General features: G+C 42.9%; 3 protein-coding genes across 15 annotated transcripts in view; 2 read left to right on the top strand and 1 right to left on the bottom strand.

Annotated features, from left to right (window-relative positions):
* The window catches only part of LOC129857293 (kin of IRRE-like protein 3), a 52,697-nt gene extending 38,339 nt beyond the window's left edge, over positions 1-14,358 (top strand). Inside the window, exons 3-15 of one of the 12 annotated variants that reach the window (XM_055925379.1) lie at positions 572-721; positions 3,053-3,210; positions 4,933-5,083; positions 6,178-6,283; positions 6,947-7,095; positions 7,328-7,464; positions 8,773-8,899; positions 9,173-9,273; positions 9,959-10,157; positions 11,147-11,266; positions 11,546-11,682; positions 11,826-11,945; positions 12,142-14,358. In XM_055925379.1, coding sequence (XP_055781354.1) covers positions 572-721; positions 3,053-3,210; positions 4,933-5,083; positions 6,178-6,283; positions 6,947-7,095; positions 7,328-7,464; positions 8,773-8,899; positions 9,173-9,273; positions 9,959-10,157; positions 11,147-11,266; positions 11,546-11,682; positions 11,826-11,945; positions 12,142-12,639 — 2,153 coding nt within the window. In that variant the 3' untranslated portion in view covers positions 12,640-14,358. The remainder of the gene's footprint in view (positions 1-571; positions 722-3,052; positions 3,211-4,932; positions 5,084-6,177; positions 6,284-6,946; positions 7,096-7,327; positions 7,465-8,772; positions 8,900-9,172; positions 9,274-9,958; positions 10,158-11,146; positions 11,267-11,545; positions 11,683-11,825; positions 11,946-12,141) is intronic. The other 11 variants (XM_055925387.1, XM_055925386.1, XM_055925380.1 and 8 more) reach the window with 11 other exon arrangements.
* A 4,670-nt stretch (positions 14,359-19,028) lies between these two features.
* LOC129857265 (suppressor of tumorigenicity 14 protein homolog) lies at positions 19,029-58,237 on the bottom strand. Its single transcript, XM_055925329.1, has 19 exons — positions 57,733-58,237; positions 37,202-37,349; positions 36,284-36,444; positions 34,498-34,568; positions 34,029-34,198; positions 32,964-32,999; positions 32,129-32,360; positions 30,089-30,228; positions 29,862-29,965; positions 29,255-29,364; positions 28,973-29,103; positions 28,245-28,349; positions 27,849-27,956; positions 27,399-27,512; positions 26,907-27,026; positions 26,181-26,361; positions 24,140-24,408; positions 21,697-21,833; positions 19,029-21,503 (listed from the first exon to the last, which is right to left on the bottom strand). Exons 1-19 carry the CDS (start codon positions 57,757-57,759, stop codon positions 21,342-21,344), a joined length of 2,526 nt encoding a protein of 841 aa, XP_055781304.1. The 5' UTR covers positions 57,760-58,237; the 3' UTR covers positions 19,029-21,341.
* A 908-nt stretch (positions 58,238-59,145) lies between these two features.
* LOC129857266 (amyloid beta precursor like protein 1-like) lies at positions 59,146-106,452 on the top strand. Of its 2 annotated transcripts, none has more exons than XM_055925331.1 (17): positions 59,146-59,419; positions 88,355-88,534; positions 90,935-91,064; positions 95,056-95,168; positions 96,482-96,672; positions 96,752-97,089; positions 97,901-98,028; positions 98,543-98,617; positions 98,751-98,909; positions 99,334-99,462; positions 100,076-100,175; positions 100,513-100,680; positions 100,833-100,856; positions 100,964-101,028; positions 101,404-101,469; positions 101,622-101,765; positions 102,833-106,452. In XM_055925331.1, the coding sequence occupies exons 1-17, from the start codon at positions 59,354-59,356 to the stop codon at positions 102,929-102,931; spliced, it is 2,175 nt and encodes a 724-aa protein (XP_055781306.1). In that variant the 5' UTR covers positions 59,146-59,353; the 3' UTR covers positions 102,932-106,452. The 2 variants fall into 2 exon arrangements, with proteins under 2 accessions (XP_055781306.1, XP_055781305.1); XM_055925330.1 differs by having other exon boundaries at positions 59,148-59,419; positions 102,830-106,452.
* The last annotated feature ends 30,703 nt before the right edge of the window (positions 106,453-137,155 follow it).

Genomic DNA, 137,155 nt, shown 5'->3' with positions numbered 1-137,155 from the left:
TTCATGGTCTCATTAGGAAGCCTTGGCTCTCTGTCTGTCTGTCTACTCAAATTAATGGAGGTGGAGAGAAACAAATATACAGCAGACAGTCTTTCTACCGCAAACAGACAAAGAGCGTTTAATTTGTTGTTTAGCATTTTGAGGCTTTTGTACCAAGGTGGATAATCAATTGGCTGGTGTCACGCGCTGACATTTAGCTGTGTTCTGGACTAGTGGGAAGGTGGAGAGGCTCGGGGCTGACCTTAGACACTACATCTTGATTTTGTCTGTGCTTTAAAGGACAGTCAGTCGCCTCACGCCCCCGTCTCACTTGTAGCTTCTGCCTTCCCCTAGCCAGTCTCACACTGCTCAGCCAACTGAACGGCTCAGTGCTTAACTGGGGGATGGTGCAGCACCATTTCCACTTATGTCTTAAAGGCCCTTGGCGTTTGTTTGTGGCGTGAGTCTGCTCATTTTGCAGTCTTTTCATTCCAGTTTGGGCTTGTTGTTCTGCTGTTGATTGTTGGGTTTGTTTTCTTGTTTTCTTTCCCATTCTCTGACTCACTGTATTCCTTGTGTTGGTTTAATGCAGGGTGGACACGCTACTCCTTAATGGGCGACCCGCTATCAGGCGAGCACAGCTTGATGATCGATTCGGCAGAGCTGGCGGATGACGCCGTGTACGAGTGTCAGGCTACGCAGGCCGGACTGCGCTCCCACCGAGCCAAGCTCACTGTTCTAGGTAAGATACACAGCTGCTGCACACACACCACAAACAGGCACACACAGGGGAATACACACCCTGATCTGCACAGCAGTCCTCCAGCCAAAACCTGCAGGTTGGCTCTACAAAGGGAGATTGTCAGGCACCCATCTTCATTATGGTTCTGACACACACACACACACACACACACACACACACACACACACACACACACACACACACACACACACACACACACACACACACACACACACACACACACACACACACACACACACACACACACACACACACACACACACACACATTTTAAAAAATGCTCACGGTTTCTATGTCTTGGGACTGTTTATGACATCACCTGCTGTTATCAGCTTTCACAAATAACACCTGGAAAATGTACTTACTGCCGTATATCAGCCCTGTAAATATTTTTCAAACCCAGCAGAGCCAGCAAAAAAAACTGTTTTTCCTTCAGTATCGATAATCAAGACTGTGTATGTCTAGGATAATGTGATTGCTGCAGTCACAAATGACTTGCATGGACACTTAAAAGTCAAGATCTGCACAGTTAGCACATTTTACAGTCAGTCACAATATTTGTCAACTGTGGGGCAGCTTTTACATTAACGCAATGTGAGTGATCTACATATTCACCAGGCATCCAGAGGTGGGGAGAGGAGGGTGGTGGTGGAGAGAGGGATGGCGGAGGGGAGGGTGAGAGGAGAGTGGCCCCTCGTGGGACTCCCAGACAGTGAAACACTGCTGCCACCTGGTGGCCGATGGGGGAACAGGGAACAGCACATTCATTAGTCTTTACTGAACGTCTCTCTGATGATCTGGCAAATACACCCAACAAAGCAGAGAGACAGTTACAGAAGACACTGGAGCCTCAGCTCTATGCACCAACAACAAGGCTAGGCTACTGTACTGTCTCCCCACTGCCCTGCTTGTTTCTGTCATTTTATGAGCTCGTTTAAGCAGCGAGACGAGGGGGAGAAGAAAACATTTACATTTAAGTCATTTAGCAGACGCTCTTATCCAGAGCGACTTACAAATTGGAAAGTTCATACATATTCATCCTGGTCCCCCCGTGGGATTTGAACCCTGGTCCCCCAGTGGGAATTGAACCCACAACCCTGGCGTTGCAAGCGCCATGCTCTACCAACTGAGCCACACGGGACCACGGGACCAGAAAAGGCAGCAAATGAAAGGCTGATCATGTGAATTCTGACGACCCATGATGAGGAACACTTCAACGACCACGCGCCTCTCAAGAGAGCACAGTGCCGCACAGTCAAGAGAGATCACACCCACATACACACACCCACATACACACACCCACATACACACACCCACATACACACACCCCAACCCTGCTTCACAACGCCCGCACCGCACCGCACAGCACAGAGTGGAGGTGGGCGAGGATGGACTGTTTGATTGGTTAGCGTGAGCGTGAGCCACCTCCGCAGTCACACTGACCTTAGCCTTTGGGGACAGAAACGGCGGTAGATGTTGTTTCCTCACACCTTGTAGAACGTCCGCATTAAGAGATGAACAAATCCAGCAGGGACCGGTGTGTGTGTGTAGGCCTGTTTCGAGAACACAGATACACAGAGGCTAGAGTCTTGAAGTATGTGTGTGTGTGTGTGGGGGGGGGGGGGGGGGGTCAATGCAGCCAGATGAGACCAAAGCAATCCGGCGCATTCAAAGGAGTCAACGGCGGGAGAGCAGCCAAGGGAATCGGCATCGAAATTAAAATCACCTAGCACTCGGATTCCATTAGTGTCCGGGCCGCAGTGGCGGAAGGACCTCTGACAATTCAGATACACACACAGAAATTGGTTCAGCGGAGGGAGCAAGAGAGAGACCGGGGCGCAGGCCTGCTGCTGTTTACGCCTGCCGTTATTGGCTGGGGAGATAGACGCCTTCATCAGAGGTGGCACGCTCTGCTTGTGCGAAACCATGCAAATAAATGAACAAATAAGCAATTCAGATGAAACATCACTGGGCAACAGTGGGAGTAAAAGAGAGTATTAATGTCAGTCTCAATGTTAAGAAGGAAAATTAAATAGCTCTTCTGTTTTTTTCTTCTCACAGCCAAATGTTGTTGGTTTCCATTCCAGTCTACAAAGTAGAAACACACCTCGCGAACCAACACGATGATGAAAGGATATTGTTTTCTCTGTGTGCAGTGGATGAATTGATGCAGCGTTAACACATCACATTAATCTCACTAGATGTTCCTCTCATTCAGAAGCTTTGTACTGTAAAAGGAGCTTTCAGTTTGGTGGGTTGTTTCTCTCCTCTAACATGAATGCTTTGTGTTTCCTCCTTCTCTCCCTGTAGTTCCCCCCACAGACCCGGTGGTGGAGGGGGGTCCTATCATACGTGTGAAGGCCCACACACCCTACAACCTCACCTGCCGCGCCTCGGGGGCCAAGCCTGCCGCCGAGATCACCTGGTACAGAGACGGAGAGGTCATGGACACGGCCATATACTCCAAGGTACAGAAAGATTACAGCACAATCAGATAACAGGTTGAGCCGGGGCAGGTTAGAGAGAGCAGGGCCATGCCCAACCTCATCAGGATCCACTAACACCCACACAACACCAACACAGCACAGCAGAGTACAGCAGAGCCCATATAAGCAGGTAAGGCAAGGTACAGCAGCTACTCAAAATGCAGCAACTTTCTCTCAGCCAACTCTTCCTTTTCCGTTTACCTGTTTTCTCTCTATTTTCTTCATTTTATTTTCTATTTCTCTCTCTATCTCTCTCAGGACTTGTTCCTTCTCTTCCTACCTCCCTCTCTGCAGTCGCCCTCCCTTTTTTCACTCATACCTGAACCCCCCCCCCCGCACTCTAATGCATCGACACTACAACATAACTGGAGCATGCCAAAGCTCAGACAGGCATGAGCGTTTGATACAGTAGAATTTCTGCCGAGGAGAAATCACCCACAACAATGCCGAAACACAATGGGGGGATGCGCCAGAGCGTGAACCAGCCGCAGTCGGGAAAGAGTCACATTTGTCATGCTCTCTGACCACGCTAATCTATGCTAAATGACACATTTAAGGAGACTAGAGCCAGCAGTGGAGAAAAGGAGGGGGACAGGAGGGGAGAGAAAGAGAAAGGGAGAGAGAAAGTGGGAGTAAAATAAAGAAGGGTGGGAGATACTGAGATACAGTTCACTGAAAGAAAGAAAGAAAACTGGTGCTGTTAGAGAGAAGGAAGGCTAGAGTAGGTGAGGGGGAGGTAGAGAGGGGGAGAGGTGGCTTGGGGCAGAGTGAGGGGTGATGACAGGGAGTGATGCGACTCGATCTAGCGTAAAAATGCTTTTTGTGTGTCTGGCTGAGGAAGTGATTCATTGATTCAGCTGTCTGTTTGTCCGTCCATCCAGGGAATGGGCTCTGCTCTGCCCTTGCCCTTTTCCAGAGCTGCCTGTGAGACAACCCTCCCCCGGCCCCGTGTCCTAACGGCTACAGCCCAGAAATACGGACTCAGACACCTCTGCCATTTCTGCACACTGTCTGACAGCCGTGTGCGTGTGTGTGTGTGTGTGTGTGTGTGTGTGTGTGTGTGTGTGTGTGTGTGTGTGTGTGTGTGTGTGTGTGTGTGTGTGTGTGTGTGTGTGTGTGTGTGTGTGTGTGTGTGTGTGTGTGTGTGTGTGTGTGTGTGTGTGTGTGTGTGTGTGTGTGTGTGTTTGTGTGTCCTTCGAAAGGGACGGGCGATATCTCCAGAATCTACCCCTTTCCTCACTTAGGCGTATTGATTCCTGTGAGCAATAAATAGATCTCAAAGATGATGACAAACAAGGAGCGCTGACTGGGAGCACTCTCAGAAATGTGGAAACAGCACATATCCCCAGGCACATCATAAAATATATGATTTAACTGCCATGCCAATGGACTGGATGGCAATTTGAATGCCTCACACGTCAGAAAGATAGGTCCCGCAGTGTCACACAGACACCCAGAGGTGGAAGACTCAGCAGGGCCTTACATGAGGCTACACCTATTCTATACCTTACTTCCCTACTTAAACCCCTTTGTCCCTTTAGAGACCAAAATATATGAATTAATGGATCTAACGCAAGAGGTGAAATAAGGACTCATAACTCCCTCTGCATGTTTAACAGCTGTCTCTTGTCTGTCTTGACCATTGAGATGTACAGTAAACATCGTAGATGTCTTATCTCCATGTCTCTGGTCTGTCTCTCCTAGACGCGGATGGAGGATGGGAAGAGGGAACTGGCTGTCAGTATGCTTCCTGTGGTGCCGGAGGACAAGGACTCTGGCCGTACCTACACCTGCCGCGTCCTCAACCCTGCCGCCCCCGCCGGACTCCAGACCTCCGTCACCATCAACGTCCAGCGTGAGTGTCCTCAGTGATGCTTAGTGTCCCCTACAGTCACTCTGTAGTGTCCTCGTCCAGCGTGATGGGGACACACCTAAGGTACAACACTCTGTATGTAGTACCCTCGTCCCAGTGATGGGGACACACCTTGGGTACAACACTCTGTCAGAGGACGGAGAATTCAGAGTCAAATACATTTAACTACCAACTATCACACTTGCATACTACTTAGTATGTACTGATGTATTGTCCATGGACACTAGTATGCTAGTGTGGATATTGGGACATAGTCCTATAGGTAAAGTTTATAGTGACAAATATACTGCCAATAACGACTAGGTAGTAGCCTATACACATATATCATCTATAATATATTTATTTGTATACTCTAGGCATTAGTTGAGGGCTTTGGTTGAATAAATACATTTCACCCAGCATCACTTTAGAGTTAATGGAAGAGTGGTTAGTTCTGCCTGCCTGCACATGCACTCGCTCACCCTTCAATGATTCATACACTAACCTCTCTGTGACAAACACACACCCCTTCATATAGGTCCTAGCTCAGTGACACATACCTCCAGTGTTCACAGAGCTTCCTTTAGTACTGCTGTCCTGTTCCTTCTCCCTTGACTGACACATATTCAGCCTTCATATACTGTAGAATCCTCCTGTAAAGGGGTGCGTAACTGGTGGCAGGGAAGTCAGACACAGGAGAGCAGAACTAGGTAACAGCCGGAGCAGTTTAATACAAAAACCAACGGCATAAAGAAATAACCAATATGGGTACAAAACCCGACTCGCACCAGTAATCATGTGCACAAGCACTTACAACAAACAATTCCACACAAAGACATGGGGGGAACAGAGGGTTAAATACACAACAATTAATGAGGGAAATGAAAACCAGGTGTGTAGGAAAACAAGACAAAACAAATGGAAAATGAAAAGTGGATCGACGATGGCTAGAAGAGCGGTGACGCCGACCGCCGAACGTCGCCCGAACAAGGAGAGGAACCGACTTCGGTGGAAGTCGTGACACCTCCATAGTGAGAGATATGACACATACTATGTTCACCTCTCAGTAATGTTGTGTGCTCCCCTCCATCCTGCAGACCCTCCATCAGTGACCCTGTCTGTCCAGCCCCAGACTGTCATGGAGGGAGCCAAGGTTCTGTTCATCTGCTCTGCCTCTGCCAACCCTGAGATCACAGGATACAGGTAAAAAACAGCACCTCAACCTACACTTTGTTGGGTTCATTTCTTTCATAGTCAGTGTGTACTGCATTATTATGGAACTATTAGCCTTTTAGTTGGTCCAGTTTGGACTTTATTATTATGGAACAACCCAAAATTATCTAGTGACCCAAAGTGACATGGTAACCCAATATGTTCTGGTAAACCAAAGTGATCTTGTCACCCAATGTGATGTGGTAAATTGACCTTGCAACTTTATGTGAGCTGGTAAATTGACCTTCTAACCCTATGTGATGTGGTAAATTGACCTTCTAACCCTATGTGATGTGGTAAATTGACATTCTAACGCTATGTGATGTGGTAAATTGACATTCTAACGCTATGTGATGTGGTAAATTGACATTCTAACCCTATGTGATGTGGTAAATTGACATTCTAACCCTATGTGATGTGGTAAATTGACATTCTAACCCTATGTGATGTGGTAAATTGACCTTCTAACCCTATGTGATGTGGTTAATTGACCTTCTAACCATATGTGATATGGTAAATGGACATTATAACCCTATGTGATGTGGTAAATTGACATTCTAACCCTATGTGATGTGGTAAATTGACATTCTAACCCTATGTGATGTAGTAAATTGACATTCTAACCCTATGTGATGTGGTGATCTGGTGGTCCAGGTGGTCCAAGGGAGGAGTCCCCATCTCGGAGGCGAACGGGGACAGCCTGGAGGTGACGGTAGACCACTCGTACTTCACAGACCCTGTCTCCTGTGAAGTGTCCAACTCAGTGGGCAGCACCAACGTCAGCACCCTGGTGGATGTACAATGTGAGTGGAGCACATCAGTGCATCATAGTACAGTACTAGTAGCCTATAGTGTAATCCAAGTAGTGTGTCTGTGAACACATGTTCACCCTCGTCACAAGAGTTATCGTGTCTTTAGAGGATACTGTGTCATGTGCTTTATGCTTTGAAAAGGCCTTAGGGGATATAATAAAGTCATAATGAATGGTGAATAAGGGCTGTATTAGTTCTGATGGTGTCCTGGGCTCCTCTACAGTTGGTCCCAGGCTGCTGTCGGAGCCCAAGCCCATGAACGTGGACATTGGGATGGACGCTGCCTTCACCTGCACCTGGACAGGCAACCCTCCCCTTACCCTGGCCTGGACCAAACAGGGCTCCAGCGTAGTAAGACAAGTAGCTCAATCAATACTTATACTGTGTGTGTGTGTGTGTGTGTGTGTGTGTGTGTGTGTGTGTGTGTGTGTGTGTGTGTGTGTGTGTGTGTGTGTGTGTGTGTGTGTGTGTGTGTGTGTGTGTGTGTGTGTGTGTGTGTGTGTGTGTGTGTGTGTGTGTGTGTGTGTGTGTGTGTGTCGGGTGCGAGTGTGTAATGAGAGAAAGCCCTCAGACATCAGAGCTAAACCTTCAGAGGCAGTGTGTGTGATGACTGTCAGGTTCTCACACTGCTGAGAGCAGGGGAGGTGACACTCTGTCATAACAACGTGAACACTAAATCAATCACATCCACAGTTGAGACACACTAGTTAAAAACTACCCGACACATTTCATATCCCACTCCGAGAACAGCTTCTCAAATCGCTCCTCAACCCAGACCAAGACACAGCACAAAGAACATCTAGGGAGGATTATGTGAGGTAGTTTACAAACAGCCCAGTTCCACCTTTAGTTTGCGTCATCCTGGTTCAAGGTCTCCCACCCCACCCCAGGCAACACTATCAACGCTATCTCCAGGGAGCCTCTCCCGGTGTTTCATCGGATTTCAGAGGCAGCTTTTGCTAAAAACACCACCGCTAAGGAGAAGAGAGCTGCAGGCCAGCAGGCGATGCTGTTAAAGCCATGCTGTCATCTCCATCTCCCAGAGTGAACCAACGCTCTCCGGGAAGAAAAGAACAGGCAGTGCTCTCTAATCCACACACACCGCGGCCACCACGCCTCACACAGCTACCAGTAACGGATTCATTAGGTTACTCTATAATTGTGGTTGAATAAAAAATGGAGAGTGGGAGTGAAAGGGCGGAGGGAGGGAGAGGAGGGGCATAGAGGGAGAGTAAATGGATTAATCACCGCTTGATGGAATGGTGGGATCAATGAGCTAACGAGTGCGCAAGTGTAGAGCGAACTGTCGCAGCCTCTAAAGGCTACGGCCCACTCACACCATGATAACGTTATGCTCTGCCGGCAACGTTTAATTAGGACAATCTCCACAGCAGCACGGTCACTCCAGAGGAGGCTGTAGCTGGAGTCAGAGCAGCAGTGGCTGGAGTGCTTCATGTCTGTGATTGTCACCACCATTAAATTCAACTGAAACAGAGTGTAGGAGCTGGAGAGACTGTACGTACGGCCACATCCGTTCTGCTGCAACAACTGCCCCAATGAACTGAGGCTAAAAAGACACTCACTCTCTCTCCTCCCTCTCCTCTTATCCCTTCTGTCCACCCCTCTCTCTCTATTTTCCCCTCTCCCTCCCCTCCTCTCCCTCCCCAGGTGCTCAGTAATGGCAACACCCTGCAGCTGAAGGCTGTCACCCAGGAGGATGCTGGGACGTATACCTGCAAGGCCATCGTCCCCCGCATCGGTGTGGCTGAGAGGGACGTCACACTCACTGTCAACGGTAAGTCTCATATTAGTCTCAATAGTCTGAAAATAGGGCTAATTCAATACCACTTTCAACATGATGTTTTTTGTTGACTTTTAGATGTAGAATATTAAAGATGCACGTTTGGTATTATCTATGTAGAATGTTTACTCAAGCATAATATGTGTCAACCATCTGACAATGCATCTGTGTTTAATATGTCAATGTCTCAAAATCTCCCTCTTTCTCTCCCCCACGTCTCTCTCACACAAACACTTTCTCTCTCTCTCTCTCTCTCTCTCTCTCCAGGCCCACCTATCATTACAGCGGACGCCACACAGCACGCTGTCAAGCACTCCAAGGGCAAGCTAGAGTGCCTGGTGGGAAACAGCCCCCCGCCTGACAAGATTGTAAGTGAGCCTCTTGTCTTTTCCTGTCTTTCCTGTTTCAATGTTGTGTGTGCGTGCGTGCATGTGCTCACGCACACAAGTGTGTGCACATTTAATACACACCGAATCCCCCCACCTACACACACACACATCATTCCCTCACCACTCAATGGGGATGAGAGAGAGGGAGAGAGAACAGAAAGGTAACTAGACGGGGGGGGGGGGGGGGGGGCTTCTGCAGGCAGCAGCCAAACCTCATGGCTCAATTAGCGCTGCATCCATCAGGCCTCGGTGGACTGACCCCCGTTGTGACCCTGGGTGCGTGGGCAGCTCTGACAGAGGATAATTAGGGTCTGAGGGGGAGTGAGAGGCAGGCACCCCGTAGACCTTACCTAGCAGCAGGAGAGAAGCTTCAGCACCAACAGGAGCATCTTACACAACCTCACAGGTCTGGCAGGGCTTAGAGGCTGACAGGGCTTACCTCCAGGGCAAGACGTAGGAGGCAATTTAGACCTACGGCCCTTAGCAATGTCAACCAGGTGAATGGAGAGGGAGGAAAATAGAGAGAAGGAAAGAGAGAAGGAGGGAGGGTGGTTGGTTAGAGGGTACCTGTGATTGATCTAAGCATGGGAAGTAGTGGTTGAACTGAGCTCTGACAGCGCTGCCAGCCACTCACCTGTTGTTCATCTCCCATCTTTCTCACTAGGTGTGGACATTTGGAGACGTGACCCTCTCCTCGGGTTCCTCCGGTCGTTTCTCTGTCCAGACGGTGACCAGCGACCACGGGGTCCTGTCCTCCCTGGTCCTGTCTGAGACCCTGGCCCAGGACTTCCAGCTCCGCTACAACTGCACCGCATGGAACCGCTTCGGCACAGGCACCGCGCTGGTCACCCTCAAGGAGCAAGGTACGGGTAGGAACTGGACAGGGGTCCTTATTATCTATCATCTCACACAGTCAGCATGACCAATCTCACTAAGACGAGCACTATGGACAGACGGTGCTGGGAAGAGAGAGGGGTTAGATGAGGTCAAAGCAGAACTCCAATCGAGTGCTTATCTTAATTATACTATTTTAATCAATATAATTTAATCAGCAGATGGTGGGCCTTAATGAATACATTGGGCCCATAACATAGATATTGATCGGGGACTAAAGTCAATTAGATCAGGGCACAGGTGTCCCGGGGCCGAGCCGCCGGCGGTCCCTTAGCTCCCTCTCTCTCTCTCTAAGCGTGTGAGAGCCACCCTCTTCAAATTTACTTAATCCACAATTTACTTACTCACACACACACATATGCACACACAAACACACACTCTGCACACTGGAGTTGGCGGAAGTAAGGAAGGAAGGCCTTTGTTGCAGTAGACACCAAAAATAAGGTCCTCGCCAGCAATTTACATCAAGGCAGCTCAGCCGGGGTCTCGGGAGAGTTGAGTGGTGCGCCGTATCTCTCTCCTGGAATCTCTAATTAGATTACTGTCTATTGCTTCATTGCATGTCAGGCCTTGTTACCCTTCTTCCAGAGAGATTAGACACAATAGCCGAGGCTGTGGGGACGCAGGGGACTCTAAGTGTGTGTGTGTGTGTGTGTGTGTGTGTGTGTGTGTGTGTGTGTGTGTGTGTGTGTGTGTGTGTGTGTGTGTGTGTGTGTGTGTGTGTGTGTGTGTGTGTGTGTGTGTGTGTGTGTGTGTGTGTGTGTGTTTCTGAGGGACCACTGCAGATGAATTTATATAGGAGCAGGCGTTGGCAGAGATTAGTTGGGGGGGAATGAGTAGAGTGGCGTTAGAAGAGGAGAGGAGACTGGATCTGGTTCTGCCTCCTTCACGGTCTCTCTCTGATCAGTAGCAAGATCCTGACACTTCTCTCTTTTCCTCTCTCTCTCTCTCCTCACAGAGGCCCTGCCCATGCTGGTCATCATTGGGGCGGCGGTGGGCGGAGGGTGTGTCCTGCTCATCTGTGTCGTCACCCTGGTCTCTCTCTGCTGCAGGCACACCGGGAAAGGTGAGGTCGAAGGTCAGATATGGGCCATACTGGGGTTGGGCTACATTCCATGTCAACTCACCCTATTCAAGGAAATAAATTGACATTCAGTAAATTACTATTCACTCAATATTTTTCAATCAATGTGAACTGACTGAATTGAAATAGAACTGACCCCAACCCTTAGCGATGCATGGTTAGTTTAGACTTCATGAAAGGAGCACAATCAAATCCTTTTCTATAAAGGCAACAGGCATGAAAAGCAGTTTTAGAATCGTTTCTAAATCACCTGTCTCTTTTGAATCCTCACAGGTAAAAAGTGCACACGCCTCTCAAAGAGTGACATCAGAGTTCAGATTGTGCACAGCGACCACAACGCTACCCGTGGCAACGATGATGAGGAGGATGTCAAGGAGCCCATGGTAAATGCCTCCGTTCAATCACTTTCAGTAGGTTTTCAAGTACCTTTTCATCTTTATATAACAGATATATATAATGTATTTTACTGTGATGATGTGATGACACACAGTACAGTCATTTTGTTGTGCTCATGTTCGTCTGAGTCTAAGATGTTCCACCTTTGTAATTGTAGGGCCTGTTGTTTCCCCCTCAGGCCCCCAACAGCAGTGAGTCTCCTGGGACGTCCCGGACGGAACACAGCGACCTGCTGGAGGAGGACGAGGACGAGAGGTCCGACATCAAGGTAAAAACCGTAAGGAGAAACACTCACTTATACAATGTTTATACAATATACATGCATGGGAAAAATTGCAAACATTTGTTGAGCATTTGTTGCATATGCTGTTTTGCTGGGGGTTTTGAAAAAGTCTGAAATCTCTATATACACACTGTATCTTTAAAAGCGGTTGAACAACTTAACACCCTGTTGTTATTTCCTCTCCCCTCAGGACCCCACTAACGGCTACTACAACGTGCATGCTCACGAGGACCGGGTGATCCGCAGTGGTTTCTCAGATTACGTGCCCAACCCCCGTCCTGTCTACACGCCATCCCAGCTGCCATCCCCCAGCCCGCTGTACGGCCAGCACACAGTAGTGGCAGCCACACAGCCCCGCATCTACGACTTCTCCCACCGCTACGCCACCACCACAGGGGCCCGCTCCACCTATGAGCAGCAGCAGGCAGCGGCAGCCCAGCCCGGAGCCATCTACCCCACCGACCCCGTCTACAGCGGCTCTGCCTACCTGCCCACCGCCGCCACATACGGCCGAGCCTTCACCAGCTACGTCAAGCCCGCCTCCTACGAGAAGGTGGACGCCTACGATCAATCGGACCAGGCCAGCAAGGTGTCTAGCTCCTCCCGTTTCTCATATGCATCATCACAGGTCTCCTCCCAGCAGTCCGACTACGGACGGCCGTCACAACGCATGCAGACTCACGTCTGATTGGACAGCGGAACAGGGGGTGGAGCGCGGAGGGCCATGTAAAGGGGAAGCATTGGTCATCTCTATAGGAAGTGTGGCCAGACTAACATGAGGAGAGAGGACTGGATGGCTGGTCCTTCTCCTGGACACGTTTTGGAAGGAGATGTAGGTGACAGGGATTGCCTTCCTTATTTGTTATTCAGTTGTCATTCTGGGATTGAATGGTCCCAATGGAGTCCCAATGGAGTCATTCCCCATCAATAAATCATCTACTACTGTGTCTGCTACTTCAGAGATGAGCCTGCTATTCTGTCATGACACTGGTTTTGTTTTACCAATGAGGGGATGGGAGGAAGGCAAACTGGAAATCACCAAACAGGAGCATCTCATGACTTTGGGTGGCCTAAACTAACTGGATTCTGGAGCCTAGCTAACATTTCTCAAAAAGAACAGACTGCTCAGACAAATAGAACTTATAACAGACTATGAACAAAATAAAAAATGCAGACGTCTTCATTTTAAAAAAAAAAGAAAAGTCAACACATTGTGGTAATTTGTTGTTTGTCGGCATGTGAAAGGAGTTGTAAGCACATTCGTGTCTCTCTATCCATTTAAAGAAGCCTGAGCTCCACAGTGGCAGCCATAAACCGTTCTGCAAAACAGTACGTTTGGCTTGTGTGTGGGTTATTGGGGAGTGAAAGCAGAGTGAGGTATGGAGAGAATGTGTGTCCTAGCCTTCGCTTAATAGAGAGACAGCCTGTGTGTTATCATTCTACCCTGGTGGACAAGAAAAGGAAATAGAAAAACCCAAAGATGGTGAGCTACAGTACATAGCAGTGTATTGAAAGCGTTAGGGATAGAGATGAATTCCTCTGAGTACTGTATTACTTCTGTGTTTACCAGATTGCTAAATGGAGACTATTTCCAGAACAATCAGAGAATGTGGTTTGTAAAATGGTGGCAGTCTTGAACTTGAATAATCTCAAGGTGCAGTCTCAACTTGAACAGGCTAAGATGGGACCTACTTGGGAAACTGTCCCTCTTCAGACACCATCCACACGCCAGTCTTTATGACACAATCAAGTAGCTTCAATATGTTTACAAAAACACAGTACTACCCTGAAATACTGACAGATCAACTGTACAAATGGGTGAAGAAGCCCCATTCTTTCTCTGTTGCATGCAGATGATGTGTCTAGTGAAACTCTTCAGCATTTCTTTTCCATGTCCATTACGCTTGTTTGAGAGACTGCTTACTGCACCTGGCTCAGTTGCATTCCGGTTCTGGACACTACTGGAACCCTGTACTGCCATTTTGTGTCGAGAGCCGCGCTACCGGTCAGTCGGCCCAATTGGAGAACAAACGTCACTAAGTGAACCAAGTGATTTCAAAAAAGATCATCGCTCGTCTTTATTTTTATATTTTATATAAGCCTTAATGTACAGCTTGTAAGCTGCTTTACTGTAAAGTATCTTTATATTATATATACATAAATCTATATCTTGATTGATTTTATTTGGGTCCACAATTTTTCTCTTTCTGTTCCGTTGTTCATCAATCACTGAATGCAGAAAGATGAACAATTCTTTTTGGGAACACAACTAATTGCCATTTGTTGGTTTGGTTCATTTTGTTTTTTTAATAATGTATTAAGGATTTTATTTGCTAAAAATGAGCTATTGTTGCTTGTAACTTTGTACACATATTTATATTTAAATAAAACCATTTCAGATAAAGAACAGCGTGGTTTGAGTACTGTACTGTACGTTGGCACGGTGAGGAGATGCAGTGAGTATGCTGTGTGTGTGTTGTGTGTATGTCATGGGGGAACAGGTACAAACAAAGCTGCTTATGTACTGAAGTTGATGAATACATAAATTAGAAGAGCTGTCTATGTTGATTCTCCTATTCCCGTGGTGGAGTGTAGCTTTTAATGAAGACAGATGTGATTGTAGATCCCCCACTGTCTGTAGATCCACCTCCCTACACCCACACGCCCAGCTCCCCTGGTAACAGGATATTGCTGTGACAAAGCTAGGTATAATGTGACAATATCAGCTTGTCATGTCACCTCGGTCTCTTGTTACATCTCGTCTCCAGGTAGACATGCTAGTCACAGCAGGGAGGAGATGAGTGCTATGAGAGCTCCACATTCACAACAGGCTGCTGTGTAAAGGGACATGGCCCCACAATAGACTCAGTTAATACTTAATATGCAATAACTATTATAGAGACACGAATCGGTCCATTACAAATGGAGGTAATTGACATGCAGAAGATTCAGGTAAAGTATGTTTATTGTGTAGGATTCATAAATATTTTATATAAAAATGAGGAATACAAAAAAATATATCTTCAACATTTAACAATTAAAATCTCTTCAGCACTTCATCATTTACAAACATAATGGAGATCTTTGGGTTTTCAAGTCACAGTAAATGCACAAATACAAATACAAGCCAAAATAGAGAGTGAAAGAAAAACAATGAAGATTCTGAACAGTTAAAAGCAGGACCAAGATTGTCCAATAAGAAGTCCACTGTTTGAGAGGGATGAGATGAACTCATTGTGTTGCTCCGTGCAAACAGCTAAACCCAATTGATTTTCTTGAGCTGCCGTGCGTAGGGGAGTGAAGACCCGAATCACCCTCAGCTCAACTGGCAAATGGAGACCATTTTAGCTAGCCTGTATATTGAGTTCTCCTAGAATACTAATGTGAGGGAAATGGCCAAGCATCTATTGGAATTGATAGGAACCTCCAAATTGCACTGTGCCCATTGACCCTCAGAGAGGAAGAGGCGAAGCGAGAGGTTTTACTCTGGTCAAAATCTGTCCACGAAAATAAGTCCACGAGGTGTCGAATTTGGTCAACAAACATGTTTTATTGCTAATTTGCTACGTGCAGCTTATTTGATAAAATATACGTTCTGTAAAACTTTGGTTATTACTGATATAAGAGGAAGCATGTGGCCTTTCTGCAACTTACCCAAAACAACTTTATATCAGAGTTGTGCCTATTTTCACAGAGGACTCATCATAGATATAACCCATTTATCATGGGCATTGCCATTGAGGGCTTCCACTATTTTAAATTAGTCGACTGGGTGAGGATTCTAGAGTTGGGAGCAATCACCCAATGAAGGAGAAAATTGACTACTTTAAAATGGAGATAGCTAGGGTTGAGCAGTATACGGTATCCCGGGGTATTTAGAAATATGCTCTGTTTGATTTTCCAATACAGTTGTTTTTGAATATTTATACTTCTTAAATAAATATTTGCATTCAACTTATGCACTAGGTAATAGATAAAACAGATCGCATTCCTCATTTCCTGTTACATTATTTTTCACTATGAAGCTTACATGTACTAGTTTCACAAAACAGCTGTTTCAGCCAGTCAAGTGCTTGTTTACAAAGAAGCACAACAAAGAAAACAGGAGCTTTGTGAGATGATTCACTCCTGCTTCACCATTTCCTGGTTGCTAAAACTAAATGTTTGTCTAATTTCAGTTTATGTGACAAAATAAGCTAGTATAGTGTAGAGAATCATTGCACCATCTAAACCGCTGTGAAATATGCACTATTTTCCATAACCAAGAATATTGCTTCAGTTGTTTGACGCTGTTATACAAAACTGAAAGTTGGAGACGCTAAAACAAAACTTAATAACGAGAAGCATAAAAATAGCCCACATTGTCACGACTTCCGCCGAAGTTGGCTCCCCTGCCTGATCGGGCGGTGCTCGGTGGTAGTCGTCACCGGCCTACTAGCCTCCAACGATCACTTTTAATCGTTTTCTGTATGTTTTGTCTTATTAGTTGCACCTGTGTCTATTTGTGTTTGCCTGATGGGCTTCCTTATTTAAAGCTAGTTTACCCGCCCTTGTTTTGTGCGTGATTATTCTTGTGTTGTTGGGTGTGTTCGCGCTCCGGACCGGGTACCCTGTGTTTTGGGTTGGTCCATATTTTTCGCGCCCTGTGTTTTGGGCATTGCTTTTGGTGCCATATTAAAGTGCAATTCTCCCTATGGAACTCTCTGCTCTCTGCGCCTGATTCTTCCCTCACACACCTAGTATTTCATGACACACATAGAACAGATCTACCGCTCCTTAGACTTGCTTTCAAGCAGAATGCTAGATCTATAACTCACATTTATGTGAAATTGATCAGGTACCCAAAAAAGTAAATATTTCCATTTTAAGTGAGGTGATCAATTTACAGGAAATTTACTGTTTGCCAACTAGATATCTTATTACTATTAATAAGTTAACTAAGACGTGCCAAATACATTATTTCCAGGTTTTGCTAACTTGATAATGTTAGCTAAGTGGCTAACATTAGCTTAAAAGATCAAGCTTATTGGTAACAGCAGCAGAGACAATCCCCTCCTGGTCTAAGATCCCTGTGGTCTAAAATTTGTTTTGTGGGTGCTGCAAACTGCACTTTGAGATACAGTTGAAGTCGGAAGATTATATACACCTTAGCCAAATACATTTAAATTCAGTTTTTCACAATTCCTGACATTTAATCCTAGTAAAAACTCCTCTCTTTGGTCAGTTAGGATCACCACTTTAATTTTTAAGAATGTGAAATGTAATTTTCTGATTTATTTCAGCTTATATTTCTTTCATCACATTCCCAGTGGGTCAGAAGCTTACATACACTCAATTAGTATTTGGTAGCATTGCCTTTAATTGTTTAACTTGGGTCAAACGTTCCAGGTAGCCTTCCACAAGCTTCCCATAATAAGTTGGGTTAATCTTGGCATATTCCTCCTGACAAAGCTGGTGTAACTGAGTCAGGTTTGTAGGCCTCCTTGCTCACACACAAATCTTCTATAGGATTGAGGTCAAGGCTTTGTGATGGCCACTTCAATACCTTGACTTTGTTGTACTTAAGCCATTTTGCCACAACTTTGGAAGTATGCTTGGGCTCATTGTCCATTTGGAAGAACCATTAGCAAAGAGGCACTGAGTTTGAAGGTAGGCCTTGAAATACATCCACAGGCACACCTCCAATTGACTCAAATTATGTCAATTAGCCTATCAGAAGCTTCTAAAGCCATGACATAATTTTCTGGAATTTTACAAGCTGTTTAAAAAGCACAGTCAACTTAGGTGTATGTAAACTTCTGACCCACTGGAATTGTGATACATTGAATTATAAGTGAAATAAACTGTTTGTAAACAATTGTTGGAAAAATGACTTGTGTCATGCACAAAGTTGATCCTAACCGACTTGCCAAAACTATAGTTTGTTAACAAGAAATTTGTGGAATGGTTGAAAAAACAGTTTTAATGACTCCAACCTAAGTGTATGTAAACTTCCAACTTCAACTGTACTTCATGAGCTGGGCTGTCTGATTTAGTAGTAAATGTTTGCATGCAGTCGTTAGCATTCACCTAGCATTCACTATGGGGGATTCCATAGTACATGTCAGCATTCTGGTAAATTCAGTTTTATTTTGAAGGGGGGGGGGGGGGGGGGGGGTTAACGAAGAAAAATAAGATAAATTGCACTGCTGATAATACCATATATCCCGGGATGGCACAGTATGAAGGTATGGCAATCTGGATACCTTCCAACCCTAGAGATAGCATGGGAGCACTATCGATACGTGTGTGAACACAGACACTATAGTGGCACAGATACCAAGACGAGTCATACATCTATCTCTATGGCCTGTTGTGCGCACACACACGTATCAGCCCTCTCATTGGCTAGAATGGTCCCACCTGATCTTGCCTCCTCCTGCCTGCCTTCCATCTTTGAGGAGATGTACTTCCATTGTTAGAGCGGTCACTCAAATATCTTGTCAGTTCCTCTTGAAAGTATTCATACCTCTTGACATTTTCCACATTTTGTTGTGTTGTATTCTCAATTTAAAATTGATTAAATTGAGATTGTGTCACTACCCTACGAACAATATTGCATAATAAAGTGGACTTATGTTCTTAGAAATGAAAAGGTGAAATGTCTAGAGTCAATAAGTATTCAAACCCTTTGTTATGGCAAACCTCAAAGTTCAGGAATAAAAACAAGTCACAAATTGCATGGATTCACTCTGTGTGCAATAGTGTTTAACATTATTTTTGAATGACTACCTCATCTGTATAACCCACACATACAGGTAATTGTAAGGTCCCGAGCAGTGAATTTCAAACACAAATTCAACCACAAAGACCAGGGAGGATTTCCTATGCCTCGCAGAGGGGCACCTATTGGTAGATGGGGGAAAAAAGGGGGGGAAAAGCAGACATTGAATATCCCTTTGGGCATGGTGAAGTTAGTAATTACACTTTGGATGGTGTATCAATACACCCAGTCACTACAAAGATACAGGCATCCTTCCAAACTCAGTTGCCAGAGAGGAAGGAAATGGCTCAGGAATTTCACCATGAGGCCAATGGTGACTTTAAAACAGTTACAGAGTTTAATGGCTGTGACAGGAGAAAACAGAGGATGGCTCACCAACATTGTAGTTACTCCACAATACTAACCTAAATGACAGACTGAAAAGAAAGCCTGTACAGAATACAAATATTGGAAAACATGTATCCTGTTTGCAATAAGGCACTAAAGTAAAACTGCAAAAAAAAGTAGCAAAGATATGAAATGCACACTACCGTTCAAAAGTTTGAGGTCACTAATGTCCTTGTTTTTGAAAGAAAAGCTAATTTTTTTGTTTATTAAAGTAACATCAAATTGATCAGAAATACAGTGTAGACATCGTTAATGTTGTAAATAACTATGGTAGCTGGAAACTGATTATTTTTTATGGAATATCTACATAGGCGTACAGAGGCCCATTATCAGCAACCATCACTCCTGTGTTCCAATGGCACGTTGTGTTAGCTAATCCAAGTTTATCATTTTATAAAAGCTAATTGATCATTATAAAGCCCCTTTGCAATTATGTTAGCACAGCTGAAAACTGTTGTGCTCATTAAAAAATAAATAAAACTGGCCTTCTTTAGACTAGTTGAGTATCTGGAGCATCAACATTTGTGGGTTCGATTACAGGCTCAAAATAACTTTCTTCTGAAATGCATCGGTCAATTCTTGTTCTGGGAAATGAAGGCTATTCCATGCGAGAAATTGTCAAGAAACTGAAGATCTCGTACACCGCTGTGTACTACTACCTTCACAGAACTGCGCAAACTGGATCTAACCAGAATAGAAAGAGTGGGAGGCCCCGGTGCACAACTGAGCAAGAGGACAAGTACATTGGTGTCTAGTTTGAGAAACAGACGCCTCATAAGTCCTCAACTGGCAGCTTAATTTAATAATACCCGCAAAACACCAGTCTAAACGTTAACAGTGAAGAGGCAATTCCGGGATGCTGGCCATAAAATCTGCCATTTCCAACTACAATAGTCATTTACAACATTACCAATGTCTACACTGTTTCTGATCAATTTGATGCTATTTTAACTGGACAAAAATGTGTTTTTCTTTCAAAAACAAGGACATTTCTAAGTGACCCCAAACTTTTGAACGGTAGTGTATATCCTGACAAAATGGCAAAATGGAAGAGAGGTATGCACAGTCAAAATCCTGGAGGATAACCTGCTTCAGTCTGCTTTCCAACAGACACTGGGAGACTAATTCACCTTTCAGCAGGACAATAACCTAAAACACAAGACCAAATATACACTGGAGTTGCTTACTAAGATGACATTGAATATTCCTGAGTGGCTTCGTGACAGTTTTGAATTAAAATCGACTTGAAAACCTATGGCAAAACTTGAAAATGGCTGTCCAGTAATGATCAACAACCAACTTGAAAGAGCTTGAAGAATTTTGAAAATAATAATGTGCAAATATTGTACAATACAGGTGTGGAAACCTCATAGGGACTTACCAAGAAAGACTCGCAGCTGTAATCTCTGCCGAAGGTGATTATAACATGAATTTACTCAAGGGTGTGAATACATATGTAAATGAGATATTTCTGTACAAACATTTATAAAAATAGGTTTTCACTTTGTCATTATGGGGTATTGTGTATAGATGGGTGATTTAAGTTGATATTTAATCCATTTTCAATTCAGGCTGTAACAAAATGTGGAATTACTAATTACTAACATCACTAGTATCACACTGACTTAGAAAACATTCAATGTTCTTGTCAAGGCACTTTAAGTGAAAATTGGCAGGTGAAAACAGCTGGTAAAGAAATACATTGTAAAAATACAACCAACTATTCTACTTCTGTTACATTTCTAATTCCCTCAGTTCATTTGATATGTCTGTCTGTCTAACAGAAGATGTGATCTCACATCATAGCAATGGGGGGAGATTTGGCAAATACTGTACCACTAAAAACAAAGTGCATCTTCAAAATATACATCTTCTATTATTTACACTGGGAGAATATTAATCAAACCAGTGGAACATGACATGATTGATGGAGGTGCAGGAGTCTTGCTGCTTCTCGGAGCCTTTGAGAACCAGGGTTGCATCAGTACAGCATAAAAACATTGAAAAATCTAATCCAAAACCCATTTGAAATCATTCATCTGAGCAGTAGCTAGCCCCATGCAGGCCCTCAGTGGGTGTCGGAGGCTGGTTGAGGCTGGCTAGAAGGATGATAGCTCTGGTCATCATGGGGGGACTCGACCTCAATCAGACTCAATGTTCCATATTCCGTATTTTTTGTCTTGTCCTGTCAAACCCCAAACTGTCTACCCGCTGTCCCTCCCCCTCCCCCATCATCAGCATCAAACCCCCGTGTTCTTGCGGATCCAGTCTCTCAGCTTGGTGACGCGCGAGTAGACGCCGGGCTTGTTCCGACGAGCGCAGCCCTCACCCCAGCTCACGATGCCTGCCTGGAACCACATCCCACTTTCCTCGAAGCACACCAGGGGACCCCCCGAGTCTCCCTAGTGATGAGAGCAACAGAGGACAGAGACATTACATTGGGCACAAAGGAAATGTGTTTAGGAGTGTTTTAAGATGTAGGTGTATGACATACGTTTCTGTTTATAATTGCATGTGTGTGTGTGTGTGTGTGTGTGTGTGTGTGTGTGTATGTGTGTGTGTGATTATGTAGCCTGCCATGCGTATCCCTCCCACCTGACAGGCGTCAACCCCTCCGGACAAGAAGCCGGAGCAGAGCATCCTGGATGTGACCTGACCCTCGGTGACCACGTTACACACCGTGTCGTTAATGATCTTCACCTCCGCCTTCTGCAGCAGCCGTGCTATGGCACCTGACCGCCACGAGAAAGAGAGGACACGTGGTTATAACTAGCAGGAGACGACCTTCATGTCCACTAGCTACAACCCAGGTGCTAATGAGTTGGCTTTGGGTTGGCTAATGTACAGTTAAGAGATCCCTCAAGAGAAAGAGGGAGAGGGATAGGGAGGTCTGGTATGAAATATGGATGTGGAGGAAGGTGTAATGGAAGAGGGATGATAGGAAAAAGATGTGTGCGAGATGAAGGGAACAAGAGGAATGACATGATGAGAGAGATGAGGAAAATATTAGGATGAAAGATGAGGGAGAAGGAATGGGAAAGGGGTGACAGAAGACAGGGACGTCATGAGAGATGAAGGGAGACAGAGCGGGATGTCATGAACGGGAGAGATGAGGGTTGAGAATGAAAATGGGGAGGAGGTGACGGAAGACGGCCGTCAGGAGAGAGGGATGAAGGGAAGAGAAGTATGCCATGGCGATGAAGGGAAAGACGCCATGATGGGAGACAGATGAGAGGGATGAAGAGGGAGGGATGGAGAGAACGCGCGAGGAATGTCAAGATGAGGGAAGCGCAGCATGCCAAGAAGAAAGAGAGATGTAAAAGATGTATATACATCATAGAGGAGTTAGAACACACCTGACTGAGTCAAATACTATGCCAAATGGTTAGTATGTGAGGTGCGCTGATTCAGCACTTTCTTGGACTATTCCACTGTCTCTTGGCTCCATTCCTTTCAAACGAAATCAAGTGCAGCTCGAGCATATGGAAATACTTGATCTAATGCACAGTATTTGACCCAAGTCTGCCGTATGAGAACAGTAGTGCTGGTCTAAATGAGACCCTTAATACTAAATCAAGCACAGCTCAACAATCTTAAAGAATTCAACATGTATGACCTAGGGATGGGCATGTGTAATTGAGTACCGAGTACTCGAATGGATGTCAAAAATAATCTTTAACCAGAGATTGGCGATAGTGTGCATCTCTCCATGTACACTCTTCCGCCAATTCGTGCTCAGTCATTGTTTTCATGGTGTGAATTGTTTGTGAAAGTTTATGAATTCCCCGCTATATCTCAAAAGTATCACCAGCAGTAAATGTAGGCTACCGTTAATCATTGCAATTTCCCCATTATTCTAGAATGTTTGGTTACGGTCATTTCTGTTAATTCAATGTATTAGTCCAGCATACCGTTCTCATTCTTGTAGTGGAGACGTTGTTTTGAGAGCTCACTGATGATGAAGTTGTGGTTTATTAATCATATTTGCCAGTTTTATGTCAACATGTCTGGTTTCTCCGTCTTGTCAGTATTGCTTGAGTGCGTAAAGATGTGGACTACCTAGGTCGAACGCCGGGATAGGTGGTCCAGTTTAAACCCTTTCACCTGCGTTTTGTAGGAAGTCGCGTTTTTTTCTTCAATAGAGTGATCAGGGTAGAGCAACTATATCCTTCACAGAAAATACATTTGCGCAACACATTCACCAGGAAATAGTTTCATTTTCATCAGATGACATCCGAAGTGCAACGCTATTTGGCTAGCAGCCACACAATTAAATGAGCTTCCAATGAGTAAGGTCATTTTTTGCAAAAGTGATCCATTGCCATCATATATATTTCTAGTATTGTTTATCAGCTCCATTTCTTAATTGAAGTTACTCTTGCATTTTACCAGAGAAAATGAAGCTACGAGAAAAGTAGCTACAAATCAGTCCGAGTGCTGTCTGCTGATAGAATGCCAGTTGGTGAATTCTCATCAGAGTGAAGAAGCGCAACTGAAGCAGTCTGATGCCGAGCATCATTTTAGGTCTGCGTTTAGAAAACGCAGTAAGATTATTTCCTTATGCGTTTTATCTTTTGTTTTTCCACTGCTAGGCGAAGCCAGAGCCGAGCAGGTAATACAGCTCATTATGGTTTCAATTAATGATTCTAAAATGGCACTTGGTTTTTTATTGACTGAATATACTAGGCTATATAGAACATGTTATCTGTGAAGGTTATGATAAATTAGGCATTTTTGCACGCTGTTGGCATAGAGATAAACGTGCACATATTTTCCTCTAGTGTGTTCTAATATACTTTCTTTTACTTGAGTACTCTAGTACAAAAATAATAATAATGAGAGTATTAACAGTAAAAACATTTCAAATGACCATCCCTAGTATGACCCAGTTCTGTAGCATGAAATAGAAGTAAATGTATGTTAACTTTGACCCCATGCACGAAATCAATTGCAACATTAGCATTTGGAGCTATTCAACATATGTATTGTATATGACCTAGGTCTATAAGAACAACAGTGTAACTATATGATCCCCCACCTCCTTCGCGGAGCGTGCCCCAGCCTGTAACCCAACAGGACATGCCAGCAGGGAAGAGGTGGGAGCGTGCGGGTAGGCAGATGGGGTGGATGGTGTTGGTGAACTCCAGCGGCTGGCTCAGCTCCAGCAGGGCGATGTCGTAGTCATAGGTCATCTGGTTGTAGTCTGGGTGGGTGATAATGGTCTTCACCAAGCTTCTCTGAACAGTATCCTGCTTATACTGGTCCTGCATGCCACTGTACGTCTGCCAGTTGGAGGCCACGTGGTTTCTAGAGGCGAGATATATTTATATATATATATATATATATATATATAAATATAAGAGAGAGAGAGAGAGAGAGAGAGAGAGAGAGAGAGAGAGAGAGAGAGAGAGAGAGAGAGAGAGAGAGAGAGAGAGAGAGAGAGAGAGAGAGAGAGAGAGAGAGAATGGGAGAGAGAGCATGGGAGAGAGAGCATGGGATGTTAACATTATTCAGTTATTCTGCTGGCCTCTCTGCCTTTGAAATTTCACTTGAAAGTGTTTTTTTTTTTACAAAGTACAGGAGTGGATAGAATTGATTGTGGGCATGTTAACCAGCCTACAGGGCCAAGGGCTGGCAGTCTTATCTGAAAGGGGCCAGTGTGGTGGCAGGCTTTTGCCAAAGCAGCAACACACCTGATTCAAATAATGAACTAATTAGTCTTTAATAAAGACTCAATTGATTAAATTGTCCGTGTAAGATTGAGTCTAAGATTGCCTACTGCTGTTATAGGATATGAGCTTGAGCTACTCCTATAGAGCCTCTCCACAGTATAAGAGAATGCTGTCTGTAAACAGAAAGGAAGCCGTTTCTCTTCCAAGCTGACTGTGTGATTGTGAGCGGAACCAATGCTAGCAGCAGAGCTCTGTAAATCTCTGTACTGTTCATGAAACTGCCGCAGTGCACAGCTACATCATCTCCTACAGTGGCTGGCTCTAAATGGAAAAGACCACATCCATCCCAACACAGCAGTGCTGGATCACATTCTAGTGCAGGGCTAGTGCTCCACCTAGTGGCAGCCCAGCTAATTACACACAGTATATACACACTATAAAGCTGCTTTGATGTAAATGTGGCCCTGAAGCATCTCTTCTAAATAGTATAATCAAGGGGTAATTTCTCAGTCCTTGTGCTGTGGATCAAAACTCCTGTGTTGTGTAAAGCACTGTTTACCCATCATACTCGCATCTCTCTTAGGGCTCTGTTCAATCCGCATTGAGGAAATTCAGCTTTACAGCGTGATTGAAATGTAAAGACAACGTTCCCACTTTAGTGGAGAACGCATTCATGGTAAACGCTGCACATGTTGGCTCAATACCTTTACATTTCTATTGTGGAACCTGGAACTCTTCAGCTTTACAGATTGAAAAGCCCTTAGTATAAAATGAACCAACAGGATCTCTAAAACAATGTCCTCAGGAATAATGAATAATAATAATAATAACGAGAATGGGGCGCCAACAAACTAAGTTAACTCAGTGAAGTATTTGAAAGACAGCAGAGTGGCCATAAACTACCCCCGGGTGTGGGAAAGGTCCAAAAAAAGATGTTTGAAAGCAGAGTAGAGGGAGGTGGGAGATTCGGAAGCAGAGATGGGATGATCTGTCTGTGAATCAGAAACCAGAAGAGGTGTGAGGGGTGCCATGTACACATACAGGGCTGGAGATCTTGAAAGAAGGAGTCAAGGAGAGAAGCTTCAGTAGAGTAGAGAAGCCATAAACTACCCACAGGCATGACGGGATAGACAGACCCAAAAAAAGAGGGATAGAGAACAAAAGCGAGGCGTAGGGAGGGATGAAGGGAGGACATTCGAAACAATAGGAAGGACAAACTGCAGAGAGGCAGGAGGAGCAGAGAGGAAGGAAGGAGGAGCAGGGAGGAAGGAAGGAGGAGCAGAGAGGAAGGAAGGAGGAGCAGAGAGGAAGGAAGGAGGAGCAGAGAGGAAGGAAGGAGGAGCAGAGAGGAAGGAAGGAGGAGCAGAGAGGAAGGAAGGAGAGCAGTGTTGTGTATGTGGACCTCACTCAGGGCTGATGGTCTTGAAGCAGTGGGCGGCAGACAGGAGCCAGCGGTTGGAGATGATTGACGCGCCACACACATGCCCACGGGTCTGGAAGTGCAGGCTCACCTGCCAGGGCCACTCCCCCAGCTGCGCATTCTCCCCGCCCACAATACGGTTAAGCTTATATGGCCGGATGCCACAGTCTGTTGGAAGGTATGGCGGAGAGGAAGAGTGAGATGAGCGTTAATGAACAGAGAAGAGAAGGAGAAAATAACTTCAACTTGACACCGCAGCCTTGGCGCTGAACTGAACGGCTCGTTGAAATAAGGTACCGACATTAGCTTATCAAAAAAACACTGCCAGACCCCGAGGCTTGTAGGAAAGGAAAAACACAAAAATATTCACACAGATGTCAATAGTTCTCCAAAGAAGAATCAAATAAATAAAAGTGCTGGATGGAGGCCCTCCGGCTTGTTTGGTGTTCTGTAGACAAGCAGCCAGTCATACGTTCTCCCAGCCCCACTACTCTGCTGTCCTGTAGCTCACTGTTAGGAGTGACAATGATGAGTTTACAACTGGTTTCATGTGCTAGTCGAGGTTTTTGCATCAAACAGGAGTTCTAAAACTACATGCTAACTCATGGATGTTTTTACAAAGACAGAGAGAGATGCCCAGAGAATAGGAAGCGAGTGAAGACGTAAATGAGAGGAGGAATGAAAGAGCTTGCTGCTGGTTTGTCTTGTCTTACCGCAGCCTTCCTCGTCTGATTCGTCGGTGCAGTCTTTGACCCGGTCACACTCAGCGTTCACCTTGTTCACACACGCCTCATTCTTACACTTAAAGCTGAAGTCAGAGCAGATACCAGGAGCTGCACAGAGAGAGAGGTGGAGAAAAATGTCAAATAAAAGTCAAAACCCATCAAGAAATCATAAGAAAACACATTTCTGATATTAAAACAATCCCATTTTTCATAAACCTATTTCAGTGCTAGGCCAGGTTTGATGAAAAAGACACTCCAATCAGTCAGGCATTAGAATGCAGTGCACCATACATGGTGATGGTGCTGTGGTTTACATTGACTGGCTGTATTGATTGAGACTGTCTAGTCTAACATCCCACTTTAATCACAAAACTGAGATTGAAAAGGAGTGAGGGTTGTGTGCAGTAGCATAGCTAATGTATGTCAAAAGAGAGGTGTGTCCTGTCATGTAATGAGTGAGTCTGGTGTGTGTTGACTTACACAGGGTACAGGAAGCCTCGTCACTCCCGTCTACACAGTCCATCTTAGTGTCACACACCACATCCTGAGGCAAACAGGTCCCGTCGCCACACCTCCACTCATTCTTAGCACAGCCTGGGAAGGGTGGAGGAGAGAGAAAGATACATTTTTACTGATGTGGCCAGACTGGACTCTTGTTCTCCCTCCATCTCTCCCCTGCTCTGGGTTTTAAAAGGCTGAATGCATTATACATGATTAAGAGTCTAGACGGAGGCTGAGCAAATTGGGCAAGGCTTCCAACAAGCCACATTACTGATAAAGTAATGACCACACACAGCCGAGTTAGGAGCCAGTGTCCACCGATTAGCGCCTTTAATGTTAGCACAATCAGTATGGCATTAGCGGGCCGTTTAGCCCGCAGACTGGCATTACATAGATAGAGAGGGTCTGGCCGACTAGGAGGCTACTCACTGCAGTGCTTCTCATCACTCTCGTCACCGCAGTCATTGACACGGTCGCACACCCAGTACTTGGGCTTGCACATCCCGTTGTCACAGGCAAACTGGTCCTTTTCACATTCTGAAAATAGCAAGAGGAAATGTCCAGTGTGTCAGAGGCTTCTATCACACAGATATGCACACACACAGGAATGTGAGGGGAGTGGGAAGTATGTGAAGGGAGGGTAAGGGGGAGTGAGGAAGGGTTGAAGGGGCAGTGAGGGAGGGTTGAAGGGGGAACTGAAGTAGGGAGGGGTGAAGTGGGAAGTGAGGTAGGGAGGTAGGGAGGGTGAACGGGAAGTGAGGGGAAAAGAGGGAGGGGAGTGAGGTAGGGGTGAGGTGAGGCCAAGCAAGGCCAGAATCTACTTACTGCAGTTCATTTCATCACTCATGTCCCCACAGTCGTTCCAGCCATCACAATGCAGCTCCTTCTTGATACAGAACCCAGAGCCACAGGCAAACTGGTTGGGGCAAGCTGCACACAGTAACAGAATGGAGGGAATGAGGAAGGAAGGAGGGAGAGAGGGCGACAGGGGGAAGAGGCGAATGAGAGTGAGCGATGAGAGAGAGAGAAAGATGGAGAGAGAGCGAGTGACAGAAGGAGTGTGAGGGAATGACAGTGTATATCCGGCCCATCCGTCTTGTTGCAATCTGCTCGTCCCTATTGATCAAAGCAATTTGAAATCCATTATGGCCCAAACTCTGAAAGAGCAGCACTACAGAGGGTAGAGGGGACGAGGGGAGTGGAGGGGACTGAGACAGAGACTAGAAGTGCTCCTGCCTGATAAAACAGACAATAAACACACTCTCATTGTGATTGGTGGACCTGTGAAGTCAGAGCTGCAGTCTGTAAACCTCCATCATTGAACCGTCTCTGAGTGTCAGTCAGCGTGCCACTTGGTTTGGGGCACTAGTTCAGTTGTTATAGTGATGATTACTCTGTCATATAGCAACTTTCACTTCAATAGCACCACCACTCCCATATCAGTTGCCATTGAGATTAAGAGCGGTTTGAAAACAGTACCATAAAATGGTAACACCTTCATAGGACGTTTCATACAATCCAGTCATATATAACACCAGAGAGAAACCACTCACGGTTGGAAGGATCGTATGCATTGTACTGAGCCTGGAAGCCTTTGTCTGTGAAGGACTCATCAGAGTGGAACATCACAACCAGTGAGCTGGTGGTACTGGTAAGGGCCAGAGAAGACAGCTCCCCACAGTACCTGACACAAAGCACACAACGTTTATTTCAGTGGAAATACTGACATTGTTTTAAACCATCACATTCCGTTGACATACAGAGGATATATCCTGTGAAAAACAATTAAGTCATACTGTTCTATAGAGCTCCAGTAAGTAGAGGACAATTCTTACTTGGTGCCCATGACCTCTATGTAGTCTTTGTGACACACCCTGACGTCCACTCTCGGCTCCTTCATACGGAACATGGTGAACTTGACACGTACCTGCTTCCCTGCAGGGACCTGAGAGACAGGGTTGTGTTCATGTGAGTCTTAAGAGTTGGAAAATGCCACCACTTTTCCCCTCTGCCCTGCTCCTTAGAGGTACGCACTTGTTCCTTCCTCCTCATAGTTTCTAAATAAATGGTGTAGGAAATATAGTGGTCTCTCAAGCCTGCTCACACCAATTCAATGATTTGAAATCCACAAGGGGAACGGGACCAAGTGGGAGGTGTAGGGAATTGGAACTCAAACTACAGTAGCTGTGGGAGAACACCTAACCCACCTCCTCCCCCAAGACACAAAACCTTAAGGACTGCTGCTGCAATAGGACATATGAAGATGGAAGAGGTACTGAACAGCCTGGCTGACATTCTGCAGCCTCAGCATTCCCCTCATACAGAGCTATGGATGGTGCAGGAAAGAGGGGACTAGAGAGCGGGACCAGAGAGTGAGGGGGTAAATAGAGAGGTAGCAGAGAGAGGGGGTAACAGAAGAGGCTATGATGCAGGATCACCAACCTCGATGGTCCACTTGCAGTCCAGGGCTGGGGGATAGAAGCTGGGGTAATGGGGAGAGCTGAAGTTCCCCTGAGCATCACTCAGGACTCCCCCACAACTTTTGGCTAAAATGGCAACAGTTGGGTCATTAGAGTGTTCATCATGTTAACTTAGTGAAATATGGACTGTTTGACTGGCATTGTCGTTGTACATCTTGGTAAGGGGATGACTGTGTGATGTTATCTTACATGTTGTTAGGGGGATGATTGAGTACTCTGCACTGAAGCCGGGCCTCTGGACAGCACTGTCGGTGATGAGGTTGATGAGCATGATGTTACTGGACGACACCACCTCCAGAGGATTGCTGGGAGGCCTCTGACCACACTTGCTATAGGAGGCAATTCATACAGGAAATGGAGACGTCAACAAATGACAGGGCTGGGCAACACTGATCAAGGTGTGGGACTTCAATTAATTCACTGACAGAATGTGGTGCAGGCGTGAAAGGCATAAACCATCAGTATACCATCTACACTGTGTTGTTAGAGTGACATAGTACACTTTTAATAAAACACATGAATCAGAAACCCAAAGAAGCCCATTAAATACATTTTAAATGTCTAAATAACTGATGAGCACCCACACATCAAAAAGCATTAAGTCAACTATTAAAGGGAAGAAAAATAGCCCTACCCGCTCAGACACACATTTCAAAGTCAAACAGGTATTTTAGCGAAACGCTCCTGCAGCGTGGGCCGGCGGCCGGAGCCACAGAAGTGTGAATGACGCTGCAAGAGCAGCACTACATCTACCTGCAGCAACGTGATGCCATTAGAAACTATTGTATTAAGGCTCTCAAACCTGGTGTCACCTTGGATAAATCTGAAAGGCTGAGCAGCAATATAAACATCTTATGCAGCGCCTGGCTACCCGCATTTGTTTGGCGAAGGGTCTGGAACTTGAAATTGCCTGCAGTGTAGCCCCCACTGATTTGCACTCAGGTTGCCACAGTGGGGGAGAGAGAGAGAGCCCAAGACAGACAGACACCCACAGAGTCCACAGACAACCAACCACAATTACACACAGCAGCATGGCTGCTGGGTGGCACCCCTGGTAGATTGGAAAAGAGAGGTCATTCTGAGCCAACTCAATCTCACTGAAGGTCCCCAATGTTAACAATGAAAGATGACGTGCTGGGATAAATGCACCAGGATCCCAACAAGTGACTAAAATCACCAATGACGTGACAGGAATGAAGTCCACAGCATTCGCTACACTTCAAAACGACCGTTTTCGCCCATGTTTTTCTATTCCCACTGGGGACCTTAGCCAAATACAAAGTGATGTTCCGGTCCCTCTTGGGAATCCTGGAAAATTACATGACACACTTTTACCTTCTTTCCTCATTAAGTAAGCATATGTTGGTACTGGTAGTATGCATGTCTTGGTTGGACCCTAAATGAATAAAAGGTTGTAAACAAGTGGGATACACCGAGTGTACAAAACATTATGAACACCATACTAATATTGCGTTGTACACCCACAGATGTTGGCCAATGTTGACTCCAATGCTTCCCACAGTTGTGTCAAGTTGACTGGATGTTCTTTGGGTGGTGGGCGATTCTTGATACACACAAGAAATTGTTGAACGTGAAAAACCCAGCAGCGTTGCAGTTCTTGACACAGTCAAACCCGTGCGCCTAGGACCAACTACCATACCCTGTTCAAAGGCACTAAAATCTTTTGTCTTGTCCATTCACCCTCTGAATGGCACACAAACAATCCATATTTCACTTGGTTTAAAAGTCATTCTTTAACATGTCTATGTATCTTGGTAGGATGAAGAATATATTATTTATTGTGCTGAAAGAAAGTAAGTTTAAAGTTGACTTCCTGCTTCCTTTTTCCCCACTGTAACATAACCTTATTGATTGGAAACAAACCCGCATTCTCGCAGCACAACAACCTATCAATTACACCTAGCCTAGACACCAGGAAACCACCTCCCATTGAACAAAGACAATATGGCTCACACACATTTGAAATCTTACAATTTAATTCAGTTGTCTGTGTATCACTGCTGATATTAAGATGGAGTTTGTTACAGATTTCCTTGGGCTGTGGAGAATAGTGGCATTATGACAGACACTGGCCTGATTCAGCCTCTCTCATCACCATCCCTGTACTAGAGTCTTTGGGTTCATGAAATGCACTAATAAAAAATAAATGCATTATTCATATTATTTATCTATCATCATTATCACAGTAGTGGTTGTAAGAGCACTCACTGAGTGATGGCCTGGGACTCATCCGGGCTGAGGGAGTCGTAGATGGACACAAAGTCATCGGAGCAGTCGTCCTCTATGTGAAAGTGGGAGAAGCGGACTGAGATGGCGTTCTGTTCTGGGGCTCTGATCTGCCACTGGCAGCGGGACTGGGCCGGGTACTGATCTGGGAAGCCTGGAGACTGGAAGCTCTGAACTAAGGTGTCAGCCTCCAACCGGAAGAAACACTCGTAATCTGACGGGCAGGAAATGAACAGCATAACAGATTACATTAGTAGATGTACAGACATACAGGTAAAGTAGCCCAACAAGGCTGTGGGTTTTCCCTGGTCAGCTCACATGCTAAGGAAGAACCTTAGACTCGCTAGTCCCAAAAGTGCAAACGCCAAGGCAGATAACATAGTGGAAAAAAGAGCTGTGGTGAGCTGTGTTGTATGGCATCAATCAAAATGTCATATCATGGTGTGGAGAAATGTACACATCTTATACCATGTCTACTACACTGTTCATCATCCAGTGTCATCTGTTGATGCAATGTCAACTATCAACTCTCATCTGAAATTAAATGGAACATGCGCAAAATCGTTTGAGGATTACGCCTCAACACAGAGGGTAAAAGAAGACGAGTGAAATAGGCCAACATCCATTTTTATTCAGTAGTCCACTCATGTACTATATAGCCAGTGCTCTCAATCTCTTCATGAACGGAGCAGCAGCAGCATTATGTATCAAGCGGGGCAGGCATTCGTCACAGACTGGCAGCAGCGGGGTGAACATCTAGCGGGCTGGAAAATTACAGCGGCGTGTGATTGAAACGGGAGACAGTGGGTTTACTCACCGGCTCTGGGGTTCCGGGCCATCCTGGGGTCTGTGCCTGGAGAGAGGGGAGGGGGGGGGGTGCGGGAGAGAAACAGAAGAGTGATGGAATAAGAGGGGGAGGGAGAAGGGAGAAAAGGATAGATGGAGAAGGAGGAGAGAGAATTGAGGAGGAAAGGGAAAGGGGAAATGAGAGATAAAGAGGGAGGGTTAAGAGAGTGTTACCTTACTGAGAGGCTGATAGAGTTTGATGCACGGGCATATAATATTTGGGTTGCACTTTTACTGTTCCAATTCGCCGTACGCACTGCTGTTGAGAGAGCTGCCGATGGACAGTTTTTTTTAAACCCCCCCATTGCCCCACGGAGCCCAGGGATACATCTCTGTCTAACCGTCTGACAGCCACATCAAATCATATAAACAGAAATCATTTTAAAAGAGAGCAAAACCACTAAGTCATATAGGGTGACCTTTTTGCAATGCAATGTGAAGTAGACAGAAGCTAGAATAATGATAATGGCTAGAGCCAGGCAGCTAGAGGGCAGCCCAGGGGCCAACTACTGTAACGTCATTAGAGGACCCAAACTACATAAAGTGTCCAATCACTGATACAATACAAACAGAGTGGCGTCCCTTATACCTCCACGTTATCTTATTAGGGCATGTCAGAGACATCTAGCTGGCATAGAACAGCCATTAATGCAGAAATCAGATCAGATATGAATGCTTATGGAAAATGACAGAGGGGGCTTGCTTCAGACAATACATTTCTCTTCATTAAACATGACCCTTTAGTGGAGGGGAGGCCAACCCTGCATCTGGAGAGCTACTGGGTGCGCAGGCTTTTGATCCAACCCTGTTACCCCTCATTCAGCTGATCAAGGTCCTGGTGAGCAGCCAATTAATAGAATGATAGGTTTTGGATTTGGGTTGAAGTGGAAGCTTGCAGGACTCAGGGTAACTCTCCAGGAGGAGGGTTGGTCACTGCTTGCTTAGTTTAAACCCTAAGCCTCTAGATAAACCCCCTGCCACAGAGACTACACCCCCTGGTTTGGTCTTGACTGGGTTGTACTAACTACTAACTCACGTGAGGCAGTGACTTGGCTGATGCGGAGGCTCTGGCCGGAGCGTTTGCCCTGCTCCCTGATGCCATTCCACAGTACCTCCAGGACCCGCTCCTCAGAGAACTCTGGCAGCATCTCCAGGTCCGTTGCCGGGATGTCAAACTGGGTCCAGTAGTAGGCCAGCACCCCCTCACTGGAGAGAGAGAGGGACTTGAAGGAAGAAGACCAAACTGTGCTGACTGAGGCCTTCATTGATCACTCAGTTATGCACTTCAACGTTTCTATAGTGCAAGTTTGACCAAACCTCTCCTCAACAACAGCTGGCGTTTTGAGTTGCTGCAATGGACGTTCCATTGTCCAAATCACACTTATCCAATAAGCATTTTCAAAGATTCAAATTATGTAATAAACAAAGTGATCACATGACTAGCTTTATGGCCAACTGTACATTACCAACATGCAGAACCTCCACATCCCAGAATGCTCTCCTACCTGAAGGCGGTCACCACAGATGTGGTGTAGTACTTGGAGAGGAACTCAACTTGTTTGTAGTTAATCTTAAGCTGGTGAAAAAAGACAAACATAAAAATTAGCATTCATTAGGTTTCCTGACAACCCATTTGCTGTTACCATGGCGAAGATAGGGAGCCATGACCTCAGAGTTCAGCTGAATCCTCCATATAAGGTTTAATTGATCAAGGTTACCATGGTGTTGGGAGTGCTCCAGGTATTGGCCAGTTCGATACCAAGAAAAGTTTGTCTGCGGCTGCAATAAGGCCCCTGAGAACAAGTGTGTATGCTTGCATTCAAACTGCCTGCATGCCATGAATAACAGGGGTTCCATTGGAGATCCCATGGAGGACGAGTGTCTTCAGCTACAGTTATGTGAAAGAAATGTAGAAAGAAACTGGATGTCGAATCCTAGCATGTGTTGTTATTAATCATGCTGTCTGTTCATAGTGTGTGTTAAACTCCAGTTCAGACTGTGAATAAGAACGCATGTAGCGGACATGTAATTATCAGGCTGGTAAATGTTAAATCCAAAAGGTACATTATAAAGGCAGAGGAGCTGAACTCACCTCAACTCCCTGAAACAGACTGAAGAGAGTAGTGAACGATCTTCATCGGTATCAACTCTGATAAGACCACATTGAGAACCGAGAAATGGGCTGGAGACTTTTAAATGGACCACAATGGAGAAAGCCAATTAACAATTTCAGAGGAGAGCAAAATGAGTGATCCACTGAAGTTGAACCCAGAAGTGCAGAATGTGATCCCATTGCCATTTGCAGAGCTCAGACGAGAGACACAGTGTCTCCTAAGTGTGGATTTCCTTATTCAAAGCCATTTCTAAGCACAAATACCATGTTCTACAGCAGGTAACAGCAGACTACCAAGTCAACCACACAGCACTGCCAACATACAGAGAGGTGCATTGTTCCCTCAATTTAAAAATAAAAATAACTGTGTATTCTTTAGTCTTGCCAGTGGAGCCAATAGTGTGTTGGTGTCTGATTGGCTTTGTTAGTTCAGTTGTATATACTGTAGACCCAATCACCAACATATAATGACACTTTGCTCTACTGCATCTGCAATACATGGCCAGAGGATGAACTGAATGTACCGAGCAGAGAGAATAATGGTGGGGGTGTGTTCTATTGTCACATTAATGCTCATTGAACAGTCATCTAGAATTCCATTCAGACCACCTACCTTACATTGTCACTCATGCAGCCATACATTCTAAAGCAATGCCACACTGACCGGGGGTTTAGCAATAGCAGTTCATCATTGTCATGTTCCCAAGTGGCGATACACACATCTCCATAACTCCAATGAAAGGAAATGTTGTTGGAGGAAATAACAGAGTAACTAAATGATGTTCTCTTCCAGTCCACCCACACAAATATGCCTTCAGCAATCTCCTTCCACCAGGAGAAAAACATGCTGTGGCAGATAGCTACAACAAACAAGAGAGAAAAACAATCTCAGTCAGTTCTGAACTCTGACACCTGACTTAATACCTGGCCTAAAGGGTATTGTGGGTGGAGGTTAACTTGGTAGAAGGCTATTGTGCCAGTCATCAACCTATCTATCAAAAGTTCAACTAATTTCAACTTTTGACGCAGGCAAGAAAATGATGGGAAATGACTGATGTCTGTCTGTCATCTCATCACTTTTGTCTGTCACCATACAAAAACAATAAGCTCAATCGTTTTTTTTTTAACAGAACATCACCAGGACATGGTATCTGAGCCTAAACCTGGGTCAAACTCACTATCTCTTCCAGGTCGTCTGCCAGCTTTTGGAACTCTGTGCTGGTGGGGTCCTCCAGATTCTGGTTGTAGGGCACGTTGTCCAGTTTCATGTGCCCGCTATACACCCGCTGAGCTGGGACACGCTTCATACTTATGGTGGCCGCCGACTCCTTGCCTTTGACTGAGTGAGGGAAAGAGAGTGGGAGAAAGAGGAAGTCATCTAGATAAATTGTACATGCAACACCAATGCCTCCTCATAAACTTCCAGAGATGGTTAATATGATTCTCTGCTGGAGCAAATAAAAAGAGAACAGGGATTTAGGAGAATTAGGAGTTTGTTAATCTTTTGATTATCTCTCAGTAAAAGCCTCTGATCAGGCTGTAGAGTGAGAGTGTGTGTGTGACTGTCAGGATGTTCCGTCTACTCTGCACCGCTCCACTTTACTCCCCTGAATTATTAACACCAAACAAATTAAGGCCTGTCAAACAGGTTATCAATGGCAAATTGAAACTTCCAAACTTCACACTTATTTAGGATATTTGTACCAAACGTCTAGGCCCACAAAGCAGCGGTCAGGCAGCGCCTGTGAATGTGAAATCTCCTGGGTGTGCTCTGTAGATGGCAGGTTTAGATTGGCCAATTGCAGTTGGCGAGGGCTGCCAACTCAAACCCAAGTCTTTCCGGGTAGATTATAAAAAGCTGTTTGCCATTATTTACATTTCAGGTATCAATTTTATATTCAGACATTAGAAGAAACAAACCTCCCAGAATACTCCAGGCCAAACTGAGAGGGTTGGAAATTAGCAACATTAGTACAGTTGGAATTATTGAGCCACTTTGGGGCATCCTTTGCATTTTCAGTCAGACTGAGTGATAGTACCTAGTCTATGATTATTACATGCATTAGTCTCAGACTACATAGTAAAGTTGTACTCACTAACAAAGAGCCAGATGAGGATTCCTGCCACGGCTGCCAAGACAAGCAGAGCGATGAGGACTCCCACTATCACTCCAGTCTTCTTCTTCGATGCCATCTTCTCTTTGTTATCCAGGAAGGTGACCTGCTCATGCCGCCCGTTCTGCCCCTAGGTAGACAGAGACAGAGACATAAGAGGGAGATAAGTTAATTTCTTACCTACAGTTATATGATGAGATTACTAATACTCAAGACGTAGGAGTACAATAACATGTCCAGTGTAGTGTGTGACCTAACTTGGAGGACTTGGAGATTGTTAGGAGATCATAGTGTTCAGTCTCCTCCTAAAATCATCCTGAAACTAAGTACAAGACAGTAGCTATAGCCACCTCCAGACTCCAGTCTTACCATACGAGGTGAAAGTAATGACAGTGGACTTGTAAAAAGCTACAAAGGAAAAGCCTGTGACATCAACGAAGGCACTAGAAACAAAGTGCCAATTCTACTGATCCTGGCATCAGAAAGTTCCCATCGTCAACATTCGAACAGTAACAAAAAACTAAATGAAAGCTAAGATTCTGTGGCTCGGCAACTAAAATCAAGAAGCAACCGCAGCTGCATTATCCCAAAGAGGAACTGATCCAACTCACTGTTCTCATCGGGAAGGGTTATGTATCGTTAGTATAACCTCTGCCATACTTCTCATTTCACATTGGAGGCTAAAACCTTATTTAAAAAGAGATGAGCACAGAGAGACAGAGGGGGAGATGTCCTTGAGGTGCTGCCATGGAAAGTTCAGTGTGTGTCTATCGGTGTAGTAGTAGATGTGTGGTGTGTGTAGGTCAGCAGGGGAAAGACAGACAATTGCGTTGTTTGTGAAACTGACCGCCATCTGGATCATCACCCTGTATTAGACTGACGGTGAATTGCAAAGACGGCTAACACTGATTCACACCATAACAATAACGTGTCTGTTTTACATTACTTATCATGTTTTTGTTTAGGGAGAATCACTGACAAGTTGAAACAGGCTCAGAACAAATCCTGACGTCAAAACAGGCCCAACCAGTTTAGTGACCTGAGAGCACACACGTTGCACTGCAGAGAAGACTTCCATGGCACTCTGTATGTGCTTCACCTTCTCTAAAGGAACAGCCAACTGTGAGCAAGTACTTGGTGACATCAACAACAATACTACTCCCTAGCCACTGCCTCACCATGTCACTAAACGTCAACAAAACAAAGGAGCTGATTGTGGACTTCAGGAAACAGCAGAGGGAGCACATCCCTATACACACAGACGGGACAGCAGCGGAGAAGGTGAAAAGCTTTAAGTTTTTCGGCGTACACATCACTGACAATCTGAAATGGTCCACCCACACAGACAGTGTGGTGAAGGCGCAACAGCCCCTAAGACCCACTAAGTTTTACAGATGCACAATTGAGAGAATCCTATCGGGCTGTACCACTGCCTGGTACGGCAACTACACCGCCCACAACCGCAGGGCTCTCCAGAGGGTGGTGCAGTCTGCACAACGCATCACCGGGGGAAAACTACCTGCCCTCCAGGACACCTACAGCACCTGATGTCACAGGAAGTCCAAAAGGATCCTCCAGGACAACAACCACCCGAGCCACGGCCTATTTACCTCGCTATCATCCAGAAGGCGAGGTGCATCAAAGCTGGGACCGAGAGACTGAAAAACAGCGTCTATCTTAAAGGCCATCAGACATCACTAGCTGGCTACCACCCGGTTACTCAGCCCTGTACTTTACAGGCTGCTGCCCTATATACACATAGACATGTAAACACTGGTAACTTTAATAATGTTTGCATACTGCTTTACTCATTTCATATGCACAGTGCCTTCTGAAAGTATTCAGACCCCTCGACTTTTTCCACATTGTTACATTACTGCCTTATTCTAAAATGGATTTTAAAAATCCTCAGCAATCTATACACAATGCCTCATAATGACAAAGCAAGAACATTTTGCAAATCTATTAAAATAAAAAACAGAAATACCTATATTCAGACCCTTTGCTATGAGACTCAAAATTGAGTTCAAGTACATCCTGTTCCCATTGATCATCCTTGAGATGTTTCTACAACTTGATTAGAGTCCACCTGTGGTAAATTCTATTGATTGGACAACATTTGGAAAGACACACAACTGTCTATATAATGTACCACAGTTGATAGTGCATGCCAGAGCAAAAACCAAGCCATGAGGTTGAAGGAATTGTTCGTAGATCCCCTAGACAGGATTGTGTCGGGGCACAGATCTGGGGAAGGGTACCAAAACATTTCTGCAGCATTGAAGGTCCCTAAGAACACAGTGGCCTCCATCATTCTTAAATGGAAGAAGTTAGAAACCACCAAGACTCTTCCTAGAGTTGGCCGCCTGGCCAAACTGAGCAATCGGGGGAGAAGGGCTTTGGACAGGGAGGTGACCAAGTACCCAATGGTCACTGACAGAGCTCCAGAGTTCCACTGTGGAGATGGGAGAACCTTCCAGAAGGACAACCATCTCAGCAGCACTCCACCAAATCAGGCCTTTATGGTAGAGTGGTCAGAATGAAGCAACTCAGTAAAAGGCACATGCCCGCTTGGTATTTGCCAAAAGGCACCTAAAGAATCTCAGACCATGAAAAACAAGATTCTCTGGTCTGATGAAACCAAGATTAAACTCTTTGGCCTGAATGCCAAGCGTCACATCTGGAGGAAACCTGGCACCATCCCTACGGTGAAGCAAGGTGGTGGCAGAATCATGCTGTGGGGATGTTTTTCAGCAGCAGGGACTGAAAGACTAGTTAGGATCAAGGCAAAGATGAAATGAACAACGTACAGAGAGATACTTAATGAAAACCTGCTCCAGAGCGCTCAAGATCTCAGACTGAGGTGATTGTTCACCTTCCAACAGAACAATGACCCTAAGCACAGAGCCAAGACAACGCAGGAGTGGCTTCGGGACAAGTCTCTGAATGTCCTTGAGTGGCCCAGAACCCGATGGAACATCTCTGGAGAGACCTGAAAATAGCTGTGCAGCAATGTCCCCCCCCAATTTCACCAGGTTAATATTGCCCGCTAACCTGGATTTCTTTTAGCTAAATATGCAGGTTTAAAAATATATACTTCTGTGTAATGATTTTAAGAAAGGCATTGATGTTTATGGTTAGGTACACGTTGGAGCAACGAGTCCTTTTTCGCGAATGCACACCGCATCGATTATATGCAACGCTAGATTAACTAGTAATATCATCAACCATGTGTAGTTATAACTAGTGATTATGATTGATTGATTGTTTTTTTATAAGATAAGTTTAATGCTAGCTAGCAACTTACCTTGGCTTCTTACTGCATTCGCGTAACAGGCGGGCTCCTCGTGAAGCAGGTGGTTAGAGCGTTGGACTAGTTAAGTGTAAGGTTGCAAGATTGAATCCCTGAGCTGACAAGGCCCCTGAACAAGGCAGTTAACCCACCGTTCCTAGGCCGTCATTGAAAATAAGAATGTGTTCATAACTGACTTGCCTAGTTAAATAAAGGTGTAATCATATGACACTACTGAGGCCTGTAGCTGGAAAGACATCAGCACAGTTCACAAATGGATCTAACTCGGTGTTCAAAATTACCGATATCCGATTGTTATGAAAACGTGAAATAGGCCCGAATTAAATCGGCCATTCCGATTAAAATCGGTCGACCTCTAGTGTATACACTTTATTCTATTCTACTGTATTTTGGTCAATGCCGCACCGACATTGCTCGTCCTAATATTTATATATTTTAAAATCCATTATTTTACTTTTAGGATTTCTTTGTATTGTTGTGAATTGTTTTATATTACTGCACTGTTGGAGTTAGGAACACAAGCACTAACATCTGTTAAATATGTGTATGTGACCATTAATTTTAATATATGTCATATAGTGACTCTCCATATCAGCCCTCTCTCCCTACAGTACTTCAGTATGATGGGTAAGTTCAGGGCTACCTGGGGCATAGGCTAATATCCATGTGCCCTGCCCTGGGTCCAGGGTGTGTCCGAGTCCTCGTGCGCACGCAGACGGCAGAGAGCGATTACAGAGCAGATAGTAATCACCGCACACAATTGCCTCTGCGCCTGTGGCCCAGCGTGGAGAGAAGGACCCGATCCACCATTAGGGACGGGAGAATCGCTTCGGTATTAAATCAATTTGTCAGAAGTGCCGCCCCTTAAGATGGGGGCTCAATTACACTGGTCTAGATGATAACTCATCGCAATTAAAGGCCATTCTTACCATGCTCCGGCTCTCACACAACTCCTAATTGGAATTTATAACAGCAATCATGGTATGGAATTAAGGGAATCATTAGGGATGGGGTCAGTGAGCGCCCGGGGGAAGGGGGGGGGGGGGGGGGGGGGTCGCTCTCTCCATCAGTCACCCTGATCACAGCCTAATAAAACCATTACATGCTTTTCGTCATATCCCCTGCCTCCATCTCTCTGCCCTCAAACAAAAATACTACTCCCTCCAGTTAGATCCATGTGAACTGTGCTGATGTCTTTCCAGCTACAGGCCTCAGTAGTGTCATATGATTACACAGGAAATGGTGTTGAATTCAGTGGACACATACAAACACAACTTTCACTGACAGTATAAACAGAACAGAGGAAAACAAAAACATTGCAAAAGTCTGTCACAGTATTATGCCTGTAAACCTTTTTTATTTTATTTTTAACACCACAAAAAGTAAAATACAGTGGCTTCAGGAAGTATTCACACCCCCTGACTTATTCCACATTGTTGTGTTACAGCCTGAATTCAACATTGATTACATACATTTGTCTCACCCATCTACACACAAAAGACCACAATGACAAAATGTTTTTCAAAATTTTAGCAAATTTATGAAAACGAAAAACTAATATCGAATTTACATAAGTATTCAAACCCCTGAGTCAATACATATTAGAATCCCCTTTGGCAGCAGTTACAGCTATGAGTCTTTTTCAAAATTGCTTGTTGAACATTGCTAGACAACCATTTAAGTCTTGCCATAGAATTAAGAAGATTTAAGTTAGAACTCGGTCACTCACCCATAACAAGACGCAGCCACCACTATGTTTGAAAATCTGGCGAGTGGTACTCAGTAATGTGTTGTATTGGATTTGCCCTAAACATAGCACTTTGTATTCAGTACAAAAGGATGCATGTTTAGGAATTATTTTATTTTGTACAGGCTTCATTCTTTTCACAGTCATTTAGGTTAGTATTGTGGAGTAACTACAATGTTGATCCATCCCCAGTTGTTTCCTATCACAGCCATTCAACTCTGTAACTGTTTTAAAGTCACCATTGGCCTCATGGTGACATCCCTGAGAGGTTTCCTCCATCTCCGGCAACTGAGTTAGGAAGGACGCCTGTATATTTGTTGGGAATGGGTGTTTATACACCATTCAAAGTGTAATTAATAACTTCAGCATGGTCAAAGGGATATTCAATGTATGCTTTTTATCTCCCCACATTTTTTTACACCCATCTACCAATAGGTGCCCTTCTTTGCGAGGCATTGGAAAGCCTCCCTGGTCTTTGTGGTTGAATTTCAAATTCACTGCTCGACCTTACAATTATCTGTATGTGTGAGGTAGTGAAATTAGGTAGTCATTCAAAAATCATGTTAAACACTATTGCACAGAGTGAATCCATGCAATTTGTGACTTGTTAAGCAAATTTGAATTCAAATCAAATCAAATGTTATTGGTCACACACACGGTTAGCAGATGTTATTGCGAGTGTTGCGAAATGCTTGTATTTCTTGTTCCGACAGTGCAGCAATATCTAACAAGTAATATCTAACAATTCCACACACAAATATAAGTAAAGGAATGGAATAAGAATATATAAATATATGGATGAGCAATGACAGAGCACCATAAGCTAAGATGCAATAGATAGTATAGAATACAGTATATACATATGAGATGAGTAACTGCAAGATATGAAAACATTATTAAAGTGGCATTATTAAAGTGACTAGTGTTCCATTTATTAAAGTGGCCAATGATTTCAAGTCTGTATGTAGGCAGCAGCCGCTCTGTGCAAGTGATGGCTGTTTAACAGTCTGATGGCCTTGAGATAGAAACTGTTTTTCAGTCTCTCGGTCCCAGCTTTGATGCACCTGTACTGACCTCGCCTTCTGGATGGTAGCGGTGTGAACAGGTAGTGGCTCGAGTTGTTGTTGTCCTTGATGATCTTTTTGGCCTTCCTGTGACATCGGGTGCTGTAGGTGTCCTGGAGGGCAGGTAGTTTTCCCCGGTGATGCGTTGTGCAGACCACACCACCCTCTGGAGAGCCCTGCAGTTGTGGGCGTACCAGGCAGTTGCCGTACCAGGCAGTGATACAGCCCGACAGGATGCTCACAATTGTGCATCTGTAAAAGTTTGTGAGGGTTTTAGGTGGCAAGCCAAATTTCTTCAGCCTCCTGAGGTTGAAGAGGCTGTTGCGCCTTCTTCACCACACTGTCTTTGTGGGTGGACGATTTCAGTTTGTCAGTGATGTGTACGCCGAGGAACTTAAAACTTCCCACCTTCTCCACTGCTGTCCCGTCGATGTGGTTGGGGGGTGCTCCCTCCTGCTGTTTCCTGAAGGCCACGATCATCTCCTTTGTTTTGTTGACGTTGAGTGAGAGGTTATTTTCCTGACACCACAATCCGAGAGCCCTCACCTCCTCCCTGTAGGCTGTCTCGTTGTTGTTGGTAATCAAGTCTACTACTGTTGTGTCATCTGCAAACTTGATCAAATCCAATTTATTTATATAACTCTTCTTACATCAGCTGATATCTCAAAGTGCTGTACAGAAACCCAGCCTAAAACACCAAACAGCAAGCAATGCAGGTGTAGAAGCACGGTGGCTGGGAAAAACTCCCTAGAAAGGCCAAAACCTAGGAAGAAACCTAGAGAGGAACCAGGCTATGAGGGGTGGCCAGTCCTCTTCTGGCGGTGCCGGGAGGAGAATATAACAGAATATGGCCAAGGTGTTCAAATGTTCATAAATGATGATTGAGTTGGAGGCGTGCATAGTCACGCAGTCATGGGTGAACAGGGAGTACAGCAGGGGGCTGAGCACACACCCTTGTGGGACCCAGTGTTGAGGATCAGCGAAGTGGAGATGTTGTTTCCTACCTTCACCACCTGGGGACGGCACGTCAAAGTCCAGGACCCAAGTACACAGGGCGGGGTTGAGACCCAGGGCCTCAAGCTTAATGAGAGCTTGGAGGGTACTATGGTGGTGAATGCTGAGCTGTAGTCAATTAACAGAACTCTTACATAGGTATTCCTCTTGCCCAGATGGGATAAGGCAGTGTGAAGGCGATTGCATCGTCTGTGGACCTATTGGGGCGGTAAGCAAATTGAACTGGGTCTAGGGTGACAGGTAAGGTGGAAGTCATATTCTTTAGGTTTGCATCAACAAAGGGGTTGAATACTTATTGACTCAGGACACTTTAGCTTTTAATTTCATATTTATTAGTAAACATTTCTAAAAACATAATTCTACTTATTGTGTATAGGCCAGTGACAAAAAAATCTAAGTGTAATCCATTTTAAATTCAGGCTGTAAAACTATTTATCTTTTTGAAAAAGTCAAAGGGTGTGAATACTTTCTGAAGGCACTGCATGTGACCACTACAAGCACGAGGGGACATCTGGAGAGCTAATGGTATTAACCAAACAATAAGGTATAGTAGGACTGCTAGGCATACAGCAGGGTAGCAGCATATTAGTCAAACCAGTTAGACTGATGGGTAATGAGGTGTTCCTGTACTGAGAGGCGTGGTCCAGAGAAATAGCTAGCACTGACAAGCTCCTTTTCACACACAACCATTTGATGTTTGTAATGTAAACATACATATGTGCATCCTCTCTGTGTTTTTCTTAATGTATAGTACATTACATGATGTGGCTTTAGAGAGTGGGAATGAAAGTTAAACCAAATCAATGAGTAGTCTGATTCGGCATACACAATATAACTGAGCAGAGCAACTGCGCTTTAAATAGACAGGCATTCCATCTGTTTAAACATTAACCAGGACTCAATGGTTGTTATTTAAACCTTCAATCATTATCTAGGTAGCACCTTTTTAATGTCAGCTCCACCAGAACTTTAGAAACCTGTTGATTGAAATATCTCATCAGCCTAAAACTACATGACAAATACATTGTGAGAAAGTGAGGAGCGTGAGAGTGTGAGAGAGAGCGTGAGAGTGTGAGAGAGAGCGTGAGAGAGGGCGAGATCTGAAATGGCTTAAAATTCACAAATTAAGTGATCTATTTATGAAAGTGTAATGCATTTGTGAAAGCATATTTAATGTAAATTTCACATCAAACATGACTACACTAACCTTCTCAGGCTAGTAACTAACTTAAATTGAAAATGTAGTGTTATAATAAAGTCATGATATAGCGATGCTTTGTTTATGACAATGAGCATTCTAATAGTACATGTTATGTTATGGAACTTTGACAATATAATAACCCATAACATTAGATTACAGATAAGTGGTAGAAAATGGTCATGACAAGTGTCACTACTATGGATATTGTAGAGGTTATTTTGTTCTAGTACAATAACATCACCACATTGTGCTGAGTTGGTGTCCAGGGAGAGAGAATTCACACGATGTGGAACTGACCTGCTGACGTTACTAGGTGACTCGGTTCATTTAATAACCAACCTGCTCTACTGGTCATGTGTGAGAGACTGCAGTAGGCAGGGTTAACGGGCCATTCCACAGGACAGTCAGGAGATAAGACCCCAGACTGTCGGACACTCCCTTGTTGAATTCCTACCTGGGTGTCCCTGTACTGCTCACTTCCACTCTGACCCACACCTTTCACTCAATACCAGATAGAGAGCGAGGGAAAGAGGACATTGTGTGCTCTGATCTGACCGAAACAGCCACATTCTCCCATAATCACACTCCACTGTTGACACTGATCCTGTCTGGAAAAGGACCGGTCACACTGACCTCACCTGACCTGACCCTCAGCTCAATCTTGGGATCTCTGGAATTCTATGATCAGAATATTGCTGTTGTGCCCTTACATTTGGGGATCCACCTTGTTTATGGATGAAACGCATCTCTACATGTACAAATAGATCTTCTGTGAACAATTATGCCAGTCGGTAGAGGAATATGCATTACTGGACAGAACAGAGTTGGTGGTGGTTATAATAGTGGAATCACTCATGTTCTCTTGCTTTGTTTCTAGAAAACCTTTCTTGAAGCACAATTTAAAACGGGCAATCTGCAGTTCAAACAATAACAAAGTGGGTACCCCGCCACTGTTTTTGTAAAAAGCTGAGGTATGAGGCAGGAGAAAAATAACCACTCTCAAATCCATAGAAGGAGCTATGAATGCAAGGACTGACCATCCATTATATCAAAATGTTTGATTTAACTTTGTTGAGACTATACGGTGTTTGTTTACGTTTACAAGCTTATATTTGGGGTTCTGATGGGTACGACAGTTGAACTAAGCTCATAAGGCATTTATAAAGTTATATTCTTCCAGAATCAATGGGTGTACAATGAGTACACCTTCCACCCCCCCCCCCCCCCCCCCCCCCCCTGCAATTTAGCTAGCCAAAATAAACATCTTAACACAAACTCTGAGTGAAGGAATTTTTTCTCTATTATAAATACTCACTCACTGTTATATGTCACCCATGCATACACCACAAGACACGCCAAAGGTCTCTTCACAGTCCTGAACAGACTATGGAAGGCACACAGTACTACATAGAGCTATGACTACACGGAACTCTATTCCAAATCAAGTAACTTATGCAAGCTGTAAAATCAGACTTTAAAATGCACCTTAAGGAACAACGGGGACTGTGAAGACACACACAGGCATACACACACGATAACATACGCACACAGACACACATGGATCATGTGTTGTAGATATGTGGTAGTAGAGTAGTGGCCTGAGGGCACACACTTAATGTGTATCTGTTGTGAAATTTTATGTCATGTTTTTTAATTGTATAAAACTGCTTTAATTTGGATGGACACCAGGAAAAGAAGCTGCTGGCATAATAAATACAAATACTCAAGAGGATTCACACAGGAAATCCTAAATTGGTAACTGGGGAAATGACAAAGCACAAATCAGGACTATGACATCATTCCCCGATACTAAGGTGGAAAATATGCAGTGCCTTCAGAAAGTATTCATAACCCTTGACTTATTCCAAATTGTGTTGTGTTGTGTTACAGCCTGAATTCAAAACGGAGTACATTTATTCAAAAATCAATTTCAATACCCCATAATGACAAAGTGAGTGTGGTGTCAGGAAAATAACCTCACTCAACGTCAACAAAACAATGGCGATGATAGTGGTATTCAGGAAACAGCAGAGGGAGCACCCCCCAAACGCATTGACGGGACAGCAGTGGAGAAGTTGGAAAGTTAAGTTCCTCGGCGTACACATCACTGACAAACTGAAATGGTCCACCCACACAGACAGCGTGGTGAAGAAGGCGCAACAGCGCGCCAACAGACTTAAAGTCATCACTAACATAGAGTGGATGCTGCCAACAGACTCAAATCTCTGGCCACTTTGGTAAATGTAATAAAAAGGTATCACTCGTCAGTCACTTAAATAACGTCTACATATCCTACATTAATCATCTCATATGTATATACTGTATTCCATACCATCTACTGCATCTTGCATATGCCGGCCATCGCTCATCCATATATTTACAGCAGAAGTCTACATACACCTTAGCCAAATACATTTAAACTCTGTTTCACAATTCCTGACATTTAATCCTAGTAAAAATTCCCTGTCGTAGGTCAGTTAGTAGCACCACCTTATTTTAAGAATGTGAAATGTCAGAATAATAGTAGAGAGAATAATTTATTTCAGCTTATATTTTTTTCACCACATTCCCAGTGGGTCAAAAGTTTACATACACTCAATTAGTATTTGGTAGCATTGCCTTTAATTTGTGTAACTTGGGTCAAACGTTCCAGGTATCTTTCCACAAAAAGTTGGGTGAATTTTGGCCCATTCCTCCTGACAGAGCTGGTGTAACTGAGTAAGGTTTGTAGGCCTCCTTGCTCACACAAGCTTTTTCAGTTCTGCTAACACAATTTCTATAGGATTGAGGTCAGAGCTTTGTGATGGCCACTCCAATACCTTGAATTTGTTGTCCTTAAGCCAGTTAGCCACAACTTTGGAAGTATGCTTGGGGTCATTGTCCATTTGGAAGACACATTTGCAACCAAGCTTTAACTTCCTGACTGATGTCTTAAGATGTTGCTTCAATATATCCACATCATTAACATCCCTCATAATGCCATCTATTTTGTGAAGTGCACCAGTCCCTCCTGCAGCAAAGCACCCCCACACTCCTGTGCTTCATGGTTGGTATGGTGTTCTTCGGCTTGCAAGCACTCCCCTTTTCCTCCAAACATAACGATGGTCATTATGGCCAAACAGTTCTGTATGTGTTTCATCAGACCAGAGGACATTTCTCCAAAAAGTACAATCTTTGTCCCCACGTGCAGTTGCAAACCGTAGTCTGGCTTTTTTATGGCAGTTTTGGAGCAGTAACTTCTTCCTTGCTGAGCGGCCTTTCAGTTTATGTTGATATAGGACTCGTTTTACTTTGGAAATAGATAACTTTGTACGTTTCCTCCAGCATCTTCACAAGGTCCTTCGCTGTTGTTCGGAGATTGATTTGCACTTTTCGCACCAAAGTACATTAATCTCTTGGCGACAGAACGCGTCTCCTTCCTGAGCGGTATGACGGCTGCGTGGTCCCATGGTGTTCATACCGATGAACGTGGTACCTTCAGGCGTTTGTAAATTGCTCCCAAGGATGAACCAGACTTGTGGAGGTCTACAATTTTTTTTCTGAGGTCTTGGCTGATTTCTTTTGATTTCCCCATGATGTCAAGCATAGAGGCACTGAGTTTGAAGGTTGGCCTTGAAATACATCCACAGGTACACTCCAATTGACTCAAATGATGTCAATTAGCCTATCAGAAGCTTCTAAAGCCATGACATAATTTCTGGAATGTTCCAAGCTGTTTAAAGGCACAGTCAACTTAGGTGTATGTAAACTTCTGACCCACAGGAATTGTGATGTAGTGAGTTATAATCTGTCTGTAAACAATTGTTGGAAAAATGACTTGTGTTGTGCACAAAAGTAGATGTCCTAACCGACTTGCCAAAACTATAGTTTGTTAACAAGACATTTGTGGAGTGGTTGAAAAACGAGTAAATGACTCCAACCTAAGTGTATGTAAACTTCTGATTACAACTGTATATGTACATATTCTTACTTGTACATATTCTTATTTGTTATTCCCTTTACATTTGTGTGTATAAGTTAGTTGTGGTGAATTTGTTAGATTACTTGTTAGATATTACTGCACTGTCGGAACTAGAAGCACAAGCATTTCGCTACACTCACATTAACATCATAATTAACAACATAACACTAACCATGTGTATGTGACCTATACAATTTGATTTGAAAACATGTTTTTGGAAAATTTTGCAAATGTATGTCAAATGAAATACAGAAATATCTAATGTACATAAGTATTCACAAACCTGAGTTAATACATGTTACAATAACCTTTGGCAGTGACTACAGCTGTGAGTCTCTCTCGGTAAGTCTGTAATGAAGTGTTTATATGGTACGAGATAGACAGCAAACCGGATGTCATTGTTTTCAATGAGAGCACAACAGTGAATGCCGTTGAGTCTGGCTGTGAATGCCGTTCGCTGCCCCAGTAGACCGAACTTGCCGCCTGAGTTCAAATATTTCAACTTTTGCTGTACCGTTGTTATTTTTACCCATCTACCGATAGGTGCCCTTCTTTTCGAGGCATTGGAAAACCTCCCTGATCTTTGTGGTTGAATCTGTGTTTAAAATGTACTGCTTGACTGAGTGACCTTACACATATTGTATGTGTGAGGTACAGAGATGAGGTAGTCATTAAAAAATCATGATAACCACTATTATGGCCAAAGTGTGAGTCCATGCAACTTATGCGATTTGTTAAGCAAATTTAGGCTTGACATAACAAAGGGTTTGAATAGATATTGAGTCAAGTTTTTCATCTTTAATTCATTTGTAAAATGTCTAAAAACATAATTCCACTTTGACATTACGGGGTATTGTGAGTGGGCCAGTGACAGAAAATCTAAATTGAATAAATTTTAAATTCAGGCTGTAACACAAAAAAATGTGCAAAAGGGGTATGAATACTTTCTGAAGGCAATGTACACTGCTCAAAAGAATAAAGAGAACACTAAAATAACACATCCTAGATCTGAATGAATGAAATATTCTCATTAAATACTTTTTTCTTTACATAGTTGAATGTGCTGACAACAAAATCACACAAAAATTATCAATGGAAATCAAATGTATCAACCCATGGAGGTCTGGATTTGGAGTCACACTCAAAATTAAAGTGGAAAACCACACTACAGGCTGATCCAACTTTGATGTAATGTCCTTAAAACAAGTCAAAATGAGGCTCAGTAGTGTGTGTGGCCTCCACGTGCCTGTATGACCTCCCTACAACGCATGGGCATGCTCCTGATGAGGTGGCGGATGGTCTCCTGAGGATCTCCTCCCAGACCTGGACTAAAGCATCCGCCAACTCCTGGACAGTGTGGTGCAACGTGGCGTTGGTGGATGGAGCAAGACATGATGTCCCAGATGTGCTCAATTGGTTTCAGGTCTGGGGAACGGGCGGGCCAGTCCATAGCGTCAATGCCTTCCTCTTGCAGGAACTGCTGACACACTCCAGCCACATGAGGTCTAGCATTGTCTTGCATTAGGAGGAACCCAGGGCCAACCACACCAGCATATGGTCTCACAAGGGGTCTGAGGATCTCATCTCGGTACTTAACGGCAGTCATGCTACCTCTGGCGAGCACATGGAGGGCTGTGCGCCCCCCCCAAAGAAATGCCACCCCACACCATGACTGACCCACCGCCAAACCGGTCATGCTGGAGGATGTTGCAGGCAGCAGAACGTTCTCCACGGCGTCTCCAGACTCTGTCACGTCTGTCACATGTGCTCAGTGTGAACCTGCTTTCATCTGTGAAGAGCACAGGGCGCCAGTGGCGAATTTGCCAATCTTGGTGTTCTCTGGCAAATGCCAAACGTCCTGCACGGTGTTGGGCTGTAAGCACAACCCCCACCTGTGGATGTCGGGCCCTCATACCACCCTCATGGAGTCTGTTTCTGACCGTTTGAGCAGACACATGCACATTTGTGGCCTGCTGGAGGTAATTTTGCAGGGCTCTGGCAGTGCTCCTCGTGCTCCTCCTTGCACAAAGGCGGAGGTAGCGGTCCTGCTGCTGGGTTGTTGCACTCCTACGGCCTCCTCCACGTCTCCTTATGTACTGGCCTGTCTCCTGGTAGCACCTCCATGCTCTGGACACTACGCTGACAGACATAGCAAACCTTCTTGCCACAGCTCGCATTGATGTGCCATCCTGGATGAGCTGCACTACCTGAGCCACTTGTGTGGGTTGTAGACTCCGTCTCATGCTACCACTAGAGTGAAAGCACTGCCAGCATTCAAAAGTGACCAAAACATCAGCCAGGAAGCATAGGAACTGAGAAGTGGTCTGTGGTCACCACCTGCAGAACCACTCCTTTATTGGGGGTGTCTTGCTAATTGCCTATAATTTCCACCTGTTGTCTATTCCATTTGCACAATAGCATGTGAAATGTATTGTCAATCAGTGTTGCTTCCTAAGTGGACAGTTTGATTTCACAGAAGTGTGATTGACTTGGAGTTACATTGTGTTGTTTAAGTGTTCCCTTTGTTTTTTTGAGCAGTGTATTTCCGATTCATGGGTTAGCTAAGGTTATCTATGGTTGACGTACACAACAATTCTTCAAAGAAAACTTGAGGCTGAGAAAATAGAATATGATAGTGAGGAAACTTTATACAGCTGACAAGTGACAGCACCAGGTGTCTCAGCTTTCACATGAGGAACAAAGTAAAAAGAAATAAACAGTTCCAGTCAAAAGTTTACACACCTACTCATTCTAGGGTTTTTCATTATTTTCTACATTGTAGAATAATAGTGAAGACATCAGAAATATGAAATAACAACTATGAAATCATGATGGAACCAAAACATTAAAAAAAAAAATCTAAATACAGTGGGAAGAACAAGTATTTGATAACCTGTAAAATCATCAGCGTTTCCTACTTGTAGAGGTCTGTCATTTTTATCATAGGCACACTTCAACTGTGAGAGACGGAATCTAAAACAAAAATCCAGAAAATCGCATTGTATGATTTTTAAGTAATTAATTACCATTTTATTGCATGACATAAGTATTTGATACATCAGAAAAGCAGAACTTAATATTTGGTACAGAAACCTTTGTTTGCAATTACAGAGATCATACGTTTCCTGTAGTTCTTGACCAGGTTTGCACACACTGCAGCAGGGATTTTGGCCCACTCCTCCATACAGACCTTCTCCAGATCCTTGAGGTTTCGGGGCTGTCGCTGGGCAATATGGACTTTAATCCCCCTCCAGAGATGTTCTATTGTGTTCAGGTCTGGAGACTGGCTAGGCCACTCCAGGACCTTGAGATGCTTCTTACGGAGCCACTCCTTAGTTGCCCTGGCTGTGTGATTCGGGTCGTTGTCATGCTGGAAGACCCAGCCACGACCCATCTTCAATGCTCTTACTGAGGGAAGGAGGTTGTTGGCCAAGATCTCGCAATACATGGCCCCATCCATCCTCCCCTCAATACGGTGCAGTCGTCCTGTCCCCTTTGCAGAAAAGCATCCCCAAAGAATGATGTTTCCACCTCCATGCTTCACGGTTGGGATGGTGTTCTTGGGGTTGTACTCATCCTTCTTCTTCCTCCAAACACGGCGAGTGGACTTTAGACCAAAAAGCTCTATTTTTGTCTCATCAGACCACATGACCTTCTCCCATTCCTCCTCTGGATCATCCAGATGGTCATTGGCAAACTTCAGATGGGCCTGGACATGCGCTGGCTTGAGCAGGGGGACCTTGCGTGCGCTGCAGGATTTTAATCCATGACGGCGTAGTGTGTTACTAATGGTTTTCTTTGAGACTGTGGTCCCAGCTCTCTTCAGGTCATTGACCAGGTCCTGCCGTGTAGTTCTGGGCTGATCCCTCACCTTCCTCATGATCATTGATGCCCCACGAGGTGAGATCTTGCATGGAGCCCCAGACCGAGGGTGATTGACCGTCATCTTCAACTTCTTCCATTTTCTAATAATTGCGCCAACAGTTGTTGCCTTCTCACCAAGCTGCTTGCCTATTGTCCTGTAGCCCATCCCAGCCTTGGGCAGGTCTACAATTGTATCCCTGATGTCCTTACACAGCTCTATGGTCTTGACCATTGTGGAGAGTTTGGAGTCTGTTTGATTGAGTGTGTGGACAGGTGTCTTTTATACAGGTAACGGGTTCAAACAGGTGCAGTTAATACAGGTAATGAGTGGAGAACAGGGGAGCTTCTTAAAGAAAAACTAACAGGTCTGTGAGAGCCGGAATTATTACTGGTTGGTCGGTGATCAAATACTTATGTCATGCAATAAAATGCTAATTATTTACTTAAAAATCATACAATGTGATTTTCTGGATTCCGTCTCTCACAGTTGAAGTGTACCTATGATAAAAAATTACAGACCTCTACATGCTTTGTAAGTAGGAAAACCTGCAAAATCGGCAGTGTATCAAATACTTGTTCTCCCCACTGTATATTATATATTTGAGATTCTTCAATGTAACCACACTTTGCCTTGATGACAGCTTTGCACACTCTTGGCATTCTCTCAACAAGCTTCATGAGGTAGTCACTTGGAATGCATTTCAATTAACAGGTGTGCCTTGTTAAATTTAAATTTGTGGAACTTCTTTGCTTCTTAATGCGTTTGAGCCAATCAGTTGTGTTGTGACAAGGTAAGGGTGGTATACAGAAGAGCGCCCTATTTGGTAAAACACCAAGTCCATATGGCAAGAACAGCTCAAATAAGCAAATAAAAATGCCAGTCTATCATTAGTTAGACATGAAGGTCAGTCAACATGGAAAATGTCATATACATGTATATATAAAGTGTCACTAGTGGAAAGATGTCGAAGAAATTGATGCTTGTGCAAACAAATTAACTAATTTGTATAGGTAATAATTTGTATTGGTTTCCAGGATTGCTGGAAAGAAGATGCCCTTTTCTGTAGTGATGGGGGAAGAAATCCATACAGTTACATATTGGGATATTATTTTTGATGATATGTATTGCAATATTATTTTTGCGCTTGTTGGCTTTACGTGGACCAAAACGCCAATATTTTTCCTTCATAGCTTGTTCCCCATCTTTTTAAAAAGGGACCCAATTTTCTTTCAGAGCTTTTATTTCCACTACTGAACAAGACTTGTCCACTACTGAACAAGACACACACATACATACACACACATCATCTTTAACCAGTAATGACTTAGTCACATGCTTCATGGTTATTAATATCATTGATGAAAAGCAACTCTCTCTATTGGGTTCAGGGTTGTGAAAAACAACTAATACCACACATAAAAAGATATACACTATATATTTTGAAAAGTATGTGAACACCGCTTTAAACATTTGTAGCTTTTGATATTTCAGCCACACTGCTGACAGCTGTATAACATTTAGCACACTCATGCAATCTCCATAGACAAACATTGGCAGTAGAATGGCCTTACTGAAGAGATCAGTGACTTTCAACATGGCACCATCATAGGGTGCCACTTTTCTAACAAGCCAGTTGGCCCTGCTAGAGCTGCCTCGTTCAACTGTAAGTCCTGTTATTGTGAAGTGTAAATGTCTAGGAGCAGAATCGGCTCAGCCGTGAAGTGGTGTGCCACAAGTTCACAGAAGGGGAAGATCGTAGTCTGTAAAAATTGTCTGTCCTCGGTTGCAAAACTCACTACCGAGTTCCAAACTGCCTTTTGAAGCAACATAAGCACAAGAACTGTTCGTCAGGAGCTTCATGAAAAGGGTTTCCATGGCCGAGCAGCCGCACACAAGCCTAAGATCCCCATGTGTAATGCCAAGCGTCGGCTGGAGTGGTGTAAAACTCACCACCATTGGACTTCGGCGCAGTGGAAACGCGTTCTCTGGAATGATATATCACACTTCACCATCTGGCAGTCTGACAAATTCATCTGGGTTTGGTGGATGCCAGGAGAACGCTACCTGCCTCAATTTATAGTGCCAACTATAAAGTTTTACGGAGGAGGAATAATAGTCTGGGGCTGTTTTTCATGGTTCGGGCTAGGCCCCTTGGTTCCAGTGAAGGGAAATCAACGCTACAGCATACAATGACATTCTAGATGATTCTGTGGTTCCAACTTTGCGGCAACAGTTTGGAGAAGGCCCTTTCCTTTTTCAGCATGACAATGCCACCGTGCACAAAGCAAGGTCCATTCAGAAATGGTTTGTCGAGATCGGTGTGGAAGAACTTGACTGGCCTGCACAGAGCCCTGACCGCAACAACTTTTGGGATGAATTGGAACACCGACTGTGAGCCTGGCTTAAATCGCTCAACATCCACTCCCAACCTCACTAATGTTCGTGGCTGAATGGAAGCAAGTCCATGCAGCAATGTTCCAACATCTAGTGGAAAGTCTTCCTATATTAATGCCCATGATTTTGGAATGAGATGTTTGACAAGCAGGTGTCCACATACTTTTGGTCAAGTAGTGCACGTGTTCATCAGGGAACTGCTCTTAATGACACTTGTGGAAGCAATGGAGCATTTTCCCTGAGACACAACTAATGAAAAGCTACTGCATGTACTAACTTACTGTGTAACCTGGAAACATATCAATGACAAACAGGATACCTGTGTGGACATCTCCATGACCCAATTCTACAGACTATACTTAATCCAGCTCTTCTATGTGTAGCTAATATTTAACTAAAGACCTCTGGTGACAGAGTTTTTACTATTATTTCTGTATTTGTTACGGGAAACCTAGAGACAGTCCAAGAACTATGACAATGCATACTGTAAAAACTAGGAAAACTATGACTACATTCCTGAGGATGAATGAACTGCACAAGCGCCCATCTCATCAGGACACTCAGGGAAAACGGACCATATAATTCAGTATACCAGCAAGTATTAAGAACTGTTGTTCCTTTCCCTTACAAATATGATATCCATTATTGGTCCCTAAAAAGTGCATGTTCTTTCAGGACTCCAACCTCCTGTTTGCTTTTCCTTTTTGACTGAGCTCAAAACTATGTAGCATTTCACAACCCTCACTTTTTAATCAACATGTATGTACGTGTATAAACATCAAAACCAACATTTAGAATAATATCAAAATGTATAGTGTGTGAAAGAGGTATACCATAGAGGAACCTACCTTCCCCCCCTCTCTAAACTCCTCTGTGCAGCGACTAACTTTCTTCTCAGTAGTCTTCCTCTGTGGGTGAGCAGCAGCGAGGCTAGAGGGGGATCGAGTCAGGACAAGTCTGGAATCCACAGGGTATCAGAATACCTTGAAGTTGGGGCAGGGCAGCACTGTCTGGGCTAGGAGTGGGGACTCAATACTATGTACTGTTACCAGGGGGCCGGTGCCTGCCCTTAGTACCGCAGGGACATGTAATTAGTTTGTGATCACTGAACACTGCAGGTATATGAAATCAATATGGCCACCCTGACCAGTGAGGGAGAGATTGAGTACACGGTGCTGACATATTAATTAGAGTTATGTGACTTATATCATGAATTGATACCTTTACACTTGTCATGTGTGTCTCCTACCAAAGTGTTTACGGTCTTTAAATTAACATAAGGGTTGAGAAATATCCAGACAGTCAAGATGGGGAGGGTCTCTGCTAACTAGGCTACAGGTGTTTCATTCATGCTATCCAGGGCTCATCTGGAAAACAGATGTAATTCTCAATGTGACTTCCCTGGTTAAATAAAGGATATTTTAAAATAACATATCCTATCCTGTGTTCCTTCCTCCAACACAATTTTTTTTAAGTCATCAAAAATACATCGCATTCAAAACAATCAAATTATTTAAAAAATGATTTAACCTTTATTTAAAATCTAATTATGCCCATCCATATTCAAATGATATAATAATGAATAACTACCCTACATAAAAGTGAACTATACAAGTTTAAAATTAACTGGGATAACCTGAAGGCCAGTGAGAAAGCAACGTAACGTTACTTCCTTGAAGTGTTTACTTGTGGTATGTTGTCACTGAAAGTCAATTGGAGTAGGTTTGCCTATATGGCTGAGTTTGACAGGTGGGCCTTACAGAAACATTATGGTGACTGGAATTAAACGTTAAGCATTTGTCTGTGAAATAGAATTTCAAACGAAGTTTCTAACAATACAACTGTGAAAATGCAAAAGTGACAGCAATGGCGAATGCGCGACTTGGTTACATCGTTGTTCCTACATTTCTAATTTGTTTGGTTTACACAACATTTCCAAAAAAAATTTACTTACCTCGTATTCAAATCTTGCGGAATTCATTTTCTTCACTTATTTCAGCGTTAAATCCAGTTGGTAGACAGTTCGATCAATCAAAACGATTGAGAGACTTTAAATGCACGGGACTTGAGTTCTCCCTCCCTGGGGTCCAAGAAGTTTCAAATCAACGCGTGAGGGAGATTTATTTAAAATGTTGATCAAAAGTAGCAACTGTCCCTTTGGTAAATTCCTTCAATGACTCAAATCCTGTGGTTAAAAGGTGTGAAACCTTTGTGGTTGTCGTGGCTGAGGTGTTTGTTTCAGTCAACAATTGTACACCTTGAAACTGACCCTTTCCATCCACACCCACGGCATTTAGCCACGCCCACACCTGGTGCAGCCTTTGTAAATGGCCAGAACGCCAGGTGAGATCAGGAAGTTGCGATTTTACAGAACATTTCAATTAGAAGTAGTTTGTGTAAACAGATGCGGTTCTGTTATATCAGCTCTACATGTACGTAGGCTAAAAACATATATATCTTCTCGATAGCAACGTTTTATAACAGATAGGTCTATATCACATCTTCATAACGCTGAGAAAAATATTGTGTAGAAGTAGAAAAGTAGAAAAATCGCCAATACAGTATTGGAAGTGATTGAAGACACTGATAGCCCTCACGTAGAGACCGAGACCATTATCTTACCTTGTGTGCCCCCTAGTGACCAAATACAGAATTTGAATTGGCATATTTTTATCGTTCGTATGATGAATGACTGCTTAATGCTTGGGCCAGGAAATATTTTTTGGACCCGACCATACTTACAAGGTAAAACACACTGAAATTCAATCAAACACGCACCACGGGAAAAAGTCGGCGTGATCGATTACATCATTGTGAATTCTAAGGTTATTGTGTTTTAAGGGTGCGTTCTTCTTTTTCTTCTTCTTTGATGAGGTTTAACGGTGGTTGCTATCCCAATAAATATTGCATTACCGTCACCTACTAGACTGGAGTATAACTCCCTTATACGTTACTAAAAATAAAATAAAAACAACAACCTACCTAAAAATAAAATAAATACCATACTCCACTATTTAAATCTATTTCAACCTGAAAAGATGGGACACCCCCACTTAACACACCATGTAACTCTTCCGACGTCAAATCTCCCAATCCCAAATCGGACATTTCAAAGTTGCCTAGTTCCGAGTAGCACATGAACGCAGCCTCTTTCAGCACTGCTGTCACTGAATTGGTGACGCATATTATGAAAATGCTCAGGCAGTTTCATAGATAGACCAGTTTCTATCCACTGCCTGCACTTCCCATTCATATCCATTGAGTGTCTCCCTCTACCAAATCAAACCGCAGTTAATCTAAAAATGTTGGCGCTTTAAGGAAAGTCCATGGTACAATACAAGCTCGTAGATGGGCGTTGAGAAAAAAAGCATTTTTTTCTGGCCAGGCTGCAGCCACATAATAGTCTGGGCTGCGATTGGAGAGAGCAAGTGCGCACGGACGCAGACGATATCCGAGGCAGGCACCGACCAGAACAGAGCTCAACATAGTATCTGATTTAACTGTATTTGGGAATCAATTCAGATTATAAAGAGAAAACGTTCCAATTGAGAAACGGAAAAGAAGAAGGGGTGAAAATGGGACATACAGTGTTACCCATTTTGATGGCCGTATTGTCCCATTGCATGTGGGGAAATGTCGAGGTAAGCCCCAATAGTATTATCTTTCATTTCTATGATAAACACATTGTTGCTTTATATTTGTTGTATAAACATGCGTTTTGCTCGAAGTGGTGTTGTAAATGTTCATATCGATATCACTCATGTCATGAATATCAATTCGTATCCTTTTTGCTGACGCGCACCGTTATCTTGGACAGATTTAATTAGCAAATGAATGCGCACACAGACTGTCAGATGATAAATGACACGTCAACAAGAAGGAACGCTCAGTAACCTACCTACGCAGAATATATGCTATTGTCCAATTAGCAAATTTGTATTATTGAAATGCAGAAAATATCTGTAGACATTTGGTCATGCCAACCAAGTATTCAAGCCAATACATTTATTTTGTATTAGGCTATTGTATGTCAGCCTCTCCCCCATGGTTTTAGTGAGCAGGAGAGAGAGACCATCTGGGATCTACCCTTGATAAACAAAGAGAAAAATGTACTGAACGTCTTCATAACCTGGGGTGGGGTCATTGTTTTTTGTTGTTTTTTCTTCTGGTCTAATTGAAAAAAATGAAGAATGCAACGCAACATCTAATTTGTTAGTATCATATCAGTAGGCCATAGACTGGTATATGCTATTATAGGCCTGCAAGTCTACCGAAAGAATGCACAATCAAGTGCTGTTTGAACATCACAGAGCCATGAATGTAATGGTGGCCTTATACCATCAGTATAGAAGGTAGGGGGGCTGTAGAGGAGTCCCACTGTCTGCCTGCTTGCTTTGTCATGATGCCCATGTTAGGAATGCTGAATGAGAGAACACAGTAGGCCTTCCGCCTGCCTACAGAGAGAGAGTAGCATCACACCTGCTATTTTAATGAAAATGTACAGTCTTCTCCAGGCTATGTCTTGAATCTGGGACTTGCATCGGATGCATACGATTTATCTGCAGTGGAGGCCTGTGCTTGAACCTTTATTGCGCCACTGTGAATCCAGGGGAAAGAGAGAAATTCTGTATTGATTGTGAAATGTGGTGCTTTTCATCTTATATCCTTTCTTTTTTTAATGAGTGCAAATTATCTTTCTGTAAGCCTACACCTTAGCCTCCTGCTTTGATATGGGGTCATCTTTGATCTAAGTTTGATCCGACTACATGTTGTTTAGCAAGATGTAGAATGAACTAAGGCTGAGGCCTGAGCCACTACTAAGCTCCATCTTGTCACTGCACTGAATGGAGAAAAAAAAAATGAAAAAATGCAAATGGCTGTTCTCAGGTCAGCTAAGCAGGCTCTATCTCATGCTTCATGTGTTGTAGATAAGAGTCTCTGACAGACAGACTGTTCTGGGGCCAGATCAATGTAATGACCAGGCAGCCATCAGTCACTCAGCCCTCCCACCATACCGCTATCACTGACAGAAGACTTTAATGAGCTCTACCACAGCATAGCACTGCACTCTCCAGACTATGACTCTTCCATTTCCCCCATGGATCACTAGAATAGACCCAATTATTTTAGTTTCCCAACTCAAAATCATGACGTTTGAATTGTTAGTACCTTTCTGTGTTACTTGAATGGGGTAATTTCTTTTCTATTCTACCGTTTTACCTTTTTATATAACGGCTCGTGTATCTCAAAGTGCTAACACTTAGACATAACATTTAACCTTGTCCAAATCACTCCTTAGTCTAATTGGGAAACCATAGCACATGTGCAGGATTTTCTCACATCTGGCTATTCTATATAGAACACCTATGAAGGTCTAAACTCCAGACTGATATGTGCCATCATGGGCCCTTTCAGCCTGTGCCACCCACCACCAAGCTGTGCCAATGCGTCAGAGGTGAGTTCCAGGGACCACTAGACCCAGATGCCTCCCTCACCCAGCCCCCAGAGGCCTTCAGCCCCACAGCTAATGAGGGAGGCCAGGCTCCCTGTGGGGGCTCTGGAGTGGAGGGGAGGTATAAAATGGCAGAGGGTTGTGCTGGGTGGAAAGCAGGGGAGAGTGGGGCGTGAGCAGTGACTCATGGAGTCTCAGCTGGAGTTACAGTGCAGGTCAAGCTTACTTTACACCTGGAAATAGAAGTGTGAGTTGTTCCCTCTCTTTGTTACTGTTGCATTGTAAGGGTGTAGGTAGACTAGAGGAGAAGCTCTATGTTCCTCTGTAAGAACTAGCTCACATGCATAATCTGTCTATCTATCTACACATTGATCTTTCTATTTATTGTATCTATTCATATACTGTCTACCAACGGTACATTATGCCCTTGGAAGGTATTATAAATCCCAATCTCCAGTCAGTAGAAAGCATGTAATCATCATAGTGTGGTGTGTAAGGATTCATTCTGAAGATGTTAAGAGGATTAGCACGTGTATTTATTAACCATCGGCGCTGGTTGCTCACAGTGCGTTTTATTAGCCATAAACCTGTTCCTTTCATTGTGGAATTATTCCACTGCTGTAAGAGCATTACTGGGATTACTGCTGTATGCTGAGGAACCATGCTTAGGTTTACACAAGGAGACCCGCAGATATGTGAAGGTTTACAGTCCAGATTACACTTTGAAGAGGGCTGGCTTGCTGGTTTAACACCCTGGTATTAGCTGTGTTAAAGATGGTTCTTGAATTGTGTCACCATTTCCGTGGTAAAGGTTGAAATTGGGCAATTTTGCGTTGCTACGGCCTGATCTTTTCCACTTAATGCATTGTTGGTAGATGGCACTACTCTGTATTTTTATAGTCTAATAATGCCTTTGTAAAGGAGATGGAGGCAAACTGTTGTCTGTATAATGTAAGGGCTTTAGGGTGCAGTACAAATGGTGTTTGGTTACACAGAACGAAATGTAAGAGAACGAAGGCATTCGAGAGTTTCAAAGCACAAGGGCAAAGTCAACATTTACCTATCTGAAACAACCATAATGCAATGTGTTCTTCTGCTCTCTGTCCTTGTTCTCCATTTTGATTGCTATTCACATACTGTGTGTGATGTTCTTAATGTGTATTGTGTTAATAGCAGGGACCAGTGCATTGTAGATTTATTTTTATTTTTTACTGTTTACTTCACATCAGTGTCCATGAAGCTAACACAGTAGCGTGACACTCCTAGCATGATACTTTTACAGTTTATCTATACTGTCCTATGTGTCTTAACCTCAGCCACCTTGGATGCAATGACATGTGCCACTTGCAGTGCTGAGATTGTTTAGTTGATTGACAACTTGGCATAGGTCTTGCCTGATGACTCAAACTGAATTCTTCATTCGCTAAATACTTGAGTCTGAGACTGCAATCTCAAGTTGTTTGTGGTGACATCAAAATGAGGGGTGTTGTACAAAACAAAGCCATCAGTGATTGGATCATCTCTAACCAATCAGAGTATCAAAGACAATGATACATTTTCAAAATGTTGCTCCCTCCCTCTCCACAGTTTTGTCTCTGGCCCAACCCTGGATTGCTGATGCTTTGTATTGGCGATTTGAGAGCCTTTGAAGTCACCTGTCTGCCATATTGGCACTCCCCAGTAGGAGCAGTACTCCATAAGAATCAATGAAATTCTACAGTATTTCAATACAATTTTTCAAGGACAAAAATACATGTATTTCAGTGTTTTTGTTGTAGTGGTGAGAGTAACATAATAAAATAAAAAAGTACTTTAAGGATTTATTTTAATACATTTTCATTTGAAATGTTTTATGTTTAGCTCACATAATCTAATTTAAAAGTATGCATTAGGGTGTCTGCATCAAGGTGTCTGTAGACATTAATAAATGCATTTCTATATCTTCAAAATATTTCTTTATAATGGTGGGGAGTGCCATGATGGAGGCATGGTGGTGTCAACACAGCACCCCCTATCAGTCATATAGTGTCTGTGTGAATATAAATCCTTGGGCCCAACCCATCGGTTTCTGGTCATTCTAGACAGTCTGATTGGTCCCAATCAGACGGTCTAGAACATGTTTGCATTCTAGAAATTGTAGGGGAGGTACTCAGATCCAGACTCATTGCAGAGAAGAAACTAGTGGGCGTGGTGTAGCGTTTGGCCGGAGCAAGGAGTTTTGGTAGTCAGTCAAGCAGAGGTCACCTTTCCTACAATAACACAGCGTGTGTCATGACTCTGACAGAAAATAACTGCTATAAAAAGATTATGTTGATGATCTTAAACATTGACAGATTCTGTTTTATAACAGCACTTCAGCCTCATGCTACTTTCACCTGCCTGAAAATGGAAAGATGGCAATGATGACGAAGATGAACGTTTCCTCAAAGACATGTTTTGTTTCAAGCTGAAGTCAAGTGATGTATTAACGAAACCTGCTCATTCCTCATCATTATCTGCCAGTGCATATATTTGAGTACAGTACAGGCCTCCCGAGTGGCGCAGTGGTCTAAGGCACTGAATCGCAGTTGCTAGCTGTGCCACTAGAGATCCTGGTTTGAGTCCAAGCCCTGTCGCAGCCGTCCACTACCAGGAGACCCACAATTGTCCCAGCGCCGTCCGGGTTAGGGGAGGGTTTGGCCAGCAGGGATGTTCTTGTCCCATCGCGCTCTAGCGACACAGTCGCCAGGTGTACAATGTTTCCTCCGACACATTGGTGTGGCTGGCTTCCGGGTTAAGCGGGCATTGTATCAAGAAGCCGGAGGACGCATGGCTCTCGACCTTCGCCTCTCCCGATTCCATATGGGAGTTGCAACGATGAGACAAGACTAACTACCAATTGGATACCACCAAATTGGGGAGAAAGGGGTACAGTACAGTAAACCGCAAGCTTTGGGGGAAATGCACATCGTGTTTATCAAGATAAATTACTGCAGAGAAGGCCACTGGAACCAAGGGAGGCCGGAGAAGCTACCTGCCATTGGTAGAGCCATGAAACGCAGCTTTCCGGGCGTCATATGCACTCCAATTTATGAGGGAGGAAGGGGGAGAAAGATAGTGGGGTATGTTTAGAAGAGGAGGAAGAAGATTAAACGGATACAGGGAGTTGCTAAATTGCTGCGCATGTTCCCCCCTCAGCACTTTCAGGCCTTGTGTTGGAAACACAGAAGCTCACCCCTCCACTCCCCCTGCCTGTGACTGCAGTGCTATGGATATGTAGAAACAGTTACAGGATCCTAGCAGCTCTCTCTCTCTCTCTTTCTGTCTGTATTTCTTTCTCCTTTAATTAATTTCCGAGCCAGGAGATAATCAGGTTTCCTTAATGGTTTCCCTTGTGCTTTGCTCTGTCGTGTGCCTGTGCCAGAGGACATGTACCATTTTATTGGATCCCATCTTTCCTCTCCTCTCTTTATTGTGCTGTTTCCAAGCGTTTTGACGGGGAAAGCACATAACAAGGACCTGATCTAAAATCTTGCACAGTCATTGTGAAATTAAACCTGGGCACAATGAAAGGAAAGGCATGAGATAAAATAATTGCTGGAAATGTGCCTCAGCAATCAAGCCGTTACCAGAGGTGATGGCTAAATGAAAAGACGTTACGTGTGCCATTTAACGAGCGGCCTGGGTTATTCGTGCCATGACAGACATTCAAGGAAGTGCATGGAATCACGAAGTATGAATGGCCATCGGGAGTCTCATGCAAATCCAACAGCTAGAGAGATTGGGAGGGTGCAGCACAAATGGGAACTAATATTCCCTAAAACTGTGTGTGCATGTTTAGGAGTTAGGGGAACGTGTGGAGAGGGAGGAAGTGTGAGGCATACAGTACATAACCACTCTGATCATCTGGATCCTGTGCCTGCTTGCATGTCAGAACTTCTGACAGGCTGGAGATATCACTCCAATCCAAGGTCCCCCATCCCAAACGCTAGGCCTGGTAAGCCTAATTGGCTAAATTTCTGCTGTAAAAAGTTGAAGCGAAAGGGAGCTGTGGGTCTGGCTGGTCCCTGCTGAAGCCAGCAGGAGGTTTCAGTAGAGCCGCCCGCGAGACATCTGCGGCGTAGTGATAACATTTGTCCTCTGTGTTTGGGAGGAGAGAGAGAGAGAGCGTGTCCTCCATTAGTCAGAGAGAGTGGGGGAGGCTAGAGAGAGTAGACAGAGGGAGAGGAGACAGTTTACTGAGAGAGAGCGGTGATATAGGCTTGGTGGGTAGGAGGGGAGTAGAAGGCACATAGTTGGTGCTAAGAGAAACTCTAAACCCACAGGCTCTCTGACCCTGGTGTCTTGAAAGGCAGAGATTAATCTCTGTCATGTACTGTATATGTATTCACAGGTGGCCCAGGGAAAGTGGAGGAAGGACACTGCCTGCAGGCCATAGCACTGAGCCTAGTCATTACCCATTCACACACATGTGCGCGCACACACATGCAGAGAGCCAGTGAAGAGGAGGGCGAGGCGGGGCTGGACTGCAACAGGACGTTTCCATAATGACACTGGGACGCATGGATAGATTTGTGGAGGCTAGCCTGGCTGACAGGAAGTGGTGGGGAGGAGGCTGGCCTGACTGACAGGGAGTGGTGGGGAGGAGGCTGGCCTGGCTGACAGGGAGTGGTGGGGAGGAGGATGGCCTGTCTGACAGGGAGTGATGGGGAGGAGGCTGGCCTGACTGACAGGGAGTGGTGGGGAGGAGGATGGCCTGTCTGACAGGGAGTGGTGGGGAGGAGGCTGGCCTGGCTGACAGGGAGTGGTGGGGAGGAGGATGGCCTGACTGACAGGGAGTGTTGGGGAGGAGGCTGGCCTGGCTGACAGGGAGTGGTGGGGAGGAGGCTGGCCTGACTGACAGGTAGTGGTGGGGAGAATTTCAGAGGGTCTGGTGAGGCTGATCAGCAGTGCATTAACATTCCACACACCATTGGATGGGTGGAGTGGATTGGCATAGAGGGAGATGTCTGGATCAGTGTCAGTGCCCTGCTCTCTGCCATCTCTAGCAGCAGAGGGATGCAGCATGGCACAGCGGTAGCTAGGGCAAACCCAGCAGCTGGTGGCAGGTCAGTGAGATGGTGTGGTGTGAAGCGGGTGAGCTAGCGACTAATTTCCTCCTTCCTATGCTCACATGAATACTAAAGGGATAGTGGGTACACAATGCACCTCAATGACACGCACACCTCTACACGCGCTAACAGACAAACAGCCCAGACACATGCAGGGTAATCCAACACACACACACACACACACACACACACACACACACACACACACACACACACACACACTATCCAGGCACTCACACTCACTGCTTTAAAAAGATAGCACGCTGCGGCAGCTGCATCAATTATTGACGGCCTTGGAAAGGTTTGGGCTCTTGCTTGTTGGATTGAGCTCTGGAACTCTTGTCACGCACTCACTCCTCCCCAGAACCCGCCCCAGCCCCATCCCTCCCTCCGTCCTCCCCTCCCAGCCTCAGAGTGGATCCTGACTGTACACCAGCTCTTCTCCAGGTTTTTTTCTACACATACAATATGTTTGCTCTTGAAATATTCATCCTCCACACCCACTCTCCATTCTACCTCTCTCTCTCTTTCTCACTCTCTCTACCTCTCTCTCTCACTCTCTCTCCTGTCCTCTTTTTCTCTCTCTCCTCTATGTTCTCTGTCTCCATCTTCCTTGTAGTCCATCCTCACCCAAGCTCATCAGATCTCACTGCTGCTCGTCTGAGTGTACATTTTTCATACCTCAAACGTGACAATATCCTCCACATACAGTATATTCTCACAACAGAAATCTCTAACTGCACTCAATTGCCATAGCACATATTTTTACACCAACAAAATAGTAAGTTGATAGATATCCTCTTCCTGTATTGCAATAAAGTAATGTATGTACCGAGGATACCATGGTTGTAAACATGTTGTAGTGACACCTACAACCTTGTCAAGAGGTTCAGACCTCTTGGAGTAATGGCTAAGGTGACAGACGTAGGTACCTGTGTTCGATATGGAAGGGAACAGCTAATGAAAAGTCTCAGGTATTTAATCTGTGACAATAGGACTCCGACAGAGACTGAGACCGCTCAATATTTCATTCATCCCCCAGCTCACCATGGTCAAGGCCAAGCTCTCAGCTGCACACACCAGCCAATATTCACGCTAGCTCCACTGACAAATTTGATATTTTTTGGTCTACTGTCTGCAAAAAAATAAGTTCAGAAAGGACAAGAAGCTCAAATGGAGTTTTCTAGGCCTGGACATAGAGGGTTCATTTTACAGATCGTCAGATCGTCAGATGATTCAGCCATTCTTCTCCCCCATCTGACAGTCTATAGGGATTTGATGGCCTGAGGAAATGAGATAATACTAATGTTTAATCTACTGAGGGACTGGAGCACAGAGAGGCCAGCAGACTGCACCCTGCAACACATTATCTCACCAGAGTGGCACAGGCTGAAATGACACACAGAGACAGACCAGCAGACTGCACCCTGCAACACATTCTCACCAGAGTGGCACAGGCTGAAATAGCACACAGAGACAGACCAGCAGACTGCACCCTGCAACACATTCTCACCAGAGTGGCACAGGCTGAAATAGCACACAGAGACAGACCAGCAGACTGCACCCTGCAACACATTATCTCACCAGAGTGGCACAGGCTGAAATGACACACAGAGACAGACCAGCAGACTGCACCCTGCAACACATTCTCACCAGAGTGGCACAGGCTGAAATAGCACACAGAGACAGACCAGCAGACTGCACCCTGCAACACATTCTCACCAGAGTGGCACAGGCTGAAATAGCACACAGAGACAGACCAGCAGACTGCACCCTGCAACACATTCTCACCAGAGTGGCACAGGCTGAAATGACACACAGAGACAGACCAGCAGACTGCACCCTGCAACACATTCTCACCAGAGTGGCACAGGCTGAAATGACACACAGAGACAGACCAGCAGACTGCACCCTGCAACACATTCTCACCAGAGTGGCACAGGCTGAAATGACACACAGAGACAGACCAGCAGACTGCACCCTGCAACACATTATCTCACCAGAGTGGCACAGGCTGAAATGACACACAGAGACAGACCAGCAGACTGCACCCTGCAACACATTATCTCACCAGAGTGGCACAGGCTGAAATGACACACAGAGACAGACCAGCAGACTGCACCCTGCAACACATTATCTCACCAGAGTGGCACAGGCTGAAATAGCACACAGAGACAGGACATGCAGTTACACACACAGACCGGGGCAGTACAAGACAGGACATGTCATTTTGGCATTGTTTCATAACACTATTTCTGGCCTGTTATCCGCAGTGCCTATTTTTCCATCTTGCGTCACGACAAGATGCCAGCCCTCAAACCATTTCTTTAACTCTGATTTAAAGAGGGGGGAATAGCAGAAAAGCAATAACACAATGCGGTGTTCATATAAAGAGGCACTGAGCTGTGTCTGGGAGTGACAGGCTCAGATTGAGTGGAGAGATGGTGTCAAGCCTCTCACAGTGATCGTTGTAGCCCTACAGCATGTAACATGGTGATATGTAGCCTTGTCCAAATTGCATAGCCTTCTGTTAAAGGACTAGTGCATGTAGGGTTGTATGTAGCCTTATCTGAATTGTATAGTGTACTAGATTTTGTATGGTTGACCTTTATGTAAAAAAGTGAAGTGACTCATTATTGTGCTATTATCATGTGGTGAAGTTACTGATATTATTGTGCTATTATCATGTGGTGAAGTAACTGATATTATTGTGCTATTATCATGTGGTGAAGTGACTGATATTATTGTGCTATTATCATGTGGTGAAGTTACTGATATTATTGTGCTATTATCATGTGGTTGTAACGCTCGTCTTCCTCCTCGTCTGAGGAGGAGCAAGGATCGGACCAAAGTGCAGCGTGGTTTGAATACATATTTTAATTAAAGCAACGAAGACGAAAAACACTTGACAAAAATACAAAACAATAAACGACGTGAACAAACGAACGAAACAGTACCGTGTGGCGAACAAACACAGACACGGCAACAATCACCCACAAACAAACAGTGAAAACAGCCTACCTTTAATATGGTTCCCAATCAGAGACAATGACAAACACCTGCCTCTGATTGAGAACCATATTAGGCCAAACGAACAAACCTAAACATAGAAACAAATAACATAGACTGCCCACCCCAACTCACGCCCTGACCATACTAAATAAAGACAAAACAAGGGAAATAAGGTTAGGAACGTGACAGTGGTGAAGTTACTGATATTATTGTGCTATTATCATGTGGTGAAGTGTTACCTCCACTACAGGGTGAGTCACCTGCAGTCAGTTCAAACATGGTGATAGGGGTGGCAGTGTGGATTCCATGATAATGACTGTGTCAAGGAAATGTACAGGTGTTGAGTCATACAAGACAAGGTGTGTGTGGCATCACAGCAGCTGTCAGTAGAACAGATTCAGGCTTGAAGATTGAAGGCGAGGATGATTAAAAAAGAAGGAATGATGGGCACAGTCTGCTCTGAAGCAAGATGCGTTGTCATTCCACAGTGCCCTGAGGCAGTGGGAACAGAAGGGATGTTGCCACAAGATAAGGGATTGGGTAATCTAATGGTTCATCAGGAGTGGCTCTGACCAGTGGCTCACGTCTGGGAAGAGCAGGGTGATTAGCCCGGGGAAGAAGAAATATATCTGATTTGATTTGAGGCTCAGCAAATCAGACTGTTATGAGTTTTTGTTTATCAGTAGTGTTGGTAAAACATGAGCTCTAAACAAATCTATCTTCCACTCTGTTAGTGTCCTCTACTACTCATTAGTCTGGACCTGATGCCTGAATCATTGATGTTATTCCTATTAACATGACTCTTAGGCATGCAGAACTCTGATAGGCTGTTTGGATGGGATTTTTCTGTTTAGAGATTGGTGATGCATTTTAGTTAGTCAATTGCATTTAATTATTAAAATTATTGTGATGATGTGTCAATTGTTTCTAGGAATTTGTAAAGGAGGCACTCGTAAGATGGAGGTTTCAGAGAGGAGGCAGACAAGTTGTAGCAGTGCAATGTCCAGGGGGAGGACTTTTATTTAATGTGCAGGAGAGTGAGTGGCAAACTCTACACTGTATATGTATACAACAAAAAGGACGATGACTAAGATGAGTACCATAAACTGGGGATAACAAAGTAAATCAAATAATACATTAAACTCAAATAACGCAGGCCTCAATCATGCCTGAACCAGCAGTATGCCAGCCTTACCCATGTCTGCCAGTTACAGAAATGACAAGGCTTAAATAGTACCTGGGATATCCTCCCACCTGGAACATACCAATATTGACCAATCAAATATCACTGGCGTGAAATAAAGACAGGAAATAACCAAAAAGCATGTGCAGGCATTTACATGGACATTTTATAAATGCACACTCTCCAATAACAGGTTAGCAAGAAACACGAGGCATAGCATCGCCCGGGGTAAGGAGTCATAATATCATACACGAACTGACACCAGCTCCGTGACACGATTCTTGAAAACATTTTTTCCGATGTTGTCTTTCCCAACAAATGCATACTTCCACGTTGACGGGCAATTGAATGGATGTGTGAACTAAACAACAACCAGCTGGCAATGCTAAACATGCCGAACCAACCATTCCTCCAGCCATCAGTGACCTACTGAGCCCATATCACTGAGCAAACATGGAGACACAATTATCAGACACAGTGAGAGCAAGCAAAGGAGAGAGACCAAGTGGCGTGTTTTGAAATTCTGCAGGGAGCCAGTTGCTACGGTAACAGGGAATGTAGCCAGCTCCGATGGGAGGTGTTTCCACGGCAACGGGTCTCAGTGGCCAAGTGATCTTGCTGAGAGGGAGTGAGAGGAGGGGGGGGGGGGATTGTATAATGTATGCGTACGTGTGTGATGTGAGAGGGGATGTTAAATGAGATGAGAGGAGGAGAGGAAGCTGATGAAAAACGTGTGAGTGTGTCATTGAGGTGTGCCGTGATGCGTGTTTCATTAATTAGTCCATTTAGCGGAGCCTCCGCTCCTCATGGAAATTTCTTAACACTCTCTCTCTGTGAAGTGAGGGTAAAATAAAGAGAGACGGATGGGGTGAGAGGGACTGTGTGAGAGCTGGGATACCCTGGGGTCTCATTTATAAACCATATGTACGTACAAAATATACCCCACAATGTACGTGCTCCAGTTTTCACACAAGTTTGTATTTAAATTTACTTGACATGAGAATGTTCTCATCTACCTGCAATTTTTGACCAGGTCTCTCCAACCCTGTTCCTGGAGAGCTACTGTCCTGTAGGTTTTCAGTCCAACCCTGTTCCTGGAGAGCTACTGTCCTGTAGGTTTTCAGTCCAACCCTAATCTACCACACCTGATTCTAATAATTAGCTGGTTGATAAACTGAATCGGGTTAGTTATAACTGGGTTTGGAGTGAACCTACAGCAGGGTAGCTCTCCAGGAACAGGGTTGGAGGGCCCAGCTTTAGACCATGTGCACATCGTCTAGTGGTTGAGATGTTGTACTGAAAGCTGACAAATATGTCTTTTGTGCTAATGGGGGATATGATGAAAAGCTTATTAAAAAAAAAAAAATCTGAAAACATATTAACAAGAATGCAACCATTTGCCAATAGTGAGAAGTTAAAATCTTTGTTTTATTTTTAGAATCTGAAATAATTAGATATAGGAATCTTATAATTAGACATATGAATCTTTTTCCTATTTTAATTTTTATAGCAATTGCAGAATATACTGTAATCCTCACCTTTTCTGTCTGTGATGGGTTCATATTCCTGAAGGAGCCATACAACAAATGAGACATCTCTCATTTAATTGGACCTAGTAGCCTAGTAAATAGATAGGCTATATGTATTTAAACTTTTGCAATATCGTAGGCAGCTCTGTTTATTTTACAGTATACAGTTGAATTTAACAGCTGATCTTTTACGTTGGAGTAGACCTACGTATCAAGTTCCATGTTTTTATTGTCACATGCGCAAGTACAGTGAAATGCCTTTCTTGCTCGTTCCCAACAATGCAGTAATGAATATCAGTGGTACTATTTTTCAGTGGTACTAAGTCAAGTAGAACAAAACGCTTGAGAAATAGCACTGTAAGTACTGTAATTTAGTTTTTTGAGTAGCCTACCCTACAATGTTTCTGGCTGGTGTGACAAGAATCTTCAAAGTAGCCACCCTTTACCTTGATGACAGCTTTGCACACTCTTGGCATTCTCTCAACCAGCTTCATCTGGAATGCTTTTCCAACAGTCTTGAAGGAGTTCCCACATATGCTGCGCACTTGTTTGCTGCTTTTCCTTTACTCTGCGGTCCAACTCATCCCAAACCATCTCAATTGTGTTGTGGTTGGGGGATTGTGGAGGCCAGGTCATCTGATGCAGCAATCCATCACTCTCCTTGCTCAAACAGCCCTTAAACAGCCTGAAGGTGTGTTTTGGGTCATTGTTCTGTGGAAAAACAAATGATAGTCCCACTAAGCGCAAACCAGATGGGATGGCGTATCGCTGCAGAATTCTGTGGTTAAGTGTGCCTTGAATTCTAAATAAATCACAGACCATGTCACCAGCAAAGCACCATCACACCACCTCATCCATGCTTCATGGTGGGAACCACACATGCATAGGTCATCCGTTCACCTACTTTGCGTCTCACAAAGACACGGCGGTTGGAACCAAAAATCTCCCATTTGGCCTCATCAGACCAAAGGACAGATTTCCACCGGTCTAATGTCCATGGCTTGTGTTTCTTGGCCCAAGCAAGTCTCTTATTATTATTGGTGTCCTTTAGTAGTGGTTTCAATGCAGCAATTTGACCATGAAGGCCTGATTCACAGTCTACTCTGAACAGCTAATGTTGAGTTGTCTGTTACTTGAACTCTGTGAAGCATTTATTTGGGCAGCAATCTGAGGTGCAGTTAATTGCTGATTTCTGAGGTTGGTAACTCTAATGAACTTATCCTCTGCAGCAGAGGTAACACTGGGTTATCCTTTCCTGTGGCGGTCCTCATATGAGCCAGCTTTATCATAGCGCTTGATGCTTTTTGCGACTGCACTTGAAGAAACTTTCAAAGTAATTGTCATTTTCTGGTTTGACTGACCTTCATGTCTTAAAGTAATTTCTCTATGCTTATTTGAGCTGTTCTTGCCATAATATGGACTTGGTCCTCACCAAATAGGGCTATATTCTGTATACCACCCCTACCTTGTCACAATACAACTGATTGGCTCAAATGCATTATTAAGAAAGAAAGAAATTCCACAAATTAAGTTTTTTAACAAGGCACACCTGTTAATTGAAATGCATTCCAGGTGACTACCTCATGAAGCTGGTTGAGAGAATGCCAAGAGTGTGCAATGCTGTCATCAAGGCAAAGGGTGGCTACTTTGAAGAATCGCAAATATTAAATATATTTTCATTTGTTTAACACTTACTTAGGTTACTACATGATTCCATATGTGTTATTTCATAGTTCTGATGTCTTCACTGTTATTCTACAATGTAGAAAATAGTCAAAATAAAGAAAAACTGTGGAACGAGTACGTGTCCAAACTTTTGGTACTGTATTTATTTAAAAAAATTCAAATGTTCTGCTGACAGTCCATGACAATTTGCCATTGTTTTCTCATTCAGAAACTGACGCAATCCTTTTCCAGATACAACATAAATTCTGCCAATATCATAAATAGACCAGTAGTTTATGTAAAATCGTTGACAGTAAGGTACGCTATATGACAGTAAGGTACGCAGTATTGCTATGCAATAGGAGCGCGATTATCGTTGCATATTTAATCTCAGCGTCTATACCAAGGCAGGGTAAAGAAACACAATAATCTATTGATAAACTAAATAGTGAACAACAATTTGTCTTTTCTATGCCGTGGCCTAATGGCAATAGTTCCAAATTATACAGCAAATGAAGGGCGTTATTGTCACCATGAAAGGTGAATGGAGGCGGTTTCCAGGTGTTTTAATGCTCGTTCATGTGCACACAGTTTTACGAACGGTCTGATTTATAACAGGAAACATGCGTGTGTATGGCGTGCACCAAGTTTATAAATCTCCATATTTTGTGTGAAATTTACACAACGGTTATAAATGAGTCACCTCAGTGGAGCACAGCAGAGACCCCAGCCTCTCCACAGCTCTCTCCACAGCTCTCTCCCAGGCAGCCCCAGCTGCTCTGCCTCCTGTCCATTAAAGCACATTAGCAGCTCCTTTATTATCATGAACAATGTGCCAAACATGCTGGGGTGGCGGGGACAGGAGAGATATGGGGAGAGGGGGACGTCATGTTCACTCACTCACAAGATGTTGGGGCCAGACCTCAGGGCTTGGAGGAGACCCCCCCCCCCCCCCCCCCCCCCACTGGGGAGTGTGAATGTAATGTGTGAGAGTTCAAATGATACAACACAATGTCAGATTGGGCCGGGACAATAGGTCAAACCTGTGAGGTGTGTGGGCTTCTCGGCATGTAATTCCTGTGGGCTTCACGGTGTGTGTGTGTGTGTGTGTGTGTATTGGCCTTGTGTGTGTGTCTGTGAGAGTGTGTGAATGTGCGTGTGTGGGTCTCTTTGTGATCTCAGCTCTGTATCTTGTGTTGTCAGCCACAATGGTCAAATAATCTCTCATTTTAACCATCTCCACCACCCTCAATCCCCCCCCCCCCACACACACACAAACACTGTCTGAAATATCTAATTTCAAAGTCTTATTTCAACATCATGCATCTGCCATACAGGCACCCTGGAGAACTGTGGGGACACGAATTTGTGTGAGGGCGGAGATAAAGACGGGGGGAGGGAGAGGAGAGAGAAAAGGGGAGAAGTGAAAGAGAGCGGGATGAGTCCCACAGGTAAAAATGTGTAGTTGTAGTCTTCAGCTGAATCTCATATAGGATCAAATAATTTGGGTGCATGCACTGCTCATGTTACCATGCTTTCTCCCCCCCCCCCCCCCCCCCCCCTCTCTCTCTCTCTCTCTCACCCTCCCTCTCTGAGACACTCCTCCAATCTTAACTACCTGTGGTGTTGGAGTCAGTCTGTGTGTTTGTGGCAGGGCTGAGAGATCAAGCGGAGGAATATTCCAAAGCCACCGCCATCTATTAAATATGCACACGTACCACAGGCCCACGGGACCCCCCCGCACCAAGTAGCTCTGCTGAGGAAAACCTCCTGCATACAGAGTAGGATGTAGAGAACTACTCAGAAAGCCATTTACTGAGAAAGTATGCAGGTAGTCGAGTAGTGAAGGGGAGAAAATGACACACAGATCCATTTTAAGAGAGACAGAGCAGAACAGAAGACAACTCCTGGACAGGGGGAAAGGCTTCAATAAAGATGTCAGCATAGATGGAGAGCTGCAGGGACCAAGGCCTAGAGCAGGAAAGGAAAGCTGATCAGAGATGCTGCCTGACAAGATACACACATGAATGAGTGCATCAAATGTTTTTCCAGATGTTCTAAATCTATTATGACATTGTAATACCTCTTCAAATCTGGCCACTGTACAGTAGTCTACAATGGCTCTGCCCCTCATGCACCTTCTTTTATTTTAAAGAAACACCAAAAGAAATGAAAGAAAAGCTTAGTATCGCCCCCCCCCCAAAAAAAAATCCAATCTCACGCATATTCCGTAATCTCCAATAACCTGGGATGAAAAGTGGCCGGTTCTGAAGGGGGATTAACAATTTCACACTGGTAACATACCCAGTTCAATGCACCGGCTGTCAGCCAGTTAAACGTAGGGCGGCTGATTCACCACGCTCAAATCGAGGAGGAAAGGAGATGCAGCTGCCGTCCTGTCTTCTCCTGTCTTGTACTGGCTGTCCTGTCCTGACTGCTTTCCTTTCCAACTAGATGCCTGGTTCGCCTGCTTAGCTGAAGTCCACACTGAATTGGTTCACTATGTGACTGTCTGGGATTGATATTTTTTATGCTTCATTTGAATAGGGACAGAACATTAGATTTGATTGTATTAGGCCTATGCTTTATTCATCCCTGTAGGGATATTATTTTGTCACCTTGACCATGGCATAAAACACACATGCAATAAAATGACAGACAAGCCACTGGGCACACACTGGTTAATCCACAATGTTTCCACTGAAATGACGTTGAACCAACGTGGAATAGACATTGAATTGATGTCTCTGGACAGCTAGAAGCATCTTACATGGTATCATATAACAATGGTTTCATAATTTAATCTAGCGATTTAAACCATTGACATATTGAGTAAACATATCTCTGTTGCACATCAGCTTTTTAGATGAGCCTTTACATAGGATAATATTGTCATTTGAGGCATGTTGAGGCTGCTTTCCATACTACCTGTCTTTGTCTGAGGCAAGCAGCCAGGTGCTGAGTGAAGTCTAGTGCTCAATCTCTGATTGGGTAACAGTTGAGTTTACAGTTGGGTGTTGCAGTCATAGAGATCTGCAGTGGAGCTCCAACTAGAGCTAAGCCTTTGATTCCTTAAACCCCTGAGGGTACAGATGTAGGATCTTAATTTGACCAGTATTATTATATATATAGTATGTTATACAATTCTCAGCAACAAAAGAGTTAAGCTCCTACATCTGTAATACTTTAGCTGGGAGGCCTTCATCACATCTGGAAGAGTTACACAACACTTGGCATTAACATGATGACATTACTAGTGTGATGTTCACTGTCATGGACGACCAGTATGTTACATGGAAATTGCATTTCATGGTTTGTGTCGGTGGACCAGGTTATCTAATGTTAATTTCAGTGGACTTCATGCTGAGATTCTGATGGTATTGACTGACTGCTGGACTTGCATGTTCGGAAGTTTCCTTTTGAAGCACAGGAACAGTTTACAGCCTACTAATGCAAAGTTAGACAAGTTCAGTTTTCAAAGTCCAAGGTCCTCCGTAGTGTCAGTGGAGACGTTGAAACAGCAGGACATTCTGGGCAGACCTCCTTGTGTTGTTTGAAGATCAGAACAGTTACTGTACGCACGTAGGTTCCCACTTCTAGTGTGACGAAGGTGCATGACTCAGAGAGAGAACGCATCTGTCAAGACGTGGGAGTCAGAGAGGGGGAGAGAGAAAGAAGGTGGGGTGGCCTCTCTAACCAATCACTACATTCTCTAAAGAGAAATCCTGACTACAATAGAACCGTCAATATAACAAGTCTGGGAATGAGTGCCTCTCAATTCTAATCATTCCAGAGCAGATTAATCATTTTAGTGTCAATGGGAGTTAGTGTTGATTGAATTGTAAGGTTTTCATTGACTGATAGGATGACTCTTGCTGTGTCTTCAGTCTCTGTTCTATTGTTTAGTAAATGGAGAGAAAGTATTAGGTAAACAAATGGATAACAACAAAAGCAGTGCACTAGTGCTTGTTTCTGTGTAAGTCCATATTTCAAATGACTAAAGCCTTGCCTTTTAATGGAAGAAAACATCTTGATAAAACCCTTAGTGTATGAATGCATAAACAAACCACTGATAAAGGAGTGGAGAGACAGAATGTGAACAGAAGATGGATACATTGAATGGAATGATTAAAATGTGCTCCTACACTATAGCATTGATACAAATACTGTGTGTGTGTTTGAGTCACGGCTGTGAACCCATCTGTGTGAATGGGGGAGTTTTGTGGAGGAGATGCCTACAAGTCTGTTGGGTGATATGCTCCTGGACCTGGACTGGTCCCATCGTCTGTGGGAGACAGGACTCTGCCCGCCATCCACAGCCTCATGACTTCAGGAGAAGTTTGGGACCTTTGCAGAGGAGAGATGTCTACTGTAAGTCACGACTTACTGTGCTGCTTATTCTCCAAGCCACAGCCTGATAGGTCAGGATGATAAGCAGGCGCTCAGAGAATGGAGCTGTAGGCTAGTAAGGTTTTTTTCTATTAAGTATCTATGATTCTGTATATGTACGGACCAGTCCACATATGACTCAGAAAAATTATACACACTGTAGGTTTACTTCTAAGAGGTATAGCCACCATAGAAATAGAATCCCCAAAATATGACGATCACCATCATGAACTGGTTTATATAACTGCTGACCAATCTCTCCATCTCTGGACTCTCAGATGTTTGTGTCAGCTGATAGCCTACGCCCCTTATTTTAAGCCACATCTGAAATTCAATTAAATGTTTCTCTGTGGGTTTTGGCTGGTTTCTGGCCGGTGCTGTGGCCCTATGTGACCTGTGGGGTGCCGGGGTGATTATAGACCATCTGCTCCCAGTGGGCCCAGCTGGATGGGACACTGCTGTAATCTGGTTGGATGAAGTCAGGGTCGCTGAGGGACAATGTCACAGTATAACCATAAATAAGACCCTCTATCAGGATGATCTAAAGCCATGTTTTATTTGATTTGATTGTGTAAGGCATCCACTAATTTCTGGGTTGAAGGAAAGACAACAATCCTCCATTACAGGGAGAGAATGTTTGACTAGATGTCCAGTTAGTTTTGTTTTATATACACTACCAGTCAAAAGTTTTAGAACACCTACTCATTCAAGGGTTTTTCTTTATTTGTACTATTTTCTTCATTGTAGAATAATAGTGAAGACATCAAAACTATGGAATCATGTAGTAACCAATTTGTTTTTTAACAAATTAAAATAAATGTTATATTTGAGATTCTTCAAATAGCCACCCTTTGCCTTGATGACAGATTTGTTCTTGGCATTCTCTCAACCAGCTTTTCCAACAGTCTTGAAGGAGTTCCCACGGGGCGGCAGGGTAGCCTAGTGGTTAGAGCGTTGGACTAGTAACCGAAAGGTTGCAGGTTCGAATCCCCGAGCTGACAAGGTACAATCTGTCGTTCTGCCCTTGAACAGGCAGTTAACCCACTGTTCCTAGGCCGTCATTGAAAATAAGAATTTGTTCTTAACTGACTTGCCTAGTTAAATAAAGGTTTAAAAATATATATATATATGCACTCTGCGGTCCGACTCATCCCAAACCATCTCAATTGGTTGAGGTCGGGGGATTGTGGAGGCCAGGTCATCTGATGCAGCATTGTCCTGTTGAAAAACAAATGATAGTCGCACTAAGCCCAAACCAGTTGGGATGGTGTATCGCTGCAGAATTCTGTGGTAGCCATAAGCGTGCCTTGAATTCTAAATAAATCACAGACAGTGTCACCAGCAAAGTACCCCCACACCATCACACCACCTCCTCCATGCTTCATGGTTGGAAATACACATGCGGATATCATCCGTTCACCCACATCGCAGTTGAAACCAAAAATCTCCAATTTGAACTCCAGACAAAAGGACAAATGTCCACTGGTCTAATGTCCATTGCTCATGTTTCTTGGCCCAAGCAAGTCTCTTCTTATTATTGGTGTCCTTTAGTATTGGTTTCTTTTCAGCAATTTGACTTTGACCATGAAGGCCTGATTCACTCAGTCTCCTCTGAACAGTTGATGTTGAGATGTGTCTGTTACTTGAAGCATTTATTTGGGTTGCAATTTCTGAGGCTGGTAGCTCTGAACTTAGAGCCGACTCGGAAGATTCTGGGTCTTCCTTTCCTGTGGCGGTCCTCATGAGAGCCAGTTTCATCATAGCGTTTGATGATTTTTGCGACTGCACTTGACGAAACTTTCAACGTTTTTGAAATGTTCCGTATTGACTGACCTTCAAGTAATGATGGACTGTCTTTTCTCTGCTTATTTGAGCTGTTCTTGGTCTTTTACCAAGTAAGGCTATCTTTTGTAGGTAGTCCTGAGGTGTGGTCCTTGGGCTCCGGTTCTCCGGAGGGGAGAGAAAGATGGGTGAATTAGATGAGCATACTTAAGATCACACAGTACTATAGTTTGACCCGTTCCGAAATAGACCTTAGGCTTTCCCAACCGGACCTGATATGCATACATTTATTAGTTTAATATAGAGACCGGTTCCGAACGAACCCGAGGACAACTAGAGCCATTCTGTATAGACCTGGTTAGATCCAGACCTGATCTGAATGAGGGAATCAGCAGAAAAGTCATTTTTTTAAGCTATTTTATTAACCGGAGCTGATAAAGGGAGAGAGGGATTCCGCTCTAGCAGGCGGGGGATGGGGCTGTACTGTGAGCGAGTGACACGGGAAGAGGGAGGGAGAGACAGCTACCAACCAAGCCGACTCGCGCTATAGTAGATTTAACGTTGCCATAGCTAGGTTATTTATCATCAATATGATTATGTAGTATCTGCTTTGAATGCATCAAACCGGGAGAAGCTCGTTAAGCTAACATAAGCTAGCTAGGCTAATTGAGGCTGCATGCACTTTCTCATCCTACAGTTACAAACAACACCTCCTTTCAGAATATTAAGTAGCAGTCTACCTGTTGGTTATTGGTAGCAGCCTACCTGTTGGTTATTGGTAGCAGCCTACCTGTTGGTTGTAGCCTATCCTTCTCCTTTAACTTTTAATTTAGTAAATGTAATTCCATTTTCCATTGATTAAATATCTCCTAACATTTGCCACAAACTGAGGCTCTATGATTGTAGCTTATTGCAGTTTTGATGACTTATGATTGGCCAACAACAAGCTACATGCTCCACTCTCTTGAAAAGCAAGAGTAGCAGCATACATTTATCTCACTACTGTAGCAGTCACGTTCGGATCTGTACGGGCTTTTCCGGACAAGTCAGTTAAAATTACACATACATGAGACAATCATATCAGATCCAACCCAGATCCGTGACATTTAGAATTCTGGATCCACACGTTCCTGGATCGTGTCTCGTGTATTCAGGCACAGGTAGATCCGTGAAGACCTCTACACAGGACACCAGATAAGACAGGACTGGAGACACTGGCCCAGTCCAACAATACCCACGGATAAGTCCCAACCAGGCAGGATATAACCCCACCCACTTTGTCAAAGCACAGCCCCCACACCACCGGAGGATATCAACAGACCAGGAACGTACTACCCTGAGACAAGGCTGAGTATAGCCCACAAATATCATAGTAAACATTGTTCTATTGATTGAATTCATCTGAAGTGCGTTCTTGCAGTGCAATAATCTTTTGTCTTCTTAGCCTGGAACCTGACAGCTTTTATTGAACTGTGGCATCTTAACCATATCCCTGGCATGATGTCTACTTTTGTCCGCTATTGTGCATGTCAAATTGGATCTCTTTTGTGCATATCAATTTGGCCATTCAGCAAAAGTAGCGTACATTGGGGGTTAAGCCCAGCAGGTTAAGGGTCTACCAATCGGCCACTAAGCTGGTGTGTTAGGTATCTAACACAAACTGGCAACCACAACAATGTAGCAGTGGGGTTTTAATTAGTATGGAGCGATGATGGGGGTTGATGTTGATGGCACGCTATTCCCTATATAGTCAAATGTATTTTACATATATTTATTTTATAAATATAGTACACTATTTGTGATCAGGGCCCCCATTTGGGACACACACCTTAACTGTCTCCATGCTCCACCAGACCAGACTCTCTGCATCCCTGTGTGTCTGACGCACCTCTCTCATTACCATGGGCCCAGCCTGCCTGGCAGATGAGGAAGAGACCCTGGCAAAGCCAATGAATAATTAAACACTGTGATTACAATGATGAATACTCCCAAATCTATTTCACCATTTAGTCTGAGCCCAGCGATGGGATGGAACAACAGCAGAGTGTGGGGCTTTGTGTGGAGGCGGTGAGGGGTGGGCTAGGAAGGTGGTGTGAAGGAAGGTGTGGGGAGCGAAGGGAGTGTGGGTTGGGGAGGGAAGGTGTGGTTTGTGGAGGGAAGGGGAAGGTGTGGTGAGGGGAGGGTGGTGTGGGGAGCGAAGAGAGTGTGGGTTGAGAAGGTGTGGTTTGGGGAGGGAAGGTGGTGAGGGGAGGGAGGGAAGGTGCGGTGGTGAGGGGAGGGAGGGAAGGTGTGAGGGAGGGAGGGAAGGTGTGGGGAGAGGACAGAGATCAAATGGAATGTGGGTGGGATGGAGGGATAATCTAGGAGGGGAAGATAGGACAGAGAGTGGAGGGAGGGGGATTGAGAGGGAGGTTACAGAGAGCAGAGGTAAGGTGGGAGGCAAGGAAGAATGAGATAGGAGGGAGAGGACAGAGGATAGAGGGAAGTTGGAAGGGAGGGAGGGGCAGCAGGGCCGGGCAGCCACCCACTCTCTGACCATCTGTGCGGCAGAGAACCACAGAGACAGGCACAGCACGGCTTCAGGCTGTGTGTGTTTGTAAGTGTGCGTTTCAGCGTGTGTACGTGCGTGCATGCATTTCTGTGCATCCGTTCATGTGCATAAATGTGTTTTAATCCGTGTGTGTGTGTGTGTGTGTGTGTGTGAGTACATTTGTGTACAGTATTTATCCCAGTGTATGTGCTTATCTGTGTGTGTGCCTCGCCCTTACGTTGGATCCGTGTGTGTGGGTGGGTGTGTGTGTGGGTGGGTGTGTGTGTGTGTGTGTGTGCGCCTCGCCCTTGCAGTGTCACCCGGCCAGCCAGCCCTCAGGGAGAAGGGATGTAAATTAGCAGGTGAAATAACCCAGATCCCTACTGCCAAGGGATTAACCCCTCAGAGGTCCCATGTCTCCAGTTCACCACCCGACCCCACTAAACATCCATCAACATCAGTACACCAGTCTGAACATTGACTTAACATGGTCCTCTCAACACACAGCCCTTAGCTACAGATCTAAGATCAGCTGACCCTTCCCAAGTCCTAACCTTATCCACTAGAAGGAAGAAAACCAAACTGACCTTAGATCAGCGTCATTAGGCTTGGACACCGCCCCCCCCCCCCCCCCCACACACACACACACATAGAAAGTGATGAGTCGGTGTCAGACGTGCAGCTCAGCTAACATTTATGGCAGGGCCATCTGATGGATTAAAGGGATTGGCAGACAATGGAGTGGCTCCTCCCCCTCCGCTGCCTGGCCTTGCCATGTAGGACTTGGTGATTGCATCATATCAGAGGATGAAGTCATCCTGCAACAAAAGGCAGGCAGGAGGGAACAGGTGCTGCATATTTAATTAGACAAAGGGGTGGGCCGTGGCGATGCCAGAGGAATATGTAAATTTGATGGCGGCCCTGGCCTGGCACGAGCTAAATCCAGCTGACACAGAGATATTTATGGCCAAGATTATGGTTTTCATTTGATCTCTTTATTTGTCCCCTGTACTCAGTCACACACATGCATCTGCATTGTAGCTTAACTACCTCCTATTAGAGGTGTATCTGAGAAATGAGGATGACTGTCTCTCTTTTTCTTCATGCTATGCTAGGATATTACCAGACCGCTGTGCTTCCCTTTGTGCTCTTTGTGTCAGTACTCAATACCTCCTTGTGATGTTTTCTTCCTTGGAGAATAGGGAACATGGGAACTAGGGAGTACTGTTCATGAAAGGAGTAGAGTCCATCCATCCCTAGTTAGTGGATGTTGGAGAAAAAGAGGGAAATATCAATGGAGAATGAGGAGCAAGAAAAAGGGAAGGAACCAGGAAAAGACAAAAAGGCAATTGATGTCTCTGGGCTTATGTCAACAGGCAATTATTAATGATGAGGTGGGCTCTGGCTCTTTTCCTCTGTGCAGTGGTTGAGTCAGGGAGCACTCCTCTCCTGTCCACTGTGTTTAGCTCCCTCAGCACTAAGGCGTGATTTGTGGGAGGGGGAAGGGAGAGAGAGAGAGAGAGAGGGGAAGGGAGAGAGAGAGGGGGGAAGAGAGAGAGAGGGAGGGCCTTGAAGGAGGTGGAGGGAGAGGGGTGGGTGATGGGGCACCACACACACCCCTCAAACATACACACACCTCAGCTCACACTGTACTGTACATCTCTGGGAGACATCCAGGCCTTTACTGTCCAATTAAGGTTGGCCCAGGGGGGAAAGTACAGAACAGAGCAGCTCTCCAGCCTCCGCCGCTCTCATCTCTCTCTTCATGGAGGAGCTGGGTAATTGTTAACAGATTGGGAAGTGTTATTGTGAAGCAGTGTGGATCAGGACGTCTCAGACCGACCGGCCGCCGCTGTGGTCACAGCAGAGAGGTCTTAGTGGTCTTAAGCCTAATTGACTAAGAAATAGAATGAAAAGCCCCCGTCCTGGCAGGCAGAGGAACTGGCTTTTCTACTGAGCAGAGAACGAAGAGACTATTGGAGAGATCATTAAAAGGAGTCAAACTGACAAAACATACTTTTTATGTGAGACTAATTATCAGTTCCAATTCCATTAGGACTAATATTAAAAGTCTACTGAATATATAGAAAAAATTAATTACACCTGGAAATGTGTTTGCTCTAGCGGTCTATTCCTGCTACCCTTTAGCAAAAGCATCTTCTCAGTTGACTGCCTTGGTTAGGTGGGGGCTACACTTGACTGATTTACCATTTAAACCGGATTAGTGACTGGCTGCCAGATTCCCCTAGTGTGCCAAGGCAAACGCCAAGACCACACCAGCACCTTTCATTCAGGCTTTTGGTACTTCCTCCTAAAACTCATTTAGAGAAATTAGCAGAGGGCATGCTGTCTTGTCTGACCAACCAATCACAGCCAGATAGAATCCATCTCCTGACAGGGACCTAAACAGTTAGGATTTTGATGTTCAAAATGTTCCAGATAGAGGTGCATTGTATAGAATATATAGGACATTATATTATGTGTAATAAACTGTCATGCCATGTCTATGCAGTACATCTTCTATCTGCAACCCACCAGATTGAACAGGCCCTGGGTGACTGTAGAACAGGCGTGCTAAACAATTGTCAAAAGTAAATGACAGAGTGACGGCAGCTAGTTCCTGTTCACACGCATGTAACTGTACCGTTCCTTCTGTAAACAACAGTGTTAGTCAGCCTGTCTGATTCACTGACAACAGAGATACAAGGCTTCTTTAATGAGTCTGTGTGTGTGGGTGGGAGAGTTTCTCTCCTGGGTCTCTCGATTGAAATTGACTGATTTCATGCATTTATGAACAATTTCATGCATGATTTCATGCATTTATGAACAATTTCATGCATTAATGAACACACAGAGATACTGTACCTTTTTATGAAGCGAGGCAGCCTTGTTGTCAATTCAGCATTTTTGCGTTTCAAAATGACTATAATGCAAATATGCCAGGGCTTTTATTTCCTGAACTGAATGCAACGGAGCTCTGATTGGAACATTTAAACTTGGACTATCATGGCTTGGTGGTACTTTCATGCAATCAGACCTGTGACTTTTCCCAGTCAGCGCCATGCTGAGACACTGCGTGGTAGGGTGGCAGTGACACCACGGAGGAGTGGGAGAGAGTGGGAGGGTGGGATGTCTATCCTTGTGTGATGGTTGTCATGGTGGTGAGATGGTGAAATGCAGAGTGATTATTCCCAAAGTGGGTCAAAGACAGCATGTCCATAACTGCTGGCAGGACATGGGAACTTTGACGAGGAGAGAGAGAGAGGAGGGGAAGATGGAACAATGTATAAACAAATCCAGGGCATATTGAGGGAACGCAGGCAGAGTGTTTGTGATTTAGTATTTGTGATCACGGCAGGCCCATCTAATCTGGTGGTGAATCAGGGAGAGCTGGGATTGGCTGAGGTGCTGCGGAGCCTCCTCTCCACGCTGGAGGTCAGGCCATCTGGCTCCAGATGGACTCCTATTGATCGGAGGGCGGAGGGAGCATGGTGATCCAGTTGCAGGCGTACATCATCGATTTTCTGCTGAAGTGCAGGAGTGGAGAGAGCAGGCTGCAGGGGGTGTGTGTTGGGGGGGTGGGTGGGTGGGGGGGAGGCTGGAGCACAGCAGAGCTGTCAGGTCATCTTCTCAAATATCCAGAAGTATTTTTTTGTGGCGTTGACCTTCCCTGAGTCAGAGACATATCTATTTAACCATTACCTCAGCAGGCACAGTGGCTTGTCAGTGTGGGTTGTGTGTAGCTTAAGCAAGAGCTTTTATTCACACACACACCCTTTCCTTAACACACATCAATAACGTGCTCCCAGAAAGCTGCCAGTTCAGCAGAAATCAACATCTCTAAGCACCACTCTTAATAATATGCAAACAGTTTTTATGTCCACTTACTGTATATGGGGAGTTGAGTCTAAAGTCACGTACAGTACCAGCAGTCACTCATAGAGACTTTAATTAACAAAGTACAGAGTACTAAGGTTATCACTGAACTCCAAATAAATTGGGTGTCTGCACCATTCTGGAGCTCCAAACCCCATTCCTCAAGGCCTCGCTCGGCCACATCCATACAGCTTTAATTATAATCCAATGAACTCATTATCATGGTTTCCATTCATATCTAAAGTGGGGCTCTAAAGCTCAGACTCCTCCGGTCCTATTATATTTATTGTATATTTATTAATGGGTTTTGTATATATTTATTAATGGGTTTTATATATATTTATTTCCGATTATTATACATTTCAATTAGAACTTCAAACATTTTAGCAGCTTTCGGCTGAGGCAGAGCTTCCCTTTGATCAGATTTCACTCGTCCTGCTTTCCTCTCTCTCTTCTCCTCTCCCCCTTTACCCCTGGGCATCTTGATGCTAATAGGCTGAGTGCTGCTCTTCTTGCCTGTCAGTCCACCTGTCTGTCTATGGAGATTAAAGCAGGTGGGCCAGTCATAAGACGGGTTGAATGGGTTCTGGGTTGCCATTTGCCAGTTTCAGTGTGGATAGGGATATTGTTTGAACTTTCTGTCATATCAGTTTTCATAAGTGACTCTTGGCTGTTAAGCCAGGAGAATGGCAAGACTGAGCTAAATTATTTGTTAGGGAGATGTTCAAGCATGTCTTTGAAATATTCCCCTACTTTTTCTGCACCAAAGAGGAGTCATATCTCTGTGCTATATATACTATATGTGTGAACACAATACCTGATAACTCCATCCCTCTATGTCCCTTTCTAAAATAATCCTAGTGAGGCATTGACGTCATAATACTCAGCTTGTGTTACAAAACCAGCATGTTTGGTCTCTACATCTGCAGATCTTATCTTTTTGTCTCCCCCCCTCGACTCTCCTCCTTTCCTCTCCCTTCCCTTCCTCTCCTACTCTCTCCCCTCCTCCCTCCCTCTCCTGTGTGTTAATGTACTTGAAGTGGCCCGGCGGTCAATGAGCTTGTATTAACACCTGACTGGGAGCAGTGGGGCTGGGGCCGGCTGGTGTTTGTTCCTCCATGGTGCCTCCCCTGGGCCCGACCCCTAGGCTGCAGGCAGAGGGAACGGATCCCATAATCAATAACATCCTAGCAGGCTACTGAGAGAGGGTAGGAAAGAGAGAGCAGGTGGGAGGATGGAGGGAGAGGAAAAGAGAAAGAGCTAAGGGAGAGAGACCGTAGGGGACAGAATAAAGTGGAGTGGTAGAAAGAGGATAAAAGAGGGGCAGATGGGAGCAGGCTTTACAGTATATAGTTGTTGTCCACTTCCTATTTATCCACCCTATCTTTATATTGTCAACGCTTAACATTGCTAACAGACCCAGGGCGTAGTTTGTCAGTCGATAAGTCAGATTTTTCATCTGCTTTGGGTGTCACTCAACGCATGATCTGGTATAAATCTTTTCTGATCCTTGTTTCTGCCAATTTTCTCAATCGCTGTAGCTACAGTGTGTGAGACTAAATGGTATATGCATTAGCTTGAAAGTCCATCTCTCTCTATACACACACACACACTCTCTCTCACGGCAGCTAAGCCATTGTCTGTGTTGGGAGATAGATCAGAGAGACTGTATCAGCTGGTACATTTAGTCTAATCTAAGGTTCTGTCCTTCATTCTCAAACTCGATAATATCCCACCACTTTGTTTGTATTGACTGCTCTTCATCTCTCTCTCTCTCAATCCATTTCAAGGGCTTTATTGGCATGGGAAACATATGTTAACATTGCCAAAGCAAGTGAAGTAGATGATAAACAAAAGTGAAATATAATAAAAATTAACAGTAAACATTACACTCACACTCTCTCTCTCAGGACAACCATAACAAAGTATTTCTCTCCCTCCACCTTACCACCTTCCTTCCTCTCTACTTCCATCTATTACTCTTTCTATTTCTCAATGTGTCTTTTCTTGTTCTACCTCCCCTCGCCCCCTCTCCTCTCCCTCTCCCTGTCTACCTCCCTCTCTCTAGGCCTTGGCCATGGCTGAGGTGAATGGACCGGGGCCCCTGGTGGCCGAGCCGCAGATTGCCATGTTCTGTGGGCGTCAGCTGCTGCACATGAACCCTGAGACTGGCCAATGGGAGCCTGACCCTCAGGGCCGGCAGGGCTGCTTCACAGAGCCCAACCAGATCCTGTCCTACTGCCAAGAGGTAGGAGCCAACAACACTGCTATGGTTATGAGATCGACCTCATACTGCACTGTTACTGCACTGTAATGCTCAGCTCATCTCCAATGCTGCTGCAATAGCATACTAGAGAGCAGATACTTTAGATAGGTTTATGGATATAAAGATAGTGGTAGATTCAGGGCCTTCAGAAAGTATTCATACCCCTTGACTTATTCCACATTTAGTTGTGTTACAGAATGAGTTCAAAATGGCTTAAAAAAAATCTACACACAATAATGACAAAGTGAAACCATGTTTTTGCAAATGATTACAAGCATACCAAGAGCAGCCACAACTATGCTTGAAAATAGGGAGAGTGGTACTCAGTAATGTGTTGTGTTGGATTTTCCCCAAATATATTTAAGATAAAAATGAAATTGCTTTGCCACATTTTTTGCAGTTTTACTTTAGTGCCTTGTTGCAACCAGGATGCATGTTTTGGAATATTTTTCTTCTGTACAGACTTCTTTCTTTTCACTCTGTCAATTAGGTTAGTATTGTGGCATACGGTAACTGCAATGTTGTTGATCCATCCTCAGTTGTATCCTACCACAGCCATTAAACTCTAACTGTTTTAGTCACCATTGGCCTCATGGTAAAATTCCTGAGCGGTTTCCCTCCTCTCCGGCAACTGAGTTAGCAAGGACACCTGTATCTTTGTAGTGACTTGGTGTATTGATACATCATCCAAAGTGTAATTAATAACTTCACCAAGCTTAAAGGGATACATATATATATTTACCCATCATTGGAAAACATCCCTGGTCTTTGTGGTAGAATCTGTGTTTGAAATTCACCGCTCGACTGAAGGACGTTACAGATAATTGTATGTGTGGGGTACAGAGATGAGGTAGTCATTCAAAAATGTTACACACTATTGCACATGGAGTGAGTCCATGCAACTTATTATGTGACTTGTTAAGCAGATTTTTACTCCTGATCTTATTTAGGCTTGCCATAACAGGGGTTGGGGTTGAATACTTATTGACTGAAGACATTTCAGCTTTTACATTTTTTTATTGATTTGTAAACATTTAAAAACATCATTCCACTTCGACATTATGGGGTGTTGTGTATAGGCCTGTGGCATTTAAAAAAAAATGTTATCCATTTTAAATTCAGGCTGTAACAGCATTTGGAAAAAGTCAAGGGGTGTGAATACTTTCTGAATGCACTGTAAATGGGTGGACAGACTGGTATAGATAGATATCTCACACAACATTACAAATATGAGTAGTAGTAACCAACCTTAATCTCCCAATCTGTCTCACTTGGTTTGTCTTGTCCTATCAAATCTATATATTTCCGTATATATAGTGGAGTGATGGTGGTCAGGAGGAAATATTTATTGATATTTCCTGAATATTAATACTACCATCCATCGATCTTCCTCCTGCCACGTTTATCCCTCTAATTCCTGAACGTCTCCTGCATGCCAGATTTAAGGCATATCAATGGCGTAACAGGCCTAGCCACAGCCTTGGTTTGATTTGAGACTCGTTGCTCCCCCTCTGAAACCAGAGCAAGGAGACAGTTTTTATAAAATGACTTCATGCGCCACCTGGTGGCTAAATGAAGCACAGCAGGTAAAGAAAACAGCAGTCACACAGTTGAAATGGCTGTAATGTGATTACCCAGCTCATTATGCGTCTGTGATTGCTTTTCCACAAAAGCGCTCCTTTTTCCTCAACGTCTGTGGATCCGGCTCTCACAGTGTGCCAAATACATTTCTCAATCCATTAAACCTCATTATAGGGCTGTGCGTATGCCATTGCCCTACATTTTAATTGAAAGTAGTCAGATGTGAAATTGGGATTATTGAAATAATTGGAAGTGGGATTGTATAGGTCAACTTGTTTTCAGCCTGGAATTTTCTCTACAACTTAAGGAGAATATCAGTGTACGACCTGCATAGTCAGAAAAGAGACCCTTAGGGCCGAAGTGTTTCAGAACGTTGCATGAGTCTCTCCTTTTTACCTTTCTCCCTATTGATTGTGCTATCCTTCTTCCCTCTCCTCCTCACTCCCTCTCTTCTCTCCCTCCTCCTTTCCTCCTCTCTCCCTCTCCTCCTCTCTCCCTCTCCTCCTCTCTCCCTCTCCTCCTCTCTCCCTCTCCTCCTCTCTCCCTCTCCTCCTCTCTCCCTCACCTCCTCTCTCCCTCTTGCCCTCTCTCATTCTGTCTACTGTACGTCTCCTCTCCCCTCAACCCTCCTTTTTCCCTCTCAATTTGTCTGACCCTGTTGTCTCTCTCCTCTCTCTTGTCCTAACTCCTCCCTGATGTCCTGTCTGTCCATATCGTCCATCCATCTTTCTGTCTGTCTCTCCCGCCGTCTGTCTGTCTGTCTCTCCCGCCGTCTGTCTGTCCGTCCATCTGTCCAACCAGATGTACCCAGCCCTACAGATCTCCCATGTGGAGGAGTCCTCCAGCCCTGTCACCATCCCAGCCTGGTGTAAGAAGGGCTGGGGCCACTGCCAGACACGCCCCTTCATCGTCATGCCCTACCGCTGCCAGGGTAAGAACCACATGTCTGCAATGTCTGCACCCTCAGCATCATCATCATCATCCTTCTAATCTTCAGCGTATCCCTACACAAATATCACTCAAAATATTTCACAACTTCCCTTTGATCACCCACCCCATATCGGACGGATAACTTCATTATATTAATAAATAACATCATGTCATCATTATGTTTAATACAAAGCATGACATTTCAGTTATATGGTTAAGTAGCGTTCAAATTCAGCCTCGAGGAAGTAATAATAGAAACGGACATAGTATGTCTAATATTTCATTTGAATGGATTCCATTGTCAAAGCTTTGTCAGGTGCACCAAAGGGCTTCACTCCATCAAAATGGTGGGAAGGTCTTTCAGTCTGTGTTGAATATTAACCCACTTGTCCCCACATTTTTCCAAACATGCCACTATGCACATCTTACACCATTAGTAACCCTAACACGTAATCCAAATTGCTTAAAAAATTATAGTAATTGAAAGGTATGTAAAAATAATTGTGACTGATGGGAACATACAGTGCTCTGCCTATAATAAAATGAACAGACATTTGCCCCAATATCTACTGTATATACCTCAGCTCATTTACCCACACACCCCATCCCTCTTACCCCCATGCCCTAACCCTAACACCCACATGCCAATACCCTAATATTGATACAATCAAGTATTGATACACCCATATCCTAGCCCTAAATGATACACCCATATCCTAGCCCTGAATGATGCACCCATATCCTAGCCCTGAATGATACACCCATATCCTAGCCCTGAATGATACACCCATATCCTAGCCCTGAATGATACACCCATATCCTAGCCCTGAATGATACACCCATATCCTAGCCCTGAATGATACACCCATATCCTAGCCCTGAATGCCCTATTTGTTACTCATAGACCCCAGATCCTTTGTCAATACACCTCATCCCTAATACTTGCCTATCTCAGCCCTTTTACCCACTTTCCTTAGGCCTATATTCCCCATGTCACCAACAGTAACCTATATGCAGCTATTCTCTGCACACCCCAACCATGTTATCCTAATATCTTAGTCCTGTGACCTCTTACTTGTATACGCTAATCATTTCATAGATAAACTCATAGTACAGTGGTATTGTCACAGCCGTTTAAAGGAGTGGACCAAGGCGCAGCGTTTTGAGCGTACATACTTCTTTATTTAACGATGTCACCAACAAAAACAATAAATATCCAAACGACACGTGACGCCAACGTAGTGCATCCAGGCAACTAAACATGGACAACTACCCACAAAACCAACATGGAAAATGGCAACCTAAATAGGCTCCTCTATCAGAGACAACGAGAAACAGCTGTCTCTGATTGGGAACCCATTCAGGCCACCATAAACCTACATACCCCTAGACAATACAAAATCCCCATAGATAACCAAAAATAACTAGACAATACAAAAACCACACAAACCACCCTTGTCACACCCTGACCTAACCAAATAATAAAGAAAGCAAATATAACTAAAGTCAGGGCATGACAGGTATGTTGCCAGAAAGGATTTGAATGGGCAATAGACATCCATCCAGACCCATTATCTGTATGAGCCTTGTTTAGCCCTACATTCTTAGAAAAAAGGGTTCCGAAAGGGTTCTTTGTTCAGCTGTCCCCATAAGAAAAGAAAACTATTGTTTTGGTTCCAGGTAGAATCCTTTTGGGTTCCATGTAGAAAGCTCTGTGGAAAAGGTTCTACATGGAACCCAAAATAGTTTTACCTGGAACCAAAAAGGGTAATTGAAAGGGTTCTGCTATGAGGACAGCTAAAGAAACCTTTTAGGTTCTAGATAGCACCTTTTTGTCTAAGAGTGTACACCCCTTTCCTCAGATAAACCAGGGAAATCCATGGGCATACTTATATAAAACAGGTCTACCCCAGTGCCCAAGCCTCAATATTAATACAAACCAGGTTTACACTTGTACTTCAGCCCCAATATTCTTACAGATCAGGTGTACACCTGCACATCTAACCCAATATGGATTAAAACATTTATTTAAAAAAACAGGTCTACTGCTACATGTCAGCCCCAATTGTCATAAAAAAATAGTTGTACTTCTGCATTTCAGCCCCAATATTCATATAAACCAGATCTACACCTGTACTTCAGCTCTAATTTACATATCTGTAAAGTATGCACCTGTGTTTGAACCCAGTTAGTTAACTAAGCCAGGTCTAAATGTACCAAAGCCTGAATACTCATAAACTGTAAAACAGGTCTACCCCTGCACCTCATCTCCAATACTCCTACAAACTAGGTCTACATCTTTGACTGAGTCCCAATACTAATATAAACCAGATCTACACCTGCATAGCGCAGCCAATTACCCATATGAACCAGGTTTACACGTGACTATCCCAATACTCTGATAAACCAGGTCTGCCCTTGTGACTATTCAGCAAAACTCACATAAACCAGGTCTACCCTTGTGACTATTCAGCAAAACTCACATAAACCTATTAACATTAAATATTTGTTAAGTTATTACACTAATTCAGTTTATGGGTCTATACATGGCCAATTCGCCCTAAAATAACAAAATGTGATGTTTACAGTCAAAATCACTTATGTAAATGTATGTAAAGACTAATGAATAATGGTAAAATCATCTGTAAGATCATCTTGATCAAATATATCCATAACCCAACTCAACTTCAATCTACTGAAAAAATGTATCTGCTATGATTAAATATACGTAATATGTTAAAGCCATTGGTCACATGTTTCCGCTTAAATATTTTCATATACCACGAGCATCATGAATTCAATGTATTGTGACAATTTTGAGAAGTCACATGAAACACATTCGCCACGCTGATCCTCAACACAGGGGCCACTCAGGGGTGTGTGCTCAGTCCCCTCCTGTACTTCCTGTTCACTCATGGCTCCACGGTCAGGCACGACTCCAACACCATCATTAAGTTTGCCGATGACACAGTGGTAGGCCTGATCACCGACAATGACAAGACAGCCTATAGGGAGGAGGTCAGAGTCCTGGTTATATGGTGCTGGGACAACAACATCTCCCTCAAAGTGATCAAGACAAAGGAGATGATACAATCACGACAAAACCTATTCCCCCTCAGGAGACTGAAAAAATATTTGGCATCGGTCCTCAGATCCTCAAAAGGTTCTACAGCTGCACCATCGAGAGATCCTGACTGGTTGCGTCACTGCCTGGTATGGCAACTGCTCGGCCTCCGACCGCAAGGCACTACAGAGGATAGTGCGAACAGCCCAGTAAATCACTGGGGCCAATCTTCCTGGCATCCAGGACCTCTATACTAGGCGGTGTCAGCGGAAGGCCCTAAAAATTGTCAAAGACTCCAGCCACCCTAGTCCTAGACTGTTTTCTCTGCTACCACACGGCAAGCGGTACCGGAGTGCCAAGTCTAGGTCCAAGAGGCTTCTAAACAGCTTCTATCCCCAAGCAAAAAGACTACTGAACACCTAATCAAATGGCTACCCAGACTATTTGCATTGCCGCCCCCTCTTTTACACCGCTGCTACTCTCTGTTGTTATTATCTATGCATAGTCACTTTAATAACTCTACCTTCATGTACATATTACCTAAACTAACCGGTGCCCCCGCACATTGACTCCCAATGTATATAGTCTCGCTATTGTTATTTTATTGCTGCTCTTTAATTACTTGTTACTTTTATTTCTTATCCATATTTTTTTTAACTGCTTTGTCGGTTGGGGGCTAGTAAGTAAGCATTTCACTGTATTCGGCGCATGTGACTAATAAAATTTGATTTGGTTTTGAATCATACTAGATACCTGAATAATGCATAATATATGGCTTATTTGTTAATAAATACAGCTTTAACTTCTCTAGAGTTTGTAAAGTACAAAAGTAATTTTGTTTACTATTGTGACCGATGGAATCAAATGACTTAAATTATACACATTCTCCCCCTCATTCCATTTCCCTCCTCTCTCTCTCGCTCTGCAGTGAGTGAGTATGTGAGTGAAGCCCTGTTGGTTCCAGACCGATGCCGTTTCCTGCACCAGGAGCAGATGGATGCCTGTGAGAGCTACGTCTACTGGCACAACATAGCCAAGGAGGTGCAGGCGGAGCGACATTATATTAACTAAGATTATATTAGAGTTAATTAAATTATGCCTAAATGATATTACATGTTCATTTTTCAATTCATTTCTTGAGTTTTAATTGGGTTTTAACACAACTAGGACTCTTTATAGAGAGGTAGCATAGACTGCTATGAGACATTAAACTTTGACTTGGACTAATTGAGTCAATAACTAAACTGCAGTGTAGACTGCAGTAAAAGACTGGGGCTGGAAGCTAACTGTACCAAGCTGGGTGTAGTGTAACATACAGTATCATACTGCATCAGCAGAGAGAGCAGCTAGAGGAGTTTAATATAGGCCGGGGAGGTGAGGCAGTTTAATATAGGCCGGGGAGGTGAGGCAGTTTAATATAGGCCAAGGAGGAGAGGCAGTTTATTATGGGCCGGGGGGGGGGGGGGGTGAGGTAGTTTATTATGGGGAGGGGGGTGAGGTAGTTTATTATGGGGAGGGGGTAGTTTATTATAGGCCGGGGGGGGGGGGGGGTAGTTTATTATGGGCCGGGGGGGGGTAGTTTATTATAGGCTGGGGGGGGGGGGGGGGGGGGGGGGGGGAGAGGTAGTCTATTATAGGCCGGGGGGGGTGAGGTAGTTTATTATAGGCCGGGGAGGTGAGGTAGTTTATTATAGGCCGGGGGGGGTGAGGTAGTTTATTATAGGCCGAGGGGTGTGAGGTAGTTTATTATAGGCCAGGGGGGGTGAGGTAGTTTATTATAGGCCGAGGGGTGTGAGGTAGTTTATTATAGGCCGAGGGGTGTGAGGTAGTTTATTATAGGCCGGGGGGGGTGAGGTAGTCTATTATAGGCCGGGGGGGGTGAGGTAGTTTATTATAGGCCGGGGAGGTGAGGTAGTTTATTATAGGCCGGGGGGGGTGAGGTAGTTTATTATAGGCCGGGGGGTGTGAGGTAGTTTATTATAGGCCAGGGGGGGTGAGGTAGTTTATTATAGGCCGAGGGGTGTGAGGTAGTTTATTATAGGCCGAGGGGTGTGAGGTAGTTTATTATAGGCCGGGGGGGGTGAGGTAGTTTATTATAGGCCGGGGGGGGTGAGGTAGTTTATTAGAGGCCGGGGAGGTGAGGTAGGTTGTAGTTTTTATAACTCACCTTCATCATGCTGATGAAGAAGTTACCCCCTCGTATTCCATTCACCTGCTAGTTAGTTCCCTTTGATCACACTCACATTTCCTCTCTTTTTCTATACATCCCTGATCTCTCTCTAATTCACCTTGGTCTTTTCCAATCTTGATTCATGTTTAACCTATTTTTCTCATCCTCTCTCTTTCTGTTTCAGGCCTGCACAGCAGACAGTCTGGAGCTGCATAGTTATGGGATGCTGTTGCCGTGCGGCGACCGTTTCCGTGGGGTGGAGTATGTGTGCTGCCCGGGGAGGGGCGGGTCCAGTGGCAGGGGGGAGACCGAGGGAGGGGACGTTCTCTCAGCAGGACCCCAGGCCCTTAACCCTCAGGCCAAAGTCAACACAGGGTGAGTCCCATTGCCCCTGCTCTCTGTGGTGATGATGGTGATGATGATCATAATGTTTGACCTTGTACCCCATTCCCAGAGTCAAAGTGACAACACTCACTCCAAGCCCCTCTCCTGGCACCGATGTGGACGAGGCAGACATGGAGGAGGAAGATGATGAGATGATGGAAGAGGATGAGCAGGTGGTGGATGAGGAAGAGGAGGCAGATGAGGAGGAGGAGGAGGAAGAGGAGGAGGAGGAGCAGCAGGAGGTTGCAGAAGCAGCAGCAGTGAAAGACCCAGAGGAGTATGAGTACTCCATTGACTCTGGCCCCTACCAGGCTACTGACTACACAGACTCCTTCTACTATGAGAAAGGCCAGGGTCAGGCTGGTCGCAACCCCTCCACATCCCAACCCCAGACCAGGGGAGACAGCCGTGAGTAACCCTCTACCTTCTATCTCACAGTTACATCTTCACCCTGTCCAGAAACCATCCTTAGCCCCTACTTACCACCTCTCAACTAGATCTGAGAGTATTTATTGGGCATAAGCTTTATAGGAATACCGCTTTGCCCTAGATGGAATTTTAACCATATTGTCTATATTCTTACCTACATAAGTGGAGAAGTCGGGTATTAAGTCGTGTCTAGGGTTTTGTGTCTAGTCTGGACCTTTCTCTCTAAAGGCCAGTCTCAGTAAGGGAATAGACTGTAGTTGCTACACTTAGAGTGGTTAACAGGGCAGTAAAAAGACTGGGTAAATGCTGACATCACTCTCCCACTTACTCTTACTTACTGGGGAATGAACTGTAGTGCCCAGTTAGCATCTCCAGTACTTTCTCTCTCACACTCTATCTCTCTGTAATAGACTAAGGATGATTACACACACACACGCATGCATGCAAGGACACGCAAGCGCACACACACACTCACCATGCCTATCTGTCTGTCTGGATATAGGAGTTAGATAGGAGTGGCTGGCTGATGTATTTACAGCACTACTCGTCTCCAACTCAATAATGCTGACCACTCACCCTACTATCTGGATCAATGGCTCTCTGGCTCTCTCTCCCTGGGTAATGGCAGTGATTAGGATATCTTTCTGTCTCCCTCATCCTTCCCCTGTCTTTCATTCTGCTGTACTGCCTGTACCGCCATCTCTCTCTCCTTCTCTGTTTTCCATCCTTTATTCTCCCTCCTCTCATTCTCCTCCTCTCCTTATCCCCCTCTCCTCCTTCTCCTCTGCAGTACCCACCCCTCGCCCCACAGATGGTGTGGATGTTTACTTTGAGATGCCAGGGGACGACAGCGAACACGCCAACTTCCTGCGTGCCAAGATGGACCTGGAGGAGCGGCGAATGAAACGCATCAATGAGGTAAGGTGGGCAGAGAGGCGGGTTTGGACAGGCAATGAACCAATAAGATGAAGCCAGGCCTGCTGTGCTGTTTCCTTATCTGTGATCTCATACAGAACCCACTGTTGACAGACGGGGGCAAATTGCTCTGGGACCTGAAGTGAGGTTTTAATGCAATATTAATATATTGGGAGAATCTCAATTGAATACTCTATGTCCTCTCAACTCCTTCTCAAAACCCATTGGAGGAGAAGGTCAGAGGGGGGGACCGCCTGCTTTCTCATCCAATGGATTTTGAGAAGGTGGCGAGGAGAGAGGACGCGAGGAGTATGCAATTGAGATTGTCCCACTGTTTACTTCATGTGAACCATGCCAAGTGGTTACCCAAGAACAGACAGACTTTTTTAGTAGCTGCAGTTTGAGGCAGATATGGAGCATTTTAAACATCAGAATGGTCCTCGGTGGATTCCTGTCTGAGGAAATTGGTACTTGGCTCTTTGTTTGTGAATGACGTTAACGCACCTTGCCTTTTCAGATCATGAAAGAATGGGCTGAGGCTGACAACCAGTCTAAGAACCTGCCCAAGTCTGACCGCCAGGCCCTTAATGAGGTAAGAAGATGGAATAGGAAGAGGAGAGGATGGAAGAAAGGAGAAGGGGATTAAAGAAGGAAGAAAATATGGGAGACGGACACTCATATACCTATTAACACAACAATGATCCCCTTCTCTCCTCTCCCCCCAGCATTTCCAGTCTGTGTTGCAGACTCTGGAGGAGCAGGTGGCAGGGGAGAGACAGAGGCTGGTGGAGACCCATCTGGCCCGTGTGGTGGCCACCCTCAACAACAACCGCAGACTGGCCTTGGAGAGCTACCTGACCGCCGTGCAGGCCGAGCCCCCTCAGGTCCGCAGACAGCAGGGGCAGCAGGGATATCTACATTTGTTAGGCAGAGAGCATGATTGTACAGATCTGCAACGCTGCTTGGTTTTTCACACAACAATTTCCTGTGTGTATCAAGAATGGTCCACCACCCAAAGGACATCCAGACAACTTGACACAACTGTGGGAAGCATTGGAGTCAACATGGGGCAGCATCCCTGTGGAACGCTTTCGACACCTTGTAGAGTCCATGCCCTGACGAATTGAGGCTGTTCTGAGGGCAAAGGGAGGGGTGCAACTCAATATTAGGAAGGTGTTCCTTATGTTTGGTATACTCAGTGTATATTTGTTAGGCAGAGAGTATGAGTGGACTGTAGTGTGTTCATTTCTACCACACCTTGTCCACCCCCTCCATACTCTGACTATAATATCCCTCCTCTCTCAACAGCCAGAGCGGGTGCTGCAGGCTCTGAAGCGATACATGGCAGCAGAGCAGAAGGACCGCAGACACACTCTGAGACACTACCAGCACATTGAGGCCGTCGACCCCCAGAAGGCTGAGCAGATGAAGTTCCAGGTGTGAAATGAAAATATATTGGAATATACTAGAATGAAAATATACTGTACCTCTTCCTTAAGCAGTGATGCTGCTTCATGAAAAACGGATGCTCATAAAATAACTCAAAGGGGCAATCAGCAGTTGAAACAATAAAAAAAGTGTATCCCCGCGCCTGTTTTGGTTAAAAGCTGAGGGATGGGTCTGGAGAAATGTAACCACTCTCAAATTCATAGACAGAGCTATGGATGCTATGACTGACCATTCATGATATAAATTATGTTTTTGAGGCTATTGGAGTAAAAAAAGCTTATAGATTGGGTTCTAATGGGGTACCACAGTTGAACTAAGCTCATGAGGCATTTATAAGTTATATTTGTCAAGAATCAGTGGGTCCATATAATTTTATTTATAATTTTTTTAAATTTATTTATAAGTCCAAAAATGCATGTAGCAACTGCAGGTCGCCCCTTCAACAAAATGATCAATAACTGATGTCATAATCATCCTTCACAGCAAAACTAATTTTCACTTGTAAATGCCAATACATTAAACCAACACATGACTCTTTCAGACTCAGTGGGGGCTTTGTCTTGTAATGAACCTAACCAGCATTGATCTCTTGAGGTTGCAGGTCTACACCCACCTCCATGTGATTGAGGAGAGGATGAACCAGAGCTTGGCTTTACTCTACCAGGTCCCTGCCTTGGCTGAGGAGCTGCACGATGATATCCGTACGCTACACTCCTCTCTACTCTCCTTTTAGCGTTAGCCATGTAGACCAGGATGTGGGGTTACTGCCCCTGTCCTAATATTCATGTTTTAGTTCCTTCATAAGACATTTAGAAAGAGATAAGCTAGCATTTATCATGATGTCTTTTGTAAGACATTGAAAGTTCCAAATTCACATGATCTAATTAGTAGGTTATTATAATCTTGACATTCAGAAAATAAAGGATTGGTGGATATAAGGTGTAAATAACGCAGTGTTACCATATATACATTATACTTTACTGTATATCAAGCTTTCCTGTGTTTAAAACCTGCTTGTTTCTCCCTCCCTCCCTGTAGAGGAGCTGGTGAAGGCGGAGCGAGGAGACATCAGTGAGCTCATGACCACTTCCTTCTCTGAGACACGCACCACCGAGGAGCTGCTTCCTGCCGAGAGTGAGGAGGAGAAGGATGACGAGGAGGAGGAGGAGAGAGCCTTCCAGAACAGGCCCTACCCACCCCGCATCGGTACAGGGACACACACACACACACACACACTCATGAATGCACGCATACACACAAAATGCTCCTCTTCAAATAGTTCAGGAATTAATTAATTTCTTTGAATACAAGCAGTAGGTTAACATTTTATTTATCTCTATTGTTTCTGTCCTGTCAAGACCCACAGGCCAACACTAAGAAAGGTGAGTTAAAGGGAAGGGACATTAAGTCTGGTATTTGTCTGCCAAAATGTCATTTTCAAAGAAAGAAAAAGTTGAAGTTGATCTGTGTTTTCTGCCTCTGCACTCAGCCTCTACAGACGAGTATGACTATGCCACATCTGAGAGAAGCCCCACATATGAATATGAAGAGAAAGTAAGAAAAATCTTCTTTTTTATTACAATCATACACATTACTTTACAGACATGGCATCCTACTTGCACTTGTGTTTACAACACAGCCAAGAGTTACGTTGACACATTGTCAATCATCTCATCTCTCCTTCTCTCCCTCATCCCTACCCACTTTGTATCTCACCCATCATGTTTATATGGACAAATAGCTTGTGTCGCACTGCAGCCTCCACGTGATAAACTGCTACATTTTTACTCACTTACTATAACATCCACCCACAGCAGGAAGTAAACTCCCATAGAGATATAGTTAATGTGTTCTATTTAATTCTGTGGTACTTCCTCTGTAATGACCTATTAAATAACCCCCTCTCTCACTTTTGCTCTCATTCTCTAGATTAACACCTCTCTGGAGCTCAAGCAGGTGGTCTACAAGTCTCCTGAGATCCAGACCGATGAACTAGTGAGTCTGCTACCTAGATAAGTGTCTGGATGGGCTGGGCGGACCCGTCCTCTCTTGTGGTATTGTAAGTCATTCCCATGATGATATCAACCTCATTTCTCCATCTTCCCCTCTTTGTGCCCTCTCTTCCCCTTTTCTGTTTCTGTCCTTAGCAACCAGACGCCCTGGAGACGTTCAACCGTGGGGCCATGGTGGGGTTGCTGGTGGTTGCCGTGGCCATCGCCTTGGTGATGGTGATCAGTCTGTTGCTGGTGCGCAGGAAGCCGTATGGCACCATCAGCCACGGCATTGTGGAGGTAGGAGGCAGGGAATCAGACAGAACAAACACCTGCTCACTTTGATGCTTCCAAAACTTGTAAACTAGAACAACTTGTCCCGATTGGTGTTTTTAAATCACTGTTGAAGGATTTTGAGGCTGATTCCCTGACCTGTCAATGTTTTTAATTTGCCGCTTTATGATTTTGTTATACTCTTGTGAATACTATGGTTTTTACTAGATTACTTGTAGTTTTTCATGTTGTCTGTCTGTAATTGTGTAATGACTTGGTGCTGCCTATCTTGGCCAGGACACTCTTGAAAAAGATTTCAAATCTCAATGAGCCCTTCCTGGTTAAATAAGGGTTAAATCAAATAAATCGAAGTCCAGTAGATCTCTTTATTAGTGTGTGGGTTTAAATATTGTTTTGACTTATCTGACCATCAAGGCTTCCTCCGATCTCAATGCCATAGTCCTTCTTCCTTGATCATCGTCCCTTCCAGTTCCATTACTCACACAATTTGTTGATTAGTTGATGTTTGTTTGTACAGCTTTTAGCTGTATGCAAAATAAAACTAAACACAATCAAATGTATTTTATAAAGCCATTTTTACATCCGCAGTTTTCAGTGATTTACAGATGCCTAGCCTAAAACCCCAGAGAGAAAGCAATGCAGATGTAGAAGCATAGAGGCTAGGAAAAACTCCCTAAAAAGCAGGAACCTAGGAAGAAACCTAGAGAGGAATCAGGCTTTGAGGGGCGGTCAGCCCTCTTCTGGCTGTACCGGGTGGAGATACATGTGGCCATTAAGGCTAAATAATTTTTGAAGAAGTTCAAACGTTCATAAATGACAAGCAGGGTCAAATCATAACCATGGTGGCTATAGAGGGCGCAGCAGAGCAACACCTCAGGAGTAAATGTCAGTTGGCTTTTCGTCGGCAGGTATTCAAAGTGTCTATCCCTGCAGCGGCAGGGAGGAGAGGCACTTTATGCTTATAGCACATTAGTGTCCCCTCCTTCCTGCTGCTAGTACTTCCTTATACCGTAGCATTTACTTGTACTGTATCTGTATCAGTATGACCTTTGACCCTCCGTGTCTCACAGCAGGTTGACCCCATGCTGACCCCAGAGGAGCGCCAACTAAACAAGATGCAGAACCACGGCTACGAAAACCCCACCTACAAATTCTTTGAGCAAATGAACTGAGGCGATGGGTGTGGCCTCCCGGTCATGCCCAATCACACGAGGCGCTCCCTTTCCTTGCTCCCCTCCTAGGGGTGGTCCAAGTCACACCTCCTATGTTGTATTAAGATGTATCATTACGACCAACACTTTAATGTAACTTGACAAGCAAATAGGGGGTATATGCCCCAAACCTCTGACCAACCATGTCCCCACATCAGTTTTGAAATGTAAACCAGTAACAGAGACGTATTACCAACTGACCCATCCTCTTACTCTTCTGGTCTAGAATAAAGGGGTGGACATTAATGCCACAGTGTAACAATCATCTCCTTTGGAGAGATTCACTCCTGTCTACTTGGATAGGAATGCCATTGGAATGGCTTGAGTTGACCCCCTTATTCTTAATAAAATGGATTGATATTTGTCAGAAACGGACTCAATGTTGAACAGTGCATTTTGCTTTGTTGTGTATGTCATCTGTTTATTCTTTGTTGGATTGTGTTACAGCTCTGATTCATTATATTCCAGTTCAGATAAATGGTGTAAAATGTGAACAAATAATATAGTCTGATTTATAGTATAACTGATTTAAATCTCCATACAAACTGGTTCTCTATCTAAAGCTACAATGACTCTGACATGATGACCACCAAGCCAACCCCACCTCCATGAGTCAATGAAGGATATCTTCTTTCAAAGCCAGGCACAGTTGTAAAGGTTAAGCAGAGATGAGGAGGTTGGGTAGTTATAAGGAATGAAGCAGAGATGAGGAGGTTGGGTAGTTATAATGAATGAAGCAGAGATGAGGAGGTTGGGTAGTTATAATGAATGAAGCAGAGATGAGGTTGGGTTGGGAATGTGAGGTATTGAAGCTTGATTAACTTAGTTGTTACTTAGTTATTACTTACACCAACATATATTATCAATCCATAGTAAAATGGGTTTGTGGTCTTTTGATATTAAGCCCAACCTCATCTCCTTCAGTCTGTGGCATCTGACACAACCGGCACCCAGTGCCTATTCTATGTGATGTGAACTATTTAATTGAACTAATGTACCAAATGTATCATTTAAGTTAAGTGAATGACTGCTACCTACAAAATTGTAACAAAGTAATGAGAAGTCCATTATTTTAATGAGAGCATGCAGATTTGGTGTATGATGCTACCGTCTTTGTGTTGTTCCTGTTCTTTGCTTTTGATAAGATGGAAATGTGACAGATTAAAATGGACAGTGTAAATATCTTTAGAAAAAAACATCTTCAAAATAGACATTTCTAGAATTATTTTGCATCAGTGTAATGGAATAAAAACAAAAAAAGAATACCTTGTGCTGTTCAGAGAGAGAACATTTTCCTAACATGGCTGATTGAAAACGGACTGTTGTAAAAACCAGCACAAGACGACACAGTTAACTTCTGACTGAATGTATTTTAGGTAGACGTTGAGACTCCATTTCCTCTTCGGTAGGGCATCACTCCCCTAGTAGAACCCCAAGGACTAACCGGTAATCAGTAGACAAGCTACATATCCAATACCTTCCTCATTATCTCACTGTAGTGTAACACTGGATGTCTCTTTTCACTATTTGCAGGTCTGAATGAGAACAGTGGGATGTCATTCATTATTGTGGTGCAATGGACTTTAGCATTAGGGAACATAGTGATGTTGGCAACATGGTGATATTGTGGAACAGTTGCACCTAAGGGAGGTACGCGGAGGACTGGACTATTGCTCAGATTGGGTGGGACCACTATTTGCTCTAGCACACCTTTGAGTTATTTTCAGTTTATTGCTTCAAATTCAAGTTGAATCTTTATTAGGGACAACCGGTTTCAGGCAGGATGAACATACAATACAGAACATATAGACGCTGTATAAACACCAGTTGAATGTTAGTCTACTAGGGAGATGTGTTGCATCTCACTGAAGTATCTGTCACTGTTATAATGATCAATATCATTCACTGTATATAGATAAGAAGGCATTGCCCACTTTTCAATGGCTGATTGTTGACCTCTTGGATGGGTTTTATGTTGAATTTATTTTCCACTTCATTATTTTGGTACCAGAGAGTTCTTTGTGTTGGATGGTTACATACACAGTAGGAGGTTTCTTCATAATCAACAGTGTCAACTACAACTACTGTTGGCCTACTGTACTACAGAGGATCCTAACCAAAACCAATCATCTTTCACTACTCTCAGAATTCTGAAAATAGCACTTTGTACAACACCACCAGTCCTGAAACATCCTTAGAGGTTCATTCTTTATTTATAACTCATGGCTAGGTTGTTCTGCTGTTGTGTACTCCACTCCACTTGTGTACTCCACTGGCGACACGAGGGAGTCAATTATTGATCACATCAGAGGAGAGATGTGGCTGACTCAGTCTCATCACCTCAAACCGTCCTGTTTCTTTATTCAAACACTGCTTTGAATATGGGAAGAGGAGTTCAAATGCTTGAACTCAGAGATTTGAATTTTCCATGTATTGCTTTTGGATTGTAGGAATCACAGGTTGTGGTTACTGAATCAAGATAATTAGAGAGCTGAGAGTCTTTTTATAATTTGTACAGCTCCGTTTAGTGAATGAAAACATGGTATGTTCACAGTAAGTCAGTTGAACCTTGTATCGATACTACTGAAACTATAGAAGAGAATAAGCTTGCCTGTGTTTCCCCAAAGACTCAAGGTTTTCATACCAGCATTTAGCAGATGTAGAATGGTATATACTGTAGTGACTGAACACACATTTGTATGTCCTCTCTTGAATAAGATACTTGTTGGCCTTCCTCCCCTCCCCACCAGAGAAAATATTAAACAATTATATGGAGAGTTTAATTGCTGCATTATTGCCTTTTACAATGCTGTGTTTTGGATGTAATTATGTATTTTTATTTGAGTAATTATCAATTGGATTGAGGGTCATGTTTTCTCACTGTATGAAAAATATAGTAGTTTGTTTAAGGCACCGTAAACAGGTTAAATGTCTAACCTGCAGTTCAGATACAGCAGACCTACACTGTCTAAGTGCATTGTTGGGCCAGTAGCCGAAAGGTTGCTGGATCGAATCCCCGAGCTGACAAGGTTCAAATCTGTCGTTCTGCCCCTGAACAAGTCATTTAACCCACTGTTCCCCGGTAAGGTGTCATTGTAAATAAGAATTTGTTCTTAACTGACTTGCCTAGTTAAATAAATGTTCAATTAAAAATAATAAAGTCTATAACTAAATTGTCCATGGTGTGGCGCCAAGCACAACTGTGAACAAAATATTGCTCTATGTCAGACAGATACTGACTGTATATAATGTGAACTCCCACCATTTTGACTATACTCTGATTGGAATGAGGGAGCTAATCTTCAAATCCATTCAGAACTTGACCAAAGACATACTTTGCTCTAGAAGAGGTCAGACAACTGACTAATTTGGCCAATTGTCCCTGAGCTATGTAGAGTGTAATTCATGTGCAAGAAATCTGAGCAATGGCGATCTGATTAAGCTAATTAAAACTGTAATAAAATTAAAAATGACCCACGAAACTATGTTTCTTGAATCACTGTTTTTCCGTTCTGACTACAGGATGGGGTAGTTGTCTTGATTTTATAATATCAGCCAGCATGGCGTCACCTAGAGAGACGCTTGTGTTCTGTCACAGCTATAACCAGAGAGATATAATAACACATTAATAAACACACCACCCACATGAAAGTGGAGTGTTCTAAAGTATGACTTTTATTGTGGCCTGGTGTAGCCTATTTTATTATCTAGATTGGTGAAGGTATCGATACTGTGTGCAACACTATAAAGATTGCTGCCATATTTGGGGTTTGAGGTCTTGATTGAAACCCACCTTCATATTTGTACAAAACATAACCGGCATTGATAGTTAAGGGAATAAAACCTCAAGTGTTCTGCAAATGTGTTTGTGCATTTTTATGGATGTCAGAGCAGGGAGTTGAACACAACCACACATCAACCAATACCTATTTAGATTCAATAGAACATGAAGCACAATGACATCACATCCTGTTCTTTCACCTCAATTTACATTCCAGTTTCTAAACGTCACAGACTGAAACTATCTGCAATGTCAGGAAGTCAACATGGTTATGGTTTTATGGTTTGTTCTAGGCCAAATGACAACCCTCAGCAGCAATACTGTCTTAAACACCATAGTCAATGCTTTTGCTTGTCTACTAAGTCAAATTCACTTGTTCCAATTGAAACTCATCTGAGTGGATTTATTTGCTGTTTTTATCATTCTAAAAATAACATGAAGTGTCAGCAGGCTCAGCACATGTTATTTGGTTGTAGCGTTATTAGGCTTCTATTAGGCTAATTATGACTTATTTTTTATATGACATTTGATAAATCATTATTTATCTAGGCCAGTGGTCACAAACCAGTCGGACCCTGGGCATCTTTCTTTTGGTGTTTTTCAGAGTCAGTAGAAAGGCCTCTTTAGTGTCGTAAGTTTTCATAACTGTGTCCTTAATTGCCTACCGTCTGTAAGCTGTTAGTGTCTTAACAACCATTCCATCGGTGCATGTTTATTAATTGTTCATGGTTCATTGAACAATCATTTACAATTAAGATCTGTGAAGTTATTTGGATTTGACTAATTATCTTTGAAAGACAGGGTCCTGAAAAATGGGATGTTTCTTTTTTTGCTGAGTTTACATCTGCATTGCTTGCAGTTTGGGGTTTTAGGCTGGGTTTCCGTACAGCACAATGTGACATTGGCTGATGTAAAAAGGGCTTTATAAATACATTTGATTGATTGATTTATTGATATTGCTGTAAATGTAACCTCTGTGCCTATGCACGTGTTTGCATGTTCAACTTGTCTACCCTAATATTGATGTTATGCTGGCACGGTTCAACTGTTGTTCAAACTGTACAAACGGAGTATAATTTTGTTAGTTTTTTGTCTTACAGACAACCAGGACATCTTTCTGGAGTGGATTCTAGATACAGAAACATAATTCCTTTGCCTGCTTGTGTCATTGTAGGTTAAGTGTATCCCTCTCGACGAATTTGACATTGTGCTCGATTTCAAGCAGATGAATTTCAGGAGCTGAATGGCAGTTTGATCATACAGTAGCACTACTCCCACAGCTTTACAAGCATTCCCTAAATTTACTGTATGTTTCTTTGGAATGGCAAGCATACCCAGCATACCTCTAGCAGAAGGATTGGCCTGCTAGTTATAATACGTTTGTAGCCTGCATTGTGTCTGACTTTTATGCAACATTTGCTAACATAAGTACACATAAAACCCATGGCATACAAGGATGTATGTTTCCTCTTTTACCTTTATGAACTCAACTTGCGTTTGTAAATATCTGTATTCATTATACTATTGTTATTATTATTTCCGTAGCCTAAATTACACTAATCGTCACGCTAGTCACTCACCTGTATTACCTGTCTATGAAGTGTTCCAAGGCTATATCTGTACAGTGATTTGAATGCCAGTCTGCACTCCAGTTCTGTACTAGCACCGCGGTAGGAATTGATGTTTTGCTCCTCAGATTTAACCAGGATTAAAGTGAATAGTAAACTTGATTATGATAAATTGTTTATTAGTCAATAGTACAGTAGGCCTACAGTAGCTATATAATGAACATTGTAAAGTTGAAAAGATAAAATAAAAACAAAAATAATATTTCATTTTCGATTTTGATCCACAATTCCACATGATATTTGACTGGTTTTTCGAGGCAGAAATGCGAAGCATCAGCCTTACAGTAGCATAGCCTAGGCCAGGATAGTAGCCTATATATATAGGTTTTGTGGCATACTGTAGGTAGCTGATTTCATTACCTAATCGATCACTATTCATATCAAACACACATAACGATAGACGTAGAGAGTAAGCCTAATATAAACAGCTAATAATACAAATAAAAAAAGATCCCATGTCCTTCTGTAATATTGATAATTTCGTGTTAAAGCTACAGTCTGGGATTCAAAAAACAGCAGAGGCTGTTAAATCTTTCATTTGAATATAGTCTGGGATTTTAAGTGAACAGTCAACTTTAAGTATGATAAATTGTGTATTAATCAATAGCATAGTAGCCTAGTAGCTATAGAATGAACAATGTAAAGTTGAATTACCTTGAAGCTACAATGTTTTATGTGACCGGTTTTGCAAGGCGACATGTGAACGACAAAACTGTGCAGCCTGTAGTAGACTAGGCTAACGTTGCATTGGAAGACTATTTCATTAGCTCATCTATCACTATTCATATCATTTATACTCAGTGGCCAGTTTATTTGAAACGGTCGGCTTCCGAGACTTTTCACGCATGACATTGTCTAGGGTAAAATTGGGCAACTTGCGTCCCGCGGCTCCTTTTAAAGGACTTCGAATCAATTAGGAACTCAGACGGGTCTCAATTTACTGTTATGGGTTAGAATAGCAGAATACACAATGTGCAATTTCGAAATGTGGTTGTGTTTCAGTAAGGTTTCTCTTGTTTATGTCAGACACTGATAGTCAGTCAATTAGCCCATGTCAGGTAACATTTTTTAGATTGCCAAATTAGTTTATCGGACAGCTATCTAAACTTGTAATCATGGTCGAATTATCGGCCGAGATGTCCCCCATTGATTTTTTTTGTCAGTCTCACTAAGATTTCATATTAAAAACGGCCAAAATGTATGTACACCCTATGGCAAAGTGTGTAGAATAGCAGGAAATTCGCTGTAAAACAGCTATGGACGTGGGTTTGCATGACCCGCGAACAACGGCAGCCCCTCGTGATTGGTTTAGATCTTTTGTGGCCCCCCAACACAATCAAAGTTGCCCATCAATATTTTATGGTTTACAGAGAATGGTGAGACAAACAAAAAACATCCAGTCAGCGGCAGTCCAGTGAGCGAAAACAGCTCGTTGATGAGAAGTCCCAGGAGAATGGCAAGAATCGTGCAAGCTAACATGAAGGCCAAAAACAGGCAAATAACGCTGCAGTACAACAGTGGTGTGCAGAACCGCGTATCGGAATGCACAACTCATCGGTTGGTATCGGAATGCACAACTCATCGGTCGTGTATCGGAATGCACAACTCATCGGTCGCGTATCGGAATGCACAACTCATCGGTCGCGTATCGGAATGCACAACTCATCGGTCGGTATCGGAATGCACAACTCATCGGTCGCGTATCGGAATGCACAACTCATCGGTCGCGTATCGGAATGCACAACTCATCGGTCGGTATCGGAATGCACAACTCATCGGTTGGTATCGGAATGCACAACTCATCGGTCGGTATCGGAATGCACAACTCATCGGTCGCGTATCGGAATGCACAACTCATCGGTCGGTATCGGAATGCACAACTTATCGGTCGCGTATCGGAATGCACAACTCATCGGTCGCGTATCGGAATGCACAACTCATTGGTCACGTATCGGAATGCACAACTCATCGGTCGCGTATCGGAATGCACAACTCATCGGTCGCGTATCGGAATGCACAACTCATTGGTCACGTATCGGAATGCACAACTCATCGGTCGCGTATCGGAATGCACAACTTATCGGTCGCGTATCGGAATGCAGAACTCATCGGTCACGTATCGGAATGCACAACTCATCGGTCGGTATCGGAATGCACAACTCATCGGTCGCGTATCGGAATGCACAACTCATCGGTCGCGTATCGGAATGCACAACTTATCGGTCGCGTATCGGAATGCACAACTTATCGGTCGCGTATCGGAATGCACAACTCATTGGTCGCGTATCGGAATGCACAACTTATCGGTCGTGTATCGGAATGCAGAACTCATCGGTTGCGTATCGGAATGCACAACTCATCGGTCGCGTATCGGAATGCACAACTCATCGGTCGCGTATCGGAATGCACAACTCATCGGTCGCGTATCGGAATGTACAACTCATCGGTCGCGTATCGGAATGCACAACTCATCGGTCGCGTATCGGAATGCACAACTCATCGGTCGGGTATCGGAATGCACAACTCATCGGTCCTTGTCAGCAGGCGACCAAACCGGGTTCCACTCGCGGCTCCAACGGGCACGTGATCACCAGCACCGGACACTTACACTAGCCAAAGCCATGTTATATCAATTTGATACATTCTCATAAAGGTGACATTTGATCTGGTGCTGGACGAGAGATGCATACAGCAGTAACACGGCCAATTCGTTCTTTAATTCCTTTGCATTTGGTTTCGCATGTAAGACACATAAATAGCTGTTGCTACAAGGAATATTAGAAGATTACTAGAGAACAGTAGATATTTGATCCAGGGGTAAAATGGCTCCTCTTTAAGTTCTGCAAGAAGAAGACAGTCATGTTATCAATACAACCTGTTGTGTAGAGAGAACGCTATCAAACCTATTCTAACATGTTGTTCATCATATTGCCTAGTCATAGACTCAACTGCACTAGGTGCTTTCCTGGACACAGATTATTAAGCCCAGTCTGGATGAAAAAACACCTTAAATGGAGATTCTCTATTGAGTTATTTTTTTTGTCCAGGACTAGGCTGAATTAACTAGACTTGTTTTAAAAGTGCTTTTTAAAAACAAAAATAATAAATTAAGGCCTAATCCAGGATTTGGTGGTATTTGTAAAAATTATCCTAGTTCTTTAGTAACATGATTTAGGACATAATGTAAAATAAAATAATAAAGAAATTATATAACTGTTTACATTACAACATAACAAATTGAGCTATTACATCTTTATTTAATACATTTCGGTGAAACGGACTCATAATGTACTAAACTAGTATTTAGCATGAATAAAACCTTATAGTGACTTACCACTTGGAGCCACAGTTGTCTTGTCCTGGGTGACTTCTGATGAAAGGAAAAATAAGAGGGATATCATTGTCTATCAAATCAACATACAAAATGATGTATACCAATGATAATTTTCTGAAGAATCCTTACTACATATAGATATACAACATCATAAGACATACAGTAATACATACCCTTTACTTCCATCTCTTCGAAAATCTGAACAGAACCCATCCCAAAATATCTTTTATATTGTCCATCAATGTAGCACTCTGCTGTACAGTTTGGCATATCTCTGTCATGTAAGGTCAGGTTTCTTAATGTCATGGAAGTGGTGCTTTCAATTGACTCAATGTTTACACGTTGCTTATCTTCTACCGACTCAGAAACCCGGATCCGGGAGCACCCCCACCTCCCCCACCAGTAAAAAAGCTGAATAGCATAGCGTCACAAGTAAATAGTAGCATCTAAATATCATTCAATCACAAGTCCAAGATACCAGATGAAAGATCCACTTCTTGTGAATCCAGCAATCATTTCTGATTTGTAAAATGTTTTACAGGGAAGACACAATATGTAAATCTATTAGCTAACCACGTTAGCAAAGGACACCATTTTTCTTTGTACACCATTTTTTTCTCTCCACCAGTAGCTATCACCAATTCGGCCAAATAAAGATATTGATAGCCACTAACCAAGAAAAAATGTCACGCCCCGGCCTTAGTATTATTTGTTTTCTTTATTATTTTAGTTAGGTCAGGGTGTGACATGGGGTATGTGTGTGTTTGGGGTATTATATGGTAGAGGGGGTGTTGGTGGTAGTGTATGGGTTTGTGTTGAGTGTATGTATCTAGCTGTGTCTATGGTTGTGTGGAGTTTTCTAGGAAAGTCTATGGTTGCCTGAATGGGTTCTCAATTAGAGACAGCAGGTTTCGGTTGTCTCTAATTGGGAACCATATTTAAGGCGATCATAGGCTTTAGCTGTTTGTGGGTCATTGTATATGTCGTACGTAAGTAGTTTGTGTGTGCACTTGCGTTTTAAGTTTCACGATCGTTTGTTGTTTTTGTTAGTTGGTATAAGTGTTACGTGTTCATCTTCGTCGTTGTAAATAAAAGAAGATGTATTCAAGTCATGTTGCGCCTTGGTCCTCTCATTCACGTCAAGACGATCGTGACAAAAAACCTCATCAGATGACAGTCTGATAACATATTTATTGTATAGGATAGGTTTTGTTAGAAAAATGTGCATATTTCAGGTAGAAATCATAGTTTACAATTGCACCCACCATCACAACTCGACTAGAATAAATACAGAGAGCAACGTGTATTACCTAATTACTAATCATAAAACATTTCTTAAAAATACACAGCGTACAGTAATTGAAAGACACATTTCCTGTGAATCCAGACAATATTTCAGATTTTCTAAATGTCTTACAGCGAAAACACAATAAATCGTTATATTAGCATACCACATGTGCAAACATTACCCCAGCATTGATTCACTGCAAAAAGAGCAATAACATTATCACCACCAAAATGTATAAATTTTTTCACTAACCTTCTCAGAATTCTTCAGATGACACTCCTGTAACATCATATTACTACATACATATAGAGTTTGTTCGAAAATGTGCATATTTAGCCACAAAAATCGTGGTTATACAATGAGAAAAGTAGCCAAACTGGTCAGAACATGTCGGGCGCCATATTGGACAATGATCTAGTCTAATGAATAAATACTCATAAACTTGACTAAAAAATACAGGGTGGACAGCGATTGAAAGACAAATTAGTTCTTAATGCAATCGCTGAATTACATTTTTTAAATTATCCTTACTGTGCAATACAGGGTGCGCCAAAGCAAAGCTACCCCAAAGAAAATGGCGGAATATGCGTTTAACATTTTTCGACAGAACAACGATTTATCATCATAAATAGTTCTTACTATTAGCTGAACTGCCATCAGAATCTTGGGCAATGTATCCTTTCTCCGGTCTAATCGTCTTTTGGTCGAAAGATGTCCTCTTGTCCCGTCGAAATGGCCACTAACGTTCGGCATGTACTGGAAAAGTGCCCAACTCTTGGAGGTGCGTCACAAAGAAATGCCAGAAAATCGCACTAAACGGATATAAATTGCTATAAAACGGTTTAAATTAACTACCTTATGATGTTTTTAACACCTATAACGAGTAAAAACATGACCGGAGATATATTACTGGCTAAACAACAGCTTGGAAGGAGGCCAGTCAGACGTCCATCGTGCGTCAGGCGCAGGGAGGAAAATAAATGTACTTCTGCTCTTTGGTCTTTTATACAGGCCCTGATTGCGCAATCGACTCCATTCAAATTGTCACCACTTACTGACATCTAGAGGAAGGCGTAGGCAGTGTTTGTATCCCCTTAGCATTCACAGGGACATTACAACTGACCTGGGAACAGGGGCCAAGATTTCTGAAATCTCACTCCCTGTCATGAAAAGTGCTGTAGAATGAGTTCTGTTTCACTCAGAGACATAATTCCAACGGCTATAGAAACTAGAGAGTGTTTTCTATCCAATAATAATAATAATATGCATATTGTACGAGCAAGAATTGAGTACTAGGCAGTTTAATCTGGAGACCAATTTATGCTAAGTCGAAACAGCACCCCCTATATTCGCAAGAAGATTTATACAACTCTGTCTTCAGGACATCTATTGTTCGGTTTTTGTTGATATCCATGATTGCCCAATGCATTTCACAGTTCTCTATCACTTCCTGATCGGAGGTTATGTTGCAATGCAAAAAATGTGTAGCGAGTTTTAGACGTCCACTGGTTTACCCTCACACTAGTGTGTGCAGGACCTTGTGGAGAAGAGACAAAGAGTGTGTGGATAATGAGATACTGTAAGAATAGAATCATCTCACGAATCATCTGTAATTGAGGTCTTGTCAGTGCATGCCATCTAAGTGGTCATGTATCAGGTAACGCTCTGATGCTTCCTCTGAATCTTTCCTCCTCATTTTACTGCATATTATCAAAGAGTTAAACATAGATAGAAAAATAACACTGGAAAATGTTCTTACCTGCCAGTAACAGCAATAGAAAAGCACAGAACATTGGTGATCTAATTGTGTCGTTTCTTTATTGAATTTGGTTCCAACACATGTGAAAATGATTGACTTGTTTCCTGTACCTAAGAAGAAAAGAGCAGTTATAGCCACAGAAACCACATTGACACAGGCATTCAATGTCCTGTAACATTGACAGAATTTTCAAGAAACGGGTCAAAGTATTTCATGGTTGTTCTATTCATGTGGCTGCCACTGGTTATAATTTAGTGTCTGAATGCAACATTGTAAGTCAATACAAGTAAAATTCCTACAGCCTATATAGGTAAATTACATTTCTCTTTTATTTATACATTCATTACATTTTGGCATAGTGAATTATATAAATATCAGGTTATCTGAGGTTGAATTCAAACAACAAAATTAACCATGTATATGAATTAAGAAAATACAAATATATACATCAATTAAAATATCAATTATATTTATTAATGCATACAGTGCATTATTAAATGTGCAGAAAATACTTACACTCACTATGTACATAATATCTCAACATCTGCTTTCAGTGTCCACAAGATGGCATCAATAGGCCAACTTTGTGCGCAAGAGAAAGAAAAACGTGTATACAATCAAGTCCAAACTTATTTTGTTGCATCCCTTCTGTTACGTTATGTGTTTGGTAAGATATCCCCTCCTTTTTTGAATGGTCCTGTTTAATAACAGAAATACAGTTCCAACATTAAGAAGCCACCGGATTGTTAGGTTCTATGGTTGTGATAAGGGAGGACTATGTATGGCCTTTTGATTCAGCGGAAAGGTTAGCAGGTCTCCCACAAACGTTCCCTAATTTTACATCTCTTCTGTCATGCTAGGCCAGGAGTCAACTTTCTCCATTGAGCGGGGTAGCCACAGGAAACATTGCATTGCTTTGAAATATTATATTTTCAGTATTGTAATTTACTATGGTTCAAATTAGATAAATGTTACTCAATAGCAACTGGAGGCCCCCTTTTGATGCCCGGGGATCAATTTCCACAATAAAATTAAAAATGAAGTATTTAGGAACTCAGTCGGTGTCTGAACGTAATGTTGAGAGTTGGAATAATATAATACACAAGATGATATTTCAAAATGCCGTTGTTTATTAGCTGTTTTTCTCTTTTATGTCAGTCACTGACAGTCACTTTATTAGCCCATGTCAACTATTTTTAGATTGGTAAATTAGTCTAGCGGTCAGCTATCTAATCTATATCATGTTCGAATTACCGACCGAGGGGCCCCCATTGATTATCAGATATTATATTAAAATCTGCAAACATTTTCTCTCCACCCTATGGCAAAATGTGTAGAATTACTGCACACTTGTTTTAAAACTGAAATCATTTGTCTCCACTCCATGGCAAAATGTGTAGAATTACAGCAAACTTGTTTTAAAACTGAAATCATTTGTCTCCACTCCATGGCAAAATGTGTAGAATTACAGCAAACTTGTTTTAAAACTGAAATCATTTGTCTCCACTCCATGGCAAAATGTGTAGAATTACAGCAAACTTGTTTTAAAACTGAAATCGTTTGTCTCCACTCCATGGCAAAATGTGTAGAATTACAGCAAACTTGTTTTAAAACTGAAATCATTTGTCTCCACTCCATGGCAAAATGTGTAGAATTACAGCAAACTTGTTTTAAAACTGAAATCATTTGTCTCCACTCCATGGCAAAATGTGTAGAATTACAGCAAACTTGTTTTAAAACTGAAATCATTTGTCTCCACTCCATGGCAAAATGTGTAGAATTACAGCAAACTTGTTTTCAAACTGAAATCGTTTGTCTCCACTCCATGGCAAAATGTGTAGAATTACAGCAAACTTGTTTTAAAACTGAAATCGTTTGTCTCCACTCCATGGCAAAATGTGTAGAATTACAGCAAACTTGTTTTAAAACTGAAATCGTTTGTCTCCACTCCATGGCAAAATGTGTAGAATTACAGCAAACTTGTTTTAAAACTGAAATCGTTTGTCTCCACTCCATGGCAAAATGTGTAGAATTACAGCAAACTTGTTTTAAAACTGAAATCGTTTGTCTCCACTATGATAGGTTCCGATTTCTGTGACTGTACATGTGGCCCGTTGAAGTCAACAATTTAACATTGAGAGCATACTGAATACATGTCATACAGCTAAATATGGGACATCATAGAACCCCTTAACTGATGACCCATAATTGCATGTTCAATACTTTTGCATACATTATCTACCGTTATTACACACCAGGTCTCCTCAATGTGTGTCTCGTTTGTATTTATTTATTACAGTGCTGTAGATGGCTTAGAGCCGCAACGTGTGATTTTCTTTTAATAAGCAACTTTTTGCACTGCACCACCCCTTTTTTGTAATCACTGTCATGCATGTATTAAATAACAAAAATATAGTTTTTATCTCAGTCTCCTGCTAGTTTTTCCCTTTTCCATTGTATTCCACTACATACATAACTAAGCAGATGTTGTTTTTTACATGTTTCTTATTTCTCACATTTTTCTCTGTTTTAGACAATAATCAATAGTCCTGAGAATGACTGCACATGTAAGGATTGTGATATTCCTCACCTTTTTATATGTTCCTGTAGAAACTCCATCAGTCAATGAAGGTAATTATACTGCATCTCCATTGAAGTTGTTTTTAAAATGATCAAACTGCCTCTTCAGCTTATCAAGTGTAAGGAAACCATTAAATAACACGTTTACTGCTCCACCTGCTCCACCTAGTTAGAGATCCAAACATAGCTTACATCATATTTTTGTGTGGGTAAAGTATTATGTACTGTATAGCTAATCATTTTTCAGATCTGTATTTGTTTTACAATCACAATGTGTTTCTTTTACTTTATTCCAGAATTCACCATTACTTGTGAAAGTCCCAAAGATAAAGTCATATACCAAAAGGAATGTGGTTGGACTAAAGCCTTTTCAGCAGTCAATGCTAAATGTACAAAGCAAGCAAAAGGTCAGTTTTGACCTAGGGCTCCTGACTATGACACCATTCAGGTTCACTCTACAGCACATTTCACGTTCTGACATTTAACAATTCACATGTGCAATATATTTCTATTTTCTTTTCTCTACAGGCAAAGAATTTCAGTGCCTAGAGCAAGACAGCTCCACCAACAACATTGCATTATGTTCCTCAAATAAAGAGTGTGGATTCAATGATATGTTTGAAGGGCAAGATTATGTGATCTGCATTATTCTGAATAATGGTAGGTTTGACTTATTACAGCATGCAGCTAGGAATGTTGTATAATTTCAAATTTCAAATATTTCCATTTCAGTGGCAATCCGAACTCTTTGAGACATTTAAAAACCAAAATATCAATTTCCCCTCATACAGTGGTATCTGGAGAGGGCGGAAAAACTAAACAAATTCACGAAATACAAAACCATTCGGAACAAATCAAATTTTACATATTGATCATGGCCATACCAGTATTAGGCCTATTCATTGTATGATTGGTAAGTTAATTTACTCATTCTGACCACTCACCGTTAGATTCAGATAATTAAATCAGTACATTAACTATAATCTTAAAACATTCTGGTAGAATGATTATACTTATCCTATCTTAACTTATTACAGGTGTGCTGCTATACCAGAAGATGGAAAGATTGACATCCTCAAACATCTAAGGATTATTCACTAGTAACTTAATAGAACCAAATGGAAGCAAGCCCCCCTAATGATTGCATCCAACTATAAGAAACCATGGCAGGCAGCAGAAAACATATTGTCTGGGACGACAAGCCTTTCCGTTGTCTGTGACGACAAGCCTTTCCGATGGCTGTGACGACTGAAAGAAGGAAAAAATCCCACTTAACATGCAGAAGATGACACAACAATAAGATACAACCTTTTAATAAATTCAGAATTTGGATGACTGTGATTGTTTTTTAAAGTATTAATTTTTAAAGCAGTGTTTTGTATTTTGTAGAATCTGTAAGGTCAATAAGACTTTTATTTTGTTTTTAAAGACAAGCTTTATCATTTTGTTATAAGACCCACTTTATCATTTTGTTAAGTTGCTTAGCTACCAGGTTTAGGGAAGTCAGTCAAGTGACTTTAGGAAGTGATTTGAATAAAAATATTTAAAAGAAAAAAATGTTTCACATAAATAGCGCCTCCTTTTCAGTTTATTGAGAAGTCTTTGAAAATAGATGTCCTTTTTTTAATTGTCAAATTGACTGGATTCAATTTTTATTGACCCCAGCCCTGTTACAGGGTATGACAATGATTGACTATGTTTGACTTTCCCTTCCTCTTTCCAAATCCCCATTTGAGGAGCTAAAGCCTTGTTCACACGCCAGACCTTAATGCTCAAATCCGTTTTGGAATACTGACTGTCCCAAACAGCAAGTGACCAAATCATATTGTGTCTGTTCAGACAGCAGTCATCTGCTGACACGGCTATGCTAGTTGTCATAGTAACGATGGGTGTGTGCAGTGGTGTACATTTGCATTTTCCCAGTTGCTTTGAATGTTCAAAATGAAATTGTAAGAACACTTTTAACAATCTAATTAGCTACCACATATTCTTGTAAAACTGTCAACAGAGTAGCTAGCAAGCAACAAGCTATGCCAAATAAATTCGATTTGACCATTCAGTCACAAGTTGCATGCCCAGGAATCAAATGTGTATTTGATTTCAAACCACCTACGAAGGTGGCTTGAAATATCCAATTATATTTGCTTTTCGGCTCTTCAGACTGAAGGAAAAATAACAGATTTAAATCGAATATGATTTTTTTGCGTAGATTTGAGTCACTTCAAACTGCCAATGTGAACAAGGCATAACTGAACCTAACATAAGCTACTTGTGCATTTATTACCCAGTAAATTAAACAAAAAAATGCACTGTCACGCCTACTCCCACTCTGTTGCTCAACGTTTCCTGTTTACTAACCACCGGTCCTGGCAACCCATCATTACGCACACCTGCCAACCAACATTATCCACACCTGCGCCCCATCATTATGCACACCTGGACTTCATCACTATCTTGATTACAAAGCTCTCCCTCGCCCTCCATTTGGCAAATCTGACCATAACTCAATCCTCCTGATTCCTGCTTACAAGCAAAAATTAAAGCAGGAAGCACCAGTGACTCGATATATAGAAAAGTATTCAGATGAAGCAGATGCTAAACTACAGGACTGTTTTGCTATCACAGACGGGAATATGTTCCGGGATTCTTCCGATGGCATTGAGGAGTACACCAGATAAGTCTCTGGCTTTAGTGCATCGAGGATATCGTCCCCGCAGTGGCCGTAAGTACATACCCCAACCAGAAGCCATGGATTACAGGCAACATTCACACTGAGCTAAAGGGTAGAGCTGCCGCTTTCAAGGAGCGGGACTCTAACACGGAAGCTTATAAGAAATCCCGCTATGCCCTCCGACGAACCATCAAACAGAGAAAGTGTAAGTGCAGGACTAAGATCAAATCATACTACACTGCCTCCAACGCTCATCGGATCTGGCAGGGCTTGCAAACTATTACAGACTGCAAAGGGAAGCACAGCCGAGAGCAGCCCAGAGACACGAGCCTACCTGACAAGCTAAATATCTTCTATGCTCGCTTCGAGGCAAGTAACACTGAAACATGCATGAGAGCATCAGCTGTTCCGGATGACTGTGTGATCACGCTCTCTACAGCCGATGTGAGTAAGACCTTTAAACAGGTCAACATTCACAAGGCGGCTGGGCCAGACGGATTACCAGGACGTGTACTCAGAGCATGCGCTGACCAACTGGCAAGTGTCTTCACTGACATTTTCAACCTCTCCCTGTCTGAGTCTGTAATAACAACATGTTTCAAGCAGACCACTGTGGTGGCATATTTCTGCTTTACCAAAATGAGGAGAGTTACAAACTTCACACAACAGTCAGAGTTATACTTAAACTACATCTTTAATAATAAGAGCTTTGCAATAGCCTTTGTCTTTCAATGATGCGCTATCTCTAATGAACCATTGAAAGTGTCAACAGAAAAGTACAAAGATCTTTTATAACCAAGATACACCCCTCTCAACTTACATGACGAACCACAGATCTTAGGAACTGTTCACAAAGAAAGACTTTTACTTGAGAGAGAGGAGTATCCCATAGCCAGATAGCATTCGCTATAAAGTATTGTTCAGTTTGGTCCCTAAGACGAGGTTCTAATCTCATTCCTGGTACTTCATAGCACAAAAACATTATCTCATGTTATCTGAAATGCTCTTTAGGTTTTATCACCCAAAGACATCGTAAATCTCCTCTGTCAGTGCTATCTCAAAGGCCCATCCTCAGTGGAACACACACACAATAGTTAACAGAATACTCTATTCTGTCGAATAAAACAACCATTATAATGCAATACAACATTATATGCAATATAGCATTATAACATAATCTTGCAATTTTCCACGACATCTCCCCCATTTTGAGAATCTTCTCAGCTTAAAACCTTTTCTCAATAGGGGGTGCTGTTGGGACTTTGTAATAATTCCGTTCCCAAATTAAACTGCCTCGTACTCAATTCTTGCTCGTACAATATGCATATTATTATTACTATTGGATAGAAAACACTCTCTAGTTTCTAAAACCGTTTGAATTATTTCTCTGAGTGAAACAGAACTCATTCTGCAGCACATTTCCTGTCAGGAAGTGAGATTTCTGAAATCGAGGTCCCTGTTCTAAGGTCAGTTAAGTCCCCATGTAAGCTATGGGGCTACATGCACTGCATACGCCTTCCTCTAGATGTCAGTAAGCGGTGAGAATTTGAATGGACTGGATTGCGCAATCTGGGACACTATAAAGGCTCATGGAACGGAAGTACCGTTCTTTTCAACGGGGCGTCTGGCGCAAGAGGGACATCACAATGGCGTCCTGCAAAAGCTTTCGTTTTAGCAGTTCTATATCTCCGGTCATGTTTTTATTCGTTATAGGTGTTAAAGACATCATAAGGTAGTTAATTTAAACCGACTTATAGCAGTTTATAGCAGTTTATTGCGATTTTCTGGGATTTCTTTGTCACGCGCTTTCACGAGTTGGACACCTCTCCAGTGGGTGGCTATCGTTAGCTGCTATTTCTACAGGAGAAGAGGACATCTTTCAACCAAAAGACGATTGTTCTGGAGAAAGGACACCTTGCCCAAGATTCTGATGGAAGCTCAGCAAATAGTAAGCAATCTTTATGTTGTTAACCTTTCACGGGCCTCTACCCCGGGTCCGGGAGCATCCCCCCCCCCCCCCCCACACTGATTAGCATCGCTAGCATAGCGTCACAATTAAATAATAGCATCTAAATATCATTAAATCACAAGTCCAAGACACTTAATGAAAGATACAGATCTTATGAATAAAGCCACCATTTCAGATTTTTAAAATGTTTTACAGGGAAGACACAATATGTAAATCTATTAGCTAAACACGTTAGCAAAAGACACCATTTTTCTTTGTCCACCATTTTTTCTCTCCACCAGTAGCTATCACCAATTCGGCTAAACTAAGATATTGATAGCCACTAACCAAGAAAAAACCTCACCAGATGACAGTCTGATAACATATTTATGATATAGGATAGGTTTTGTTAGAAACATTTGCATATTTCAGGTATAAATCATAGTTTGCCATTGCAGCCACCATCACAAATCTCACCAAAGCGACTAGAATTACTACAGAGAGCAACTTGTATTACCAATTTACTCATCATAAAACATTTCTTAAAAATACACAGCACATAGCAATGGAAAGACACAGATCTTGTGAATTCAGACAACATTTCAGATTTTCTAAGTGTTTTACGGCGAAAACACAATAAATCGTTATATTAGCATACCACATATGCAAACGTTACCCGAGCACTGATTCAAGCCAAAGAGAGCGATATCGTTATCATCGCCAAAATATATTAATTTTTTCACTAACCTTCTCAGAATTCTTCAGATGACACTCCTGTAACATCATATTACAACATACATATAGAGTTTGTTCGAAAATGTGCATATTTAGCCACCAAAATCATGGTTAGACAATGACAAAAGTAGCCCAGCTGGTCAGAAAATGTTGTGCACCATATTAGACAGTGATCTAGTCTTATACATAAATACTCATAAACCTGACTAAAAAATATAGGGTGGACAGCGATTGATAGACAATTTAATTCTTAATACAATCGCGGAATTACATTTTTTAAATTATCCTTACTTTTCAATACAGGTTGCGCCAAGCAAAGCTACACCTAACAAAATGGCGGAACGTGCGTTTAACATTTTTCTACAGAACAACGATTTATCATCTTAAATATTTCTTACTATGAGGTGATCTTCCGTCAGAATCTTGGGCAATGTATCCTTTCTTGGGTCTAATCTTCTTTTGGTCGAAAGATGTCCTCTTGTCTGTCGAAATGCCCACTAACGTTCGACCGGGACCCCGAAACGTGCCCGGAGCTTCAAAGTGCACAACAAAGCAATGCCTCAAAATCGCACTAAACGGATATAAATTGCTATAAAACGGTTCAAATTAACTACCTTATGATGCTGTTAACACCTATAGCGGGTAAAAACATGACCGGAGAAATATTACTGGCTAAACTAAAGCTTGGAAGGAGGCGAGTCCGATGTCCTTCGCGCGCCAGGCGCAGGCAGCAAAGGGAAGCTACTTCCGGTATTTGCTGTTTTATACAGCCCCTGATTGCGCAATCGACTCCATTCAAAGCGTCATCACGCACTGACATCCAGGGGAAGACGTAAGAAGTGTCTGTTTCTCCATAGCATTTACACAGACCTTTAAACTGACTCCAGATCAGTGGCCAAGATGTTTGAAATCTGACTCCCTATCATGAAAAGTGCTGTAGATTGAGTTCTGTTTCACTCAGAGACAAAATTCCAACGGCTATAGAAACTAGAGAGTGTTTTCTATCCAATAATTCTAATAATATGCATATTGTACGAGCAAGAATTGAGTAGGAAGCCGTTTAACCTCTACAGAGTACCTAACCCGGATCCGGGAGCACCCCCCACCCCCCCCACACTGATTAGCATTGCTAGCATAGCGTCACAATTAAATAGTAGCATCTAAATATCATTAAATCACAAGTCCAAGACACCCAATGAAAGACACAGATCTTGTGAATAAAACCACCATTTCAGATTTTTTAAATGTTTTACAGGGAAGACACAATATGTAAATCTATTAGCTAAACACGTTAGCAAAAGACACCATTTTCTTACTCCAACAGTTTCTTACTCCATCAGGTGCTATCACCAATTCGGCTAAACTAAGATATTGATAGCCACTAACCAACAAACAAATTCATAAGATGACAGTCTGATAACATATTTATGGTATAGCATAGTTTTTTTTTTTTAAATGTGCATTTTTCAGGTATAAATCACAGTTCTACATTGCAGCTGCAATCTGATATAGTGCTGATGCAGCTAGAACAATTACAGAGACCAACGTTATATAACTAATTACTTGTCTTAAAACATTTCAGAAAAAATACACAGCGTACAGATATTGAAAGCCCAACATCTGGTGAATCCAAACAATGTTTCAGATTTATTAAATGTTTTATAGCGAAAACAAAATGTAGCGCTAATTTAGCATAGCCACGCCAGCCAGAACCAGCTGGGCGCGCCCGACCAGTTCACATGCACGACAGATATATGAAATAACATCGTAAATTGGGTCTTACTATTGCTGATCTTTCATCAGAATGTTGATCAAGGTGTCCTTAGTCCTGATGAGTCGTTCAATCCATTCACAATGGAAACTTTTCCTCTTCATTTAGCCTGGGTACTGGTCGACTGGCACGGTCCCTGTTCAAAGTTAAAAAACTCACAGAACGGAACACGGCAAAACTCCCGAAAAAATTCAAATAATCTGATTAAACTATATTGAAAAAACATACATTACGATGATATGGTCACATGTATCAAACAAACTTCGAGACGGAGATAGTTTTCATCCGTAACGTCAGCATAACAAAAGACAATTGCACCTCTAAAACGCGCGTTTCAGAAAACCGGAAGTTGTCGGTCACGCTAAAGAAATAGGTCTTATTTCACGTCAGTATAAGATAAAAAAAAAAATTCTCCTCTGACGTCTTCCTGACACCCAGAGGAAGAAGAAGGAAGTGTGTTTCGGGTCATAGGTGGCGTGACCATATATAGGCAGAGCGTTGAAGCGAGCATACACATCTTGCAATCTTCTTCTGGCTCAGGGAAAGTGCTGTCAAATGACCTGTGTTTCACTCAGAGACAAAATTGAAACGGATTTAGAAACCATAGCTTGTTTTCTATCCAATGGTATATGGTTATATGCATATAGTAACAGCAATAATTGAATAAGAGGCAGTTTAATCTGTAGAGGCAATTATGCTAATGTGAAAACAGCACCCCCTGTATTCTCAAGAAGTTAATGTGTAGAGCAAATTATGCTAATGCGAAACAGCACCCCCTATAGTTGCAAGAAGTTAATTCGTATTTATGTTGACAAATGTCAAATAATAATTCCGCCATGAAATTCGGTGCGGTTTCGCTTTAGCGCATGCTGTATGTTGAAGTAACGTTAATTTTAAAAATATAACACAGCGATTGCATTAAGAACTAATTTGTCTTTCATTTGCTGTCCAACCTGTATTTTATAGTCAAGTTTTGGATTAGTTACTGATTAGAATAGGTGCCTCTCCAAAGATTTCTCCCGACATTTTCTGGGCAGCTTTGCTACTTCTCTCATTGTATAACCACGATTTGTGCCGCTAAATATGCACATTTTCGAACAAACTCTATATGCATTGTGTAATATGATGTTATAGGACTGTCATCTGAAGAATTCTGAGAAGGTTAGTGAAAAAATTAATATGTTTTGGTGGTTTATATGTTATCGCTATTTTTGGCTTGAATCAATGCTGTTGTGATGTTTGCTATTGTGGTAAGCTAATATAACGCTATATTGTGTTTTAGCTGAAAATCTAAAATATTGTCTGGATTCACAAGATCTGTGTCTTTCATTTGCTGTACGCTGTGTATTTTTAAGAAATGTTTTATGATGAGTAATTAGGTAATACACAATGGTCTCTGTAGTTATTCTAGTTGCTTTGGTGAGATTTGTGATGGTGGCTGCAATGGTAAACTATGATTTATACCTGAAATATGCACATTTTTCTAACAAAACATATTTATTGTATAGTCGACAGTCGACCAACCCCCTCCTTCAGGCACTGTTTCTTCTGGCGTCCTTTTCGTACTTCTTCAGATAGCTTTACAGTTCAAAGTGGATGTCCCATGATAATGTCCCAATTTCAATGTCTCACCTTTACCACCCATTATGTCTTGTCCATTCGTCAACCAGTATACCAGCAATATAAGAGAAGTTTAGAACAGATTTCTCTCCATGCTCACTCCACGTGGACTCCTCTCACACTCCTGAGAAAAACATGAGAGAAAAGCAGTTGATAGAGAACAGATCTGATGCTGTACACCGATTTCTGGCTCGGCTCCTTTCTCTCGGTAGAAGTGGTTTGAACAGGGCCTTATTCAACACCTTTGTCACTCTTCTTCAGCCAGTTAGAGGGGGTTTTGAGGTACACACACTGTTCGGTCCAATTATCTCTTCCATGCATTAACTTCTTATGGCTGTAGGGGCAGTATTGAGTAGCTTGGATGAAAGGTGCCCAGAGTAAACGGCCTGCTCCTCAGTCCCAGTTACTAATATATGCATAGTAATATTAGTATTGGATAGAAAACACTCTGAAGTTTCTAAAACTGTTTGAATTATGTCTGTGAGTATAACAGAACTCATATGGCAGGCAAAACCCTGAGAAAAAATCCAAACAGGAGGTGGAAATTCTGAGGCTGGTCGAGTTTCAACCAAGATCCCATTGAACTCCCAGCGAGATATGAATCAGTATTCACTTCCTACGGCTTCCACTAGATGTCAACAGTCTGTAGAACTTTGTCTGATGACTCCACTGTGAAGGGGAGCCGAATGAGAGTAGAATTAGTCACGACTGCCATGAGGTGAACATTCTTTGACCACGCGCATTCACATGAGGAGGACCTCCGTTCCATCGCTCATCTGAAGTCAATGTAATGTTATCTTGAATAACGCTCCGGTTGAAACGTTATTCAAGATATATGTTAACTTCTTTGATATAGGGGGCAGCATTTTCACTTATGGATGAATTGCGTGCCCATAGTGAACTGCCTCCTACTCTGTCCCAGATGCTAATATATGCATATTATTATTACTATTGGATATAAAACACTCTGAAGTTTCTAAAACTGTTTGAATGATGTCTGTGAGTATAACAGAACTCATATGGCAGGCAAAAACCGGAGAAAAATCCAAACAGGAAGTGAGAATTCTGAGACTGGTCAATGTTCAACTCATCACCTATTCAATTCCCTGTAAGATATGGATCTGTTTGCACTTCCTACGCCTTCCACTAGATGTCAACAGTCTGTAGAACGTGGAATGAAGCCTCTAGTGTGATGTGGGGCCGGATGGGAGGTGTTTCAGTCATTGGTCTGGCAGAATGCCAGTTTCTGGTCATGCGCTTTCCATAACTTCTACAGACACGATGGAATGCTCCGGTTGGAACGTTATTGGATATATATGATAACAACATCCTGAAGATTGATTCTCTACTTAGTTTGACCAGTTTATTCGACCTGTTATATAACTTTTCGAAGTTTTCGTCCGAGTTCGCCTTCATCTGCGCGAGCGTTTGGACATGTGCACTAAACATGCTAGCAAAAGTAGCTACTTAGACATAAGTAATGGACATTATCTAACAAAACAACAATTTATTGTGGAACTAGAATTCCTGGGAGAGCATTCTGATGAAGATCATCAAAGGTAAGGGAATATTTATGATGTAATTTCGTATTTCTGGCGGAGAAATGTTGTTATTTTTGAGCGCCGTCTCAGATTATTGCATGCTGTGCTTTTTCCGTAAGTTTTTTTTTTAAATCTGACACAGTGGTTATATTAAGAACAAGTGTATCTTTAATTCTATGTAAAACATGTATCTTTCATCAAAGTTTATGATGAGTATTTCTGTTATTTGACATGGCTCTCTGCAATTTCTCTGGATATTTTGGAGGCATTTCTGAACATGGCGCCAATGTAAACCGAGATTTGTGGATATAAATATGCACATTATTGAACAAAACATAAATGTATTGTGTAACATGATGTCCTATGAGTGTCATCTGATGAAGATCATCAAAGGTTAGTGATTCATTTTGTCTCTATTTCTGCTTTTTGTGACTCCTATCTTTTGCTGGGAAAATGGCTGTGTTTTTCTGTGGCTATGTACTGAGCTAACATAATGTGTGGTGTGCTTTCACCGTAAATCCTTTTTGAAATCAGACATGTTGGCTGGATTCACAACATCTGTAGTTTTAATTTGGTGTCTTTCATGTGTGATTTCATGAAAGATAGATTTTTATAGTAATATATTTGAAATTTGCGCGCTACATTTTTTCTGGATTTTGGCCAAGTGGGACGCTACTGTCCCACATATCCCAGAGAAGTTAACAACATTCTAAAGATTGATTCAGTACATCGTTTGACATGTTTCTACTGACTGTTACGGAACATTTCGTTAGGTTTTAGTGAACGCGCTTTGGAATTGTTTACCAAACGCGCTAACCAAAGTAGCTAATTGGACATAAATAACGGACATTATCGAACAAATTATCGAACAAATCAAGCATTTATTGTGGACCTGGGATTCCTGGGAGTGCATTCTGATGAAGATCATCAAAGGTAGGGGAATATTTATCATGTAATTTCTGGTTTCTGTTGACTCCAACATGGCGGCTAATTTGACTATTGTTCTGAGCTCCATCTCAGATTATTGCATGGTTTGCTTTTTCCGTAAAGTTTTTTTGAAATCTGACACAGCGGTTGCATTAAGGAGAGGTATATCTATAATTCCATGTGTATGACTTGTATTATCATCTACATTTATGATGAGTATTTCTGTTGAAACGATGTGGCTATGCAAAATCCCTCAATGTTTTTGGAACTAGTGAATGTAACGCGCCAATGTAAACTCAGATTTTTTTATATAAATATGAACTTTATCAAACAAAACATACATGTATTGTGTAACATGAAGTCCTATGAGTGTCATCTGATGAAGATCATCAAATGTTAGTGATTCATTTTATCTCTATTTGTGCTTTTTGTGACCGCTATCTTTGGCTGGAAAAATGGCTGTACTTATTGTGGTTTGGTGTGACCTAACATAATCGTTTGTAGTGCTTTCGCTGAAAAGCATGTTTGAAATCGGACACTTTGGTGGGATTAACAACAAGATTACCTTTAAAATGGTATATGTATGTCTGAGGAATTTTAATAATGAGATCTCTGTTTTTTTAATTTGGCGCAATGCACTTTCACTGGCTGTTGTCATATCATCCCGTTAATGGGGTTACAGCCATAAGAAGATACCGCCTGATGTCACTTTTCATGATAACCTCGAAAGAACAGATCAGAACAAAAGTTTAGTTCAGTTCATTAACTTCTTGACGCTAGGGGCCAGATAGTTTTTTATTTTTTAATAACGTTCCCAAGTTAAACTGACTATTTCTCAGGCCCAGATCATAGAATATGCATATAATTTACAGATTAGGATAGAAAACACCCCAAAGCTTCCAAAACTGTCAAAATATTGTCTGTGAGTATAACAAAACTGATTCTGCAGGCCAAAACCTGAGGAAATCCAACCCGGAAGTGCATTTTCTTGTTTTTATCGCTGTTCCGTTGCCTGCCCCTCCTCCATTTAAAGGGGTATCAACCAGATTCCTTTTCCAATGGCTTCCTCAGGCTGTGACCAGGCTTTAGAAATAGTTTCAGGCTTTTATTTTGAAAAATTAGCGAGATTTTTCAAAACGAGTCAGGTGTCCTTTGATTAGTTCCTGCGCGCGAGAGGGGTAGCTCGACATTTTCTTTCTCTCTTTTATGGAATAGGTTACCGTCCGGCTGAAATATGATCGATTATGTATGTTAAAACCTGTTGAGACTAGGGGGTGCTGTTGTCACTATTTATGGAAATAGTGTAATTTTTTAAACGGCTTCCTACAAAATTCTTGATCGTACAATATGCATATTATTATTATTATTGGATAGAAAACAGTCTATAGTTTCTATAGCCGTTGAAATTTTGTCTCTGAGTGGAACAGAACTCATTCTACAGCAATTTCGCTGACATGGAGTCAGATTTCACACATTTTGGCCCCTGTTCTGGAGTCAGTTTAAAGGCCACTGTTATTGCTATGAGTATACGGACACTGCTTACGTCTTCCCCTGGATGCCTTTACGTGATGACGATTTGAATGGTGTGGATTGCACAATCACAGCCACTATAAATGAAAAACACGTGTAGGTAGGCACTCCTTTCCTGCTGCGTCGGACGCACGGTGGGCACCGACCCGTTCTTTTTCCAAGCATTAGTGGAGCCAGTAATATTTCTCAGGTCATGTTTCTACTCGTTATAGGAGTTAAAAACATCATAAGGTAGTTAATTTAAACCGTTTTATTGCAATTTATACCCGTTTAGTGCGATTTTGGGACATTTATTTCTGAGACACTGTGAATCTCTGGGCACGCTTCCAATTCATGCCGAACGCAATGGGCATTTCTACATGGCAAGAGGACAGCTTTCGACCAAAGACGATTAGACCCAAGAAAGGATTCTTTGACCAAGATTCTGATGGAAGAACAGCTCAAAGTAGGAACAATTTATTATGATAAATCGTGTTTCTGTCGAAAAATGTTAATGGCTTAGGACGCCATCTTGTTTGACGTAGCTTCGCTTGGCGCAAACTGTATTGAAAAGTAAGGATAATTTAAAAAATTTAATTCCGCGATTGTATTAAGAATTAAATTGTCTATCAATCGCTGTCCACCCTGTATTTTTTAGTCACGTTTATGAGTATTTATGTATACGACTAGATCACTGTCTAATGTGGCGCAGGACATTTTCTGACCAGCTGGGCTACTTTTCTCATTGTCTAACCATGATTTTGGTGGCTAAATATGCACATTTTCGAACAAACTGTATATGTATATTGTAATGTGATGTTACAGGAGTGTCATCTGAAGAATTCTGAGAAGGTTAGTGAAAAAATTTATATATTTTGGCGATGTTTACGTTATCGCTCTCTTTGGCTAGAATCAATGCTGGTGTAATGTTTGCACATGTGCTATGCTAATATAACGATTTATTGTGTTTTCGCTGTAAGACACTTAGAAAATCTGAAACATTGTCTGTATTCACAGGATCTGTGTCTTTCGATTAGTGTATGCTGTGTATTTTTACGAAATGTTTGATGATTAGTAGTTAGGTAAACACGTTGCTCATTGTATTTATTCTAGTCCATTTGTGACGGTGGGTGCAATTGTAAACTATGACATCTACCTATAGTTTAGCCGAATTGGTGATAGCTACTGGTGTTGGTGGACAAAGAAAAGATGGTGGATTATGCTAATGTATTTAGGTAATAGATTTACATCTTTACATATTGTGTCTTCCCTGTAAAACATTTTAAAAATCGGACATGTTGGCTAGATTCACAAGATCTGTGTCTTTCATTAGCTGTATTGGACTTTAATGTGTGAAAGTTAAATATTTAAAAAAATATATTTTTTTTGAATTTCGCGGCTCTGCCTTTTCAGTGGGGGTGGGGGGGATGTGCCGCTAGCGGCACCCCAGTCCTAGACAGGTTAAAAACAACCTGAGGATTTATTATAAAAAACCTTTGACATGTTTCTACGAACATTACGGATACTTTTGGGAATTTCAGGAACGGAACGAGCTTGTGGTTTTCTGAACATAACGCGCAACCCAAATGGCGTTTTTGTTTGTTATAAAACTAATATTTATCGAACAAAAATAACATTTATTGTGTAACTGGGAGTCTCGTGAGTACAAACATCCGAAGAGTATCAAAGGTAAGCGATTCATTTTATTGCTTTTCTGACTTTCGTGACCAAGCTAATTTGCGGCTAGCTATTCTTACTGTTTTGTCTAGTGATTGATAAACTCACAAACGCTTGGATTGCTTTCGCTGTAAAGCATATTTTCTTTTGGTATATTTCACTTGTGATTTTATGATTATAAATATTTTTGGGATTATTTTTGAATTTGGCGCGCTGCAATTCAGCGATTGTTTACGAAAATGATCCCGTAAAAGGGATCCGTGCGGCAAGAAGTTAAAACCCATTCAGTCTTTCTACAAACAGGCTCTCAAAGTGCTTGATAGGAAGCCCAATAGCTATAGAAAGCATAAGCTCCTGAGTTGGAAAACATCTTATGCAATACACTGACGCCTATCTTGTATTTAAGATTCTAAATGTCCAGGCTCCCCCTCCACTCAGTACTTTTGTTAAGCAGAAAACCCAAACCTTATGGCAGCAGATCCACAAGATCCGCCATGAGAGATGACTGTATAGTTCCCTTAAGGAAAAGCACCTTTAGTCAATCTGCTTTCAGTTTGAGAGCTTCCCATGTCTGGAATACCCTGCCATTAGACACACACATCTGTGATTAATGTGCACTGTCCCTGTAAAAATAAAAATGAACTCAAACTGCAATCCACTTTAATGACCTGACATTGTTCCATGTAATGGAAACAGATTCTAATGTTAGAATACATTAACTTCCTGCTCAAATTCACTGGTGTTACCTAAACAATAAACCAAGAATCAATAATCATCAGAATACATTATCAACTTTTTTTTCCTTATTCACACCTGAATCCCTTACAGCGCTCGATGATTCTCACATGCCAAATGAACAGATTAGCAGTCAAAGAGTAAAATCGACATTCATAGACTAGGAAACAGATCTTGCGCCTTTTAATAAAAGTAGATTATGTTTTCTCATGCAACGTATTTCAATCACTTTACTAGATCACATTAATCATGCAATGATAATTAGTTTGATGTATACCCTAGGCTTTGTACGACATTATAAAGTACGTCGAGATTCCATCTTAATTCGCTCTAACTTTATGGAAAACGGTTTATTCAATAAATCCAGCAACTCCACTCATACTGGGAAGAAAAATAAAACATTTTCAGACCTTAAGGGCAGTTTTATTTCAAATGTAGATGGAGAAAATCCAATAAGCGTTTTATAGTTACATCGTTAGAGTAAGATAACCAAAAGTGGACACACTCCAATCGATTTCTAGAGCACAATTTCCCAGATTTTGTAGACAGTTTAATAGTGCTTAAAACCTCATCTTTATCAAATTATCCATTAAAGATAACAACTCAAAACCTACGTACGTCTACGAATTGGTGGTTTAAATTGTATGTCATTATATTATCAATATTACTTTATCAAATCTCTAGTAATCGATTATACACACATACAATTTATCATATTTTCAAATATTCACAGAATCCATATAAAACGTAAGAAAATCTTAGGTACTCACACAGAACTTTAAGGATCCCCCACACAGGATTGGTCAGATGCTCACACAGAACTGGTCAGATGTCCACACAGAACATCAGAACATAATTGAAAGGTTACCCACACAGAGTCAACCTACTGCGCCCACACAGAACGCTCCTACAAAGATTACCCACACAGGATTTCACACCCTGTCCATATGTACAGGGAAACCCATAATGTAATCAAAATATTACCTAGTGGTCCCAAAACAAAATACTCACACAAAGTAACCCAGGGCATACCTGGCTAGCACATTTTAAATAATTGGAAATCACCACCTCTGATGGTCACTTAGACAGTCACACAGACATTTTCAGAAGGAGGTCCTTCTTCCAATAGGGCTTCACCAAGGACCGTGTTTCACACAAAACGCACAGTCACCCTGGCCCCTCACCCCCAAAGACTGCACCAATCCCCACTGGGATCAATTCAGTGTCAGGACGGCTCTAGGTCGCAAGCGACCAATGATAGGTGTCTTTGAGTCGACTGACTCTCAGATCATCCTCCACTGACTCGGCCCTGCTTACGCCTCCAAGGTGCCCCCCTTACAAAGGAATACACACTCAGAGCCTACGTAACAGAGGCTTATTTAAAAACTCGACTTCAAGTGTGGTTCGCTCACCTCTTTCTTAAAAAAAACCTCAGTTCGAGATGTAGTATCCACTCGGCTCACTGACTCTCAGATCAAAGGTGGGTCCATCTGCTTCGTTCTCGAAGTGTGGTTTCTCTGAGATCCCAAGTTTGAGGGATCCCTCGTGCATGATTTAGGTCGTCAGGAGGTCGTCAGGAGCGGTCGCCAGGAGCGGTCGTCAGGAGCGGTCGTCAGGAGGTCGTCAGGAACGGTCGTCAGGAGCGGTCGTCAGGAGCGGTCGTCAGGAGCGGTCGTCAGGAGGTCGTCAGGAGCGTTCACCGATTGAAGATTCACATCCCATCACCGTCGCCAAATGTCATGGTAATTTCCTGTATTACTAAATGAGGAGAGTTTACAAACCACACAGAGGTCAGAGAAATATTTTAAAGTCCATCTTTAATTATATGAGCTTCACCATAGCCCTTTGACTCTCAGATCAATTCAGTGTCTATAAATGAATTCTGAGAGTGCATACAAAATAATTCTAGTATCTTTTATAGCCAAGGTATACCCCTCTCAACTCACATGACGAACCACAGATCTCAGAAACTTCACAAAGGGCCTTTTACTTGAGAGAGGAGTATTCCATAGCCAGATAGCATTAGCTATACATTATCGTTCAGTTTGGTGATCTGAAACGAGGTTCTAATCTCGTTCTTGGTACTTCATAGTACCAAAACATTACCTCATCCAATGGCATATATCAATTGTCAATTCTAGATACACCCATCTCAAATACACCCCCTCCTGGACAAGCTCACTGGGGGGAGTGAGCCTCTAGGTCATATACTAGGTCAAGATAAGTTCAACATCAGAGGGGTAATACAATGGTTCCAGACACTGCCATACTCCTCCCCCCAATGGGAAAATGAGGGAATGACTGGCATACAGACATTGTGGAGCCCTTCACATGGTTTAACAGATACATTCACATATGAAGACAATGTTCAAACCTGTTCACATATGAAGACAATATTCCATTCTGATATTCTGCATATTACCAGACATGTAAAAGACAAGCCTGACCTCTCCCCTCTCTGGGCCCCAAGTGACTTTTCCCTAGAGAACAAAGGAAAAATGCAACTGCCAACAGTATAGTCCAAAATAAGACATTCTAATGACAAGTTTCTTACATAAGCATATTATGATGTAACAATAAAACCTCTTATTTATCTATGTTACCTAACTAATTCTGATTCAGCTACGACACCAGGTGAAGCGGATATAGAACCAGGTGAAGCGGATACAGTGGTTTAAAACGAATGAGGAGGTATTATTGTTAACCTATGGGTGCACTAGTATGAGTCATCATCACCCCACAGCCAGTAGGCTATTTAAATACTCATCTCAACGGGATAAATAGATTTTTTTAAATGATGTATATATATAATATCTGCATGGATTAGTGTTTGCCATCCTGTATGATGCAATGATAAAACACCTGAAGGAATGCATACATTAATATACCTTAGCAGACAGTTTGAAAATGGTTTACAGTAGTTACTACAAATGTTATTATAAGGTGTAATTAATAGGACAGCCACAAAATGAGATACGATAAAGGGCTTCTCCCTCTAATCATAGTTTAATAATCTGATAATATGTGAAGCATGACTCAGGTGGAACGTGGGAGGTTTTCTAACAGCCACTCACCAATCGACCCCCCATGACTCAACCTTACTGATCACTGCTGGGGTTCAAACTGGATTTAACTGTTTTAATGTTTATGACACTACTAACTACACTGGAGAGATTAATCATCAACTGATATGAGTATTTTGACTTCCTCCTAACCCCAATTACAATAATTTTTTCAAGATACCTAAAAAATAACATAACATTTTGTTAAGACATGATAAGCCACTCATTTTAGAAGAGAGCAAAGGGCTCTTTATTGTCCATGTCACTGGAATGGTAGAATTACCTTTCTACTGTCCGTATAGTGTAGTTACTGTTTTGCCTTATCGTCCCCTACCTATAACATATTGTTTACTACTGTTAAATACTAATTATGGTCGTGCACTTACTCATTTGCTTGAGTGCCCTGCTTTTTTAAGGCTAACAATGTATTTTTTCTGTATTTGTTTTGACTTTGTAAGGATTTTATAATTGTGGGGATTTCTTCCACTGTGCTTTTTAGATTTACAGTACCTACGGTGTATTTTGTGCTTGCTTAATTATTCCACTCATTGCTTGATCATCAGCTAAATTATTGAATTTTTCATTGTAATTTTAGATGTTACATTTTAGATGTTCAAGCAACTTTAAATAAGATGAAGATTTCCTTTCTCAATGACCATGAGTGTATTTTACCCTCTGACCCATCACATTGTATTATGGAATGTAATCGGAAAATATGAAATAAGAAAAATAACATTTATAATTACCGTAAATATGTGAAAACTGTTGAAAAAACAAGCTACAGTCTAATATGCATATGGAATTATATTGGTGCAGGCACCTGATTTTAACTTGTCCCTAGCAATGCCCTTAAACTGTGACTATGTTCATGATGTAACAGGACCTCATGTGCCATAATGTTCAGGGAGATTAACAGACACTAAACCAAGTGAATAAGGCTGGGTTTCAATCATTACAGATTTTCCGCCACTTCTCTCTGGTTGTTTATGCTGTATCAGAGGTGCCTGATTATTATGGCTGATAAACTTGTCTGCTTCCTGTCACAAACTCTGTGCACTCAAATAATGACATGTTATTGACATTGTCATTGGATGTTGATATAGTATGAAGCCACTCCCATCCTAACCTTCCTTTGTATTTCTAATTATATTGTTTGTTATTTTGTGGACTTTGGTGCATTATCCACAATGATTGAATTCTGCCTAAATTTTCTCTGTTGATATACTTACAGTAACACCACCTTTTGGCCACAAGAGGGCAGTGTCTTGCTTTAGAGAGAGACAGAAGGAGAGGCGGGATCAATATCCCACCATTCATTTCCCAGCTTCTTATATTGGCTATTAAATATATATATTTTATTGTACTGTGTTTACCTGATTGACTGAATGTGCATCTTGTCAAATGACTTCAGTTTCAATACATATAAATATGCAACTAATTAAGTATCATTAAATGGCATGAACACTATATTTGCACTAGTCTTTATAATTGAAAGTTGAATGGTTCTGTGTAATACAGTGTGAAAGGGGACCTGATAAGGAATACCCTGTATAAAGAACCAGATATGGTTTACATATACTGGGTTCCCCCTCTTTAACATTGGGGAAGACCCCACCCAC

Source organism: Salvelinus fontinalis, chromosome 6 (assembly GCF_029448725.1).
Source record: "Salvelinus fontinalis isolate EN_2023a chromosome 6, ASM2944872v1, whole genome shotgun sequence".
Taxonomy (NCBI): domain Eukaryota; kingdom Metazoa; phylum Chordata; class Actinopteri; order Salmoniformes; family Salmonidae; genus Salvelinus; species Salvelinus fontinalis.
This window is presented reverse-complemented; position numbering and strand designations above follow the sequence as displayed.

Coding starts and splice junctions, on each gene's coding strand:
- LOC129857266 (XM_055925330.1), top strand. CDS start 59,354: ATGGGACATACAGTGTTACCCATTTTGATGGCCGTATTGTCCCATTGC. Junction 97,090..97,900: donor CCAGACCAGGGGAGACAGCC/GTGAGTAACCCT, acceptor TCTCCTCTGCAG/TACCCACCCCTCGCCCCACA. Junction 98,618..98,750: donor ACCGCCAGGCCCTTAATGAG/GTAAGAAGATGG, acceptor CTCTCCCCCCAG/CATTTCCAGTCTGTGTTGCA.
- LOC129857265 (XM_055925329.1), bottom strand. CDS start 57,759: ATGAATTCCGCAAGATTTGAATACGAG. Junction 37,350..57,732: donor CCGCAAGATTTGAATACGAG/GTAAGTAAATTT, acceptor CTGTCTACCTAG/GGGCAGAACGGGCGGCATGA. Junction 29,104..29,254: donor ATAGAGGTCATGGGCACCAA/GTAAGAATTGTC, acceptor GCTTTGTGTCAG/GTACTGTGGGGAGCTGTCTT.